This window comes from Ixodes scapularis, unplaced genomic scaffold, assembly GCF_016920785.2.
Source record: "Ixodes scapularis isolate PalLabHiFi unplaced genomic scaffold, ASM1692078v2 PGA_scaffold2__306_contigs__length_199485367, whole genome shotgun sequence".
NCBI lineage: Eukaryota > Metazoa > Arthropoda > Arachnida > Ixodida > Ixodidae > Ixodes > Ixodes scapularis.
The window spans coordinates 63,294,547-63,438,725 of NW_024609857.1; the positions used below are offsets into that span (position 1 = coordinate 63,294,547).

General features: G+C 47.0%; 3 protein-coding genes and 2 pseudogenes across 5 annotated transcripts in view; all 5 read left to right on the forward strand.

The window, feature by feature from the left end:
• The window catches only part of LOC115311290, a 1,580-nt gene extending 864 nt beyond the window's left edge, over positions 1-716 (forward strand). Inside the window, exons 2-3 of one of the 3 annotated variants that reach the window (XR_006077978.1) lie at positions 428-512; positions 684-716. Coding sequence is in view for 2 of the 3 variants with exons in the window: in XM_040206330.3 (XP_040062264.1) it covers positions 1-46; positions 126-342 (263 nt within the window). In the remaining variant the exon portion in view is untranslated. Of the gene's footprint in view, positions 47-125; positions 370-427; positions 544-683 lie in introns of those variants that run through there. The other 2 variants (XM_040206331.3, XM_040206330.3) reach the window with 2 other exon arrangements.
• LOC120837133 overlaps positions 1-6,893 on the forward strand; it is an 8,400-nt gene extending 1,507 nt beyond the window's left edge. Inside the window, exons 2-4 of the mRNA XM_040206332.1 lie at positions 4,006-4,139; positions 5,729-5,774; positions 6,797-6,893. Of these exons, the coding sequence (XP_040062266.1) occupies positions 4,006-4,139; positions 5,729-5,774; positions 6,797-6,893 (277 nt within the window). The remainder of the gene's footprint in view (positions 1-4,005; positions 4,140-5,728; positions 5,775-6,796) is intronic.
• A 10,732-nt stretch (positions 6,894-17,625) lies between these two features.
• On the forward strand, positions 17,626-90,264 carry LOC120835985 (peroxisomal (S)-2-hydroxy-acid oxidase GLO3-like). Its single transcript, XM_040206325.1, has 9 exons — positions 17,626-17,701; positions 33,251-33,434; positions 56,918-57,072; positions 60,048-60,303; positions 67,539-67,708; positions 75,433-75,524; positions 78,701-78,859; positions 79,139-79,208; positions 90,130-90,264. The coding sequence occupies exons 1-9, from the start codon at positions 17,626-17,628 to the stop codon at positions 90,210-90,212; spliced, it is 1,245 nt and encodes a 414-aa protein (XP_040062259.1). The 3' UTR covers positions 90,213-90,264.
• A 12,295-nt stretch (positions 90,265-102,559) lies between these two features.
• On the forward strand, positions 102,560-106,852 carry LOC120837123 (annotated as a pseudogene).
• Positions 106,853-124,710: 17,858 nt separating this feature from the next.
• LOC115323052 lies at positions 124,711-127,707 on the forward strand (annotated as a pseudogene).
• The last annotated feature ends 16,472 nt before the right edge of the window (positions 127,708-144,179 follow it).

Genomic DNA, 144,179 nt, shown 5'->3' on the forward strand with positions numbered 1-144,179 from the left:
AACTGCTAAAACTGATTGAACAGCTAAAAGGAGACATAAAAGAAAGGTGGGGCACATTACTCAATTCGAAATTTGCGTTCCATTTGTGAAATTCGAGATGCACTAATTACATTGTTAGTTTTCAGCTTGCCTGGACCCTCCAATGTGCCTCGTGCTAGTAACACAGCAGCCTCAGTTTGGTCTACAGAGGTTGTAAGGATGTATGGCCACAGATATATACTCTCCCATAATTTCCCTCGCTACTGTTACAGAGGCTGTGTGAAAAGAGTGAACTGTTCCTTCAACCACAGCGAAATGAAGCACGAACAAAGTTGGTCGCTGCGTTGGCAGACGACATTCTGAGCAAAACTCCGAAAGCAGCAGCATTTGAAGTCCTCACTTATATATCTTAATATAGAGGCTAACATTTGTTGTTTTTTCTTTCCAGAACGCCAAGTCGGTCTTAGCTAGATGATGTCATGCGTGCCCTCCAAGCGGCATACCCCTTCCTGGCCGACTCCACTGGACGCTGCGTAAGATTTACAAGAACTTGTTTTCATTCTGACAATTGAAAGGCTTGTATCGAAGTTCATTATCTGCATTGTAACAGGCTTGCTACTCGTCAGTCTCACTGTAGGATTCGCTGCGGCACAGCCTTATTAACAAAATGAAAAAAGAAAGGTTGCTTCTTATGCATCTGCCAGAAGTTCAGCAAAACAAGGAAAACTATGGCAAAGGTGGTGGACGAAAGCGATAGGAAAAACGCCAACGCAGTGACTGTATTCAAAAATAAAAAAGGACCATGGTAAGTTTGTTATAATCTGGTTCAGACACAGTTAAAAGAAATAAAACTAACCTGGAAGCGGGAACTGTTCTTAAATAGTTATTAAGCTAAATGTAGTTATGTAATTGCTGCACCATATGCTTCAAAGTGCTTAGCCTGTTACATTTTGCCAAAATGAGAGGAATCTTTATACAGTTTTCATTTGCCCGTCCAGAGGAATGGTTAGAGGCTTGGGAATGACCTTACCAAATTCGGCTTGATTGTTTTTAAAAGGCATATTTATTGTTCGCATGCAGATTCTTGTTATGAAGTCTTAAATATGCGACATTAATATTCACAATCAAATGACGAAATTTTTGTTTTATTATAACCTTTAGAACTGTAACAAAACATCACTTTGAGTACTCAAAATGTTTCTATTTTTACATTATTTTATTTTAGTGGTACGTACTGTTTGCTTTACTTTTGATTCCGTACCTAAAACCACTATTCACAGAAGTTTATACTATCCATCATCACTCAGACTGTTGTTGCCATGTCTGGTGCTTCTATGTGCAACTAAGCAGATACTGCTTTGTTCGAGAGAATCAAACTTGTCAAGCAATTGATGTTAACAAAAGGTTGCACAGGAGTGGGAGGGCAAAGTAGATAGTGTTTTAGTTGAGCATGCCAACACATTACCCGTATGATAATACTCACAGTGGTAAGAATAAAGACGAAGTTTTTGCTTACATGCCAATACATCTTTTAGCAGCTCCTAAACGTACTTTTGGCTACTCCTAAATGGACTTCTGACTACTGCAACAGGTGCTCCAAAGTGACTTGAACGAATCACATCGCTGTAAAGGTAATCTGTAAAAGTCACAGTTGCATGGCTTGTCAGATATATCAAATACTCTCTGGTTGTCTCTCGGTTAAATCTCCTTTGCTGCATTGAACTGCCTTATTATAGCTAAAATATAGAGTGCATATAACTTGATCTATTTGGACCCGTGCACCCACTGTTTAAATTACAATTTTTTACATAACATAAAATAAGGCTTGCTGGAGTTCGTCTGGTACACAACTTTGTTCTTCAAATCCCATATTCTGTGCATGGCACTGACTTTTTTTTTCAGGTTCCACATCATGACGTAGAAGGTACCGAGAACTGTGCAGACCACGTAGAGATTATGGCTGCTGAATGCTCCAAGGCTGCAACAGATGTGAAGCTCTTACTTCAAATAATGGCACAGACGTAACAGGCAAGGAGGGTAGACATCGCTGGCAACACCACCACTGATGTTATTTAGCTGTACCCGGCCCTCTGTATTCCCGAAGTGGTAATTTTAACACCTTTTCCACTAAACTTTCAAAGCAATAGACAGCCTGAATGGTGGATCAGTTTTGTCTGGTTTTGAGTTAGTTCAAACCTAAAAAGGGTATACTAAGAAAGTTAGGCACTGTCTAAATTCAACTAACAGCCTGGTTTGCAGCTGCCTACTTGCAGTGCGTTGTGCTCTTTGTCTGGGTTTAACACCTGTTTGTGCCATGCGCCCTCGCAGTGTGTGGTTGGAGAGGGGCATCATGAGAAGGAAGGGGCCAGAAGTCTTGTTTTGCCGCAATTTCCTTTTTCCTGCTTCCACAGCTGACTGGTTGCCTCGTCCATCTCGTCTCCAAGATAGCATTTTTATCCATAAAGTATACCTCAAAAAGAAAGGGTTTTGAAGTTTTTCCAAGTCAGTTTTTGTTTTCTTTTGTTAGTGGTCAAATAATAGATCTGAGCTCGCTAACGTGCCATATATGAAATCAGACATCTAGAACGTTGTCTCCATTTTCTCAAGGCCAAAATTTCAGTGTCTCATTTCAGTGTTCCACTAGGCCGTGTTATATTTGATCTATATTTTAGGCAGAGAAGCATTCTACTCATGTGCTAAGTTTCAATCTAGTCATGTTCAATAAACGTGAGTATGTTTTTTTTTTTTGTGAACCGCGGTATCTTGTCTTCATTTCACCCTTGACCGGTTGGACATTGCAGAGCATCTCTTTTGTTCTCCTACCTTTATTCCCTATACCTCATACTTCGTCTTGACAAGAGTATCAACGATGAATGTGTACTTGAATACCCATCCAAGCCAGTGGTTCTGCAGTAGATGTAGTGCCCCAGAAAAGGAGCCTTGTCGTTCAAAGCCTGTTTTGCACGTCTGTTGACGTTTGCAAAACGTCTAGGTGATGTATAATGCCTCTTTGAACAGTTCGAGACAGTCAATAAAGAGCGGTTTACGAAAGAGCTACTGTACACCTAAAATTGCTGCCCAAGTCGCTTTTTGCGAATAAGTTATTCAAGTTAACTCGAAAGTGGTCTTTGCAACAAAACTTTCATTGAAAAGGTTCATAATAGAAAGCTCTCTCGGTGAAAAGTAACTTAAAAGTTAGGGGTGAGCAAGTAGTGGTTAAAATAAAATCCTTGGTAGTTTTTTTTAGTTCTCTCTCGGATGGAACGGTTTTTCATCAAATACCTTTGCAAGCTTCTTATAAGATCTTCCAATTGACCAGTAAATCATGAAAAACCTTTATTGAGTTTTTTTAGGGTCTAAGGTAATAACAGTTCTAAATAACCTCTCAAGGGATTTTTACTGTTGGGGTGTGCGAATACCCCTCGGTTCAAATAGCGCAGCGATATTTCTAGATTCAAGAAGTCCACGGTACACAATGACTTTCATTGCAGTGTTGAACCTAGAAATATCGCTCTTCTTTTCGAACCGAGGAGGTATTCGCGCACCCAACATAAAAGTTCCCTTGAAAGGTAATTTAGAACTTATTTCCTTAGACCCTAAAATAACTCAATAAAGATTCTTCATAACTGGTTAATTAAAAAAGAGCTTATAAGAACCTTCCAAAGGCACTTGATGAAAAATCGCTTTATCCGAGAGAGAACTAAAAAGAACTGTTTCAGCGACAGAACAACTGGAAAGAACTTTTTAAACGTTCTGCACGAAGAACTGTTCCATTGAAAAGAGAACTTAAAAGAACTGTTAAACGGTTCTGCACCAAGAACTGTTTTAGCGAGAGAAGGGCTGAAAATAACTTTTTACAAGTTCCTCACGAAGAACTGTTTCATTGAAAAGAGAACTTAAAAGAACTCCTTAAAGGTTCTTCATGAAGAACTTTTTTATAAGGTGCTTAAAAGAACCTTTTAGGGTGCAAAATATGGACAAGCTGAAGAACTCCTAAAAGTTCTTTTTCGAACTGATTTTTTTTAGTGTGTACTTAGACAAAAGGATTCATTACAAGAACGAGAATTATGACCTGAGGCAAAGTCTAGCAGTTCTTGACTGGAACGAGCACGTCGGACGAGAACACACGTCTGTCTACCACATCGAGGAATGTCGGCACCATACCTCGGCAAACCTCACTCATGAGGGCCCTCACTCACCCTCACTCACCCTCATCTTCACAGGTGAGGTGAGGGTGAGTGAGTTTCTGAACCAGGAAAATTCATGAGTGTGAGGGTGAGTGAGGGCTGTGAGGGCTGTGAGGGCGGTGAGGGCCGTGAGGGCCGTGAGGGCGGTGAGGGCGGTGAGGGCCGTGAGGGCGGTGAGGGCCGTGAGGGCCGTGAGGGCCGTGGGGGCGGTGAGGGCCGTGAGGGCGGTGAGGGCCATGAGTGCGTGAGGGGCGTGAGGGCGGTGAGTGGCGTGAGGGCCATGAGTGCGTGAGTGGTGTGAGGGCGGTGAATGCGTGAGGGGTGTGAGGGCCACGAGTGCGTGAGGGCAGTGAGTGGCATGAGAGGCGTGAGGGCCATGAGGGCCGTGAGGGCGGTCAGTGCATGAGGTGTGTGAGGGCGGTGAGTGCGTGAGGCCCCCTTCAGATCGAGCATCTTTCTCAGCAATTTTGGTGTTAATGGTGGGTTGTTCTCTAGCTTTCCCTAGATCGACAAATTGCTGAGATCGGGTCCGGCTCGAAATAAGCAAGCAATTCGGAGCAATTCGAATACGTTTGAAGCGGCTGCATCCAATCAGGGACGCAAAATTTTCACGCGATACCTCGTGCCGGTGATGATGACACCGAATGACTTGGTTCTGGTTTGAAATCGATCGTTTTATTGGAAATAAACTGTTTCAGAAAGGTGCATTAGTATTCTTAACGAGGTTTAAATGCATAAAAACACGTTTATAACGCATAATTGTGTCTAAATAGTGCAAGAAAAATAAAATGTTATGATGACGATGGCAAATTGCAGCAATTGGTTGCTGCGTGTGATCGCGGGCGGCCCGTGTTGCTGGTGTTGCGACGTAAAGTTTCTGGGCGAAATTGCCCCATCTGAAGCTGGCCTGAGTGGCGTGAGGGCCATGAGTGCGTGAGGGGCGTGAGGGGTGTGAGGGCCGCATGGGCGGTGAGGGGCGTGAGGGCGGTGAATGGCGTGAGGGCGGTGAGTGGCGTGAGGGCGGTGAGTGGCGTGAGGGCGGTGAGGGCCGTGAGGGCCGTGAGTGCGGTGAGGGCGGTGAGGGCCGTGAGGGCGGTGAGTGGCGTGAGGGCGGTGAGTGGCGTGAGGGCTGTGAGTGCGTGAGGGCCGTGAGGGCGGTGAGGTCCGTGAGGTCCGTGAGGGCGGTGAGGGCCGTGAGGGCGGTGAGGGCCGTGAGGGCCGTGAGGGCGGTGAGTGGCGTGAGGGCTATGAGTGCGTGAGGGCCGTGAGGGCGGTGAGGGCCGTGAGGGCGGTGAGTGGCGTGAGGGCGGTGAGTGTCGTGAGGGCCATGAGTGAGTGAGGGCGGTGAGGGGCGTGAGGGCCGTGAGGGCGGTGAGGGCCGTGAGGTTCAGTGAGGGTGAGTGAAGGGCTGAAGGTGAGTGTGATTGTGAGGGTGAGGGTGAGTGAGGGGCTGAAGGTGAGTGTAGCTGTGAGGGTGAGGGTGAGTGAGGGGCTTAGGTGAGCGTGGCTGTGAGGGTGAGGGTGAGTGAGGGCGACCTAAAATGCCGACCTCTGGTCGGCACCCGGACAGGCAAGGAGGAAAGAAAAGTACGCAAAAAAGAGCTACAGGTAAATATTCTTTTTAGAGCGCAGCTCTTAGGGGCCCGTTTCCGGCTTGAGCGGCGTCGCCGTCGCCGTCGGCGTCGGCGTAACCGCGCGGTGCATCATGGGAAATGTCCCATAATGCACCGCGCGAGCCCCCCACCGGGGTCACGTGACCTCGTGGGGCGGCACGTGACCCCCCCGAGGTCACGTGACCCCGGTGCATCATGGGAAATGTCCCATAATGCACCGCGCGAGCCCCCCACCGGGGTCACGTGACCTCGTGGGGGCACGTGACCCCCCCGAGGTCACGTGACCCCCCGAAGTCACGTGACTCCCCTGAGGTCACGTGACCCCCGCCGATGTCGCGTGACCCCCAATGACGTCATCGTCACTGATGACGTCACCGGCATCCACATCGTCATCGTCATCATCACTGATGACGTCACCGGCATCCACATCGTCATCGTCATCATCACTGATGACGTCACCAGCATCCACATCGTCATCATCACTGATGACGTCATCAGTGACGTCACTGATGTCGTCACCGGCATCCACATCGTCATCGTCACTGATGACGTCACCGGCATCCGCATCGTCATCGTCATCATCACTGATGACGTCACCGGCATCCGCATCGTCATCGTCACTGATGGCGTTACCAACATCCGCATCGTCATCGTCATCATCACTGATGACGTCATCAGCGACGTCACTAATGACGTCACCGACATTCGCATCGTCATCGTCACTGGTGAAGCCATCAGTAACGTCACTAATGACGTCATCGGTACCCGCATCGTCATCGTCAATGATGACGTCATCAGTGACCTCAGTGATGACATCATCGGCATTGGGGGTCACGTGACCCCCAAGGTCACGTGACCCCCCCACCTGGTTAGTTTAACCCCCCCCAGTGCCCTTCCCTCCTCCTCCTCAAGAGCTGCGCTCTAATTCGGCGTTACAGGGAGTTGTAAGCAGCTTTCACTTTTAATAATATTCGATATACCATGCGTTTCTTTAGTCTATAAGGTTGTTTCTTCTAGATTCGTAAAGAGCACTCGCGAACTGCTCTACCGAGCTGCGTCCATGGAGGATGTGACCGCCGCACTGTGTGATGCCCCCGAAAGCGACGGCGAATGAAAGGTATGAGCCTACATTGAATTTTCCTTTTTGATTGGACCTTAATTCTAATAACCAGTGTGTTATGGAAGCTTCAAAATTTTCTTTCTCATGATGGTGATTCGACAACAATATCACACAGAGCACGCACTTTCAAGTTCGTAAAATTTGGGCGACGTAAGTGGGTCAAAATGTGGTGATCAGTTCTGCCCTAGATCGATATTTTATAATCCTGGATACAAACAGCGCTGTTAGTCCGATAGCAGAACGTTTAGTTCAAGGCTTTGAGTAAGGTGGATATGGGGCCTTGGAAAAACTAGCACTATGTCGCAAGTTCTCCTCAGAACTGGCGAAGCAACGATTGCGACCGCGTTGTTTTTCAAATGTCCTTTCTATGCGCAAGTGCAAACCAGGCTTTCAGTACAGCAATGTTTATACGCCCGTTCCTATGCCAGGTACAGACAACACATTGTTAGAGGGCGTATACGAATATTCCGTGGGCACTATCCTCTACTTTTCTGCTCAATCTCGGTTGGGTGGAATGCATGTTGAACTTACAGTAATGGCCAAAAGTTTAGGGCCCGCCCCGTGCGCGGCCAGAGCGAGCTCGCGCTGCTACCATCGGCGCTCGCTGGCTGCGAGATTTTTGAGTGTGAGGGAACTTCGCTCTTGCGTGACTTGCGCCGCGGTCGCTTTGATAATACAGTACTAGCGCAATAGCTGGTGTGGCGTGCACCTTTACTGTGCTCGTTGGAAGCTACTGCTGCGCGGAGGCGCTGACATGCGAAAGGACAGACACATTATCTGGCGCATTACCTATTGCCGAATGCTGTGCTAACAGATAACGAAGTGCCTATATCAGTTTGTTCATTTCATTTCAACCACTTTTCTATTTCAGGCCTGATCAACGTTCGAGACATCTGGGATGGAGGTGCTGCGTCATTGGCAACAAAAGTCAGCCATGGGCCTAAACAGAAGTTTTTGGATAAATAAATTTTTGTTTAAATAAATGTGCTGAACAGATTTTATGCCAAGCTCGACCCCGTTTCTCCTCGTTGATCTTGTACCTAGCTCTAATTGAGTTTTTGTCTAAGCACACGAGCACGGCCGCATACAGATTGAGAGCGCCTTGCCTTGCAATCAGTTCGGCCATACGAACGCGAGAACCTAATAGAGCTCGGAGCGCCCGCCTGCCCATTACCGCAGGAATTGGTGTACACGCTCCAGCAGTTACTGCGCTTGCCCGCAGTAACTGCTGGAGCATCCGTGAACGCGTGCGCATGTCTCTCTTGGTTGTTTGGTGCTTTACATGTGAGCTTGAGTGGACACGGCATCTCCTGGGTTATGTTTCGTATTGAATCCTCCTGTGCATGCGTTATTCTGACATTCGCATGCGAGAAGGCCAAAGCTCTGTTACAACGCTCAATACACCTTGCCGGAGAACCAAGAAGGCCTCTTTTGGACACTACATTGCACAAAGCATCGCATGGAATTGTGGGGCTGTTCCTATACACACTCGATCCGAATGGTACGATTTGCATATACTGGAAGCAGCACGATCTATTTCTTTTCATCACTCCCATTTTAGCACACAAAGAAAATGCAAATGCATCGAGTTTGCTGGATGCGCTGCAAATTTCTGGAATGGCATATTGCACGGCACATCAGTGGGACAAGGAATCTGTTCTGGCTATTCCGCGTGAAAGCATTCACCAGTTGCAACTCGGCTCCAGACTTGCTACTAAGACTGGAGGCACTGTTCTATAACACGTAAATAAAAATGAAGCTAATAGACAAAACGCGTATTTTTTATTTGTTATAGTGGATAAAGCACGTGTACTTGTAACAAAATAACATCCAATATGTTACAAATATGTCACTCTTGTTTTGTGAGCTTCATATGGCAGGCTTACTATTTTTCAAAGGTTCACATTTGCGCCTTTGAGATAACCTTTAGTTAGTTCCCATCTGGTGAACAATCACAAATCGACGTGAGGACATTCGAAATTTCCTACGCGACTTGCAAGCACCGGTTTGGCAAGACCAGGTTTTGTGGTCCCAGGCAGTTGTTGACAATTGACTATTCACAACAATCGTTGGAGAACTTTAGACTTTATTTTATTACGAGTAAAATTTAGCACAGCTGTAAGAGTAAAAATCCTACGTCACACTTACTGCTGCTACTCCCATTTGTGTCCCATGTAGGACAATCCTTTTGGGTTAGGGTATAGGGCTCGAACATGCTCAATAACACATTTGGGCGTGATCTCGCGCTTGGCGATCACGTTGAGTTGCCCGCAGCTCCTCTTCTTTCGCAGATAGGTCGGGTGGCGCCAGACACCCAAGTTCGCCAGGCAGCCCCAAAACTTCCGCTAGTAGCTCTTCCGTACTCCTGGATTTTTTTTTACGACGGTCGCTGGCCTTCACCCATTCTAACGTAGCCTCGGGTAATTATGCACGGGGCACATAAACACTCTAGGCATTCCATTTTTCTGCTTGCAAGCTAAATAAAAAGGAAAACATGATATTAGAAGCATTTATTATTAGCTGCATATTTATCATTACAATGAGTGAATAACATTGTCATTTTTAAATATGAAAAAAGTCAAAGAGCGCTTCAGCTTGGAAATTACGTTCCTTTGCTGATACACTAAATGCGTACACCATGCAAGAAGGCCCTCAAATTTAATATTTCTCCACTGGGAGTATTATGCAAGCAAATGTCTCCCAGTACCACTTTATTGTGGTACGGGGAAGGGCACACAGGATTCACGATGCAGTAACTTGCTTCGGTAACCATGAACGAATTTTCATACTTGGCTCTAGAGTTGAGTAAGCGACGAAATCCCGTTATATAAAAACTGCCGTTCTGGGCAGATTTCGAAGTTCTGAAATGCACCCACCTTTTTGGTATTTGAAGATTCTTTCCGTCTCTCCGCTATTTGATTCGCAATGAAGACACCGTTCCGGAACGTTTTTGGGGGGCGGGTGTGAATAAGCCACACTGGACGGTTTAGAAAATTAGCGCTAGAGGTCCCGCCGCGGAAACATACCGTGCTATACTCCGCGACAACTTTTCTTGGCAATGCAATGGAAGGTACAGCCCGCGTTCCCTCTCTTGTACCTTCCACTGCATTGCCAAGAAAAGTTGTCTTGACTCATATTCATAATATATAGGCAAAAAAAAACGCGGCCAGCCTCTACATTTTGCAGACCTTCACGACGAAATACGAAAAAGAAAACGATCCACAAGAAAAAAACAAAAAAACAAACAAACAGAGGGATAACTTTTTTTTTTACCCCGTCTTCTGCAGGTGCATTTAATCCCTGTTGTTGAGGTTTGGGGGTGACTGCTGCAGACCTTGAAAGGTCCAAAGCTTATTTCCAGGGGCCGCTTACTCGTTTATTATTTGTGCAAGAAGGGTGTCAGATGGTGAGAAGGAAAAGGGAGGGAGAAGCGAAAGAAAAGAGGAGGAATCTTCTGCCGGGAAGAAGACGATTCTGTAGGGCGGTCTTTAAGTAGATCTAATGTTAGTCTAACATCCGGAACCCTCAAATAATGTTCGCGGAACCTTCGGTGCTACCTAGGAGGGACCTGAAAGGGCCACAGCTCGCTTGCAGTCCTCGCAGCGTCACAGCGTTGTAGTCTTTGCACGTTGGTTGCAGTGGTCGCAGCCAGGGTCAGGGCCCGGCAGTCGAGGCGGCCGAGGCAGCCGAGTTACGATATGTGGCTGAAGTGCCCTAAGCCCGCCGCTATCGCAGCTGATCGCAACCGCCCAGTGTACGTAGCAGTGTCGGCATGGTTTCGAAGCTTAGCGGTTTATGACGGATGTGTTTAAACTTCTTTCTTTATGAATGTCGAAAACGCCACAGCAAAAGAAACGACTGAAGGACCGACCTCGTCGTCTTAGCCCCTGCGTAAACTGCTTAGATCCAACGTGGGTCCCCAAATCTTATTTATCAAACAGCGTGCTAATGAAGCTTGTAGCAATGATATTTGTATAGTTTTCTTGGCTTCGGTGGATAATAAAGACTTTAATGTTCCTTCAATCGGTCTGGGTTTGTTTTAGTAACTACAAAAAAAATATAAAAAACATTGCTCCTTCAAGGGATTGAACTTTTGACCACTTCGTCAGTAGTGCGATGTTCTACTCCTGCGGTAACTGGACTTTTTTTTCCAACAGTTTGTTTACAATAATGTACAGGGTATGAGCATCAGAGTTCGGCAAATCGGTTAGCGGTTGGAACGGAAAGGGGAGAAGGGGAGGGGTTAGTGGTTGCAATGTGTGTGCCGCAAGGGGGTGACGGTCTTAGATATGGCCGCCGGCGCGTCATCCCCTAGTTGGTGTGACGGTCGCTAGCAGCGGTGGGGGCGGCTCCGGCCCTCGCCGAGTCGAATGCGTTGAAGTCGGAGTCGCCTTTCCTCAATTGCTCTCCGCTCCTGGAATACCTGGTCCATGCTCCGGCCGCGATGGATAGAAGCCATCTCAACTGGGAAGTAAAATAGTCCCACGTCGGCCTGGCATCGGTGTGGATTCTACCATGGCCGAGCGGGCTAGCCAGATGGCGTGAAGCCCCAGGAGCACCAAGGACGGGAGCACCATGGACGAAGCCGTATCTGTCCTTTCGACGTCCAGGTATCTAAAGACGTGCCAGTCTATTGGAAAGTCCACACCGAGATCCTTCCTCATCTCGTCCCAAAAGAGATAGGCGTTGGAGCACTCCACAAACACATGTGGAAGCGTCTCATTCGCGCCACATAAGTCGCAGTTGGTTGACTCTGGCACGGTGTGGAGAGCACCACCCGAGGTGGATGACTGCCAGTACGGCAACAGAGCGTGCCAGATAAATGGATGTTGATAGCCGCAAATGTGTCCATTGGCCGGTACTTGGCAGCAGCAGTTCCTCTTGCCACTGGCATAACATGTGTACATACTGTAAAATACCGGGCGAGCGCCCACTCAAACTTTGGATATAATCGCAAAGAAATGGGGGATGGGCGCTTGTCCGCTCATGAATTTTACACATAAATGTACCATGCGTATTTTCTTGAGATCTTACAAATTTGGTAATGGGCGCTTAATGTGGAATGGGCCGATCCGCGGTACTCTACGTAGTCCAACGCCGCACTCTCCTACGGCTTTGTCTAGCACGGTATCAACAAAACTCTGCTTCTACAGAAGGCTTAAAGGGATACTGAACCGAAATTTCGAACTCACAAAACAAGGCTAGACAGATAGGCGGGACGATGCAAAACCCAAAAACATCACTCATACAGCGATATCTCTAACGGATCGCCATATTTTTAGAAAAGAAGCGCCCGACTGAACCCGGCCGACGAGGCCGACAAGGCAAGGGACGTCACGATTCTTACTCCCTCTCCTCCTTACTACGTCCCGTATCGAGCTGGTGAACCGAAGCGAGGAGGAAAGAAGCGAGGCCGCTCCCCCTCATTCTCAAATTCTCCCGGAGGACAGTGATGTCAGAGGCCTCGCTTGATCGCGCCCTTCTTTTCGAAAAGTGCAGCCATCCGTTTGAGATATCGATGTGCGACCAATGTTTCGGAGTTCGTAGAGTCCCGTTCAACGCTTCTAGAGCCTTATTTTGCGAAATTCAAATTTCGGTTCAGTATCCCTTTAAAAGAACGTGTTATCTGCTAGAACTGGTGGAGATAAGTTCACCAAGCCACACGCAATGGTGAGCACATCATCAGCTATTGGCAACATGTGCCAGGGCTTCCTTTGGGATGTAATCTTAAAGAGCTTCATCCTCTGGATAATTCTTTTCCACGTAAACTCGTGCCGTAGCTATGCTCTTCGTGGCAAGAGCTTCGGCCTTCGAGAGCTGCTTCTTAGCATGTAGGAATGGGGGCCTCACCACAGCTATCAGCCTTGTTTCGCATGTGCTGTCGATCAGGAACCCCTTGTGTACCATTATGTGGTCTACCCCGGCAACAGCTTATCTACCAGACGACTCTGGTCAAAGATAGCCTTGTCCGAGGCACGATCTCCATAGCCGCTGCTAATGTGGGTAATCAAACCAGCGGGTGAAACACCTACCATATACTTGATCGTGTGCCCTTTTTTGTAATGAGAGTATGTGCTTATACGACACTTAAGGCACTTAGGTGTGCCTACAGGAATCTCTGTGCAGTCAAGTACGATGCGAACATGAGAGTATTTCTGGAAGCACACCGGCATGTTATGCTGCACTTCATCCTTGGAAGGCCAGGTTATTGCATTTCTCAGAAACACAGCTAGGAGCTGTGCTGTGTTTCTGACGGTGGCACTTGCGGTTGATGGTGACACTCCAAAGATATTTGACAAGAAATCAAATGTCAGAGCATGCTTCAGTGCCATCATGGTCATGATTACTCTATCCCTTGCTGGCAGTGTAGTTCTTGCTGATTTCGGTGTCTTTCCAGACACGAGTTTCTCCAGAACACTGAGAAGCTCTATGTTGGGGATGCCCGTAAAAGAACATACATTACCCTGATCGATCATACGGGAAAAGTTTTCCCCAAAGTCACCACTCTACACCTGCACACCTCGGTGGAGAACTATTACAGGTGGGGTAGGCCTCTCCATCGAGCTTGCAGGTGGCGGCGTAGCACTTGAAGCTTCCGATGAATGTTCCTCTTTGTCGTCCTGATTACAGGCGTCCTCGGCCTCGCGAAGTGCGACCTAGAATGAAGTTGAACCATTTAATTACACATACCACAAGGCTCTATCACTCAATCGTGTTGGTTGCGTTCACAGCAACCGAAACAACAGCGTCTAAGTCACCTGGGCGAGCGTTCTCCGCACAGAGCGTAAGAACTAACGCAAAGGGTAGCCTTGTGAAGCAGCTAGGGCCATGTTTAACTCGATGCATGTCATATCTGTTTTTTGGGCTGCTGTGAATGCAATCGGTGCAAGTGTGCGAACCCATGAACAGAACTTAAGGGCGCAAACAAGCTGGTAGCAATGAAGCACTACGACAAAACTCCTCAGACTACGAATAAGCAAAGGACGACACATACATAGAAAGGCATTTTCGTGTATCTGTTGTCGTATGCTTACCCGCAGCTTCAGGGTTGTGTCGTAGTGTACGAACTGGTCACAGAGTCGCAGGTCTAGGTATTTAAGCCTCGTTCAGACAGTTGCGTTGATTGCTTTTGAAACGACTGGAACGACGACAGCGGTAAAGTCACTGGGACAAGCGTTCTCCGCACACAGCGTGAGAACTGATGCAAAGGGTAGCCTTGTGAAGCAGCTAGAAGCCACGGTTAATCCGATGCCTCAGTTAGTTTTGTGGTTTTAGTTCCTGCAGATGCAACCAATGCACATGAGTTAACTGTTCCGTAGTAAAAAACGTTTGTGAGTACAGGACTGGGGAAAGAAATGCACTGTTCTCTTTATAAGAAATTGCACATTGAACTGAAAAAAGAAGGAACTACTCATGATAAGATAGCCATGCAATGCAGCATCAGATATACCTCGGCCAACAGAGGCTCCACCACCGCCCTCTTCTCACGCCGCTTCTGGCGGCCTTCGTCCAGTTCTTTTGCCCTCTTCCTCTTCTCCACATTCTCAGTGGAAAGAACTGGCAGGTTTTGGGAGGGCACAGTTTCTTTCTTAAGGTGGCGCTTCTGAGCTGGGTATTCTGAAGTAAATATGATATATTGGTGATCGAGTTAGACAGCTTAACAAATTGGCTGCTCAGTTTCAAAGAGCTAGCAAAACAATCTTAGGTTTACACATTCAAATGTAGTTTTCGGCCGCCTACTCGCTGTTAGTACGAGTCTATCAAAGAGTACAAATGAACATACCTCTTACCTTTCCAAACTGGGGAAATTTTTTCAAACTCAAGGTACGCTATTATGCGAATGTCGCATGAAGACACCGAGGATGTTCTCTCCGAGTGTTTCACGTTGCATGAGCGGAAAAGAACAAAGAAGAGACGACACGAGCACACCGTCCCGTCTCTTATGTGTTTATTCGACTAGCACGCTCTACGGGTCGTTTCTAACGAGCGCGACGCTTGGTTTTCAAGCTCACGCTGTCGAGACGTGGACTTCACTACTGTAGCAACGATCGAGTGCAGTGTTAATACGCTGATCGCAATCTATCATAAGCACGTTCAACCGTTTTTATTGCGTCGCCGTTAAAGACGTTTACCGCGCGCCCAAAATGCCCGATAAATGTGCTGGAGCACTGAGGCCAGATTCACGAAACTATCTTACGCCAAAAATGTGCGTAAGACAAAACTTGAGAACAAATTCGTATTTACGAAACGAAATTTTAGTAAGTTTTGCGCAGGTTACGACGAAATCCTACGACAGCTCCGAAGCTGTTTTACTCACTTTTTACAATCAAATCCGCATGGCCGACAGCGTCGCTCAGTTACTTGGCCGCGACGACCAACGGACGTTTATTTTTCTACGTGCGCTTCTCACGCGTCCCGACTTCAAGCAGCAAAAAAAAAAGTAAAAAGTACTTGAAACAGACCACGACGAACAAGAACGCTGAATCCACAAACACCCGGGAAAAGCTCCAACGGCCACGATTCACCAAGCGAGCTCGGCAGATAGGCCTAGCAGGCACTCCGACTAGGCGCACCGGTGATCCGACGGTCCGTGGCCAAGACCGTCTGCTCACGACCGGCTGGCGTGCTGAATAGAATATGCCCCCGCGACCCTTGTGAACCCTCCTCGTATTATAGTTTGATCGCTGACCTCAATTTTAGATTAAGAGGTCAATCTCTTTCCTTTTGTCGTCTCCTTGTTTTCCGATGCAGCGGTGACGAACGCTGTCGTCGAAAAGGGACTCTCATCGATTCTAACTCTTCGTTTTGTGTGATATAGAGCTCAAATAAACGCCGTATGGATTATCTTCGCAACACGGTATGTACACTTTGTTATTAGTATGCCATTTGTATTCTGACACGACTGCACCTCACTGAGTTCGTGGGTCGCAATGCCGGTCCAACCTTTCTTTGCCGGGTGTCACCAGCGTATCGAGTTGCAATCGTAAAGGATCGGTCCCGAAGCGCTCACCAATTCGCGGTCCAACAGCGCGAACCCAGCACTTCGATCAAACGCGCACGTCCGCTCCGAGTGTTAACAGGTATGTTACGTGGCTCTTCCTGACACTGTCGTAGTTCAAACGTATCTTTTTTAACGTCGGCTCGCTCCTGCATCTCCGAGGCCGCGAAAAACGCCGCGGCAATTTGTTTCCATCTACGTCGCTTAGCAAACGACTGACACGGGCCATCTTTTACCTACGATGACAGTTGTGTTGTCTTCGTAGCGATCGAGTTCGTAGCAGTCAACGGAGGCGGTTACGTAGGGAGCCTTCATGTGTGCGCACATGAAGGCACCCTACGGTTACGCGTCCCGGCCTCGGCCTTCGGGCGTGTTTAAATCGTATCAGCGTCGACATATCACTGCACGGACACGAACCCCAGACAAGCGGTGGCAGGAAGGCCGCCTGTGTTTGATATTAAAAATCCACGTGCTCCGAATGGTTCGAACGGCTCCGAATCATGCCGAGCTCTCCGATTAATTCTTCGTGCTGCCAAAGACGCCGTCGCCATAGCAACAGCACCGGTAAGTTCTAGTTTTTCCGTACGACAACGTCGCTTTCCTCCTCTCACTTAAGAACGCGTTTGTGAATACCGATTTCTCCTCTTCTTACGATGTTCTTAACTTACGAACTTCTTAGCTAAGTTGTCGTGAACTAAGAAGCTCTTCGTGAATCTGGCCTCTGAGCCTCATTATTTGTCTCTCGATGCGCTTATCGCTGCACTAATTTTTCGAACCTGGTGATGCCGTTCCCGGATAACGCAACGCAACACGCGTCGGCACACTTTTACCTGGCAGGGCGTAGTTGCTCGAAGTAAAATGCCGCGAGCACACCGGCATGGTCTCGGTGTCACTTTTCCCAATCCGAAGGACGCGGACCCACTCCTCACGTCTGTTTACCACGTCTGGGCCCCTCCGACATGTTTCCCAGGCGTTCGGGAATCGGTGAAACGACAAATTATGGTCTTTCCACGTGGCAGCGGTGCATTGGGGCACCGAACTGTGCCGTTTGCACTTGGAGACGGCTGTTTTAGCGAGACGGTCGTCAACATCGCTGGGATCCGCAATAGCAGCTTCCCGGACACCCTCAAATATTTCGTTCTGGCTACCGCCACAAGAGGGCGAGCGGCGAACTGGAGACGCGATCAGACTTCCCTGCTTGTGTAAGGCTTGTATATAAATTCAAGCTTTACCTCGTTTCGCACTAGACTTTTGTAAAACCCTTCGCACAGTACAGTGGTTGTTTTATGTTAGTTTTGGCGAGGATGGCCAATTGTGAAAGAATCATCATCATCACCAAACCGACTGAAACAGTCGGTCGCCATTTTTTCGACAAGTCTTATCGAGCGATGTTTTCTGGACCGGCCAGATCCGAGCAATGCGACGTTTACCATTGTAATCGTTGCCCAATCTCGTTTCGATTGCACATCTGTCCCCTGCTGCAGTTGATGTTGTAATACAAGTGTTCTTTTCGTTTTTGCGTGATTCTTCTCGCCGAGACGCAACTTTTCCACGTGAAAGAGCCTTTAAACTCCTCTAGAAGCGCAGTATTGTTATAACTGAAGTAAACGTTCATTTCGTAGGCATCACAAGACAGCTGGCAGTGCATAATTTTTCTCCGTATATATAGCAAACGGAAGAAGCCCGCAGCTTAGTTAACAATTCCAGTCACGACAAAGTATTATCACAATGAATAAGTTTTTGCTTGTGACTACGTCAGCGATGATGCTACTGGCTTTACTTTTTACCAAAGATAACCAGTTCGGTAAGTAATTTTTGGCTGGGGCCAAATTTCGATGATCTAATCGATAGAAAATATGACGGGGTTGTTAGTAAGTATCCACGCAGGGCAGAATGATAGTAAATTTTATGAAAAGAGACAAGCGAGAAAGTTGTCTGCGTTCTATGTTGTCTGTAAGCAAGATTAGGCAAATATTTTTACGAATGAGAGACGAAGAGGCAGGAAAAAACGGAATTAACTAAATATTTAATGGGGGCGAACTTGTGCCAGAAACAAACAAAAAAAAAGAACAGAAGTCGAAAAAGGAGCAGCGACCGTTAACGGCGGCAGCAGCAAGCGACGCTATGTCGGCGCAACAGCTGGCTATCGCGAGAGAGAATCAGCGAATGAATAGGCACGTCACTCGGCTTTTTATCTACTATAGCCTCGTTTACATGAAAGCGACTTCAGCGCATCGACTCCAATCGTTCTTCGAACGAAGCCGACGCGGTAACGTTTACATGAATACGCACCAAGCCCTACACGAAGGTGGCGCCACGCCGTGTAAAAGCTCGAGTTAATGCAGTTCCGGCACCAGCCGCACCAAGTTTTCCGGTGCATCGCACGTGGAGGCCTTTCGACGCGTTCAGTGAACGTAAAGACCGTGCCCGCTGTCTTCGGTGCTGTGGAAGAAGTTACTAGACGGAAGAAACATGAAAACCCAAGCGTTTAGGGCTCCAGGCCGGGCCGCCGGGTCACTCTGGACCAGAGGCGACGTGTGTGCGCTCGCTTTGAGGACGCCTTCGCGCTTCGTCGCGCGAGACCTCGCCGATTGCGACCGGACCAACCGGACCCTGAGTCCGAAAAGCTCCTGCGCAGCCAGGAACGGCACCGAGGTAGGAGCTGCTCGTTCTGTGCTACCTTGCAGTGCTCTATACAGTGCTCGGAGCTCTCGGTGTCGTTCGTGCTTGCGCCGAAGCCTTTGGGACCCTTCGGACGCGCAAGTCGTACTTCGCAAGGGTTGGACGGGTGCCGCCCTCACAGAGCAGCTCCGCTATATTCCGCTTACTTATGATGGCAATAAAAACTCGTGTTTGTTCTCGGGAAAAAATTGCGGGCGCACATACGGAACCGCTATCCGCGCCGCCGACGAGGTTGGCCGCCGCCATGTTCTCAGCTGTTCACTCGCTCCCGCAGCAAGCGCCTTCCCATAAACCTCCCCGTTCCAAATGCGATGCGACCTCCGTTTACATGGGCTGAATGAATGCGCACTCGCGATCTCGATCCACCTCTGTCTAGCGACTTGAATGCGATGCGCTTTCTTTGCGCATTATGCCGTTTGCATGACCGCATTGAATGCGACAACTGGTTTCGATGCGACTAAGTCGCATTCATGTAAACACGGCTTATGTTCGTCATCTCGATTATTCAACCTAGAATGTTCGGAAAAGAGCTTGGGCGAGACTGACTAGACAAGGTCATTTCGGTCTCCTTATCGTTTACGCTCGGGGTAAGAGTGTACGCGGATCTTCTGTACTCCGTTTCATCTCCGTTTCACCTGGGGTGCCTACATGTTTCCGCCGCTCCGTTGTTTAGGGTGGCGACAAAGTTTGTGATGCCTGTTGCCGACAAACCAGTGTTGCCTACCTCGTTACCATGGCAACCTCCGCTGTTTTAGTCGACCATTTTGTCACACTCGCCGGTCGTGCGCTCGCACTACGCCGCTAATCCTCGTTAGGGCTAGGGAGCGCTCACCACTCTCGTTCTGACGGCGAGATTTCGGCGTGCAATGCCAGTTTGCTGCGTTCCATTTTGTCGTTGGAACTCGCGTTTCGCTAGAAGCAACGCACACTTCCTGCTCGCAACTTCAAAATATGAAACACCCGAATAAAGAGAGTGACAGCCATCACGAGCCGCCATCCCGCTGAGCCTCCGACTCCTTTTATGAACGGAAACGGTAGTGGCCTCACATTGTTGCCGGTGTTTCGGGACGTTTAGCGTTTAGCGATATAAGAAGTGGGAAAAAATGGCGGTGGGAGAGGATCTGGGAAAGGGTAACAAGAAGTTGGCGCCACCCTAAAGTTGAGCGGAAACATGTAGGCACCCTAGTTTCACCTTACGCCCGAGCGCCGGGGATGCTACGAGCCATCGGAGCCAATCCAAGGCCCTGTGAGTGTCACGTGACCTTAGAGAGGGTGCAGAGGGACGCGCGGAAAGCGTATCACGGGCTACGTCCACAGAATGGGATTGGCTAGGATAGCTTGTAGCGTCCGCCGCGTCCGGACGTAAGGTGAAGCGGAGTATACATGAACAGAAAAGCGTATCTTTTCGATCACACACGCGGCATTAGTCCCCCCTTTAAAAGTGCATCGGCCTGATGCAACACGAAATAAAACAAAATAATGGTAAGCTAAAAAAACTCCTCTGGAAAACGAAAAGTTCTACCCAGCATAGAACGGCTTGAATGTAACGATGTGAACCACCTCAGGTAGTGGTCGGCGTCGTGATGCTTGCATTTCGCCGTGCACTACTTCGTATTTGAGCTCCCCGAGGCGACGAAGTATATTGTATGGACTCAAGTACCGTTTCAAAAGTGTTTCCCTGAGGCCATGACGAGACTTATGGCTTCTATGCGCCAGGCATTTGAGGGGTTCATGTAAGTCTTTGGAATGCTCGACTTCTGCACGTTCCAGACAGCTCATGACAATATAATATTAATTGTATCAAGAGGTTTATACCCCTGTTACACGGGCACCCTTAACCGTGGTTAACCCAGATTTAACTGCGGTTACGTGACAGCACAGATGCCGCACTATACCCTCGGACAGCTATTTCAAAAGAAGTGAAAAGAGGGCGTGCACTGCTTCGATGGGTGCTCAAGATGCTCAAGCGCACGTTCGCCCATAGCTCTGACTGCATCGCCGCAGAATGTTGTCGGCAAGTATTGTGCGCTAATTCTGGTTTAGCGTAACTGCAGTTAAGTGTGCCCGTGTAACAGCGGTATTACTCATCTATAAGCGCTTTGTAGAGATTGGTAGTTTCTTGACACCATCGAAACTGAAGCAAATAGCGAAATAGCTGTTCACTGAAAAACACCGTAACTTTCGTACGTCTACCGTTGATGAATGGGTACCAAATATTATCCGCCATTAGCATACAACGATTCGGACTGATATTTCAGCCACTACTTGACACTGCGTTTGTGAAATGGTCTATTGAAACAATATTCGACTTTGCTCGCGATGGGCGTGCTTTAAACTTGAGAGCTACAAGTGCACATCATCTGCCTAGTTTACTAAATATAGGACAGTACAGTGGTTTCCGAAGTAGTTATCGAACAGTTAACGGTGGGCACAGAGGTTTACTAACGAGTTTCCCTGACTCACAAGAATGAGACACCTATCATAATATAAAGATGTAATAGGAAACGCAGTGGAAGCTCACTTTTTTTTTTTTTTTTGACGGCATGGATTTTTTTATCAAGGGTGTCCGGCTGCCGAGTTCGAACTGTTACCACGCGATAATCGTTCGAACGAGTGTTATTCAGACTTGCGCACGCCGAGAACAGAACATCTTAATGATGCTTCATGCGGCGCTAGTTTTCAGTTTATACTTTAGAAAAGTTTTTTATCTTGCAAATTGGTTTCTTTAATGTAAGGCACTAGGCAACAATCTCTACAGAACCAGCCACAAAAGCCGTACACATAAAATATATTGTACTGCCTATGCAAAAAAGACGTCAAACCAGCGCGTTATAGAAACCCTTAAGGTTCGCAAGCCCCATTATTTTTGCGACTTGTAAAATTCGCCAACTTTAGTGGGTACGAATATTTCTGTTGTCTGTGGAGACGAATGCCAGCCTTTAGAATTCGTGAAATTTAATGGTGGCGATTGACCCCGCTGTCCAATTAACAAAAAAATTCGAAACCGCAAGAAAAAAAAAAAAAAAAAAGGTTTTACGTCAGTTTGCCGAATTGCGTTCTTAACGGCAAGCTGCAGATTCTGGGCGGCGCCATAATCGGAATTACTCAAGCTTATGAAATTCGCTTAAAAGCTTTTTGGCTAAGCACTCCGTGCACTCGCCGAGAATGTTAGCGTCTTCTGCCTCCGTTCCCCATCCAGGAAAAGTGAAGGCCTTTATTAGTTATGACTCGTTGTTTGTCACCACGCGAAGGATATGAAAATTCAAAATTGTATTGTTAGCTGAAGAAAGAAAGGTAACAAAGTTTCCATATGTCACCTTGTGTGTTCCGCTGGACGCGCGCTGCGTCATATTCAGAGCGAATGCGAGCAGCTGTGTGGATGCCTTTCAGTCGAGGGAAACTAAGGAGGTATGTGTGAGCCGTGAAATTGTTGTGGACTAATGTGGCTTCGACTCCCAGGTAGCCTCCCATAGGCACAGACGTCCACACGTCGAGATTAATGCGCACGTCATCTGCTCTCAACAAAGACGCTAATATTTTGCGTCGAGGAGCAGATACTTTCAAAGGTAGCAACTTTTCTCGCAGGTCGGCACAAGATGGCAACTTGTGCCCGGAGTTGCGACCAGAATTTGGGCAAATACAATACAATTACCCTCATACTAGGTTTCAAAGGACTCTGTAAAACTCACCGACACAAATTGCTTGAATATCGCTCGAAAACGCGACACGGCTTCATTTCATTGTATAATATTTTGAGTATGGCTTTTCTTGAGTATGGCTTTTCGATGAGCCAATACAGAGCTGCACCCCAGCAATGAAGGCGGAAGTCATCTTTGGCTGGTTCACCTGCCCTTTTTCACCTTTAGCGCACCGATACGCGAATAAAGTTCGATGGTACGCCGACTGCACCGTGTATAGTTTCGTTGCACAACTTGCACCTTGTTTATTTTGTTCGCAACAAAAAGTGTCTTCCACAGTGCCATCACATCTGTCGTTTTCTTGTCTTCTCGTCCGAATTGTGATGTTCGCCTTTGCCCTGATCGAGTGGCGGGTTCAGGCAGCAGACGGTAGGACCGACCGATTTATTATTCCGCCTCGGTGTCTTGTTCGAACTGTGGCGAGAGATCGCCTAGTCGGCGTCGACATTGCTAACTTCACACACAAAAGACAATTTACGGCGTTATACCGCACCGCTTGATTTGACAGTCCTTGTCTGTCCTCAATATCGACGTGAAACTTTCAGCGCCTGAACCTGGGTCCAGGACAAGCAGCACAAATACAGACCTGACAACCAAGACGCGCGGAAGCCCTCAGTAGCAGCTAGCACCCAGCTATTTTTTTGACTGGCCTTCACAGTAACGGTCGCCCCTCGTCTGGCGCGAAACTGTATTTTGTTGCCCCCCTTTCGTCCTTCTCTTCTTGCTCTTTCCTCTGACGCTCGTTTAAAAGCAGCTCTTAGTAGGGTGACCACCTTCCTGCTAGCGAAATGCGGGACACGCTGACTTGGGGGGAGGGGAGAGGGGGAGGGGGCAGAGGGTTGTAAGGGAAGAACGGTATTATATTTCGACTGTGGCAACTGCCAAAAAAAAACAAAAAAACTTAGTGCGCAGTCGACCTTGTGTAATTTTACCATATGATGCTCTTTAACCCAAGACAGGGGCAGAAGGACGAAAATTGTTTTCTCTCCTTCTGTCCCAGTCTCAGGTTAAAAAGTATCAGGAAAAAAATGAAAGCCGTTTACAACTCCCTTTAACGCCGAATCAAAGCGCAGCTCGGGGGTCACGTGGTCACGTGACATGGGGGGGGGGGGGGGGGGGGGTCACGTGCCGAAGGTACCCCAGGTCCTCGAAGGGGGGCTCGCGGTTACGCTGACGCCGACGCCGCTCAAGCCGGAAACGGGCGCCTAAGAGCTCCACTCTAAAAAGTACAAGTCGAGGAAATTTATCAACACTCGTCACGAAATGTGGCTTTGCTAGCGCGTTTAATATTCTGTCTTTTCCGAAAGCATATTATACGGCTGCAAATTGCATTGCGGCAATTAAGCTCAAATAACTTTCACTCCCAGTGATATATTTTAAAGTTTAAAGCGACATATGCTAATAAATGGGTTTAAGTTGAAAACATAAAATCGACTGCAGCAGAACTCAATGCATCAAAAGGATAGAGCAAGCAGTAAATATTTTCCGGCTTTTTGCTTCCTGTCGATTCTTATTGTTGCTCCTACACAAATTAAGAACCATATGTTGTTGTTTTTGATCGTTGTGAGTGGCATTGTCGCCTTGCATAGTCCTCTTCACTAAAAAAAAAAAATAAAAAAAATATTTTCACAACCTTTTTGCATTGACACAGCCCGATTTGAAAATAATTACAATAATTTATTTTTAACATTTGGCGAGCAATTTATTCTTGCAATATTTTGCCACCAAGGGAAGAAAGGCTCAACGGCGCATGCACGTCGGGCCTCCTGCAAGAACGAAGGTCGCTTCCCGCAATGCGTGGATAGAAAATGGCGTATCATTGCGATTCACACGATTATCATGCGACTTCGCGCTTCCCTGTGCCCCGTTGTTCGGCAGCACCATGAGATGCGTAATGAATTTTATGCCTGACGAGGCAACTAAATGCCTCGTCAGGCATTTAGTTGCCTTTTGCGACAGCCCCCTAGACAACTGTCTGATGTGTGCTGTCTGAATAAAACATTGAATTGAATTGAACCGGTAGCCAGGGAGTTTTGCTGGTTCCGAAATTGTTTCTAAAAAGCACGCCTCGCTACAAGACAAAGCTCGATAGGTCCCGAGAAAAGACCCGTGGGACTGAGCCTCCTCGACCTTCGAGGTGGTCGATCACGGAGCGAAGTTCCGTGTCGTCGCGTTGAAGTGCCCTCATATCGGTAGCGGTAACTACGCCAAGAAAACAGGAATCGTCATCGTCGTCGGCGCCGTCAATGGGAGGTTCTACTGGAGCCGTAGACAAACACAGCCCTAGACAAACAGTGCGTCCGGACTTATGCACAATCGTTACGTCGAATTCTTGCAGTAGAAGGCTCCAGCGGGCGAAACGTCCTGACGGATCCTTGAGGTTGGCGAGCCAGCAGAGGGCGTGGTGGTCTGTGACCATGCGGAATGGAATCCCATACAAGTATGGACGGAACTTGGTTATCTCACAGACGACGGCAAGACATTCCTTGTCGTTCATTGAATAATCATGTTCTGCCTTGGACAGCGCCCGGCTTGCGTAAGCGATTACTCTCTCTGCTCCTTCTTGTCGCTGAACGAGTACCGCACCGAGACCGGTGTTGCTGGCGTTCGTGTGAAGTTCTGTCTCCGCCGACTGATCAAAATGCCCGAGTATAGGGGGCGACTGGAGCTTCGCTTGAGTTCGTCGAACGCTTTTTCTCTCTCTTCCCCCAATGGAACTGCACGTCGTCCTTCGTCAGATGCGTCAGCTGTGCAGAAATCTGTGCAAAGTCACGAACGAAACGCCTGTAGTATGCGCACAGCCCAAGGACTCTTCTGACAGCCTTCTTGTCGGATGGTTTCGCGAATTCGGCGACATCAGGTGTCTTTGCAGGATCAGGGTTTACACCCTGAGCACTCACGACATGTCCCCAGAATTTCAGCTCATCATAAGCGAACCGACACTTGGAAGGCTTGAGTGTCAGCCCAGCAGTCTTGATAGCCTGCAGCACGGATCGCAGTCTTCTCATGTGCTCGTCGAATCCACTTGCGAACACCACAACGTCGTCGAGCTAGACGAGACAACTCTAACATTTCAAGCCGGAAAGGACGGTGTCCATAACGCGCTGGAAGGTTGACGGCGGTGTGCGCAGCCCGAACGGCATTTGCTTTAAGTTCATACAGTCCGTCCGGCGTGACGAAGGCCGTCTTCTCACGATCTCGTTCGTCGACCTCAATCTGCCGGTACCCGCTCTTCAAGTCCATCGACGTAAAGTATCGGGCGTTGCGCAGCCGATCCAGGGTGTCGTCAATGCGGGGCAGCGGATAGACGTCCTTTTTTATTACTGCGTTCAGCCGGTGATAGCCCACGCAAGAACCTCAGGGTTCCGTTTTTCTTCTTCACCAGGACTACTGGGGAAGCCCACGGACGTTTTGAGGGCTGGAACGTGTCGTCATCAAGCATTTCCTGAACTTGCTTCTGAATGATCTCCCTTTCTTTCACGGAAACTCGGTATGGTGGCCGATGCACAGGAAGTGCGTTGTCTTCAGTAACTATCCGATGCTTCGCAACCGTTGTCTGATGATGACGTGGCGAAGCACTCCGTGAACTCGGCAAGGAGGTCAGTCAGCTGTCGTCGGTGGGGAAGGGGGAAGGTTGGATCGATGTCGAGCTCTGAAGATGACGCTGTCTCGTGTTGCGACGAAGGGAAGTCTTCAGAGATTCCGGCGATTGCGGCTGTGTCATGGAGCTCCTCGATGTGTCCCACCCACGGTGATACCTTTTGTAAGGTGCTGAGCCTCTTGTCGGAAGTTAGCTACAAGGACAGTGGTGCGTCCATCTTGGAGCTTCGTTACGCCTCTGGACAATACACGGGCTGTGGCTGAGGCCGTCGACGTTGTTTCCTGATCCACGTACGTCATACCAGGTTTCCGCAGTGTCAGCTGGTTGGCTTCCAGGTCGATGACGGCGCCGTATTCGCAGAGAAAGTCCATGCCGAGTATAACGTTTCTTGCACAGTCTCGTAGAACAACAAACTTCACCGTGCATGTCTCACCGTGAATCTCGACGCAAGCAGTGCACCTTCCGACCGGTTTGATGAGGTGCCCACCGGCAGTTCGTATCTGTGGACCATCCCATGGCGTCGTCACTTTCCGAACGCGTTGGGAGAGCCTCTCACTCAGGACGAAGTAGTCTGCTCCAGTGTCGACGAGAGCCGCCGCGTCGTGCCCGTCGATAACGACGTTTAGGTTATTCTTTACCTTGCAGAAGCGTCGTTTTTACGTGTGGTGTCGTTAGACACGACGTTCTTGGAGGCTCTTCGGTCGTCTTCAGCAACGCCACCTCCAGGCGTGGCCGCACTTAGTTTTCCCGACGAAATAGGAGGGGTGGGGGGGGGGGGGGGGGGACAGGCTCGCACGGTACGACCGACGGAAAGGCGATGCGGAACGTCGGATGGAAAACAGGAACCTCGTGGTGCTGTCGGCGCTGGTGACAGAGGGCGACGGAGGTATTCCTCGATGTCCCTTGGTCGTTCTCCAAAGCGAGGTCGACGGTCGTTTGGTGCGAATCCTCGCAGGCCGAGCTGGCGGTAGGGGCACCTTCGGTAAACGTGGTCAGCCTCCCCGCAGTGGAAGCACACCGAGCGTCCGTCATCCGTACGCCACACGTCGGTCTTTCGAAGTGCACGCTGCTCTTGGCGCGGAGCGTACTGCTGCGAAGAGACCTCTCGTAGGGGTACAGCTGAGTACTGCCGGGTGACAGGAGGCTGCGCACGACGAACAACTGCGGGGTAAGTCAAAGCGGGTGGTTCCGGTGCGGCGTCGGCGAGAACGTCTGGCTGGAGCGCTTACTGGACCTCCTCTCGTACAATTTCGGCGATCGAGAGCGAAACTGGACGTTCGGCGACAGGTGCCAACTTCCTTAGTTTTTCACGGACGATGTCCCGGATGGTTTCGCTTAACCCTAGGACAAGGCGGCTGAGGGCGCAGCTGGGCGGCGCGGGTGCAGCGACGTCAGGAGCTCGGTGATAGTGGGCGGCTCGTGCTTGAAGGGCACGTTCGATGTTAGCGGCCTCCGTGATGAAACCCTCGACGGCGGCAGGCGGGCTCTGCACAAGGCCACCGAAGACGTTTTTCTTCACGCCGCGCATCCAGACCAGCAGCTTTTTCTCTTCGGGAGCGTTTGGGTCGGCGCGATTCATCAGGTGGAAAACGTCTTCGACGAAGCTTGTGACTGTCTCGGCCGGCCCTTAGGTTCTCGCTTGCAGGAGTTCTTCGGCACGCTGTCGTCGCTGCTGGTTGGCAAAGGTGCGTCACAGCTAGGCCTGGAATTCTTCCCACGACGAAATCGACGTTTCGTGGTTCTCGAACCAGGTACGTGCCGTGTCTTCCAGAGCAAAGTAGACATTCTGAAGGCACTGCTCCGGTGTCCATCGGTTATGGCGGGCCACTCGTTCGTAATGCTGTAGCCAATCCTCAGCGTCCTCGTGGATCTCCCCGTGGAAAGGCGTCAGAGTCCGGGGTATGACGGGCAGATATACGACGGCAGAAGTGGCCGGGATCTGCAACTGGTTAGCCATCGTCGTCCTCCTAGTTTGCTTGGTCTTGGGCGGCAAGGATCCTAATTCCGAGGGTAGGCCAAGGTTCTGGCGACTTGATCGGATCTCGGTCTGGTCTTCGTTGGGTTCTCGGGGGCGTGGGCTCGGACTTGCACTGCGGGACCTCGGAGGGCAGCGCTGCAGGGACATGCGGTGCCCCGCCCTCCACCAATATGTCACGAATGAAGAGTTAATGAAACAGAGAATAACTGAGGAAACTAAACGTTTAACGGGGCGAACTTGTGCCCAAAACAAAAAGGAAGAAGATAACAACAGAGCGTCGCGGGCGTCGAAGTCGGCGAGATAGCAGGATCGAACGCTGAGTCGAAAACCTGACTCCGGCTTGCCACGCGTAGCCCCTTTCGTACACGCGTGGGCTTCTGGAGCATTCGGCATAGAAAGTTCAGTGCGTAGAAGATTGTACCCACGAATCAACCCAAGACGGTTCTCGAATCTACCACAACATCACTATAAAGCTTCAACAAAAGTGCGTAGCCGCGGCCAGGAGTCGAACCCTGGCCTTCTGCGTGGAAGGCAAGCGCGATAACCGTTAAACCACGGGCGCGCTGCTTTTTTTTTATTGCCAGGAATTTGTCCTTTGCAAAATACAGCTTCAGAAGCACTTGTAAAAAGGTTCCAGCTGACTCGCGACTGACGCTCACTGATTAACATGATCTTAATGTGACCAGTCCGTTTAGGACTGGCAACCAATCAAGCCCATCTCCCAAAACCTTATTCACTTCTCTAATCTGACTAATGCTCTGGGTAAAATAGTGACATACTGGTCGAGCATCTACATCAGCATGCCGTACTGCCATGCGGCTCTTCCAGATACTGTGTAAGCCAATAACCATAAGAAAATCATACGGTACAGAGTCGGTTGGGGCAACAGGCAGAAAACGCATCCTGTGTGCGCTTAAAGGAAGTTCATTTTTTTAGAGTTCGCTGCAGTACTTCCCAGCAGAACACTGCGTCCCAACAATCTAAAAAAGCAGTCTCTATCGACTCGGGCCTTTTGCACAAGATACAGTTCACAGTCCAGGGAACAAATATGCCCTTTCAGTCCAGCCATGTTTCAACCGGAAGTGTTCCGCTGTGAAGTTGAAAGAAAAAGATTTTCATTGTGGCCGGGACCAGCATTTTCTTAACACGACGAAGTACATCCTGTTTTGAAGTCGCGCTGTAAATAGCTCGATACAAAGGGGTTGGAAATGATGTTTCTATTAGATTTCTTGTAAGTCGCTTTCGAGAGACACTACTCAGATATGCCAAAGAGAAACGCGCGGTTAAAAATTTGTATGCACCGACAACTTCCTTCAAATAAGCACTCAGTAATCCCGTAGCACCGTCACTGGATGAAACGATGAAATTGGGTAAAACACCCGACAATTGAACCTTATGAACAGTACGCAGAAAGGGATCTTCTTGATTTCGCAGGAAAAGAAAACGGTTAACAACTTGGCGTATGAAAAGGTGTGATAAAGAAAGACCGCCATGCCGTACGCGCCGAAACAAATTAATTCGGCTGACGCCCTCCCAGCTGGACGCCCACACATATACAGCGAACACACGATGCAGCTTCTGAATGTGAAATCGAGAACAATGCAAGACCTGTAGAAAATATCACAGCTTAGCGACAAAAAAATGAATTACACACTGTAGTCTCGCGAAAATAGACAAATGGCGGCCTGCACTGGGGGCCGCTTTCTCGCGCAGCTTATCTGTATCTTCACTCCACAGACCTGCGCTGTCACGATAGTATTCCAATGGTACGCCAAAATAACGGGTGGGAAGGGTTGTCCAGGCAATGTGAGCGAGAAAGTTTGGCTTCGATGCCCATCGGCCGTGCCAAAAACCCGAACATTTCGACCAGTTTACGGAACATCCGGTCCGAGAACAAAATGTTTTTGTGATTTCGATGGCTTTTTTAATACTCTCGCTATCTGTGCAAAAAATAGCATTGTCGTCCGCATAAGCCAAAATCCGAACCTCGCGCGCATTCAAGGTAAAATTGCGAACATGCTCACTCTAAACGATACTCAAGCAGTATGGTTCAATATACAATGCAAACACTAATCGCGAGAGCGGACAGCCTGGTCCAACTGAAGATTTTACAGGAACTCGTTTACTGACTCCCTTATTTACAATAAGACTCGTTGTACAATTTTAACATGCCATTTGCTCACCTTCAAAAATAACAGATCCTATTACGATATGCTTCAAAATTTTGCCTAAAACGTCATGAGACACCCGGTCGAAGGCCTTTTCCAAGTCAACTTGTAATATGGCGACTTTGCGCAGCTCACCGTCACAACACTCGAAGATACTGCGCGCAACATAAATGTTGGTCCAAATAGTCCGACCCTGTATGCCGCATGTCTGATGAGGGAGGCCCAACAACACTCGTTATCACACGCTGCAAACGGCGAGCGAGGACTTTCGTAAATATTTTATAGTCAACATTAGTAAGGCTTACTGTACGGTAGGAGTTAACACTGCGAAGCTTAACGGGGTCGTCACATTTTGGGATTAACACTGTGTGTGCGCGTGAAAAAGAGGGGGGGGGGGGGAGAACTTTTCTTCCATATGCCTTGGTGAAAACTTCGAGTAACACGGATGAAATTTCTTGTCTAAATGTTTTGTAAAAACCAGCAATTAAGCCATCTGGGCCAGACGATTTTCCTGGTTTTAAATCATCTATCACTTTTGTTACCTCCGACAAGCTGATTGGTTCCTCTAAAAAGTCCTTATCGTTTCTGTCAACCTTCAGCAGTAGAGGCAGAAAGCCGTCTTTAAATCCTGACAGTGGTGGGGTGCTACAACTAATCAACTTTTTATAGTGTTGAACAAACGCCTCTTCGACATGAGTTTTATCGCTAGACAAAACCCCCAGGTGTTATATTTCAACTACATCATTAGCTCGCGCGTATTTCTTTTCCGCCGCCACCATTCTTTTTGTCGGCTGCTCTTCCACAAAGAAACGCTCTGAACGAGCCCGCATTGCCGCCCCCTGTATCCGTCGCGATCGAGACGTTCGAGTTTGACTTTCAAGTGGTTAATATCCTCAATGAAAACGCCAGGTGCTCGGCATTCTTCCTGTAGCATCTTGTCTAAGTATTTTCGGTGCTCCGATTCTAGTTGGGTTCTGATTGGAGCGACGAGTAATAAACAGTAGTTATAATGTCGATTTAGCTACTTGCATATATATCACACTAAAAAATATAGACGCTCTCTTTTGAATACTTTGAGATTGAGAGTGATTCAAAAACGCCACACACGACAATCGTCAAAACCTCTTCGTTCTTTGCCGCTTCTTTGAGATTTTTTTCTCAGAAACTAAACATGTCAGAACATTAAAATAAAAAGGATTGCTATTCTTGGAACATGCGCCACGAAATATAAAAATTTGAAGCAAAATAAAAATACGACTGACACTCGTTGCCTGAATCCAAATGAAACCGCATATATATATATATATATATATATATATATATATATATATATATATATATATAAACACAGGGTGTTTCACGAAAGGTGGAGAAATTCGATGTTGCGAAAACATCGCATCGCACCAAAAAGGTTTGTATCGTTTTGGTCCTAGGTCATGGGCCTATTTAGGAAAATTATTGAAGTTCGGGATAATTAAAGTGGTAAATATCTTATAATATTGAGTTTCAGGGCATAGTTTTATTTGGAAACTTGCTGAGCACCATCGAAAAGCACTAAATGAAAAAAAAATTGGAGTGCGATAGAAGGCACGCGCTGCATTTCACAGATTTCTGAAAAACAGCACAACTTAGACGGGTTTTTAAGTTTCGGTTTGCAATCAGAGCGCAGCTCGGTCTCGACGCCACCGCGCCCCGTGGAAAAATAGTGCAACCAGCCTCTGCGGCGCTGTTCTCGCGCAACGCAGCAGAGGCAGGTTGCATTATTTCTCCACGGGGCGCTGTGCCGTCGGTGCCGAGAAGTAGAAAGGCTCTAGTTATGGTGGGCGCAACTTAATTCCTGGAGAGCGTTTGAAATTTAATGGCGGCGTCTGAGGGGGAGAGGAGTGAAAAGGATATGCCCCAATGTTGCCTGCCGAAAGCAGACGCCCGCTCTGTGTCCAGAGTTCACAAGAAGTCAACACGTTTTCAAATAAAAAAGTCAAACATCATTTTTGTAGGGGGTATGACCCTTGTTGCTGTTTTTTTTTTTTTCTTTATTTGTTTTGCGGATATTTTCCGCCTGGGGGCAGAGATAAAGGCACAAGTACCTGACGGAGCCTCTACCCCCCAACAGTTCAGCCGTGGCAAAGAAGATAAGGGTGTCACATGCAACAACACTGCAACTAAGCAAAGAATACACATGCACTCTGGAAGCCGCAATCACAGGATCGCACAAGCCAGGCAAAGCGCACCATCAATGACAACAAAACAAGGCAACAAAGCAGAGTGAAGATTAGAATATACGCAGGCAATCAGTTGAAATAGTAAAACCGCTTGCGTGACTCCTCACATTATGAACATATTAACGTTGGACATGAGCAAAGTAATGCATGCTGTACGCAGAGAAAAACGACAAAATAAAATAAAACAACAACAAAGAAATGTACACTCAGGTAGGTCACTAATATAAAACTTTGACCAAAAAAAAATAGTGGTCTAAATTCATGCACATAGAGATCACGAATAAGATGAGTTCAGAAACTAGAAATGGAAAAAGAAAACTTCACAATGAAAATGTAATAGCACCACCAACCAGAAGCGTTCTGCATTTACTTTTGAATTTATAGAAAGTTGTGTTATAGTCTATGTTCCATTCTGTATTGTTAAGAATTTCAATTATTTGAAAAGTTAAAGTTTTTCGGCCGTAATTTGTTCTTATGGTGGGCATTTTTATCTTTGGATCTCGAAGCGTATATGCGCTCACGCTGTTTGTTGGGGTGGTGTGCAGTTCGTTTTTGTGTATCCATTGTAACAGTTTAAAGTAGTAAACCTGGTCAGCCTTGAGCGTATTGTATTTTACAAAAAGTGACTGTGCGCTTAAGTTTTTTTTATCACCCCTATAGTTTTCACATATACGTAGTATTCTCTTTTGTAATATAACTATTTTGTTGTAGTTCCTAGCTGTTGTTGTTCCCCAGATCAATATACCATAACTAATTTTAGAGTAAAATAAGGAATAGTACAACATTTGTTTTAACCAGGTAGGTACTAAGTTTTGAATTTTATATAAGCAACATTATACACCTAAATTTTATATTTTAGGTGTTTAATGGTGCTTATATTGCACCATTAAACACCTAAACACCGCCACTTCCATCACTTGATTATGAGTTTCTAAATACAATCCCATTTATTTCGGTTCGCGCAAAGAAGCATCTAACGAACTGTTCAATACAATTTCTCGCAGCATGCCAAGGCACTGGAATCGCCAAGCCTTACCTTCAGGAAGATGTTGAGGTAGTGAACATGGACGACATTGTAAACCTTGGATACAAAGCCCTGTACAGTCGAAATCCAGGAGCGGCAGGCTACTACCGGAGCGGAGCAGACCAAGAAGTGACGCTGGCCGAAAACTTGAAAGCCTTCAGAAAGTAAGGAAGGTACCAAACAGGCGCCACAAATGAAAATTTTCCCAGCAAGCCTCTGTGCCTGCGTAAACCTTTTGCCCGGCCCTTTTTCGTGTTGTCACCATTCTTGGGGGGTACCGTTCCGCACAACCAACATTGTCGCCTTAGCGCGTATTTCGTCTTTTTCGACGATTCTTTTTGAGCGTCGGTGGTACGGTGCATAAAGAACAATGAAACCGGATACATCGGAACGATGCCGACATGTTCTGACGGGCAGAGGCTTGCTTGGCTGCCCTTCATTTGTAGTTCGCAGACAAACTCCTAGACGGCCCTCGTCACTCGAGAGAGGTATATTATAATTTACTCTTAGGTATAAAAAAAGAGAAAAAAAAGAGGCGTCCCCGGAAGCCTCAAAACTCATTGAGAAAGGACGAAGCAAAATGTTAAGGAAAGTGCTGAGAAGGGTGGCGCGCGAAACGTGTGCGCATCGAAACGTTTTGGCATTATGTCTTACTTGAGAAAAAAATAAGTTTCTATAATAGCCTTGGATGAGTAGAACTCTTTTTTATCAGTCTTTTTCCTATGAAATGAGACAGTTTGCTTCCTGGGATTAAAGACAGTCTTTATCCTGTGATCCAGAACATGGAAATCTCGGAGGCAGGCGTTTCTAATATGGCAATTACATTTTAAAACTGCTCCCACTTAAAAAAAAAAGATAGAAAAAAAAAGGCGAAAGTTGTCCCTTTGCCTTTAAAGGGGACAATGATGTGTTCGGGGGGACAGCACTTGTAAAGAGCAAAGTTAAAAAAGAAAAAATAACAGCAACATCTAGCGCGACACCAACTTTTTTTTTAATTATTACGTTACAAAAGTTTACTACGAAGTAAACTCGATTATCCATGCCTAGTCCCGCATCCTGGTGCAGAAATTTCTATATTATATATTAAGCCGTTGAAAACTGGTCAGCACGGCGTACTTAACGTACGATGATAGCTATGTCAATCAAATGACAATGTCACGTCAATGACATGTAATCTCTCATTTCATCTATCCGGGGTATGATCTCTTGTCTATCTACTTCATAAAATGTATTACAGTAATTCCAATCTAAATTCTCAACTAATTAATGACCCCATCATCATCTTCACACCTGACTATAACTGCAAAGTTCGCATACCCTCATGTAGCACTTCCTCTTTCTGCAGTTTCTTCATCTCCAAAATCATTTGTGATTTAATCCACCCTCCCCCTTCGAAGTATAGCAAGTCAGGGATTTTAATTCACTAGATAATTATTCTTGTGTTGAGCCTGCGTTACAACTTTTATGTTCGTATTCCCAAATCTGTGGACTCTCTGTAATGCTTCAACCTTAAAAGTATGACTAAATTAATATATATATATATATATATATATATATTTTTTTTTTTTTATGTGTCTATTTGTTATCGCACTATATTTGTTCACTGAAGAGGGACCGCGCGGTCCTCTTTTGAGTTTCTGTGGTCCTTCGTATATACATACATATATATATATGTATGTATATATACGAAGGACCACAGAAACTCAAAAGAGGACCGCGCGGTCCCTCTTCAGTGAACAAATATAGTGCGGTAAGAAATAGACACGTTTTGACACCTATCTCTGGGAAATATAGCTATGAGCAATCTAACGAAATGAAAGCGTATGCACTCGTTAAGATATGTCAGTGTACGTATTTCGCGGCATAGGCGATAAAGGAACAATATAAAGTAAGCAAAGACGCGTATAAGAAAGTATTGTACAGCCTGTGCTTCGAATTAAGTGGGCCAAGGCGGTGTCTGTCCTGATGCTTTGCACCAAATTACAAAAGGGGGAAAAAAAAAAAAAACGGTCTCAAACGAAGTGCGGCCCATAGTATGCACGGGAATGGGATGCTCGTTACTTGACCTTTTTCCTATAACCAATGTGTTATATACAAGTTGTTAATAGCCGCCTCGGTGGCTCCGAGGCAAAGCGCCGGCCTACGGATCTCCAGGTGACGGGCTCGAATCCCGGCTCGAGGCGCCCGCATGCACACAAAAAGATCCCCAGGTGATCAAAATTAATCCTCAGTTCTCCGCAGGGGCGTGCAAGATGACCTTCGTTGGTTTGGCGCGTAAATACCCCTAAATATTACATTTTATAAACTTGATAAATCTTTAATATGGAGCAGCGTTTCCACACTCGCGTAATGTGCGATTGATCGCGGCTTGCATCTGATCTCAATGCGCACAGGGTTGCCTTCCGATGTTTTGGCGGCTGGTTCATCCCATAAACCTCGCCAGTTTTCTCTTTACACCGGGACGGTTTTATTGCATTGCTAGCTTGACTGATACCGGGCTGCCAACCCGATAGCAGGTTGTTCAATACTGACGGAAACAAGGTCGAAACACATCTTTCATACGTGCATTTCAACGAAAGTGACGATGGCATTTGTGAATCTGTACCGACCTTTCTATATCCAGTCCTTCCCAACACCTCCAAGGTCGTAAGGCTAAAAGACTGAAGTTTTGACGTCACCTATTGGAGGCCAGCCCGTGGCGCAGATTAAACACAAATGCTGAGTCAGCGTTCGGCCGTGACTCGCGTTCAGTCAGCGAGAACAGAAGTCCCAGCCGAAGGCTGCCGCAGCACTTCCGCCCAATATATGCCCCGCGTTGGCCTTCTTTGCCCTCTGAAAACAAGCGTTGCCATTCCACCCCTTGTCGCATATATGACACCCCAACACTTCAGTTCGACGTACAGCGCGCTGACGTCAAACTGATGGGCTCCACTTTTACGAGAGGCTTTATGACGGTGGAATATAGCATATTAATCAGATAAGGTACGTATCAGAGGCTACGGAGAAAAATCCCACCGGAGGTTTTGCAGTAACACTAGGAATACCCCGGTCACTTCGTTTGCAGTCAGTCAGACGTATACATTAGCTATTTTAATAAGTTGTACAACTCGGCTATCAAGTCGCTCCTAAAAGTTGGTACTGTCGGTTCAAGGTCAGTGCGCTGTACGTCGAACTAAAGTTTTGGGGTGTATTATATGGGACAAGGGGTGTAAGAATTCACCTTTTTTCTTTCTGCGTGCAGGCGATGCCGAAAATTCAGCAGTCAGGCTTTTTCGCCACCTTCTGGAAACTAAAGCCTGCGCGTTTCTTGTTATGGCGTCAGCTACGTCGAAGCACCTAGGCCATGCTTCGAGAGTCAGCAGAGAGTCTCTACCACCGAGCAACAGTGACAATGATGAAAATGCTCGCTAAATCAACCAAGCACGCAACATCCTTTCTTTTTTTTTTTTTTTTTTTTTTACAGCGATTGGTTACATCGCAGGTTTCGCTCCGTCAACCGCGCTTGATATCGACGCGGGCCATTTTCGGCACTCCGCCAAAATATTCCACTTTTGCGTCATGCCGCTGGAAACGACTCTGACGTCCCGCCGTGCATCACGTCACGCATTACCTGGCGTGAGCTGACGCCATGGCGTGACATTGTCATATCATGTCACGTTGTTTAGTGCCTCTTGCAACGCCGATCTTTCTTTCTAGGGAGCTGTTGGACGCTACCTTCCAGCAGAGCTTCTCCGCCGATGCCTTTTTCGATCCCGACAGGCACAAGTACACTCGAGCGTGGTGGCAAGTTTACGTGGTCGGAGAGTACACGCACTGAAGCTGACGTGGCTGCCGTAGTTTTCTGATCCTCGGGACAGCGTCGTAGAACGACGAACTTTACCCGACACGTCTCGCCGTGAATCTTTACGCGAGCAGTGCATCTTCCTACTGGTGTGATAAGATATACCCTGGCGGTTCGTATCTGTGGGCCATCCCACGGCGTCGTCACTTTCCGAAAACATTCGGACAGCCTCCCCTTCAGGATGGAGTAGTCTGCTCCGGTATCGACGAGAGCCGAACCGTTGTGGCTGTCGATAACGACGTTTAGGATATTCTTTATCGTTGCAGGAGCGTCGTTTTTGGTCGCGTAGAACACTCTAACCTCGAACCTCGAATCAGCCAACACGGTTCTCGAATTCACCAGAACATAACATTACAGAGTCAACAACAATGCGTACCCACACCAGGAATCGAACCTCGGCTTTTTGCGTGCAAGGTAAGCGCAATAACCGTTAGGCCACGAGCACGCTGTCTGCTTGGTCAGCTGCGCGCTCGGCAATATAGCACGCTAAAGGTCTACATACGCACACAAGATTAAGGGTCTGGTGTTTTGACGTAATCGGGAGGTGGTGTTGGTCAAGCCGAACTAGCCCGGTCGCTTTTCAGCGCGCTGGACTAGCTACCGTGACGTCATGGAGGGGGCACGCAGCGCTCACTTTATACGCCTAGTAAAAATAGCATCCTAGCTTATTGCAACAATAGAAGTAAACGTTGTTTTTCGCAAGCACAACAATTGCCTCTCCTCTCCCCTTTCCTCTCTCCCTCCGCCAGGTGTGCGTCTCGTGAAGCCACGCCAGCGCTCACTTTATACGTCTACAAAAAAGCCTGTCTTAGCACATTGCAACATAGAGGTAAACATTGCTTTCCGCAAGCACAACAGCTGCCTCTGCATCAGCCAACACATGTGAATACTTATGCTCGGGAGAAGAGCGTGTTGGTATAAGTCATGGATAAAGAAAGAATAAAACAATTAAAACAGAGACAACACAACCACATCTTTCAACTAGCAACAGACGAGTAAACTTTCAAAAGCGAGCAGCCGACTATACCCAGTAGGAGTAGGGGAGAGAAGGGGGAGAGAAGGAAAGATAAGAAACGCGAAGTGCAAGTCAGGGTGGTAGGGTTATCTTGGATTTTAAAAATTCAACCTCAGTTTTCGTCAGCAGGAGGGAAGGGTTTGACACGTTGTTTTTTGCTGTGGTCATAACGAATGATTCTATGATTTCTCTGCCGAATCTGCTGTCATGCCCCCCCCAGGATTTTTGTGTCATCAAAGAGGGGATGACAACGCAAACACGAACGTGCATGTATGACTATGGGATGATAAGAATCTGGACAGGCCTTAGAAACTTTGTTGTGATGTTCGCGGAGTCTGTGATTGGTGCATCTGCCGGTCTGTCCTATGTATTGATGGCCGCAGCTCAAGGGGATGGAGTAAACTTTCTTCTCTTCGCATGGAACGAATTTCTTTTCGTGTTTGACAGTGCAGCCTATCGGAATCCGGTCGTTGTTCATTTGTTGACAGAGTTGTTTAAGACGCATGCGGCACGAGAAGACAACATTCGTGTCGAACTTTGAGGCGATGGATTTTATCCGGTGGGCTGAATTGTGTACGTAAGGAATGACGGCGAATCGGGCTTTCTTTTTTGTGGCTGGTGACTGGCGATCAGGCCCGCGAATCATCCTTTCCATTACAGATTGGAGAAGGTCGACGGGAAACCCTGCCCCGACGAGCCTCATGTGCTGCAATTCGAAGCTGTCTTCTGAAAGATGACAGCAAGACTTCGTAAAGGATGAAGAAAACAACGATTTGATGATACCGTGTTTTACTGACTTCGAATGGGCGCTAGAAAACGGTAGGACAGGTTTGGCAGACCTTTGTTGAAAGGCCCAGCAGAGTCCAGTGGCACTGACATGAAGCCGCAAATCTAGGTACTGAAGACCTTTATTCGATGGTTTTTCCTTCGTGAATGTAAGGCCTGACGAACAACCGGAAAAAACTGCTGTAATGCTATCTGAAGAAGTCCGAGCAGGATGAATGATTAGGTAATCGTCTACATATCTGAAAACATGGCAGCCAGGCGCGGAGATGTCCAGTTGTGCTTTTATAGCTCTGTCAACGAATAAAAGGAAGAATTCGCTGAGAACAGGGGCGAGACATGAACCGATGCAAACTCCCTTTTTTTTTTTCGCGGTAGATCGCTCTCTCATGTTCGACTAAGGTGGACTGGAGGTATAGATGAATCAGGTCCACGAATCCAGGAACGGAGACACCGGAGGAATTCTGAAAATCCACAGCTCCGTGCTCAAAAATGGTGTCGGAGATTGAGGCAAGCAAAGCGGTAGGATCTAGATTGAAATACTGTACATGTCTTCTATGTCAAGTGAAAAAATAGAGTGGGGCAAGGAGAAGAAATGTTGGGAACTGATGACAGAGATGAGTTCTATTGAGTTGGACACTCTAATGGGTTGAGGGAAGTGGATGCAGGACAGATGCTTTTGTAGAAAGAGCCCGAGCTGCTTCTGCCAACAACCCTTTTCCGACACAATACTTCGGAGGGGACTCCAGTCTTATGTGTTTTTGCAGTGAAGAAAACTGAAAGGTACTGCTTCGCTGAACTACTAATGGCGGTTTTTAGGGACGACAGGTTCAAAGACGAGCAGAATTGTTTAGCTCTTGACCTGAGGGTCCCAGACGGTCGCGATTTCAGTTTGAGAAAATTCTTTGAAAGGGCGGCGTTCACCTTATCTCCAAAATCTCCCTCCTCTAACACAACAAACACACCCGTCTTATCGGATTCTAACAGCTTTAGGTGTTCTTGACGAAGCTTTTCAACAGCGGCGAGTAGAGAGATCTTGCCTGGCTTGGGAGGTGGGTGGAAGCACACGGCGCGGAAGGCGGAGCCGAGAAAATCTTGCCTCTGTGGTTCTGGGATGGCGGCGGCGACTTGATGTACTGAGGCGAGTTGATCAACCTTCTTAGTAGGAAGGTCTGGGGCGAACTTGGGGCCTTTGGAGAGAAATTCCATGGTGTCGGACGAGATAGCAGTGTTGCACAACAGGACTGGCGGTTGAAACTTCGTCTCGTTCAGCTTACGGCAGGAGGCAGTCACTCTAGCAATCACTTCCTTCCATGAAGCTTCAAGGAGGCGAGAAGCGGCGTCGACGATGAACAGGTACGAAGGATGCGAGCGGAAGCCAAGGCCAAACAAGTTCGTCATGCGGCTGGGAAGAACCCTCCCCAGAAGGTGGACCTCTAGGGACATTTCTTTCCTCGATATCTGCATGATGCGGTAGATGGAGGCCCAGGTGTTACAGTGGAATCCAGGGACGGAGGCCACTCCAGGATGAAGGAGGCTCTTGCGTAGGTGCAAACCGAGCGAGCGGAGCCTTAGACGCAGCAAATTCATTCTTGAGACGAAGCAAGCAGCCTTTATTACGAAATATTAAAACACTTCACACAGGAATGTCTTCATAGCGTGTTGGGCTTTTTAAACATTTTCTGGAAAGCTTCATCGTTGCCTCACTGTTGGAGATGCGCTCATATCATCCCTCTTTTGAAACATGACAAAGGCTCATTTTTACACACACTACAGCGCACTATAGCAAACAACACTCATTCCTTACACACGAAAAATAAAGCAAAATTCAAACAAAAGTGTTTGTTTGAAGTTTGCTTTATTTTTCGTGTGTAAGGAGTGAGTGTTGTTTGCTGTAGTGTGCTGCAGTGTGTGTAAAAATGAGCAACCAACTCGCCCAAGCTGCTACGTTAACATGACAAAGGCCCTTGTTTTCGAACGAGCTATCACCCGATTGCACTGGCAAGCTAGCTGCAGGGAAAACTTATGAACGACTCATCAATCGTCTAGTGTACTTTTTGCAAGCTTGAAATGTTTGTGACAACAATCAGTGTGGCTTCTTAGCTTATCGTTCCACTTTAGGTCACATGGTTTGCCTGGAATCGTCAATTGTGTCAGCTTTCGTAAATCGCCATCATTGCTTCTGTCTTGTTTTTTTTTTTTTTTTTTTTTTCTTTTTTACTTACAGGGGGCCTATTGCACAACATGGCGGTAGAGAATCCTTCGGGACCTTTAAACCTTAAGATTCGTGGCGGCGCATTGCGTTGTCTTCACAATTGTTCAACTGAGCGTGCACTTTCTATATTTGTTTGGGTGGCACCCGGTCTAATATTTTTGTCCGAGATAATGGTGTCCCCGAGGGGGGGAGGGCCGGGGGGGGGGGGGGGAGGGGGGGGGAGGGGGGGGAAGTACTAAGCGTTATTCTTTTTGCAGTCAAAAGCTAAGGTAATACCTCCATCAATACTTCACTCGCTATATGTGGACGATGTAGAGATATAATTTGTTCTTGTAATCTCTCTTCCTCTGAACGGCAACTACATCTCGCAATAAACAAAATGAGGGAATGAGCCGACGATCATGGTTTTGAGTTTTCTCCAGAAAAGAACCGTCCGCGTCCCTCTTTCTATTCGACGAGAACTGGTGTTGGACCCCCCCCCCCCCCCCCCCCCCCCCCCCCACATATTTGAATACTATTCATATATTCGTAAAGCAAGAGTACAAATTCTTGGACATACTTTTTCATAGAAAGCTCACCTGTTCCTCATTTGAAACACCTAAAACAGGAGTGCTCGCGGTCATTCAATATCCTTCAACTACATTTACATATGTTCTGGGGTTCAGACAGACGATGCCTGTTACACTAGTACAACTTTCTGGTCCGCTCCCGTCTGGACTATGGCTCAGTTGTGTATGGTTCGGCTCGGCAACTCCTTTGAGAATGTTAGATCCGGTTCACCTCCTTGGTCTACATCTTGTGACGGACGCATTTCGCATATCGCCTGTTCTTAGTTTGTATGTTGACACGGAACAGATATCACTTGAAAAGCGCCGCCAGTACCTCAGTTTCACCTATGCGTACAGGGTCTACTTTGATACACAACACTCTTCTTACGGTGCTATTTGCAAGTGCAGGTTTGTGAGTTTTTTGGAAACAATCCCATTACTGTGCAGCCTTTAAGCTTTCGAATTGAACGTGCTACCTCAGGGGTGGCCAAACCGCGGCTCGGAAACATCATGAAGCTCTTCAGCGGATACATAGACATCAATGCAGCAGCACACTAACCAGATTACCGCTTACGAACTCTGCGATTCCGTCTTTTCTACTCGTCGGTTTGAAGGTACGGATTTTCTTGATGATCATGCACGTGAGCAATAGGTAATATTCACAGCATGTTGATTTTTTTCAATAATGTCATACCTCGAAGAGTATTTTGAACGACTCAGGGGATGAATCTCTTAGTAAAAAGTAAACGCTGATGCCGTAATTATTTGAAAGTCAACAAAACAAGCCGCTCCACTGCGATTCCAAGCCATGTGTTTGCTTCCCCGTACGGCACGTCGGAGCCAGTTTTTATATTGTAGTATTTGTTTTTCTATTTGTGTTATTCGTGTGCGGCTGCAATCGTCGTCTTGAATTTAGCTCTGTAGAAAGGTATTCACTCAGCTGGAAGCGATGCTTCACTGGCAGAGAAATCGCTTTTCGAACAGCTTGATTGCAGTCAAAGCCGCGACTTGCGGCAAGTGTTAAGTGTACGTAGCTACGCCGTGGTGAGCTCGAAAACTTCTAGCGTTCATCCCAGTGCGCCACTTGGAGGGCAGTTGCTCCAGAAACTGTAGTATATTTAAACACCAAAATGAAGGATCGTTTTTGTTTGTCGATTTCACCTGCCATTCTCCTGAAATGCTAAAATTCCAAACTGTAAATATACGTATGTTCCGTCATATTTTTATACTATTCAGTCCTTTCCCGAGAGCGCAATCGCTCTCGGGGTGGAGACAACAGGCCATCGCAGACGACAGTCAGACTGACCACTGTACGGTCTATAGGAGCTACGGTTCAGACCAGCGTTCTAACATGACTATCCGCAGGTCGATCGATTGCACCGAGGTGTTAGCCTGCGACACTCCGTCCCCTCCGATCGCGGCCCGACCAGCGGCATCAATGCCCTACAGTTTACGTCATTTCATCTTGCTGTTACACACCACTCATACGCGAACACACGGTCACATCGGCGATCATTCCAGTCCTCTGTTCAGAACGCACAACACTGTCATCGCGATGTTGCTGTTATGTTGCTGACAGGTAGAAATGCAGAACCACGTTGATCGCCGGTTGACACTCGGCATCGGAAAACAAAAGCGAACTCTGCATGGTATAATTCACTCAAAAAGAGTCAGAAACATAGCATATCATACAGCAATACAACAAAGTTTGCACGAATGCCGGTCAATTTACAAACATAAAACAAAGCCGACAAACTTTTTTAACAGAAATATTGTGGATGGCAGTTTTTAGGGCACGTGCGAAACGCGATGATCGAACACACAGCTTAGTGCAACACATTTTGACAGGTCACAAGGACACCAAGAGGCACGAAAAATAGAGCACATCAAATCATATATGTACTGCAAAAGTAAATACGAACTCAAAATTGCATGCACACAGCATTATCTCCAGCAATTCAGAAATTCTACGGAATTGAAAGCATCTGACTGTTCGTGTCATACGTTCTGTTGCTTAGAAGAAGCACAGGCTTTCTTGAGTGCTCGGAGCTCTTTTGCGGATCAAGAGTCGTGCAAGGTTTCCTAAATGATAAATTTATCTCTAGTTTTGTGCGGACTGATACCATGAGCAGAACATGCGAGAGAGTTTGAGCAACAACATCCGTATGTGTGTGTGTGTGTGTTTTTAGCTGATGTGAACACTTAATACTTCCCGAACACCGATTGACAAGGAGACGTAGTGCCGTTGTCAACGCAGCAGTTCACCGAGGAATATCTTTTTTCTTTTACACGAACTGAACCAGGGTTTGTCCCTACCAGAACGATCACATATGTTTGCACTAGTTTCGGGCCCTTATTTCAAGAGCACCAATTGAGAACGCATTAAAATCAACGCGATCAGTAAATTCTAAATCGAAACTTGCTACGCGGGAGTACGCTCAACGATTTCTTCAGTTTCGTTTGGGCTGCATCAGTTTCGAGCCTCTCTCTACACGCGGAAAGCCGAGGTTACTTGGTTGTTCATGATTCCGAATAGAAAGACGATTCGGCACTAGCTTCATCGATGCAAGGAGGGAAATCAGCATCTCATAAAACTTAATATACACACGTTTATAATTCATCGTTACATTGTTTTAATTTAATGCACATTAGTCTGTGTAACGGCGAGTTCCTGAGCGATATTTCACACGGAAGCGACGACTTTCAGTGAAGCGAAGTATAATATATTATAACACTATGCTATTTGCAACAAAAAACAAAAAAAAAAACTTAGAATAGACAACTTACCAGCTTCTCAGTAGGTGCTTTATTGTCAGCTTCGAGTGCTTCGAATTTGAACGCCAAAAACGCATGTGTACTCCGCAATCTCCACAGCAGCCCGTAGCCCGGCGCCTCGACTCCTCTCATTGGTCGCAACCCTGGGTAACCGTGTAACGGTTTTAGGTCAAGCATTCTTTTATTCCTTCCCTAAAATAATCGGGTGCCTTATGTTTCTAAAAATTAGTATTATTGGTGTAATGACTTTGCTTTATGACGATTACTTTTACACGGCGTTCTGTAACAAGAAATCAGAAACAAAAGAAGTTTTTAGTTCGCGATATGTGGTGGAAGGCGCTGCCTAACGCCCGTTTACCGGAAGTCGCCTTGAGTGGGACCACTGTATGCTTATTCACTGTGGGGTACAGCTGGTGCATCCCCGAGCCGTATATGTAGAGAGTTTGCCCATTCGTTGGGAAGTATAGGAAACAAATGGGGATTGAAAAAAATGGAACACAAATGGGGATGGACAAATAGAACACGCCCAGCCCGCTTTCGGCCATTGGCCGAAAGCGGGCTGGGCGTGTTCCAGGGCGTCTTCAGAAATTCGAATGTGACCAACCAGAAGCCGGAAATAATACCCTGGCGATGGTCGCGAGAAACAAACCTGATAACTGCATCAGAGTGACTCTCGGTGACTGAAAATATGGTACACGTGATGTTTCAATCACGCTCATCCAAAATGATGGTGGAAAAGTGTGACTAGTGGATCGATCGACATAATCCGTACACCAAGCGTCGAGGACCGGGAAACTGCTGTCCGAGCGGTCACACTGTGCCCGAGCAAAACAGAGTTGAGCGGCGAATTCGTTTCTTACATCTTTATGCATGATCATGATCAAAACAAGGCGTGCACCCTATTTCCAACCACGAAGAGTTACTACACTTCACACTTACGCGCTTATTAAAACCATTTACGAACATATACCTTTGATCAAAACTGTTTCTCGCTACCACCGCTAGGGGATTCTTTTCGGCTTCTGGTTCGTCAAGAGAGCATGCCAAGCCCTCTTTTCGAGTCTGACGCACGCCCTGGCTCTGCCCGCGCCTCCCATTGACCAAACTCTTTGTATACACGGCTGTGGTGCATCCACTGTCATCCATCCACGGCAGACAGCGTTGGGGCAGTTGCAGTGGCAGCCTGCCATAAAAATGGCCGTGGGTGATATTTCATGCTTGGTTGAAATTGTTCGACGAAACATATTGTTGAAAGCCGGCCTGAACGGTAGCCCCATCTTTGAGGACCCGGCACAAGTTTCATGAAATCGCAGCACCGGGGAAACGCAGCACGGCTCGCATCAAAAGCGGATTTGGGCGATGGCGGTGCGTGCACACGCTTTTGCGAAACTCCGGCTCCTCTTGTGTTTTATAGCACTAGCACGCCTTCGGCAAAAACTGCCCCCCCTTCCCCCCCCGTCATCAATAGGCCGTGAACGTCTGCTGGCATGCCTGTGGAAAACAGCAGGCTCGCCAAGCGCGTCCAGCCTCGCTGTCCGCGGAGAATTGTTGCGGTTGGCAGGCGCTAGGCCTAGTACCTGCTGGCTCCATCCATCGTCAACCGTATCTAACATGGCTCCTTCTCATCGCCGGGGACGTGCCCCCCAATCCCGGCCCGCGGCCCACCTGCCCCCCTGTTCCCACTGGGTGTATGATAATGTGGCGGCATTGCAGTGTGAAAGGTGTAATGCAAGGCACCACCGCAAATGCGAGGATGTGTCATTCACATTGTATCGACGCCTCTCCTCATCAACATGGGTGTGGTTCTGTGCTGCATGCCAGTTCTCCAGAGTTGAATAAACATTAAACGCCGTGCCGCGAATGAGCACCTCCGCGGTTCGATTATGTTTTGACAGGTGGTGGTGGGATTTTGGTGATGGTGAAGTTTTCTGCTCCCGAACTCTTGGATACGGATCAAGAGACGCCGTGGATGTGCTCGCTATCATTTGGGAAATTGTCGCGAGTTACTGTTAGTCATGAGCAGTGTTCTTTTTCCTTTACAATTGTAGCCCCCACGGACCGTCAAAAAAACAAACAAACAGAACAAAAGCTTTGATGGGATTTGAGATGTGAGTTGTTTCGACGGAAAATAGCAGGATGCGAATTTCTGGTTCTGGCAGTGTTACCACTTGTGCGGCCGAGCCACTGAATCACATTAAAAACAAGGGGGTTCGCCTTGCAGTCCGGAAGGCTAGCCTTAAAGTTCAATCAGGTGCAGGAGTCTGTTTCTGTGAATGTGGAATTGTTTTATCAGCCGCTTATAGGGCGGGGGGTCAGGACAGGAACAAGCACCAGCTCAAAGTATAGCTGTATATAAATTGTTTAATTTGTTTTAATGAACAATACAAACAGCTAAGCCAATAAATTTAAATCTATACAATGCGATCACTTATCGCGTATAATTCGAACAGAATAATGTAAATAAAATCTCGACCAGAATTTTCGCTGGCCCAGTAAAATCACAGTGCGCAACTTCTTTGACCTGATCTTTGGACCCACACTCTGTTCTGTTAATTGCCTCGCTTGGCGGTGTAGGCTGGTCTTCAAGTAGCATGAGGCCGTGAGCTTGGTCAGTCGAACGACATGGTTGTTGTCTGGTCGGATCTCGTACATGTGGTCATCAAGGCCTCTGAAGACTTGGGTCGTCTCTTCAGCAACGTTGTGAAGAACCCCACATCCCTACATACAATGGCAGCTTCCAGTCGTGGTTGCTGAATCAGCCCCTTGGAGGCGTTGTTGCCGGGTTCCAGTTTCCTTACACACTTCTCTAAACTTTTACAGATGGTCTGCACACTAGACGAGGGGACGAGCAGTTCGCCACGATTTTTCCTTCTCAGGGGCTGGCCACCAGTTCCCCGTTGCTCTTGCAGGGCTGCCAGGCAGTTTGGGCAGGCTACCTTTTTTCGCAACATGCGGACAACCTAGCCCGCGATGTACTCGGCGACATTCTCCGCATACAAGGACAAAGTCGTAGCGTTCGGGATGTCAACATCGTCGTGATCTTCTTCCTTGGGTAAGATCACCAAGCCAAAGCGACGAGCTACTGCATAGTCCTCCAGGGTTCCTTCATGGTTAGTGTCATCACGGTGGGTTGCCTTCGTGCTCATATGCAATATGCTGGTCTTATCCTGCACAGTGGAGTTGCCCTTCACTTGTTGCAACTCATGGCGCACAAAGAGCCTCTTGTAAGTGGCCCTAAACTGCAGAGCCGTGGGATTGTTGTTCAAGCCTCCCTTGCTCCCGGTGGCACCAAAACAAAGTTCACGGTGGTCCTGGTTGCACTTGCAGGTAACCAGGTACCTCATGAGAGGTACCTGCTCACCTGCAGTGTCTCGCAGAGGCCTTCGAAGGTTTTCATGGCCACAAGAAATCCCACGAAGGCAGTCTCCCTTCTGGTGAGATAGAGCAGCTGACCTCGAACGTCTTTCAAGCCGAGGATGTACCTGGCTGCTTCTTCAAATGGGGGCATCCATAGGTGCTGTCAACTCATCTCCAAGGACGCTTTAAAACTCTTGGCCAAAAGATTTCTTGAATTCATCACGTCAAACAGCGTGTCAAAGTTCCTGATGAACTTCACTGTTGCCTCACTGTCGGTGAAGATTCGGTCCCTGAGATCAATGTTAAAAGAATTCTAAGGTATCAGCAACGCTTGAATTGATCACTTGTGCTGCAAGATTCACCTTCACCTTTCGACGGTCCCACTCCATATGGGCTGGTCGTAGCTTGTTGCCTGCACTCAGGCCTTGTTCCTCTTGAAGTTTGTTCAGCTGCTCTCTCTACTACTACCTGATGGATCAATAGTGACAGATGGGCCAGTTGGTACATGACTACTTTTTCACAAAATGCGCCGCAAGACAAGGACAGAGTTGTGTCACTTATTCTGTCCTTGTCTTGCGGCGCATTTTGTGAAAAAGTACCTGATGGAGCGTCCATCGGGATCCTTGATCCTTTGTAGGGATGCTAGTGCATTACGTAGCAGCTTGAGTTTGGCAGATGTCCATTAGAATGAAGACTCTCTGGTCGCTAGTGGCAGGATGTGGGAACCAGGGCTTCATTTCTTGCGGATCTTCCAACTCAGCCCCGAGTGTTCTGAACATACTCCAGTTGAAGCGGGGCCCGTCACATGTACAGCAGTCAACAATGACACTGATATTATGAAGCATCATTAGGCAAATGTTTACTAAGTTGGCCTTCTCTGCTCTACTCATTCCACGGACCCAGAAGTATCCGCAGAGTATCTTCCAGAAGTCGTTCAGAGCCACAACCATCAGCACAAGAGCATCAGTGGCTTGAGGGCCAACATCCTTACGGGTGTCGCTGCTGTCCTCTGCACCGCCGTCACAGTTGCCATTGTTGTACCCTGCAATTCCGACGTCTACAAATCTTCTTATCTTCTTCCCATCCCACTGCATGTGCTTTCGGATGCTCATCTCATCCATGAGCAGGGCACAGATAACTTTGTTGCCTTTCTTTTCATTTTCTCTAGCAGTGAGCTGCAGGGATTGGAACGCTTCAGTGGTGAACCCAGGCTCGGCATCGATCGAGCTGTACCATGACCGGATTCAAGACAAGTGGGGAAGTGCCAGCTAGAAAGTGTTTCTCACATATTCGTGTGCCTCGGTTGAATAGAACTGCAGCCTAAGAGCGAAACACCTTAGCTCTGGAGGGTGCTGTTCTCTCGTCACCTTCCCCTTGCTGTTTTTCAGCGTTCGGAGACAGATGATGAGCTGCTGCCACTGGAGGTCCTGGAGGATTTCTTCCACCTGGGAGACTTTTCTTCAACCACCTTATAACTTCCTTCGAGTTGTTTATTTTTTTTTTTTTTTGTACAACCGCCATATGACAAACGATGTCCTCCATCATCTGCCTTAAGCTGTGTGGATTTTGCACAAGTGCTCCGATGTCGACGTCGGTGGTTGTACGAGGAGGGTGTCGCATGTCGTACCACTAGTGCAAGCACCTTCGTCATTTCCGGTCGCACTTGCAGTTTTCCTCGGCCGCTCCTTGGCTTGAGTTTGCTGAGAAAGCACGAATGGATAGGTTTTGTGATTACAGCAACTTTGAGATGGCATGCACACTTGGTGTTCTATTCTGGTGAAGAAAGCAGATATTGCAATTTGAAATATTTGTAGAAAAGTCACACGTTAGGGATAGCAAGATGCAAGAAACATAATGTATTTGTCCCTTTGTCGTCCTACAGGAAAGCAGCTACCACCAATTCCGATATATAACGGGTCCTGTAATTTTGACGCTTAACAACCAACCAAGCTCCTTTTGGAGGTCGATATTAGGAGACCACACTTACTAACTGGACAGTTGAACTATACCAAGGATAATGGCATGTCATTATCCTTGAAAAAAAACTCGAATATATCACTTGATTTTAGACTGGGGTAAAAATTCCCCCTATATGGTGTGGAACTAACAAAAACCGAGGGAGAGCCCTCTAGCTTAAGCGATGGGCTCAGCGAGTACACACAATAGCTGGACAATTAAGTAATACATTCATCCATACTTGATACGCCACTGAATATTTTACTAGGATAATGAATTCTACTTATTTATTATTGTATTATTATTAATTTGCATATCCACCTCATTTGAGACCATAGCTGAAGCGGGGATGCAAAGACCCTAACTTACAACAAAACAGCTTAGAAAATCAGCACACTCTACTCCTGTTTGTTTGGATAATTTTTTCTGAGAAATACAAATGTCTCGCTGCCATACAAAGGCAGAATTGCCTGGCGGCAGACCGATCGCTAAAAATTTTCTCCAGATTGCGAGGTGTCCATATAAACGGGTTCCATATTAACGAGACATGACTGCTGGTGGTACCTGTCCATTTATTGCTTGCTTCGACATACCACTTCAACTGTGTGAAAAGGACACAGCGAAGGCAACTCTCGAGAGAATTATATCACCGCAAGTTGAAGGAGAAATTTATTTACAAAATGGCAAAGCTATAGACGATTGCAAACATGGCATTTAACTGGTGCACCATGCGTGCAGCACGTGCTACATGTTTGTGAAGGTGGCTTTGGCATGCCTGGAATTTCACGGGCTTGACATCATGAGCAAAGGAATAGGAGATGCTAGTTTCACATGACGTCGATCCACCATTTGGTTGCAACAAATACTTTACTAGGGGGAATACATTCCCCTCCTCTCAAATACAATAGCCTCGGCGCGGACAGGTTTTCTGGGCTTGGCGAGAGCCATCTATCGTCGGGGAAGTCTCGGCTATCGATGATATTGATGTTCTACATACCAAATTCATTGTTGTGGCAATGCGCGAGACACGTGCCCCGCGCCACTTCTAAGAATAACGTTTCCAGAGACAAAAAAGATAAATTCTGGTTTCTTTTCTTTTTGTATTCTTTACAATTTTTTTTCGCAAGAGACGATGGGGTTGCCACGGAGGCGCGCATGCGCACAGTGGGGAAGCTATGCGGGGAAGGAAGAACATGGCTCCTGGGAGCCTATGGGGACGCTGTTTTATAGACTGTCACAAATAATTACTTGTGTACCGTTACTTCTTAATAAGAGATAGACTCCTTGGAAAGTTTAGCAACAATATTGGAGAACAATATTGGTGCGAAAGCAGCACCATATTTGTACCGTCGTTTACGGTTGAGATGGTCACTGACAAAACGACTCCTCTCATATAATCAGTATAAAACGCGCATGGGTAGGCTATGAGGTGACGATTGAAATAGCGTGTCGTCGCGTATGTGTTGTGCGTGTGTTGTGTCTGTCATCTGTGTTCTAATTCCTTGTCTATGTTAAAATGTGTATAACGTGTGCAAATGTGAAATGAGAGTTGTTCGTATATGAACGTAATGAGCGCAAAAAAGATCTACCCCAACGATACTATTTTTTTACCAACTTTGAATTTGACCTTGACTAGCGCCACCTGGGTGTGTAAGCGCGCAATTTGGTACTAAATAAGGTAAGGGCGCAACATTTAGTCCCAGGGGCCTAAATGCAAGGGTGCAAAAGTTACTCCTGGGCGTTCAACTCTGAGGGACTAACGGTAGGGGAGCAAGAGTTGCTCCCGTCACCGTTGCTCCCCTAGGGGACCAATGGTTGTGTTAGCGCATTTGCTCCCTTGAGGGAGCAAGCACGCTCCCTTTTTTCTTAGAGAGTACGCGTGTAGGTTTTGCCGTTCGCGCTTTTGTTGCCGTGAGGAGAAAGTCGGAAGACAACAATTTTGTGATTCGGTGCTTTATTTATGTAAAAATAAGCAAACAAACTGCCCATTTACGAACGGCACTCATTTATAAATGAGGAATCGCTCAAAAACGCCCGACGTCCGACACAGCTCAGCGGCCTTGTGCGCATTTTTCAGTGGTTAAGTTCGATTGTCTGGAGCGCTCCCCGACTGGTTACCACATCACAAGGTTTGTGCACCGTTGTGCGGAATACGGCGGACCGATCGTGATTTTCCGCCGTGCTTCTTCACCTCCCGGTCTTTTTTTTTTTTTTTTTTTTACATTGTTTGGTTTGCCGTGAAGAAGCAGCGTCGGCATCGCATTGTGCCTGAGCTCTTTTTGGGATCGACAACCGCTTTCTTTGTTCTTCGACAGTCTTGCTGCCTTTCTTGGTCTGGGCGTCCTGATCAGGGGCAGCCAGCAATGCACACTAGTAAAGTTTAATCCACACTACGAACAGAGGACATAGGAAATTCACGAGCTGTGGCAATCAAGTAACCAATCTTGAAGGAAGTGCCGTTTATTATTAATTAGTCTTACAACTGAAATGTTCCTTCAAACATTCTCCCCTTCCCTATCTATACCATGCTACATACAAGTTTTCCATTATTGGAAACAGTACCGCATGGTCATCATTTGTCAACTCCTGCACCAGTGTCATCATTTTCTCACTTGTTCCTTGTAGACTGAAAATTGGTTTCTTTCAGCGCTGATTTTGCCCTATAAAGCATGTTAAAGTCACATGGGGTTATACCTGGAAAATAAGGTAGGTGGTTCAGCACTGGAACCCACTTTGCGACTAGAAACTGCGTTGCAGGCAGAGCAATGTCGAGGGACGTTCCTTGACCCTCTGCAAATGCTCCACCTGAAAATGATCTCTTCGTAAAGCAAATTTTAATTGATAAGAGGAGTGGACCACCCACCTTATTCGCAAGATATTGCCCCATCTCACTTTTAGATGTTTTGTAAGGGAAAATCAGAACACAAAGCAACCTACTTTTTAGACTGGACGTGGTAAACAGGAAAATGGTGGTGCTGCGGCAGGGGCTGACACATGATAACTCTGCGGTACTGTTTCCAACAATTTGTATTCAACAGCGTATGGGTGGGGGAGGGTGGAGTCATGAAGCGGACAACAGTTCGTTGTAAGATTGTAATGGTAAATTATGCTTTCACCACCCGCCTAATTATTTATTAACACACCTCATATGCTACCTGCACAACAAAGTGAGTATCCATATCATAAAATAACTTGAGTTAATTATCACAGCTTGTATCAACTTGTTCTGCGCTCTCCAGTTTCCTATAAAAGTTAAAGTTTAAAATTATTTGGTGCTTTCCTGAAATTTACTTAATAAATGTGCGAACACTCTCCACTTTTTTGTAGGTTGCGTTATAACATGATCCAGTACCCCTTACCCACCCCCAAACTCCAGAGACCATTCACCCCCCTCCCCACTTCAAACTCACCCCCAGGCGCGCGCCCCCACTCACCTCCCAATTTCACTGTTCTTCGTTCTCCCTACTTGTACAAAAAAAGTGCAAAATGCTTTCGCATTTTAACGATAATCTGCAGCAATTTCTTTTGCCATCTTCGTAAAGCAATTATTTTGGAGAACAGGAAACATTAATGCCCTTACCTGCTCTCTAGTGTTGCACGGCCACGTGATTCCAAGGAGCTGCTGGACGTGCCATGTGGCCTTTCGTGATCCACGGCCCGCACAGGGAACTCGGCCTAGCCCGGCTCATGCGAAGGCAAAACAATGATGCTGGCAGCACAGTGTTGTGTACCTTGTGTTACGTATTAAAACAGTATACCTTACATCACTCAGCTACTTTTCACGTGTTTGTTCTGTAAATTCCATCACGGTATGATACATTTAAATATATATATATATATATATATAGGGTGTTTTTTTATTCTTACAGATTAGTTTAAAAAAAAAAAACACATGAAAGCTACACTTATGCGGTTTGTGCAAGTGAGTTATACGCCCGGGGGGACATTATGGGGGTGGCTAATCTTTGCGATCAGTTGGCTAATTAATTGAAATTCGTTAATTAACTTTTAATTAGCAAAAATAGGCATATGCTTTCAATTAGAAACTTGCTGGGCGTCATCGAAAACCACTAAATCAGTCATTTTCAGAAAGACTGAGTGCGCGAGAAGCGTAGTAGTGTACTAAAGTTACCACTCGTGGAGCAGGTGCAAGGCTAGCGGTTGCGTTAAGGCGTCCGCGCAATTTTTCCGTCTCTTATCTAGCCCCAGCCTTGTACCTGCTCCACGAGTGGTAACTTCAGCGCACTGTTGTGCTTTTCACGCGCTCAAAGTCTTTTTAGAAATTACTGATTTAGGGGTTTTTGGCAATGCTCAACAAGTTTCTGATTGGAACCATATGACTATTTTCACTAATTAAAAAGTTAATTAACTTCAGCGCACTGTTGTGCTTTTCACGCGCTCAAAGTCTTTTTAAAAAATTTCTGATTTAGGGGTTTTTGGCAATGCTCAACAAGTTTCTAATTGGAACCATATGACTATTTTCACTAATTAAAAAGTTAACGAATTTTAATTAATTAGCCGACTCATCGCAAATATTAGCCACCCACCATAATGTCCCCCTGGCGTATAAATCACTCACACAAACCGCATAAGTGTAGTTTTTGTTTTTTTAACAAATCTGTAAGAATAAAAAACACCATATATATTTATATATGTGGTTCTTTTTTATTATTACAGATTTGTTTAAAAAAACCATAAAAACTATATATATATATATATATATATATATATGTGACCTGATAAAGAGCGGTCCCCGCTCGGAACGCCGTCCAAGAAGTAAATTATATATATATATATACTTGTAACAGAACGTATGGGAATGTGCTGGTTTCTACAACATCAAATATAATATAATCAGATTTGCTTTCAATTATTTGCTCATACTTGAGTCACGTCATGCGCATACCATGATTTTAACATGACACATACCAGTCACATCTCGTTGATACACTTTACCGACTAAGTTGTAGAAATGCCTCGGTACTCACTCTCTACAGACGCAATCAATATTTGTGCTAAGCCTGTCGAAAAAAGAACATATTCATGCAATAAGGTCAGTAAAACAATAGTGCTTGCGGGATCACTTTATTCAGCACTTGTATTCTACAGCTAAGCTCCCAATCAATGACCAGCGGGACTTGCACATATTTTGGAACTCTAGATTCGGATGTGAGGAGGAGTTTGATTTACATTGGCTCCCCGTAGACAGGCTCCACTATCCCCATCATGGAATGTTTCCATTTGACTGTAGGAACGTCAGCGGTGCCCGCACAACTCTTCATGCATTTTTCTTTTTGCCTAATTTCATATCTTGTTATAAGTGCGATTTAGATTTTTGTTTTTAATTTGTCTAGACATACGGTTTCCTTTAAAAAAAGGATGTACACAATTCGCTACGGTCGGATGATTAGCAGCAAGGCATGCAACGTGAAAGCGGCGTGGTAGGCATCGCTTTTTGATATTTAACAGCTGATACTATTATAATTATGATTTATTGTTGATATTTCAGAAACGTTGAGCGAGAAATACAATACGTTAAGGCGTAGGGCGCGTTAATTTCAGTAAAGGTACTACATATTGTGCTGAGAATCACCTCGGACCTACTGGGCGCAACGTTACATCTCTTAGCTACGGCCGCAACAGGGTTAGAGAACTGATGTTCAAGCTGCAACGTCAGGTTTAACAAACATTATTTCCTCATTCGAGTCCGTCATCCCTGTTGATTGCTCGACGACGATTACGATATATGCGCACGGGGAAGGGGAAGGTATTCATGGTACTGGAAACACAGCGTGCAAGAGAGTCTCCGCGCTACCCAAATATGCCCTCGCAATTTTTTTTCCTTGTAGCGCAGACACTTTACAGCTACGATGTAAAATAGGTAACAGCGGCAGTGCCGAGTGAATCCGTGACATTCTTTTTGCAACTCCAGAATGAAGTAAATAGACAATGTATGTGCAGTGTGCACCCTAGTACGCACTGCTTGTGCCCAATTCAGTTCAAATTGGCGTCCAGAACTCGTCCTTGTAGTCATTGTCCTTGTACCTTGAATGCGTGTTGCCATAGAGTACCGCGTGTTTTTTTACGGTTTCTATTAACACTCAGCTGGCACTGGGACAGAGGCAACCGCAGGCACAGATGGCACAGACATAGTGCACGCCATTTGCAATACCGTCTGCTCGGACAGGATCTGACGTCAGCAAGCGCCACTTCTCCCGTGTGTTCTGGTTGGCGGGCGGCGAGAAAAAACTTTTTTCCGGCATGATTGTAAACCTGAGACTGGGGCAGAAAAGAAAACACAACATAAGGTAGTAAAAGAGGAGGCAACGTCTTATTGAGACGTTGCCTCCTCTTTACAATCATGTTCAACTTACACCAGCTCGCCTGTACTCTGACTATTTTTTTTTTTTTTCCGGCGTTTAAAATTGGTCGCAGAGCGATCTCGCTTTCCGCCAGAATTTCTGCCTACTTTCGCCGCCGGGCGTCAGAATTCTCGCGGATCCGGCCGCCAGTTCGCAAGTGTGGACGAGGCATACTGTAAGGCTCGCAATGGTATCCACGCAATGGTTCCGATTGGTCCACACATGCTTTAGAGAGGCCCAGACTGTTTGTTAGTGTCATTAAAAAGTCAATTACGACGTCCTGGTCGTGAGCTCGTAGACACTGAACGTTCAGCATGGTCATTGAGAGATCGCCGTCGTCGTGACTGATGCAGTTGAGAAACGCCTGTGCCCACGTGCGAACAGTGTAAAGTCGATGTTGCTTGAGACGGTGAAACTCGTCTATCAAATCCCGGTCGGGATTGATCTTGATGTGGTGGAAAGGGGAGTCGTCGTGTTTGTTGATAGGTGAAACCCGTCGATGCTAGTACCTCGAGACAAGGCGACGTGGACGAGACGCTGGGAGTGCGCCTTGGCGTAGTCGCATCCACAAATACTTTACTAGGACTAGGGGAGTGTATCTTGATTCAAGAAAATCTAATGGTCTTGAGGCGGACAGAACTTGCCGAGTTGAAACTAGGCAAGGCATGAGTTGGAACTAGACAAGGCATTAGACAGCGCTCTAGACGTGCTGTCTAATGTAGATGAGCCGAGTGAAATGTATTCTACCTAGGAAAGTATTTGATACCCAGGTGACAAAAGCGGGGTCGTGTGCAGGCTACGCCTCCGGCCGAGGATGCTTTGCGGTGTCAGTCACCGAGACCAGAGCGTGATTGTGCTGCGTGACCAGCTGCTCCAAGTTCCGGTCGGCATCGCCCCGTCCGCGATGCAGAAGCTCGCTCACCCCCAGGGCGAGAAAGCCATGGCCAGAGGTGAGTCGGGATGGAAGGTTGTTTGAAGCAGGTGCGCGATAGTCCTCACGCAAAGGGTACAGTAAATGATAAAGTTATCAAGCATCACATATACATATTATCCACAAGGGCGCAGCCATCTTGAATGTCGTCAGTTCTGGTATGCGGTAAAACATCGTTTTCATCTCTCCACACCGCTGGAAGGTGTTTAGGAAAGATCCGTGATTGTCACACATTCTTGTTTTTCCGCTAACTTTGGCGGGAAATGTTTCGCGAAATGTTTAGTGGAAAAATTACCCCCCTAAATTTAGCCGAAAAAATTCCCCGCTAAATTTAGCGGAAGAATTTCCCCACTAAAGTAAGCAGAAAACATTTTTAGCTGCGAATATTCCTCGTTAAATTTAGCAGAAAATGTTTCCCGCTAAATGGGGAGGAAGCAGATGCGGAGGAGGGGAGAGGGAGGAGGGGCATACCCTTCCCTCCTCGTCCTCAAGAACTGCGCTCTAATTCGGCATTACAGAGAATTGTAAACGCCTTCCATTTTTGTGTAAACAGTTGTAGCTGCTATTGAGAACCTATGTATCTTTTTACGAAAGCGCAGCACCGAAGGAAAATGGCAGAAGTCGTGTAACGGAAGTCACGCGGTCAGGCGACGTGATCCAAGCACATTCATTGGCACGCCGAAGTGCTGCGTCTATGCGCCTTCGCATGTTTGAATACCGATCAAAAATCGACGCCGCGTGGATGTGGTCAACCTCCGAGAAAAAATTGACGCTGTGTCGCGGGTAGATGACTTTGCTGCATTGATATCAGTCGCAGAATTCTCGATCGTTCAGCTGTTCTGGCAAGTTTCCATCACTGATCAGTGGTTGCTATTATGCGCAATTAACGACTGATATATATATTTTTTTAATCTACTCGAATAAATCTGAATTACTCACGTCCCATGGCAACACAAACAGAGCAACGCACTGGATCAGCGCTGGACGGGAGGTAGGTTTTCGAGCAGCACTTAATCAAACTCGCTTTTGGCCCACGAGAGCCGCAAGTTAAAAAATACAGTCCTGAAAGTAAAGTAAAACCCTACTCCAGGGGCACATCCACATTCACGAACGTTTAACCCGCGAACTGAAATATTGATTGGTATCCTAGCGTACGAAGGCACAGAGACGCAGCCCTTCGTGATACTTAGAGTCGCAGAATGTCGTGCCAAGGCGTGTCCTTTGATCGCGCCGCCTGACCGCGAACCTTTCGTTCGGTGAGTTGTGCCTTTTTCCTGTGGTTTGGCACCTTCGCAAAAATTTCCACGGCTTCTCGAAGGCAGCTACAACCGTTTGTTTACACGCGGTTTTCCGAAACGCCTTCGGCGAATGACGGCGAACGAGCAGAAAACATGTCTTTCAGCACGCGGCCACCCAGCGTCTGCAACACTTCACCCGGCAGTTTTACACTTCCCTAAAATGGCCGATTCGGAACTTAACGGTGGCCGCACTGGCGCTGCAGCGACTAAGCCTCCGGGGATCCGCGATCCAGCAAATTGTTATAGAGATCAGTGGTCACTGCGCACTGGGGACGCTCTTGATTCTCCCTTTTCCTTTCCGTTTTCACCCCTTTGATGCCCTCAACAAGAAGAAGCCGCAACGATGGTCTCGGTTTGGTCGTGATTGCATTATGTTTATCTCCAGCTTCTTGCAGTAACCGAGATAGGCCATCGTCTTCTTAATCGTTTATGTGTGAAAAAATGCTGGCTATTTATCGCCAACAGCTAAAAATGAAAACCGCCAAATAAAGTCCGCTACAAGAAAAAGAAGAAAACGTAGATGTTTACGTTTGAACTTTTATTCTTCATCGTGTCTGCAAGACGCCGGCAACGACGGTAAAATACGACATAATGGTCTGGACACGAAGAATGATTATAATGGAGGTTCTAATACTTAAGAACAAAGCTCGTTAATGATTTTTGTCATGTAATTACGGTTTGCACGACATGCATAACACATGAGTCTTCCGTGATTAGTAGCCCATTGGACATACCGTCCAAAGTCGAAAAGGAGTGCGAAGCAGAAAGAAATTGCTTAATTTAAGCCAACGCTCCCGACGTGCCCGAAAAACGAAATCGAAAGAAGATGGGGCAAGAGAGTGGAAGTTTCCTCCCGTCTGCCTGGAGGAGGAAAACGTCTTGTTCCTCCCTTCTTCTCAAATCCGCTTGGGGGCGCGTCAGTAGCATGGAGGAAAACGCGCTGTTGTTACCTTTTTCCTCCTTTTTTTTTCTTAGAGTGTGCCGATTTGCCTTCGAGCAAGTGGCTCAAATGGCGTAGTGCGCTCTTTCACAGCTGACCCTGCTACCAGTTTGAGCCGAGACTCTAGTTTAGACTGGGCTGTGTTATTTTTAACAAGCGTGTTGCGAAACCAATCAGCGTTCCGCAAACCTGAGGGATGGTCGCGCGGGGGTAGACACCCCTTGGGGTTTACTTAGTGTTGACTACATGAAAACTAGCGTCGAGTATATTTCCATACTCCATGTCGAGAGCTCAGTTTAGCGCTGTGAGGCACGTACAAGAGCGGGTGCTTTCGGAAGTGCTATCGTGCTGCGAGTTCTTGTGCAAACAAAAAACACCCTGTAGAGACTTTAGATCCCTTGGCAGCATTACAAACAACTTGTGAAATTAAGCATAGAAAAAGAAAGCATATAAATAATTTATCACAGTGTAAAATGAACGCGTACTCCGTATTATTAGAGCATGACTCGTTTTGCTCCGTTAGTTTTTCAAATTGCCACGCAACTGTTACACTCTGGCCTTCTCAAATCACTACACGTATAAAAATTATTTAGTCGGAATCTACGGTCCTCTGGCATAACGTAATTACGAAGCGTATATTTTATGGCCTTAACCGCGTGAACATGATGTGATTACATGTTCAAAAGCTGGGAAGGTGGTACTTAATTTATGACCTCATTAAGTTCGTTATTTTTTGTTTTCACCGAACCTCACCAGCGGCCGAAAAAGCTGGTTCCGTGATGATCCTCAGCACCCTGAGTACTACTTCGCTGGAGGAAGTGCGCCAAGCAGCGCCCAAAGCGAACCTGTGGCTTCAGCTGTACGTCTTCAAGGACCGTCAAATCACGAGGCAGCTTGTGCGGCGCGCCGAGAAGGCCGGTTACAACGCTCTCGTGCTCACGGTGGACGTGCCTAGATTTGGGCACAGGGTGAGCGACATCAGAAACCATTTCAGCCTCCCGAAGCATCTGAGGTAAGGAAACCATATATGCGACGAACCAAGGAGCACCTTTGTATCGGCCATAAGTACAGACTTTCGACATTTTGAAGGGGCGTACTGAAGCGGAATGCGAGTTTCTGGTTGACGCTGCGATCCGACGGAGCCAACCAAGCAGCGGCAAAAGCGCATCGTCTCGGCGCTCGTTCGTCTTTGTACGCTTTCTTTATCACTGGCTGAACCAATCACGAACAGTGAGTTCTTCACAATCCTCCGTTTTTTTTTTGTTTTTTTTTTTCATGCGTGATGGATAGCCAAGGCGCAAAGACGACGAGCGCCGTAACGGGGCGCACTTATGGCGCTCTGACTCCATGGTATCGCAGCGTCGGCTGCGGTGGGACTTCGGGTGAAACGGGGTTATAGCACGTTCTCAAATATGGTTACGCGTTCCAAGCAGACTTCACACTGATAAGGGAGTCGATAAGACAGGCCCTAGAGACCTTTCTATCGCTTATCACCCGTGCGAAAAATGCTGATTCACCGAGCTGTGGACACAGGTGCAGCCTCTGATATGCCGCACAACACAGCAACAGCGCATGCTCAGAAGGCGTTCCCCAGCCCAGCAGGCAAAGATGGCAGTGCGCAGAAGGCGATTTTTTTACAAAGGGCTATAGACCAACTCAAGTCTCTGACGTCACGCCACTGTGGTGGAGCTTCCGTCGGCACTGCGCATGCGCAGAAGCTTCGCCTCGCGCGAATCTAGTTTCCGCGCACGCGCAATGCCCACACCCAGTGTGGCCAAACGCGGGCTCGTTCATAAACACTCTGTGTATACGTATTGTACCGGGTGCGTCGCCCTTTAACGTTGAAAAGGTCTTGGCTCCTCCGATGTGCGAACCCTTGTTGTGGGTGACGGATTCTTTTGATTAACCCGCAGAGTCTCCTTTGTTCCGTTGCGCTGTGAAAGGGATAGGCTCGGTCCTTTTTGCCGATCAACATCTGATGCAAGGTCACGAGTACGCTCACGACTGTCGATAGCTATGCTTGATGGTCGTTAGGGAGGGTACGCGATTGGTACCCTGTTATCAACCACGATAATAACTACACTGAGGTGAAAACGTAGTCCAGGGAAAAGGAAAATAGACATGAAGGGGAAGAAAAGCCAAAACAGACGTCTTATTTTTGGAGCGTCTGTGTCGTTCGGGGTACCTAGAAAGAATAAACAAACATAACAAGGGAATACCTAAACTTTAATTTATTTTTCTTGGTGCTGTCCTTCACGTGTCACAGTATATTTCATTGGTTTGGGTATCCATCATGAACAGTCCCGTCCTGCAGCGGGAGATCGGTGGCTGTTGATATTGAAGATGACGAGGAGCCCAAGAGCCGCGTTCAGAAGCCCCGTTAAGGAAGTATCAACGGCTTAGCAGGGAATTATTTCGAAATCATGACAATTATCTTTCTAGTCTCTCTTCTACGAGTAGAATAGAATGCAAAGCTCTCCTTCTGATTTTAGATACCAGTAAGCTACTCTAGAGTTCACTGATGCTTGATGCAGATCCTTCAGCCCGGTCACGTTGTATCGCCGATTTTGGTCCTGTAGTAAGAAAAAAATAGTCAGTTCAAATGAATCAGCATCGCTTGAAGCCTTCCAATACAACCATGTATAACTGTCCTGCGTTACGCGAAAAAAAGAAAAAAGCCTGCCGCAACTTTGAAAGATACAAGTCATAGAAAAAAGTTGAGGCTCCAATTCACGCTGTGAAGGTGGTTGAACCAGGCTCACTCAGGCAGCGGCGCTCAAGGAAACCTCGGTAGAGGCCGCCAAGAGTCAGGATGACGTCAGGATGACGTCAAATATGTTGATCACCCTCTCCGGCAACTAGGACGGGTACAGCCGTTAACATCCATGTTTCCTCGGGGCGCTCTTTCAATGCTCAGGCGTAGGGTTCTTGTTTCCACCGCCTCAAAATATGGCGTTACGATCGACATTGCCGCCGGGCCGGTGACCATGGCAACGGCAGCAACGGTGCAACCGGTGCCACCGGTGCAACGGTCGCCGACAGCCGATGAGCGTGATCGTCAGCTCCGAGTGTTCTGCAGAAAACGTGGTGTTCGCTCGGTGTTCGCTCGGTCCGCGCCACGGTAATTTGACTTCGAAAGTTCTGGTGCTCTCGGAAGAGGATACCTTGGTGCTACTGCGCTGCGAAATGGTGCGGAAACTCCAGCAAGTCGAAAGTCTTGTCGTTCCTTCTATTCCGAAAGGTGTTCCGAAGCGAGAGGTAAAGTTTCGTTTTCCGTCGCTTTCGTTTCAAGCCCGTTCTGTGTGGTGCGATCCTGGTTGCGATTTTCGGTCTCGTGCGGCAGAAACCCCGTGAACGCAGCACTTAGCACATGTTTGTTTTCGTTTTTTCTTACGTATGAGCGATGTTGCACCTGAAATTTGCAGGCAGATCGACCCGTACCACGTGCTAGGCGCACAGGACGACACGGGCATTTTTGGTGCTCTCTTTTTGCTCACAGACCCTTGCCTTACTTTTGTGGGCGAGCTTGAGCGCTTTCTGGCGTGCATTCTCAATCTGGTGTACAAGGATGATGTGATGAAGAATCTTAGTGCTTTCATGACTTTCATGACAGAACAGTCGGAGACCTTCTCTGTCCAGCAATTGGCTAGAAGTTCCTCCAGATGTTCTGCTATGAACCCTGGTGAATTCACGCCTTTTAAAAGAAGAGATCTGCAAAAATCTCATTTGAAAAGGTCTGCACCTGATAGGAAAGCACAGAAACCGTAGAACAAGTCATCTATCAGCTGAACAACAAAAAGAAATATTATTTTTTTATTTTTTTTTGTCTACGAAACATTGAAGTTTCTGCTGATCAAACTGTGGTGGTGCGATGTCTTTTATAAATGTATATTTCTATCATTGTACTCTTTCTTGCTTCTCGTGCTATGTGTTCTCTTGTTCCGTAAATCTTGTTATCTGTATTTATCTTCCATTTTGTGTATGAGATCTGTGTAAATAATAAAGAATGCATGAAAAGTAAATGTGTGCTCCTTGCCTCCTACCCATGCTTGAGGAGCAGCTTCTCTGAAGTTGCGCTATAGTGGTTTATGAAAAAAAGACATAAAATAAAAGACCGAGAATACGAGAATGAAATTGACGAGAAATGAAATCAGAAAAGCAAACCGGGGGCGGGAGGGGGGGGGGGGGGGGGGGGGCAGCGAGCGGGGGCGAACCGGCCGCCTGGGACGCGACAGGACAACTTGCGCCATCTAGGGGCAAGTAGGGGCGGCTCGGAAGAGGCGGCGATTGCAACACCACGTTTTGGGGCGGCGGAAACAACAAGCGTACGCTAGGGCGCAGAAAGAGCTCCCTGAAGGACCATGGATATTAACGGCTCTACTCGTCCTAGTTGCCGGAGGGGGTGATCAACATATTTGACGTCGCCGTGACCTCACCCTACTTTTCTCTTTTTTTTTCGCTCATCGGTCGCTCTTTTCTCGCTTCTTCGCTCGCTCGGGCGCCCGGAGCGCGTTACAATAGCCAAGGCTACGGCTGCGCCGGCCTGGTTGGACAGCGAAGCTGTAGTATCAGCTGCAACGATTGCCCACTGCAGTTTTATGACAAACGCCACCACTTGGTGCTGCAGTGTTTGATGTGCCAGAGAACTCCCGGTTTGTAAAAAGAATGAACAAAGGCCGCCTTAACACCGCTGATTGAAATGTAGATAAAACGTTTAACCACCAATCCTCCAGGTGCATGCCAAAAGAAGGAAGGAGTGCGAGATCTGTTAAAATGTTTCGAGTATTCTTTTGAACCAACTTGACTCCTACAAGATGTAATATTGTACAGCTGAGGGCCCTCGGTAAATCTCCAACTTTGTTGTCCGTGTAGCATTTATGATTTCTAACACTGGTGACGTAAACAATCTCAACAGGCTTGCAAAGACGGCGCGACCGGAAGTCGCTTGGGACGCAAGTGGCAGTTCATGTTTGTAAACAGCAAAGAGTCTATACCGAATGATTCACGAAAGCAAGTAAATGCACTGTACCAAAACTTATTTATATATGAAAAACTTCATAGGCTGCCATTACCGCAGAAGCTTATGCAACCCCACCCTTTCCCGAGAAACGCATAAAAGGAGCGCTACGTGCATCGCATTGTTAGCAAGGCTAGTCACATCACTCCACACTTCGTACTCTGCCGGTGCCGCGGCAGTTTATGCAACCGCAATGTTTACTGAGAAAAGAATGCGGGTAGCGCTACGTGCTTATCATCGTTCGCGCGCGCCTTATAATCTATTACGTGGTTTTGATACTTGTTTGGTGGTTTCCCTTTTGAAACAAATGTCAAAACACATAATAAGAGATAAGGCATGCGCGCGCGCATGGGTTTTCTGTCGACGGACACGAAGAAATTCCACCTGCGAGTTATATAGAACTTGGCTGTAAAAGTGCTTCGTATAAACGCGAGCAAGAGCGCTCTGTCTACGAAACTACACTAAATTCTGATCAGCATCGCAGATGGGAACGTCGCAAGCACTACGTTATATCTGGGACGAGGTGGATATTAGTATCACAGAAATTGTTCCCATTGAATCGAATGTTGGGGTGACTGCAGGCAGCTTGCTGCACCAGCTCAAGATTATAGGAACATCCGTTTTGGTTTCTATACCTTAACTCGACGAGCGCCGCAGTATCTGTGTTACAAACAGATAGCATATGTACGAGGCAAATATCGCGCTGGGCAGCAAATGTCGGAAGTTTGGTAAGCAATCCGAAAACTGTATCGCAGTAAATGGCAACAGAACGAACGCGTCCCTGGAGATCTCTACACAGGACTTGATGGCTGCAGAATAGACTCCATGGATCGCGGATTTCATGGAGGTCACGCGGCTCCCAAAAGGTCAACGTTGAGCCAGACACACAGACAAAGATAATCAAACGTAAGCTCTGAAATACAGAGGAACAGTAAATAACTCATCAACCTAGATCATCCCGTCCTACTTCTCCCTGACCTCCAAAGTGAAGAGAGAGCCAATGACGATGAACAGGCCTCAAATACGGATAAGTACAACGCGCGGGAGGCACTAAAACAAAATTCATTATATACAAAAAAAAAAAAAAAAAAATTCCGGATTTTTTTTTTTTTAGTAGGCAGGAACCAGGAAAAGCGAGAAGACAGCAAAAACCTTTATCTTCTGTTTCTGTCATCGATCAGCGTTCCACCCTCAAAGATATGAAGGAAATTAAGTGCTCGCTATGGTTGGCCATAGGGTGCCTCCATGTGCGCTTAGCAAAGCGCACATGAAGGCTCCCTAGTTGGCCATCTACGACACACAGGGGATGCTAGTACCAGTGCTCCCCTCTTCGCTGCTCTGACACAGCTGCTCGGGACTCGCCACGCCCACACCGCCGCGTACCCCTCGTCAGCGAATGGCATGGAGGAGCAATTACACTCGCAGCTCAAGGCGGCGATCACGGCAAGGGACATGCGCCTTTGTTAAGTCGATCACCTACCTGCCTCTTGTCCTGCTCGGTATTCGGCCCGCGTTCAAACGAGACCTGAACCGCACTTCCGAGAAGCTTCATTTTCTTGGAGGCTTATTCGAAGCATTCGAAACCCTTTTAATTCCTTTTACCGCAAACGTACTTGGAACACTTGAGGGAAACCTTCCAGCAGCTACAAGAAAGCCCCCCCCCCCCCCCCCCCCCCCCAGCTCGGTTACCAATCTCCTAGAAGATATTCGTCAGTCAATAGTTAAAACATGCACACGTGCTTTTTTGCACAAGCAAGGTAAGAAGAGTTCGAAAGCGCCTTACGACAGACCACAATCTTTTATGCCGTACTGAGGAAACCATAATGACCCTCGACTTGCACAATCGAACAGAGGGCGTCGCAGTGGACCGCGTCGAGCGAGCCTTCCTAGGTGGCGCTCCGTTACACCTGGCTGTCCAGCATGCAGTCGCGTGTCGATCTGCTCGCCACTAATGCCCCTAAATAGGAAAGGTAGCGACACCTTCTTCTTTGACGCACACACCTTTTATCTTTATGTTTTGCTCTTTTACACCCGCGCGTCGACTGTGGCGCCGCCTAGATCGCTCCAAGCTAGCAAACGACTTTCCTATATTTGGTTTATACTTGAGTCAGAGCACAGTCAAAGGCTGAAAAACACGCAAATGCATACACACAGGATAAAAGCGCACTGTCACGGTCTACCAGCCTCGAAGGCTGTGCTCAAAGAAAGACGAAAGCCGTGACGTTGCACAGTCGGCGTTATTTGATTGGCGACATGAGCTCATAGCATGCACTGCACTCCGACAGCATAGGCATTCCTTCTCCCTCCTCCTCCCTTATGCACACTCTTATTGTCATATTTTGCTCTTTCGCGCTCGCGCGTCAACTTTAGCGCCGCCTGGATCGCTCCAAGATAGAAGGCGGCATTCTTCAAAGGATGTCGCTACTCGCCACACGCCAGAAAGCGTGTGTCATGGAGCGCGTGACTCGACGATCCAAAAACTGTTGACCCCTTCGTTTACTCCGCTTCATGCGGCTAGAGGAAGAGTACTGTGGTAAGCGCGGCTCGCGCTAACCTAACCCCCCCCCCCCCCCCCCAAAAAGAAAAAAAAAAAAATTTGATATATACATTTTTTTAATTATTATTTTGGTTTTAGCTCGCAGCACGAGCACACTGGGAAGGCTGACGCTCTTAGGAGCAGAGCGATTAAACAGTTCTGTCCCAGATGCCGTTGTCTTCTGAAGTTCCAGTTCCATACACCGAGGTTACGGTTGCGTGTAAAAGGATCCCCCTGTGCTCGAAATTAATTATGAGTTCTTCGCTGGGGCCAGCCTGATGCCTCCCATTGGTTCGGTCCATAAGACCTTTGCTGCATGTTTTCACTTCACCTTTCAAATGTGTAGCGAGTTTATTTGTGTTATTCGGCATAATAAAAGTAGAACATCTAAACATAATGCGGGTAATCCAGCGCAGGACAGCACAGACCAGAAGGAAGGAACAAACAGGGGTCAGGCGCTGATTCGCAACTGAAGGTTTAATTACAGAAAACATGAACCTTCAGTTGCGAGCCAGCGCCTGTCCCGTTCCGTTTGTTCCTTCCTTCTAGTCTTTGTCGTTCTGCGCTGTTTTCTCTATATTATGTTTAGCCTACACCAACTAGCCCAACTTTCAACTTTGGTTGAACATCTTCATTAAATGTACTACTCTAAATTTGGTGTCCTAATTCGATGGCGCACTCATTTATTTCACAGATTGGGAAACTTCAAGAATGTAGACCTGCAGTCCTTCAACTCTTCCAACTTTGGCTCGGGACTTGAAGGATACGCTAACTCTCTCTTCGATTCGTCATTGACCTGGCGTGACTTGCAATATCTAAAGAGCATTACTAGTTTGCCTGTTGTTGTGAAGGGCGTCATGACTGGTAAGTTGTCTTGCAATGTGCTCATTTCGAGGTCGTTAGCTGTAACCGATTACTTTTTGAACTAATTCTGTAATAATTTGATTGCATTTATTATATAGTAATCACAAGAATAATTAGATTACTTTTAAAAATAATAAAATTATTTTAACCGCTAAAATTGCTCCAATCCCCTAATCCTCTCCCCCTCGGTTTTCAAATTAGCACATTTTGAACCAAAAATGCTGCGAAGGTTACTTTATCAGCATTTAAATCTTGTGAACAACGAAGAGTAAAACGATTGTTACCGAGCTGTGAAAGTAGGCTAGACTCCAGAGAGTTTACATAGTGCTTTGTTCTGCTTTGAACTGGGACTTGGAAGTAAGAGTTCTCTACAAAAGCCTTTCAGTGCGAAGTCCGACGTTTATTGCAGCATCTTGGGGATCGGTGGCCGAGTGGGCTAGCGCACACCAGCTCGGAGCACGTGGAGCCAAAGCCCGCGCTGCCGAACCCAAAATCGTGGGTTCAATCCCCACCCCTGCCCGTTTCGATCTGGATGAGCATCGTACCGGCGTGCGGTCGTGTATCACTACTGCGTGATGCACGTTAAAGACCCCAAGCTAGCGGTTGTACTGCACTGTCTAAATTTATCATCTACAGCTGGGAGACTCGTCGCCCGTTGAGGCACACCAATTTCTAGGCTGTAGAAACATACACACAACGCATTTTTTTTTTTTTTTAACACACAGAGCGTAGTTTGTTTTTGCTCCTTTGAGAGCGAACTTCGAGCGGGAAGGAGCACGTGTGGTGGTGGCACGGGTCACAGCACTTGCCAGTACTCTCCACTCTGACCTCAAACGCCCGATTGGTAGTCTAGTGATGATGATGGGGTCTGGCGACGTCTACATGGTTCGGGACACCCTTAGGGTGATACGGCCCGTGTTAATTGAAGAGGTGAGTACGATCGGGAAAATGTGTATCGATAAGATCCACCATCGGCTAAGGCAAATACCACGTCACTTCGGTGAGCCATTGGGTGCTTTTGATATCATCCTCATGGACGATCTACCGCAGCTCCCCTCCGTAACAGCCACCGGAGCCCCACACGATGCATCTTTTAAACGCTCAACGGTTTTGCGAAACCGAGACTTCGTGCAAGCGGCTACTTCCCACGTCGAGTTTGATGCGCGGAATCTGTGACGTCTTGACTCACGAAAATTTCGCGATTCATTGTCTTCTGCATCGGGAATATCAAGCGTTTCGCGTCAAGATGAGATAAAGTACACTTACCGAGAGGAGTCTAGTCTCCTTTATTAATATTACTCGATATATTTCGACGGATTTCGCTCTAGGCCTGCCAAACCGGTGAAAGACTACGAAGATTTAAGAACAGGCAGATGATCTCGAATTATTTTGGAAATTGTGGCACTGCTAAAAGATCGGTTATTCCCAGTCATCACGTTTAATTGATAGTGCTTGCACTCGTCGCGACTGTTGTGAAATCTGCACCGCCGCCACCCAACCCGTACTGTTAACCCAAATCGCCCATACGCACCTCTTCTCCGCTTGTCCCTCGCCGCCGTGCTTTTTTTTTTTTTTTTTCTTACATGTTTTGGCTTTGATACGCCATAGGCCAAAAATCAGGCTCCTCCACTTGCTCGCTCCGCCTCGAAGGGAAGACGCCACAGCGATATTGAGTAGCCATTGGCAGCGTCCTCGTTTCCGGCTTCTGTGGTTTGAGCAAAATCTTGCTCCAAAAACGAGGACCTTGCGCAACTTTTTTTTTTGTTTGGATTCACGTCTTTTCTCATCTTATTCAAACGGCGCATCTTTTTCCTGAAACGTACAGTCGCCGTGGGAGAATAGCTCCACGCGAGCGCGCGTTTATTTCCGAGGGGCGCTCTACTGGTGACTTGCGATAATACTAGAGATGACGTCAGGGCGAGTCTACGCGGAGTGGACGAGGGAAGCCGCTCAATTCAAGGGAACCGTTGCTATCATCTCCCTAAGGGTGAGCGTAGTTCGAATGAAAATGGGAGATGATTCTGCAGAAGTTAGAAAATATGACGTGTTTCCTTCTCTCTTTCCAAACAGCCATCTAATTCGTGCGCGGCGATCCTGACTTCTGGAGAATCATCTCCCCTTTTCATTCGAACTACATTCAGGCGGTGGGGGCGTGCGGATGATAACAACGGTTCCCTTGACTTGAGACGGCTTCCCCCGTCCACTCTGCATGGACTCGGCCTGGCGTCATCCCTAGTTCTATCGCAAGCCACCAGTCAAGCGCCCCTCGGAAAAAAACGCGCGCTCGCGTGGAACTATTAACTCCCGCGACGACTGTACAGGGTCCTATAGAAAAAGGTAAACCCTGGTTTTAAGCCCACATAAATAAAGTATGCTTCGCAGAAAGCCGAAACTTTGTGAGAATGTGACATCACAAGACACTAAAGAAAAAAAAAAATCTGTATGAGCCGACGTTTACCTAAGGCCAATTTTTATTAAACTAAAATTGGAGATTGGGTGCCTGTAGCAATTATGTCAGTAAAAAACTTACCATGAAAAAAATATCGTCTTTCTAAGTGGCCAGTTTTGTTTTACTGAAATAATGTCTACAGGCTCCCACAATCTCAAATTACGGTTTGATGAACCGTAGTTAGATGTCGGCTCTTTGAAAATTGTTGTTTTTATTTTGTATCTTTTAATCCAGGTAACGTCATGTTCTCAAACTTGCGCATTTTGTCACCACCGCTACCGTCACATTCTCACGAAGTTTCAGCTCTCCGCGATGCGTAGTGTACTTATGCGGGTTAAAAAGCCGGGTTCAGCATTTTCGATCGGACGATATACTTTCACGACGCTAAACATGCCAAAAAGATGCACTTGTGAATAAATATATTTAACCCCATAAAGTAGAAAGAAACAAAAAAGCAGGACAACGCGAATCTCTAATTTCTAGAGATTCCTGTGACCTTGTCCCTTTGTTCTCCCACTCTCCAGGGTTAAAATAGCTCTTTACTAGCTCGCCTGCACCTTCGCATTAACTTCATTATAAACAGACCGTTGATCGATAATTCGGTTGCACGTCGAAAGATCCCCAGATGGTCAAAATAAATCATCAGTTCTTTGCTGAGGTGTGCCAGATGCCTTTCGTTATTTTGGAACGTAAAACCTCCAAATTTGACTTTTGATTTGTGAAAGTCATCGAGATAAACTGGCGGTGGAGGAGCAGCAATAGGGGCGTGTTTGAAGCCATACCATCGCGCATTTCTCGGTTTTATCCTCTGGTGCGCGTTGTGCGGCAAAATGACGAACGTTTGTGCGCATCGCATAGGTCTCCAAAATCGGGGACGGTGTGCCATTAACCGACGATGAGCTGAGAGCGATCAAGATCCGCTTTGTGTCAACAGAGTGATCGAGATTCGCTTCGTGTATAGTTGGTTGACGACTACTGCAAAGATACAGTGTGTCTCTTTGCAACCAGTGCAGCAGTTGACGACTACAACACCCATGTACTTGAATATCGCACCGACGCGTGTATGTGTGTAGGGGGTGGGATGTACTGCGTGGGACCACTACATCGAGCACCAGTATGTCCCAGAACCGGCTGATACTAAGGCGCGTGTGACCAAGGAGAGCACGTTCGAGACGCGGAGGAGGGTGTGGGAGATGACCTGCATGTTGTCTGCAAGCGCTGACGTCGTCAGTGGTGTCACAAAGGGAACTCCGGGTATACGGCACTATGAGGAACTGGAAGTAAAAAAATGGGCGGTATATGGTTACGATACGTCACGCGCAAAAGATGTGGTGCACACGGCACTTTCCCGAGTTACGTCTCAGACAGGCTATTTGAGTTTAACTCGGAAAAATCTTTTTTTTTTCTTTTTCTTTTTTTTAAGAAGGTGATGAGTTAGACGGGTGCCGTTTTCGCCATGTTTTTATCGGGGTTTTGCGGACATCAGGGAGAATTACCGTCACTGTAAGTTGGCTAATTAACTAAAACAGGTTGGAATCTTTTTAATTGTTTTATGCTTCATGTTGAACTGCGGTATTGGTGACAATTACTATCAGAGTCTAGACCTATTTAGAGGATATCCGAAGGGTATTCATTTTTTTACATATTCAGTGACAAATGTTCGCGATTGTTTGCCCGTTTTCAAAATTGCGTGCAACAAGAGCGACGCAAGTTCTGCTCACAATGACCTTTAGAGTAACATAGTCATTTACGTCACTTTGTCACTAGTGAGTTTTGGTATTGGGTATACGAGCAAACGCAAGGGCTGTGCGTTGGCGTTAGCGTTGTGTTCTCCACGCTGCGCATGCGCAAAGTCGTCATGCGCCAATCCAATGCCGCGGTATGGGCTCCGCGCACGCGCAGTGTGGAACACGCAACGCAAACGCACAGGGCTTGCGTTCGGTCGTATACTCAATACTAAAACTCACTATTATCATGATAGCGCGCCCTTGGTCGATGCGTTGATGACACTCCCGAGACAGTGACGATGTAACTGAAACGATTACGCCACTCTTCTGAACGTCGTTCTAAGCTTTGGGCGCTCTTTTTGCGCTCAATTTTAAAATTGGGCGAAAAAACGCAGTGACGTATCGATGAAGATCTAAATAACTTAGGATAAGGAAAGAGGAACATTAAAGACAAACAGACAAGATAACCCAACACGCCCAACCATCTACACCTAGATAACCATTGTTTTTTTTTTAATTGTTCATTTAGTCTGGTCTCTAATAGGAATTGCAATCAAAGCTGTAATTCCCACATTACCCATACGACTGTTAATAAAAAAGACTAATGAACAGATCTTAGTTAATTGGTCAACTTACCCAAAGGTTATTCCCTCAACGAACTTGCGCCGACCCAGACAAATGCATGGTGAAGGCGGCATCCGTTTGACTCTTATTCCACTTTCTTTTCTTTTTTTAATATGTACGAATTAAAATTAAACACCGTGTATACAAGTATATTGAACGCCATGGGCGACAACCGCTCCACGATACCAATGGTTGTGTGGATCGGTGGGGACCAACACCTACTATAGCGTAATCGACGCTATAGTTGGTGACAGATTGAAAATTCAGAGGACACTCATCCCACTCCTTTCCTCTTTAGCAGAGCGAACGCTCGAGAGGAGGCGACCTCCTCTTCATTATTTGCACCGCTAAAGTGGAAAGTGGTGGGAGGAGCTTCCTCTGAACTCTTAACCTGTCGCTGACTATACCTCGTCACATTGGCAAAGCGGTGTGAGCAGCTTGTCCGACGTGCAGTCACTGGGGAGGCATGCGGAAGGCGTGAGCCTGAAAAGTGTTAGCCATTGAGCACATGCAGGCGTTGGAAAAAACCTGGACGTACCACTGCGATGCACCCGTGAACCGTCTCAACCTCTGACTGCGTGGTCCGGAGATGCGACGCGAGCAAAGAACCGCTGGTGTGGCGATTTAAAGACGCCAAGGTGACAATGTGTACTGTTTTGTGACAGCGAGTGAAGACTTTGAGTGTGACGACGCGGAGCATAAACACGGGGACGTGTGAGCGCTGTAAATTACCATCAGCGGCAGGTGCGTGGATATGGTCTGCATATCTTCAAATACGAGTATGATTTACACCAAGCGCTTGCTCGCCGCCCGGAGAAAATGCCGCGGTGGCGATACCACTCGTGGTAATGAGGAATGTTAACACAATTCTGCTGTACACGATGTGACGGCTGCTCCGCTTTATACGGATGTGGATTGCGCTGGATCTCGTTTCCGATGCACAAGAGCCGACCACACGCAACAACTTAAAATTATGACGCCGAACCTGGAAAAAAAAAAAAAAGAAATGCTTGGCACAGCCTGCATGTACTGTGTCATACTTCTTGATCCCCAGATTTCCAGGCTGTCATCACCGCGGCGAAAGACAGCGATGATGACTACACCATGGGGAATATCGAAGAAGGTGTGCTGACACATGGCTGTGATTTAACGTCATTAATGAAAGCATGTCATGCTTTCGACACAAGTGTCGGAGAAAGGGCCTTACTTTTTTTATAGCCTATGAGTCTGATGATAAAGTCTACCTACATTATGCTGTCAGACATACGGCAGCAGCAGTCTTTGACAACACATTACCTCCAATATGGTGTGTTTTTTTTCTAAACCGACCAAGAGCTAACTGCGCCTAGACGTGCGGCTCTCAAATCAGCTTCTACCTTACCTCAAAGAATTTTCATATATTTTGTGGAATTGGCCAGTTACAATAGCAAATCGAACCAACTACGTCTTGATTACGCAGCCCGGGTCACCCAATAACATGAAATCACTTCCGCTGCTTAAATGTTTGCATGAAGCTGCTTAAAGACAACGACCTAAGAGCTTTATTGCTTACCGATTTGCAAGAACCTGGAAATAATTCCCGTTGCTTAAGGATCTGTATGACGTGATTGGCCACTTTTATGCTAGTTGGTTTTGACTGTCCTTTCAATCTTTTACTCCTCCTTCAGCGTCGAGCTTGTTTGTTCCACCATGGCCTCCGAGATTTCTCTACTCCGGCCTGTCCAAACGCACAAGTGCCCAGCAGATAAAAAAAAAAACCGAGTTGAGCCAGTTTTTTTAGATTTCCAAATGGTGCGTTTATAACCGAAACAGGAAAAGAAACAGAATCGCCTAAAAGCCCAATGTCAAGTGTGGGGTCGCAGCATGAAGCTTGCATCTTCATTGTTCTCATCATCAGAATAGAGACAGGTCGAACTCTGTTAATTCGTAATTTGTATTCGCTGCTCCGGTCTTTGCACTCTTCCGCTGGATGATACCCCAGAATAGAAGGTTTAACGCGAATCTATTGATTGTGCAAACAGCGCGAAAACACGAGGACGTAGACAAAAAAGAAACACACGGGACACGTGCTATCAACGGACGAATTTCATTAGAAAGACACACAAAAATGGCCCTTCATTCTATGGCAGCATTACATGACAATGTCACAATGAGTTTCCACCAACTCGCCCAACTATCCATTCTTGTAATGCGAATCTATATTTGTCCTCTGCGGATGCTGTATGAACCGACATGACAAGCATAGAAATATTTTCTGTCGTTACGCATGAGAACAGCTTTCTGAACTTCACTTACGTGCACGGACATTTCTTCTACACCTTTCACCCCTTGGAAAGATGAACCTTCAAATTTCGGACTTGTTTATTGTCAAAGGACTGTGTGTTACGGTGAGAGGCGGGGAGCACATTTTGCGCTGTTCCTAAGTTCCGTAGACCGACAATAATTGTGATGATGATGATGATTCCCGGCTATATCTTTGTATTGTTTGGTTTTGGTGGCGAGCGCCTCCAAGCGCCTCACAGTAACAGTCTCTACCGGCGAATGCAATGGCCTGAGGGGCATAGCCATCGCGTACAAAATGTCGGAGGCCATGGTCGTTCCACCCGCCTCGCTTCCCGCCACACTTTTCAGGACGAGAAACGTCTGTGTGGGAGGCAACCGCTTTGTCTCCTGATCCGATTTTCGAGTCTTACAATAAAATAAAACAGAACGGAATTCGTTATAATTCAACCATATTCAGTAGTCATGGTATCAGACGACCTCAAATATCCAATAAAAAGCGTTTAGCTGGATATGACAAGTTGCCCAGGTTTTACTAAATGTAGAAATGAAGCTTCCAAATTTTCAAGGTACAAGTACAACAGTAAAAGAGCGAGCTTCTGCCACGCAATATACCAATAGCTAGTGTTGTGCCCTCCTTGCAGCTGAAGATGCCTTACTGGCTAAAGCGTCTGGAGCATCCGCAATATTCGTTTCCAATCACGGCGGCCGGCAACTGGACGGAGTAGCTGCAACGGTAAGTTTCCACGTTTCTATACTGCGGCTTGGGTTACTTATTTCGCTTAATTCTGTGATTGAGATGTTCAGAGTATATTGATTTAATTAAAAAAAAAACCAAAACTGGTAACGTATAAAAAAAGTTTGCAAACCAGATTTGTATTTAAACAGACATGATTCCGCTCTCTGAATCCATTTATTAAAGTTCACTCATCATGTAAACACACGCTGCTAGGTCACAACAGTTGTCAAAAACAGAAGGTCAACTTCACAAGTTTATGAAAATGTTCTCGTAGATCAAGGTCGGTCACCTTATTGTTTTCCAGCGGCGCGTTTAAGTACCATCATTTCCTATAGATATCGTAATCTTTTTCGTAACATTCATTCGTAAGTACAACAAAAACTGTTATCGTCATCGAGGGGAATAACAAAAATGAGAAAGCTAGGCATATTCCAGCTTTAGCAGATTACCTGATACGCTTAGAACATCCGTTAGTTGACGAATACGGCCTTTGCTTCAAAATACATCAACTTCATCCTCATGCAAGGATTTCAAAAATATTTAAAAACTAAGTAATTTAAAAAAAAAGGAGAAAAAAAAACACGGAACTTTACGGAAACAAACTGCCAGCCATGCCGATTTCCTACGAGGGATAGAGGCCGCCTCTCTTCCCTCGGAAGCTGGAGGGAAGTAGGGCGCACGTGCATTGCGTGTCTTAGCCACAAGGGAGCAGGACCGCTGGCGCAAGAATGCGCTCTAATAGAAGACCGAAACCTAAAAACGCGTCCAAAATTGAGTGTGCCTCTGTTTTCTCGTTCGAACGCCGTAAAATGCTGAAAAGCTTTCTTAAATGAGTTGATTTGGTGGTTTTCGATTATGCTTAGCAAGTTTCTCATTGGACCCATATGTTTACTTTTGTGAATTAAAGTTAAGTGGTAAATTTTAGTTAATTATATAGCTAATGAGTATGTCTTTTTGCAACTCTTGATATCTGCCGTGTCTGGTTGTTTGTTCCCAGGGAGAGTTTTATTTTTCCCCCAACCACCCTATTTTTAGGGATTTTTGAAAGCCAATTCGTTGAAACATTCGGTATAAAACTTTAACATCGTTTACTGCAGGAGACATATAAACGACGAAAACAGTCGCTGCGCAGCTGTTTCTATAGCAACTTGCGCGGACGTTGTGACGTGGCGGCATGGTATAGGTCGACGTCACTGCGTTTGTAACAATAGTAATGGAACTTGCCGCGCGGCGCCCGTTTTTGCCGCTCATTTGTCCCCTGATTAAAGGGAAGCTGAAGCGGTTCTGCATTTCAGTAAAAAGACTTAAATCATCTTCTTTGACTTCCAGGATCACGAACATCAAGATTATGTTTCAATTTGGTGCACGGAGGCTGCAGAAAATCATTTTTTTAAGTATAATATAAAACATTGTGTGTGTTAAAAATCTTTGTTGGGCATTGGGTTGACCGATTTACTAAAGCGAAGTCGGCGGCACAATGTGCGGCACATTGCCGACATGGGGGCTTTTTCGGCAGCCAAGACTGCAATGTCGGCGATAGTATTAAGCCCTTGTGCCAGCGTCTGCTTTCTTCGTTCGCAAATTCCTTGGTAGGAGGGTTGTGGAGGACAAATAGCGACATCAGGAAGGGGAGGGGAAAAAATGCGGCTAGGAGTAATTTCATTACTTTCAAAAGTAATAAGATCACACTTAGTAGTAAATCCCTACTATACTACTGAATGTAGCAGCCAAGCCCTTATTCCCTCTAGAATTTCTCGCTCTTTCATCCTTTCCGCGAGTTTCTCACTCCCTCATTTCGACGCTAGCGCCTCCTAGGCTGCCCTTCAGTCGAGTTCCGCGACAGGTGGCTGCTGGCAAACCCTTGCTGGATCGGTGCTTTCTGCGGGATTTCGACTCGCAGTTTTCGTGCTTTGGCTAGGATATGAGCGGCCGGTGCCCCTGACGTATTTGCTACTGGCTATGTCTTTCCATTGCTTCACGTTTGGAGCTGGCACGCGAGTTTTGTCGAGGTTCGCCTGCGTGTCTGCTCGGATCGTTCGGTTCGAGATCAGGTGCAGCCTTCCGCTTAAACATTCATAAAATAAACTGCGGGATAGATCGTCCTAATCTTATTACATATACGGCAGACGGGCAAGCCAAGGCGATAAGCGCACACGGTCCTGTTACGGAATGCGAAGCCGTGACTTTAGGCTCCTTTTCAAGACAGTCGGCAACAAATATCATCACTTATGCCTTTTTGTTTCTGCGTTTACACGCCCAGGTGACGATAAGATGAAAAACCAACGCCCCGTAATAGAAGCAGGTCGATGACGTTTGTAAAACGAAAACACACGACATACGCTCCACCGATATATATCACCGACCGTGTATTTTCTGCACCGACGGTGCAGAAAATACACCGTCGGTGGCGTGACGAAAAAAGCTGGCGTCGGTGGCGTGCCGCGTAAATTCTGAGTGGTCGATCCTGTCATGACGTCACATCCACATGACCTCGCGCGGGAATTTCAAACAACCCACAACGTTCATGTGAAACATGACGTCACGCGTGGAATAAAAGTGAATAAAAACGTGACATGTAATGCGAATGAAAGGTCGCCGTATGCCCCCAATCGATTTCACTCTATAAACTAATTCATTTGCCTTAACGAAATATTTGGACAATTTTACGCCGAGATTCGAACCCACGACCCTTCGTTCGCGAGCCAGACACGCTACTACATAGGCCACGCAAGGCACTCTTGCCCGGCTCGGGAACGAGTGGGGGTTTATATGCTTATATGTTTCGCTATCGCGTTTCCTCTTAATAACGAAGCTTAAGCGTCCTCCAAGTGTTTATACGTATGCACGCCGCCGGAGAATGCACGGCTGCGACATGGGAGGACACAAATGGAGGACGGAAGTGGCGAACCGGAAGCGGAGGACACTCGGCCAATCGATGGTAGTGGAAAAGGTAACTTTGAAGAGGAGAAGGAGGATATTTTATAGAGGGTCAAAGTGTGTCAGAGGATCAATCAATTGATGTGGCTTGTAGCACTACCTCCCAATAAGCGCAGCGAGCAGATGGAGGGGTGAGTCGTCTGCTCGCTGCGCTATGAGCTCAGTCTGTTCGTATATAATGAACCACTACGCTTTGTGCTCAATACAATGGGTCCTGATGTTCCATCATGTTTCAGATTGAAGTCTTACCGGAGGTAGTCGCTGCCGTTGGTAAACACATGGACGTATATCTAGACGGTGGTGTGATGTACGGCACCGATGTCATCAAGGCACTCGCTATAGGAGCCAAGGCTGTGTTCGTGGGACGGCCCGCCCTCTGGAGTCTGTCGTACAAGGTATGTACAAAAGATTTGCCCGATCCGCGCTCCCGCCGGTGACATACACGGGTGGAGAAAAGGGGAGATTTTTTCAGAGTTGGGAGCAGAGAGTCGCCTTCTGAAACTCGCGCAACCGGCGTAATTCTGAAAGGCAATACCTCCACGTAATTTGTGTTTATAAAACATGTTGGCTAGCAGTTCAGAAAGGGCGCAGTTGATTCGATCTGCGAATTACCAGCTAAATCAGAGTATAAAAATATCGGCGGGTTTCTCTTTAACACATGGCATTCTCTACAGGGCCAAAAAGGCGTTACAAAAATGTTCGAAATATTCAAGGAAGAAATCGATCGGACACTGGCGCTTATAGGTAAGTGTTGTGTTCTTACCAGATTGTAGCCAAAATAAAAATGCCTCGCAGAGGGACTGAAACACGTACGTCTACAAAAATGTGACGTTTTGTGTTTTTTCTTTTTCTTATGTAATAACCAAAATGAAGGTTACCGCAAAGTTTATTTTCATGTATCACTACGCAATCCCGGAAGGAGATAGAGATGGACGAAGATATCCCGGAGATACTTCTGCAGAAACGGCAAAAAATATTCCAGAATACAGACACAAATACATTATTCACTACTTTTTTTTTCTCGGACAAGGCCATGCTCCGCAAGCACATTTAATTATGCAGTGCATTTCAAACAACGTCATATATATCGCAATGTAAAGTACGGCACGATATAGGAACATTCGAATTCTCAAGCAAGACACGTGTTTGTTTTATCAGACTTCGGCACTCACATGGGTCTTTTTTAATCTTGCTAAACACGGGGAATCATCGTTTTCGGAGTTGTATAGAATGTGGACGTGGTCTGCTCAAAATGGGTCCTGTCTTGCCTCCTTTCCTGTTTGGAACATCATGATTTTGAGGATTTTTTTTCAGCAACTTGAAATGAGAGTACGTCGCAAAATAGTCATCTTAAGTGCGTCTAAAGTCAGTGCCGGGTTATGAAAAGTTTTCTGGCTGGAGAGGAGGAACCAGACGCAATGCCGAAGAGAAGAGGTTCGCTCCTCCCCTCTCCAGCATTTCGTCTGCTTCCTCGTCCCCTGCCCTCCTTTCTGTGGAAATATGTTTTTAACCTGTAACTGACTATAGTTTTCAGTGACTCAGGAAGGAGAGAGTGGGAGGGGGGTAGAAAAAGAGATCGAACGAGAAAGCCGGACCGATGGAATCTACAGGAAATAATACCAGGGAAAAACGACTAACTCAACTGTCATTCTTCGAAATATATTTGTTTGTTACTTTGAGCAATATACATAGTTATCTCCCACCCACCCTCTCCCTTCTTTTCGTTTCTAGAGAAGGTCACGTGGAGGTGACATAAAATTGGAGGCCCCTCGCACCAGCCAAATCTTAACAAATGTATCGAGATATCTAAGCCTTTCAAAGTTTCGCGATACAATCGACACATCGTAGAACTATTTCACTATTGAGATACAAATACATTTCTCAAATGCGTCTCAATAAAGAGATACAGATACTCGAAAGTATCTCTAAGGTACTATCGCGATACATTTGCATCGCGATTCCAGCTTTGTTATTACACATAGGCAGAGAGCATAAAAACGTCCTTGTTACACAGACTCGCAAGACGCAGACTAAGCTTGCAAGAAATATCACACTATCAGCTCCATAATTAAAATAATTTTCAAAATGCCTCTAGGACTACACTCCAACAACGGCACACACGAGAGCATACGATGGATACCACTGGGTCGCTCGGGTATCTCTTGAAATGAAGTCGCCTACTTCGTAGTAGAAGAATTAATGAATTAATGTAATTATGTTTTCCGTGCAAGAATACAAGTAGCATATGCCGGCACGACTTCCGCGCTTGATATATTCTTGGTTTATCTTCCGACGGACCCCATGGCGACCTTGCGTGTCGGGACCATGCCGTCTCGTTACAAAAATTGCGTGGCAATGATTTACTCACCGAACTAACACACATCATAAAAAAAACGCATTTACAAGTGGGTTTTTACGTCGACGGTGTTGCTTCTGAAGTCGTGAAGATCACGAAGGTCAGGAAATGCACCTTCCGACTTCATACTTGTCGGATACTGCACTGGTTTCCCGTACTCTGCCACGGCAAAGGGGTTCCATCATGTGGTTACATACACTCAGAACCCTATTACTGTCTGAGTGATCCATAAGTGCAGAAGAGTGATCCATAAATTCAGAAGAGTTAAGTTTCAAACCTTTCTCAATACAGTGGCATCCGCGACAGGACGATACACTATGGAATATTGGGGAGTCTTCGCTCTGCAATAGATTTGAATAGCCTGCTAGAACTTGGAACGTAGATAGGTACGCACAGGAAAGTCAGGGTCAAAAGAATGGGACAACAAACAATTAACTTATGAACGTGAGCTTGAACTTGAGAAGAGGGCTCTCGATATGGCTGAGAAAAATAAAAAAATGAAAGTCTTAAGCAAAATGGCAGCGATTAAAGAGCGAGTGGGTCCACTTTGTCGTAAGTTAGCCGAGCTACAGGGAAAAACCAATATCTCGAGTGCGGCATAGTATTCTTCCATTCCAAAACGCGGTTGCCACTTCAGGATCGAGTTGGCGATCAGTCATTTTTCTCAAGATATAACTGAGGATGGTGCATAATACAGAACATCTGGTCGTGCCAGTAGGTGCCATGAGCGTATATGGAGGTGATGTTGCAGATTCGCTAGACGAAACGATGGTTTCGATTGCAGTGGGACGTAAAGGAGTAAAGTGCAATGTTCTGGAGCAGGAACAAAAGAGAGAAGGGGGATTTTGAGGTTTGCCCACGCTTTATTTCGCCGGCTCAATGCAGTCAGGTGAAGACAGGTGGTACTTGAAAGTTTTAAAAGGAAATCTATTCCCTCCGTCAAGAAGACAGGAATGGGGCAAGGGCAAGGCAAGTCCCAGTGTAGGCATTTGCTGACACGAGGAGCAACGGCCGCGACATGTTAACATGCTGCTTGTGTCGCAGAAGGTGAAACGCAGAGCAAAAAGTCGATATATTTAGACTGGCGTATAACACGAAGACGTTGCCTAATACCCGGAGAAAAAAGCAGCGTTGAATTTCTCATGTTTTGCATTTGAAGTACGAGCGTAGTATCATTGTTTTCATCTCCTTCGTTTTCTTTCAATCGCGTGAAACTGTTTCTAGCTTGTTGAAGCTGGAGTTGACTTTATTCTTATCTATCCAGACGAACTCATTCACAATTATAGCCGCGTTTACATGAATGCGACTTCGTGGCATCGAATCCAGTTGTCGCATTCAATGCGGTCACATAAACGGCATAATGCTCAAAGAAAGCGCATCGCATTCAAGTCGCTGGACAGAGGTGGATCGAGATGGCGATTGCGCATTCATTCAGCCCATGTAAACGGAGGTCGCATCGCATTTTCGAACGGGGAGGATTATGGGAAGGCGCTCGCTGCGGGAGCGAGTGAACAGTTGAGAACATGGCGGCGGCCAACCTTGTCGGCGGCGCGGAGAGCGGTCCCATATGGTCGCCCGCAATTTTTTCCCGAGAGCAAACGCGAGCTTTCATTGCCACCATAAGTAAGCGGAACATAGCGGAGCTGCTCGGTGAGGGCGACCCCCGTCCAAGCCTCGTGAAGTACGACTTGCGCGTCCGAAGGGGTCCCAAAGGCTTCGGCGCAAGCACGAACGACACCGAGAGCTCCGAGCACTGCAGAGCACTGCATGGTAGCGCAGAATGAGCATCTCCTACCTTGGTGCCGTTCCTGGCTGCGCAGGAGCCTTTCGGACTGGGGGTCCGGTTGGTCCGGTCGTGATCAGCGAGGTCTGGCGCGACGAAGCGCGGAGGCGTCCTCAAAGCGTGCGCACACACGTCGCCTTTGGTCCAGAGTGACCCGGCGGCCCGGCCTGGAGCCCTAAGCGCTTGGGTTTTGATGTTTCTTCCGTCTCGTAACTTCTTCCACAGCACCGAAGACAGCGGGCACGATCTTTACGTTCACTGAACGCGTCGAAAGGCCTCCACGTGCGATGCACCGGAAAACGTGGTACGGCTGGTGCCGGAACTGCATAACTTCGAGCTTTGACACGGCGCGGCGCCACCTTCGTATAGGGCTTGCTGCGAATTCATGTAAACGTTGCCGCGTCGGCTTCGTTCGAAGAACGAGTGGATTCGATGCGCTAAAGTCGCCTTTACGTAAACGAGGCTTATGTCAGGTTAGAATATTTTATCCTTTGACGACTGGAGTGGTAAATCAGGTATCTCTTCGAGGGATTGGTAGTCAATGCCGCAATGTGGACCGCGAAGTCCATGGAGGAGATGTTCATAGACATGGAGTCAATATTTTCAAATCAACAAATTCACGTCATGAAAAAAGGATAACACCTATGAATCCGGATTCTCACGAGGGAGATAAATTTTTGTAACCGGTTTTGTTCAAAGTTTTTTTTTATTTTTTTTTTTGTTAATACGCTTTACTTAATCTTTTTTTTTTTTTACGTGCTGTGTACCTTAGCGTCTGGAAGTGAATTGGAGCTTTGATATCGTGGGCGTCTAGTGTATGGGTCAAAACAATCGTTTTGAATTGAACGTCATGAACTTATGCATGGACATATAGTCGTGACTACTGCTGGTGCTAGTGATGGGGCTTTGTACTGCGCGTGCACTGAATTACACTTGCGATGGTATTGTTCAGAATACTGTCTGTAAAAGAACTAAGCTGTAAAATATATTCTGTATCTTACAGCTTAGTCGACTTTGTGCGCTTTTGACAGCACATGTCTTGGCTTTTTTTCTTCAAAAAAAACTGGAAAAGGGGGCTCTTCTTATGGTCGTTTCCGCAGCATTGAAGAGAGGAAGCCCCAGGAGAAGTTCGCATGAGCGGAGGCAGCGCGCCGAAATATTTGGGACAAGCAGTGACGAAGCCCGAAGCCGCCGCAGTTACCTCTGTCGGGGTGCCCAGACCCCAAGAGACTTAGCATTGCTATCTTCTAAACGGTCCAGGCGCCGACCTACCAGAAGTCGACTCGACTGCGCGGGAGGCAATGAGCAATAAAAGGCATTACTCCTACCAGCTGAAATCCGATGGCCTCATCGGATTTCAGATGATTGGCCGCCCGACGATTGGCATCCCCATGACACCTCCATCAATTTGTCGTGATCAACACGAAGCCAGCTGTCAGCATCCTTCAACACGAAGCCAACTGTCAGCATCCTTCAACCGGACTCTAAAAACTTCCAGCCTGCAAGCTTCTCTCTCCCTTCCCTTCAATGCTCCGGGAACGACCATGACAGCCTTATTAATTCTGAAAGGCGCAGGCACCTCCGAAAACATGTTCGCGAGCAATGAGAGTATTTCACCAGCAGACATATGAGATATACGGGCCTGAAGCTACACTATAAAACGTTAAGAAAACAGATCGAGCAACTGGGATATTGTATTCAACAACATGACCCCATCACCAAAGGCTTCAAGCGACACCAAACATTCCTGTTCAGACGCGTACGCATAGGTGGAACAATAACAGCCGATTTTCTCCCGCAGTTAGAAGACATCAAGAGATCAAAACAAGAACTGACTTATCACCTATAATTACCCACATTACCGATGCCCACACTACCGAGAAACAATTCCAGCTGATTTTCACCACCCCGTGTGGACATGCAAGGCCCACGAAGCGCATTGTGGTAAAGCTTTAGCTGTCTGATTCATGATAACCGCCCTCAGGACCTCGAATCCAAGATAAAGCCATCGGGGAATTCTGAACAGAGCGATAGTGTATTTCGCAGTCAATCCCCAGTTATCTCAAACGGACCGGATTTCACACCTTCCTCTAAAAGACCCTCCTGCAAGCCACGCTGAAGCGCAACCGCTTGCTAAATTCAGCAATATATGTTTCTACAACCTTAAACCTTTACTTAGCTTCTCGCCGTCGGTAACTGCTTGGTGAAGCCCTATGGGCGACAAAATTTCTTGGTGGCGCAGCCTTGCGGGCGCCGTCCTGTGACGTTAGCTGGTAGGATGCGAGCAGTCGACGCGCTATGTCAAAGCACGCAGTGGCTATGTTAGTTCGCATCTATGCGGATTAAAAACAATTTATTAAAAAAACGTGTATGACGTTTATGTGAATGATCTTTCTATCGAATAACAGCACCTCAAAGTTGATTTTATATTAAAGAAACCTTTAAAATATTCAAAAACAAGCAGCGCAGCTCCCCATCACAGCTTGCGCGGCGTGCGACAGGACTATTCACAGCCTCCATGATTCTTGTTATTTCGGATCTGTGGAGGCTGCTGTAGAAAGAAGTTTTACATTCACCAGAACCAGAGTAAATGACGTGCTCTCTCTTAGCTGTTCACGCGTGCGCAGTTCTGTTGCAGAGCGCCGTACACTTGTTTTAGCCACATTGATCTTGTCGATACCGACGCTTCAATAAAAGTGTGACTCGACAATTCTTGATGAGGAAATGCTAGTCAGCAACTCACGCTTAGCTCCTCCCGCACCGGATGCGTGTCAAAAAAGAAGTTTGTCACATCGCGACTTCTAGTCGAAAGAAAAGCAGGAATTTTCATAAATTCTTGCATTGTCAAGGATGGCCCGGCAAATTCCGGCCGGCGATTGATTAATTTGTTCTATCCCATTCTTACTAAGAACTGTTTACACGTTTAAAACACTCATTATGCGCATTTGGGTCCGTTGAGTTAAACATACAAGCGGTAGTAATTTATAGCATGTGTATAAGTTTTTGGGACGCTCAAGTTTCACCGACTTATTAGATTTAAAACATCTATCACGAGGGGGTCTCGCACGCTTCTCGTCGACTGGGTGAATAAGCAGGGATTTAACTCAAAGGACTTCGGAAGCCTGCCACCGCTTCTTCCTAGTTATTTTGAGGGAATGATTGTTTACTGGTTTACAAAATTCAAAAAAAGTAATTAACCTGGAAGTAATAAGGAACCAGCTTAGAACAAATTGGAACCAACAGATTACACGGAGTCGCTTTCACTGAAGTGTTTTCTACACACGCAAGAGGTTATCGAATTTTTGTTTCCTATTTTCAGGTTGACGTGGCATTCCTTACTCAGTTTTCTTTTATCCGAATCATAACAAAAATACACCCTATTCGCCGTGATAGATGTAGTGGGGTAAAGCGCTGAATATTCTACTTCCATTATCCAGCTTTTTTTTTACTGGGGTAGACAACAGCACACAACCACATCCGAGCGCTTCGACACCTCAGCGCAAAACGTTCTTGTTAGCACGACTACGCGTGCTACAGTTTCAAGCTTTGGTAGAATTGCATACTGAAAGTATCACTTCACCAGATAAACACAACGTGTTAAACAGGCTTTGCCGCGCGTTGCACAAACAGCGCATGAAGCGAGCTGACGAGCCGAGGGATCCAAGATCTGCGCGGTCTGACCCTGTCTGTCCTACCCATGACGTCACAAACGATGATGATGATAAGTAGAAGAGCGCCTCCTGTGGTTCGCGCACGCCGCCAATACAGTAAAGTATAAAGTGCTCAGCCGTTTCCTCCTCCCTTCTACACGTTTCACACACTGCACCATCTTGATATTGAGCCATGTCATCAACTCCTAGATTATCCCTGCCGTAGTGCTAAGTTTATAAGTCCCCTACAACTGTCCAGCTAGGGCAAAGATGGTGTACGAGAGCCGTGTCAGCGTTTGGGTGGAACTGGTACTCCAACTGAATGAACATGAGCCCCAGCAGAGCGCTCACAAAGCACGTGTTCACTCTGAGCCTTGCGCTGGTTTAGGTATCCAGCACCGTGGCCTTGCTATACACTCTCAAGAAAAAAGGGTGTCAAAAGGTGTATTCTTACACCCTTTGTCTTATATAATACACCCCCAAACTTCAATTCGACATACAGCGCCCTACAGTCGAACAGACGGGCCAAAATTTTAGGAGGGGCTTAATAGCCGTGTGGTACAACTTATTAAAATAGCTAATGTACGTTTTACTGAACACGAAAAAAATAATCCGGGTTTTCTTGGCCCTACTGTAAAAACTCAGTGTTTTCTCTATGTCGTCTTTAATACGTACTTTAGCTATTTAAAATGCTGTACCACACGGCTATCAAGCCCCTCGTAAAATTTCGGGCCCTCTGTTCGACTGTAGGGCACTGTACGTCGATTTGAAATTCTGGGGTGTATTAATGGCACAAAGGGTGTAAGAATACACCTTTTGACACCCTTTTTTCTTAAGAGTGTAGAGGTGTTGGCTCTGTTCATCGCACTTTTCAACCCTCTCGTCCTGGTCTCTAGCAACAATGAGCTCTCTAGAATTGTCATATACATTTTTAGCAATATTCATCTCGAATAATCACGTGCCTACAAGGTTGATTTAGTCTGCTTACCCGCCAATCATCCTTCGATTTTGCTGCTTTCACTCTCTTCTTAACTGGTCCAGAAGGGACACCACCTTGTGGCAGTCACTCTAAGTCTAGTGACCACGGGATCTCGCCATTGCGATGCAAATTTAAAGAAGTAGTACTTAATCAATATCTGACACCACTGCTTCCCCGAGCATTGCCCAAATAACTATTTGGGAACTAAGAAAGCTTAGGGTCTCATGAAGAGTAGATTACGTTTTAATAAAAAAAAAAAAAGTGTAACCGTTGTGCTTGTACAAGTTCAGGATCAGGCAGCCGAGAAAGCTATTCGAGCTTTGTTGTTCACCTAACACCACCTGTGCACGTGGGTCTTTTTACTCCATCTCAACCTCCCCCTGCCGATTTCCACCCCACCCCACCCACTCCTGCCCATTTCACTGCATCCCCCCCCCCCCCTCCCCCGGGGCTCTGATGGCTAATACTTCATACAATAAATACATTTTATCTCTCGCTTATTCGCAGTGTAGCGGCAAGTATTTGTTCTGAAAGTAAAGGCAAACACCCGCAATATCAGAGTAGGACAGACGCACAGATGTTAACACACATTCCCGCTGCCTGCCATTCTGATTATGCTTAGGCAGGACTGTGTGACGTTTTAGACTCCATACGTGTTGTACCGGAACTTATCCTAGTACCTTATAAGGCTTTCCTACATATCGCTTTAAGATATTCTCCCTTCATACATTTAAATGCTAAAATAGCCCGGTTTCAACTGGTTAGCGCCCTTGGGGCTCAAATAACACGGACTGTTTATTAACTTACTCAGTTTTAGAAAAAAACCTTTGATTGAAACTATTTTAACAAGGAAGCAGTATAGTCGGTGCATAAATTTTTGTTCTGAAAGCTGCAGGTTTTTAAGAATAAGAAAAATCAGAATTCAGTACGATTCAGGACAATGTCCATACAATAGTTTTATATTGACCCCGAGCGGGACCGTTTGGAGCGCTGCGATCGTTCGACCGTGACGTAGAATGGGGGATCACGTGATAAGGCCAGCTATTCCGCCTTGCTTTGGTCGGGGTCTTCGGAAACCGTTCGCTCGATACTTTCGCTTTCTTTTCTGTATTTGAAGCCTGATCAGTATTCGCGTGAGTCGGCTTCTGCAACTATCGATCTCAGGGAGCAATGGTAAATTACTGTTCGGCGCCGCAATGCCGCAAACGAACCAAACATCAGCTTCAAAATTTACCCCAAGGAGAAGCATTCCAATATGATTAATAAGTTGTGAATAGTCTCACCCTGCATAGCAGTACCTTTCTCATACAGCTTCAATGTCATTTGAATGGGGTTAAAAGTGAATGTACAAGTTGGCGGCACGCAGTGCAAGTAGAGCCGAGTGCTAATCGACTTGAAAGAGTAATTTACAGAGGGTAATAAAACAAAATTTTACTGATTATTTTAATGCAAACATCACGCAGAGCTTAGTGGTATTTAAACAACCAGCCGCTGCATAAATGTGAGAATGTTATGTGGCTCCATTCATTTTACTTTAAAGGTTGCTGATACAAGTAACTGCACTCATATTAGCAAGTAATATTTTTCTTCTTGTAACCCATCTGCTCCTACAACTCTAATACACCTAGCTACAAGAATATTTGCATAATATTTTTTACGGAAGATATAAGAACAGCAATGATGTACACGAACAACTGTCATTGGCCTTTGGATGATCTAATATTAGTTTCTGAAATTAAATGTTATCAAAAAGCTTTAATATTCGTCGCTCAAATATTCCGACATCGCAGAAAAGTTACAAAACCTGTGCTTGAAAAACGTTAAACATATTCAAATGCACCGTATCGTATCGATTTTGCGACTGGCGACTTGGGAAGCGAGCACATTACCACTGAGCCACGAGAACTTTTTTCTTCTTTATTCCTGAGCCACGAGAACAACGAGAGACGACCGATTATACTTGGGAAAAGGCGCCGCACTTCAACGTTCATCGCGAACCGCGATCCTTTAGTTGTTTCGCTTCCGGCTCTGGCCGCAAGCTCCTCTATCTATTTCACAGCACGCCGGCCGGTGGGTGCATACAACCGAACCAAGTAACGATACACAGCATGTTCCTTCACCCATGCTTTGCAGCAGCACGATGTGTCACCGACGTTTCTTCCATTCAGTGTTATCTCCAGCTCATGCGGGCACGAAGTGAGAGCCTATGTTTGGAGAACGAGTCCAATAAACGTGTAGCAATCCGTATCCAGCCTCTTGATACTACAGGAGAACACGTGTCCCGCTTTATAAACTCTTTCGCCCTCGAGCAACAGCCGTGATGTTTCGTGGGCCTTGTTTACGAACGCATAGATGCTGCTTACAGACAGGACAACTGAAAAGGAATACACAGTTGTAACAAAGTGCCCGGTCGGAAAAAAATTTAAAAAGAATTCGCCTACCCTCAACGGTAGGTTTCACTTCGTAAGCGTCCATTGCGGTGCGCGAGACAGCCGCCGAAAACGACAAGTTGACTCGTACCTTCCACGCCGCCGCGCTTCCGTGCAGCGACCGTTTCCCTGCTCGCCTGCAACCGGCTCCCCGGAAGCATTCGTAAGGTAGACGATTTAGGAACTTGACTGGGTCGAGTAGTGAAACGAAACATTGGTTTAAAGGAAGCCTGAAACACCCGTATTAAAAAAAGGGAAGACCGAGACGCTCCACTCTTGACGCAGAGTGCAGCAAACGGTCACGTAATCCCCCATCCTACCTCACGACGATAAGCCCGTCAGGTGGCGCCACGCATTGTTCTCGGGGTTAATACTATCAGCGTTATTTTCAATAAAATCAAGTTAAAATTTATAGCAATGCTAAGTGAACTAGGACTAATGAAAATGCGTGTATTTTCTACCTTGCAGGTTGTCGGTCAACGAGCAAACTCGACCCTTCCATGGTTGTACGGCGAGAGCTCTACAACAACCTATGGTGGTACAGAAAATGAATGTTTTATTTCACTGTACGCACAAGTAACCTCGCAAATAAAAACCAGAAGTAAAGCACCTTTACTTTCCTTTTATTCAAGTCAAACTCCTGGTCGTAGTTTGGTTTCTACATACCTGTAGGCACCCGTACCATAGAAAGGTGATCACCCCGCTCTATAATAGCATTAACAGATCTCGAATAAATAACTATAGTATAGGACTATAGTGTAGGACTCTGTCATGATCACTAAGATGGAGGCTAGGTTCCCTCTAAATGAGGGAACACGCTTGCTCTTCTTTTTAGGTAGGGATTCCCTCAGCACCGGAAGAAATATTTCTTCAGCTATTACTTCAGGAGGGAAATCAGCACTTCTAATTATTCACGGGCCCCGATTTCTTGCATAAATTCAACGCGGAAATCAATCGTCGAAAAACACATGAAAAATAAAAAAAGGCAGATCGTTCCGCAAGCCCACCCGTCTTAAATACTGCCGCAATTTATTATTCACAATGGTAAGATCCGTTAATTGCAAACATGAAGTCGGAGGGATTTCGTGCGTGACTAATATAGTTGGAATGTTCAGTGTATTGATTAAATGTTAGACGTGAAATAATGTGCAGGACAGCACAAACAACACAGAATTTTGCTACCTATCTCGGCTGCCCACACAAGCAGATTCCATAAAACTGGTCGTCCTAATACTTGTCATTTAGCTATGAATAAAAACAGCGATTGGATTTCCATGGTAACAGCATCCCGTTCTGTACAGTCACACAGAAATGAGCAATATAATTTAACATCAATAACTCGTACCTGGCAATCGAGTTTAAAATGTGAAACTTTTTACAAGATCGTCACGAGCTATAGAAGTCGCTTCAGCCTGCCAGCCTTTGTAACCTCAGTCCACTGGAGGAAACGCGAAAGGCGCCAAGTATTCATGAATCAATGTACATCAGTACTCAGTGGCACACAACACTGCGTAAAAATGTGATTCAACATCGCGCCGATGCTGTGTGCGCGCAATACCTAAGAACGCAGGTAAAGCCAAAAAAGAAAGACAAGACAGCAGGAATATATGTTTTATCACGATTTTATGCACGAAACAAAGGTCAGCACGAATGTTTATACAACCGAAGTTGGTCTGCCAAAGATAGGGTGACTGACCCACGCTTCCGTCAATACTAGCCAGCATGATTAAAAATCAAAAGAGCAATGATGCTATGGATTGAGCTAGTCTCACTTGATGCTGCTTTTTGAACAAAATATGTATGCTATGCTACACAGGCATTAGAATCACTAATATTGAAAGAGTTTATTGTCAAGCCAAAGGGCCGTCGGACACATTTTGCTAAAACGAACAGCATATTCCAGCTTGTTGAGATAACTTGTGGGGTGCGTCGATGCGTACCCCCCACCCGCAAGATGGAAAATCCAACTTGGACACAGAGCAACAGAGACTTTTACTCATCAAGCCCAGCAATCAACTGCCGGGCGACCGGCGCCGTGAGCCACCCACAATCTTTCTCACCCTCCGCCCCACGTTGTCATGGGTTTTTGTGGTGCTGGGATGGTGGAGGGGGATGATGGCAGCTTCATATGTTTTTTCCGTCGTCCTCATCGCTGTGAATAGCGATGTCCGCGGGATATTGCGGGAGGGGGGGGGGGATGAATTGATTGATTGATTAGGAAATTTTTGTCACAACACCGACGTGGTCATTCTGCATCAACTTAACTATTTGGGCAGTTCACGGAAGAAGATAGTGTTAATAAATGTAGAACCAAATTTACCGGGATCCAAAAACTGCCTAACGAGGAATCTACTTAGCGATGCTTAGCATGTTTTTTCCCAATGATAGATCAAGGAGTAACAAAATAGTGTTACTACCTTTAGGTAGTAACATTGTTTTGGCACTCATATCCATACTCTAGTCCCCTGTCCACTCGCTGCAAACGGCGGTTTTGATATCCAGTCACAATAAGGGCCATTAGGCTAAAGGACGTGCAGTTGACCATATGGTACAGGGTTGATAGACTGTATTGCTTCACTGTGACGGTATTTCTTGCTACTGATAAGGGATGATTATGATCGATGAGACTTGAGTTAGTGACGGATATGACTCTGGACCATCTCTTTGCTTCAAGAGCAAAGATGTTCCCCCGGAACACAAGAACCTCGCCGTAACAGATAGTATGAACATCTCATGGTCTCATTACACATGATCAGACCCCAAGCTTTTCCGTTCCCTCACTCACCGCAGACAATCCAATTGTTGTTCTCGACTACTTCCTGAACCTTTAGACGTTCTTCTTCCTCTCTCTCGGTTGAAGAGATTTTATACTGGCTGAAAGTGACTTCATTGTACCTTTGGGGAGGCTTTTGACCAGTTTTGCGAGCTTCGCTGCTCTGGAAGGGACCAAGAGCTTGAAATTCTCCATCCTTGCTGTCTCGATTCCTTTAGGCCCCCATTATATTTTGGAACACACGAGAAATACTCCCGTGCAGATCAGACTGTTGTTTTGGATAGTCATCAGGCGTGGTAGGCTATTTGCAAAGAATTTAGGTATGCGGACATAGGGTTGTTTGCCTCCCCTCGTTGGTGATTATACCACCTAGCGCAGTCGATGCGATTTGCAATCGTCTCTGTGGAAAAGTCATTACATCGTTGACCCGGAGTATTGTCTAGTATTTTTTTGGTGACTTAGGTTAGATCGTCCGCCATGGTTAGGCCCGAGGACAAAAACATATAACTTCTTGATGAGATGTTCCGTGGATACAAAGTACACTCGTAGTTTCCAGGAAATCAGCGAGAAAAATCTAATTTCCTTGACTTCTCTCTTCATTTCAGTCCTAGCTAGATTTTCTGTGTGTAGTCCGTTGTCATGGACCTCTTAGAGACGACTCCTGATGTCAATTTGCTCAGTATCCAAAATAGATTTAAGGACTACCTTAGACGGGATCTCCTTCTTCGAATGAGTTCTCATGAGTTCTCACACTTCATAACAAGTCATGAGGTGACTTGTTACTGTACATCACGGCGGGGTCGATCTTTTGAGGAAGAGTGTAAGAGGGGTGGATGGGAAGTACCATCGATCTCCATACGCTTTTATTTCTGATGGTGTGGACCAGGTCTGATTAATGACATAATGACGAAGCAGGTTATTAGAGTAGGCTGCATTTTATGTCAACGAATAATGCTTTTGCTGATGAAACCATGCATTGGCCCTCAAAAGTTGGCCGACAGTATTCTCAAATAAATAAAATTTGATATCATGAAGGTCAGGTCGCAAGATAGAGCGCTGTGGTAACTCTCGTCAATCTGCTTGTCTGAGTGATCTTGTTCATAAAGTCACATTAATCCTTTTTGTAATCCAATAAAGGATGTCTCCAGTACCTGGACGATAGTAAAGTAAGACCTGTCAATGAAACTCCTTAGGCTGAATGACCTCGAAAAATCAAGACAAGTTGACAACAGTTCGGTTAATGAGACAACTTGACTGCTCGGATGATATCGAACTGGGAAAACTCGGGGATTAAAGGAAAATTGACACAGTTCTCTATTAAGGTAGAAACAATTAAATCGTCTTCATTTGGCCTTCAGCGTCACGAATATAGTGATCGTTTCTTAATTAGGCTAGTAGAAGGAAAGCCAAACAAGCTTAAACCGCGACAACGCTTGCTGTTGTTGCTGCAGTCAACAACGAAACAGCGCTAGAGCCTGTCGGAGAGCTTCGAAACGCGCGACCACCGCTGCCTCCTGCAGCCACGAGCCGGACGTACCACGCCACCAAAAATGGCGGACTCCTGTCTGCTGCTGGCGCGCATGCGACATGGAAACCCCGGAAAAGGCCCATTCTTTCCCTATCCATTCGTCCATTCATGTCCGGAAAACTCAGTGCCCCCTCCAAATCCGTAGTCATCCCCGAAAGAGGGGGGGACGAAGCCCCGTGCACCTTAAAATTACATGTTCTATAGTTTCCCTTTCGCGGTTGCATACGTAACACAGAGTGTCTACTTCCTGAAATTTAGCCCTATACGTTTTCGTTCGCAGCACCTCCGTTCTAGCCTCAAACAACAAAGAGCTCCCCACTGAATTATCATACAGCTGTTCCTTCTTTATTTCTTGTTTTTGTGCCCTGTATATTGCTAAAGCTGATTTCCCCTGCATTCTCTCTTCCCACAATTTCCCCTCTGTTTTTTTACTCCCTTTTCTGCAGATATGCTCTGATCGGCTCCATCTCGTTAAATGCATTTAAATCTCAGCTTGCGGGTTCGGTTTGTCCACTTGGTGTTTAGACTTTTCATATATAAATACTTGTACACTTTCGCTGCCCATCGTGTATCGTCAATTTCAGCTAGTCTTTGTTCAAATTTTACTTTACTGATCGCTTCTCTACTCTCGAAAGATGCCCAACCCATATCCCCCTGTACTCCCTCATTTGGTGTATTCCCATGTGCCCCCAACGGCAACCTACCCACACTCCTTTGCTGTATCTCTGAACCTGTTTGAATTTCTGACCTCATACACAATACCGCATTCCCAAATGACAGTCGTGGCACCATGACTCCCTTCCATACACCCTTAACAACTTCATATCTATTATAGTTCTATAGTGCCCTGCGTTTCATGATAGCCGAATCTCGTTTCCCCTTCTTTATTACAATATCTTCATGGTCTTTTAGATACAGTCTTCCTTCACTTAACCATACTCCCAGATATGTGTACTTTTCTACGTGTTCTATTAATGTGTCCTGCATCTCCAGGGGCTCCCCCTTCTCGTCGTTGAAAACTATTATACCAGACTTGTCCCTACTATATTTTAGTCCTAAATTGTCTCCTTCCCTGCTGCAAATTTTAATCAGTTCCTGTATTGTCTCACGACTTTCTGATACGAGTACAATGTCGTCTGCACACATTAACCCTGGCAATACTTGATTTACTTCATGTCCTTCCTCCAAGTAAGTCAGATCAAAACCTAGGTTGCACCGTTCTAAACTTTTTTCCATCTCCCTGAGCAGGGATGGGCAAAATACATGCAAATATGTATCGAAATACAAATACGAAATACTTCGTCAAAAATCTATTTAATTACAAATCGAATTACATTTCCAAAAAAAGCATTTAAGTACAAGATACAAATACAACCAAATGTATTTGGTCTCCTCCAAATACTTTTCGAAATACACTACTCAAAATTTGCGTCAGCGACTTCAGGGCACCTGCAACGGGTTTCTGGGTGTCATTTTAATTTTGCATCGCACACTCGGGAGTTAGTGTGAGAGGCTCTAGTAACGTAATCGCAATATAATCACAAAAAACATGTAATCAGCTTGGACGTAATAGGCGAAAAAAGTACAGAGCTTCAAGCAGCTTTTTTTGTCGATTACATTTTGGTATAGACCAACAAAGAACCGAGACGACCAAGACGCGCAGCACTAGCTAGAGAATGTTTTATTGTTGCAACTCGTACCAGTTACGAAAATCTGGACGACCCGCGTATTTAGAATGTTCCAGGCAAAAATATGGATGGAAATCAGGTTGGAAAGCATCACAAGTTGTCACAGGCACTTATTTAGCCAGTCTGCCTTTGAACGTCGATTTCGTCACTATTCTTGCCATAGACTATACTCTGTTTCACCTTATGATGTACCGCAGGAAATGCTACAAGCGCGAGCTCCTTGCTCTAATACAATCTTGTGCGCAACAAAAACGAGGACAAAAGCAGAGAAGAGGACACAACAAGGCGCAACTTTCAACTGAACTTTATTGAAAACGTGTTCCGGTATATATAGTCTCAAACATCGTCACAATGACAACAAAACGACTTTACTTTTGTCGTTTTGTTGTCATTGTGACGATGGTTGAGACTATATATACCGGAACACGTTTTCAATAAAGTTCAGTTGAAAGTTGCGCCTTGTTGTGTCCTCTTCTCTGCTTTTGTCCTCGTCTTTGTTGCGCACAAGATTGTATAAGATCTCAAACTAACTCGCCCAAACAACCACTCTCCTTGCTCTAGGGCACATCTCGGCGGCACAGGCTCTCGTGCGTTAAGAGCAGCTCCCAACGCTACGAGCTCGCGCTTTTAGCCTTCTCTGCGGTACAACATAAGGTGAAACGGAGTATAGCACCGTAATCACGAAGTCACTAAACGCTTGTGCTTGATTGAGAGACACTGCATTCGGTGCAGAACATAGTTTTCTTCCTGCTGTGGACAGTGACAATAAATTTCAGAGATGTATTTTTGCCCACAAAATCGTATTTAATTACAATTGTATTTGAAATACCTACTTTTCAGTATCTAAATACACACGTCAAATGCATTGCCCAATTTGTAATTAAATACAAATGCAAAATACACGAAGTATTTGAAATACGTATTTCAAATACTTGTATTTGAAATACTGCCCATCCCTGTCCCTGAGGTATATCATAAAGAGCAGGGGAGACAATGGACAACCCTGTCTAAGACCTCTTTTTATTGCTGCTGGTCTTGTAGTTTCGGCTTCCCACGTTATAACCACCCTATTCTCCGTATAAACCCGTCCTAGAAACTTAACCATGGTTCCCTCTAGCCCATACCCCTTCAGTTAGTTCCAGAGTTTTTCCTGATTCACATTCTCATATGCCCCTTTGATGTTTTAAAATGCTACCCATAATGGCCTTTGACTTGTCACTGCTATCTCTATGCACTGAGTGATTACGAATTAATTATCATCTAGTCGTCTATTTTTCCTGAAACCGTTTTGAAGCGCCCCTAGGATCTGCTTTCTCTCTGCCCATTCTTCCATTCTTCTTCTTACAATTTGCATAGCTAGCCTGTATATTACTGAAGTTACTGTGGTTGGTCGGTATGATTTCATACTGTCTTTGTCTCCCCTGCCCTTATATAATAATCTCATCCTGCTCAATTTCCAGTCACTGGGTACCTCCCCTCCCATAAGTACCTGGTCAATCACCTGCCTTAGTTTCAATTTGCTTGTTTTGCCTAGCACTTTTATCAATCTCATTGGTATGCCGCCTGGACCTGTCGCAGTTCCAACCGGAACCCTTCCTTCTGCTTTTTCCCACTCCCCAGTGGTCATTTCCTCTTCTTCGCTATGATCTTCCTCTTGTGTTGTGTAGACGCTACCATTCCATACGGCCTGATCTGACTCTAACTCCGAAAATGCTGCTTCGATTGCATGTCTAATGTATTATCTTGCCTCTTCCCCCTCTACCTTTGTCCCTTCCTGTGTGGTTAGTGTCTGCTGGTACCCCTCGGTCTTTTTTCCCTGCCCGTTGATGTGTTCCAAAAACCTTTTTGCCGCATTCCTATCCTTCTGGTTTATCTCTATCATCCCCTGGACCCCTGCCCTTCCAATTTTTGGCCTGTATTAATGCTGATGCCTCCCGCTTTCTTTCCTGAAATTCCTCCCATTCTGATGCTACTTCGTCTAGTGTGGCCCCCTTTTTCTTTGCCCATCTGTGTTTTTTAGATGCCGCCTGGCGTCTCGATATTGCTGCCTTAACCTCTTTATTCCACCACCTTTTCAGCTTACGTTTTAGTTTTCTTCCTCCTTGTTTGATTCGATATTTCTCTAACTCTCTTTTGAAAACACTAATTAAGTCTTCATATGTCCATTCTCTAACCGGTTGCTTGGATACTATGTTCTCGATTTGCTTAGATACCTCCTGTAGTTGTTTATCATTTAAGTTATTCCTACCTTCTCGTTTTTGATTTAGCGTTTCTGATTTTACTGTGCCGAATCTGATATTGATTCTCTTATGGTCGCTCCCCAGACTTTTTGTGTCTTGCTCATCAATTTCCATGCCTCCCAATCTGTTGTATATCTTACGCGACATTAAACAGTAGTCAATAGTCGAGTGAGAGTTCTTTCTTTCCCATGTTATTTTTCCATCATATTTTACCTGAGCATTAACCAATACCAGATCAAGAGCTTCGCAGAACTCCTCTAACATCCTCCCTGTTGTATATGTATGTCCATCAAAGTCTTCCAAATATGCATTCATGTCCCCCAAGATAATTATTTCCTCGTTAGTGCCGATTTCCCTAACGTCTCCTGATATACATGTCAAGTGTTCTGCATTTTCCTCCCCTGCATCCCTCCCTGTTTTTAGGTAAACAAAACCCAAGATTGTGTCCAGACCCCCAATATTGCCTTTGACCCACATGCGTTCCCTGCAGTCCTCTTGTTCCCTTTCCCATTCCTGAGCCTTAACTAACACCTCTAATCCCCCTCCTTTGCGTTCCCCATTGGCCCGGTTGCATCCCATCCAATGATATCCCGGTATGCATGGTGGTTCTTCCATACCCCTCAGATGTGTTTCTGCTAATCCATACACTGCAAAGTTTTCGCTCTCTAATTGCTCCTCAATCTCTTCCCACTTTATTCTGTTCCTGCCCCCCTGCATGTTTATGAACCCTATGTTAAGCTGTTTCTTTTTTCTAGTCCTGCGAGGCTTCCTCTCACCCTCCGAAACCCTCCCCTGTGTATCTGCATTTTGGCCCTCATTCACACCGGCACCCTCAGGGCTCCGGGACCCCCCAAAGAATGTGCGATATGACGTCCAATCCTATCGCCTACCGTGCTCCCAATAATTCCACTGTAGTGGATGCCCCATGCAAAAGGGTCGGAGCGAGCCTCGTACACCACCCTGTTGACTTCCATTACCCCGTACCCAGATCGTCGGCTCAACCCCCTTATCACCCGGTTTGCTTCCACCACCCGCTTCTCTATCTGCAAAGACTGTCCCAGACCTCTGGGACGGTGCATATTTGCACATACACAGTCTCAGAGACCTCCCTCAGCTTACGTAATCCCAACTCCATCTGCCTGGCGAGGTTTTGGCTCCATCCCTTTAAACATATCATTTAGTCCTGCGTCTATTACAATTAGGTTCTCTCCCTCCCTGTTTTCCCACACCTCATCCTTCGCTTTGGCCATAGCGTCTACCATGCACTTTCCTGACTGAGCCACTACATTTACCCTCCCATCCCCTTTCACCCTGTCCAGCAGCCCCTCCCTAACCCTTGTTATGTTTGAGTCTCCTACCACCAGCACCCCCTTGACCTCCGACTGCCTGTCTTCATCCCCTCTAGCTATCTGTGCTTTCTCTGCCTCAACTTCTGCTGCCTTCCTCCAACCCTGCTGTACTGCAGCACTATAAAGCTGTGCAGGCTCCTTTTCTACACAGTCCAACACCCCGTCACACCTCTCTGCCGCCCCCACCGTTGTCTTCTCTGCCACCTCCCCCTTCTCTTATTAACTACTCCTGTCAGTTGCTGCACCATCTCCTCACACTTCTTCTTGTGCTCCTCCAACTCCACCTTCCACTCCTCCACCTGTCGTTCAAGTTCGGCTCGCTGTTCCCGTTCTCGCCTCAGCTCTCCCGCCACGCTATCTATCTTACTTTCCCATTCCCTGGTCATTTCCTCCACATCCGCTTCGGCCGTCTTAATCAAATCTCCCACCTGCGCCTCGAGCTTCTCCCGCTCTACCCCTATCTCCCGCTTCAACTCCTGAACCGTATCTTCAACCGAACCGTATGAACCGTAGCTCAGCCTTTCATTTAGTACCTGCGAAGGCCTGCCCGGCCTTCGCAGGAAACGAACGTAGAGAGCGAACGTCAAGCAGCCCGCGACGCAGGCAGTTCGACATTCTTGGAGGATTATTTCCGGTGAGATAATCCCCAAAAAGCCTTCCCGGCTGTGTCCCGGGCATTCGCGAAAAATAGCTGATAGGGTCGGGTCCGCGGTGTGGGGACAGAATAGAAACGTTCGTTCATTTGCTTTGAAGCTGTGCAAAAAAGCTGCCCTCTTCTACATGTTCCCCAAAACACGCCGGATTCCGTCCGATTGTCGTGAAGTGACTATCGTCGACCCTTCTCAAATCCTGTTCGGATAACGCGGCACCGTGGGGTACGTACAATATATGTTGTTCGATTGATGAGACTCATTGAATTTCATGTTGTGGGCGGGGAATATCCATGGAGTTCCGATATCTTGTGTGATCAAATATTTTGACCTATATAGATTGACACGTCTGAGTGTACGGTGCCGTAAAACGATGAACATAAAATGAAACAAACATTCCAATTGCATTTGTTCTGTCGCGCACGGACTCACCAAAACAGCTTTCATTTCTTTGTTTTTGTTCCCAAAAATAGAGCACTGCTTTCTTAAACACCCCTATAAATTATGTTCGCTACAAAACACGAAATAAAAAAGAAAACGCGGCAATTCAGCCGCTGCCAGTGTCCGGAATTGCGCCTACGCAGGCTGCCACACCCCACTGACGAGAAACTCCACAGCTCAGCGCAGTCGGGCAACACTGGCGTACGCTCTCAGAACCAGGGACGCGCGCTGTAAATCGCTTCGTTCGAGACTGCCGCTGGAAAGGTTTATACAGGCCTACTCTTGGACTTGGGTGATTCCCAAGGCGACAGAGAGCAAACGAGCGAGACTAAAGGCGTGCAACGACCTAGAGCAAACAAAAATAATTTTAATGCGGAAGTGGGGGTGCAGATGAGTAGCGCAATCTTTTTTAATTGATGGGGAGAGAAAAAGCATGCAAGCCGCTCGTCCGCTCTCTTTGTCGTCTGCTGCGTACTTGCGCGCGCACACTTCGGGATCTAGGAGGCCATGGCGTAGCGGCCAATGGGAGCCTCGTCGATGCGCGCCAGTCAATCGAACCGAAGGCGCGCCCCCCATGGCCTTTCGTTGCGACGTCACGAGATGAGTGTTACGGCCTTATTTTTAGGAAGTGTTGGTTAGTGTGCTGTTGGGCTGATATTTGTATGCGCCGTGTATGTGTAAGCACTCAATGTATATGTTCAGCTGATGCTTGTGGTATGCGTAATGTATCTACATGTGTGTATAATAAAGGTGTAAAAATGCCCGAAGCGCAATGTTGGCGTGAGTAAATAAAAATATTTTTCTCGGACATAAATTGGGCGGAATCTATAGTCCGTTGCAACTCAAAAAGGTAGGGCGAGGGTAAGACGGGCCGGGGAGGAGGAAGCAGACGGAACGCTGAAAACAGAAGGAGGTGTCCCCCTCTCTTCTCCAGCGTTCAGTCTGCTTCCTCCTTTCCGGCCCGTCTTACCCTCGCCCTACCATCTTGAGTTGCAACGACCAGTGTCTGCTCTGGTCCATGGGCGCCGCCATGTTTGTTTATGCTTACGCCATAACACATTAGGGGGGCTGCGCTTTTTGAAAGACCTTTTTTTTTTTTAGGAACCTTCGCACATCTCGTGGTGCAAGAACGTCAAAAATGCATAGTCACGAAGCTCCAGGAACAACACCAATGACAAGAGCGCTCTAAAGAGCAAAAATCTTGTTTCATGTGCAGCCCCTCTCTTTACGCAGCCTGCGTTTGAGGTTATTATTTCCCATTTTTATAGTTGGGGGCTAGGATTTCGGACACTGGTCTATAGCGCCGACACTCCAAGTACTCTGTAGATATACGTGTGATATCTGGCGGGCGCTCAGAATACACTGCTAGTACTGGATTGACATACGCGATGCCCGGTCGATTTAAAGACCCAGGCATCTCCTTGTATCACCCTGTATTATGGCGACATTTTGTTTTCGCCGATTTCTTTGTATTTCCCCGTGAGCACGTGCTGTCGGCATCGGGTACTACAAAGGGTTGCATCACCTTAAACAGAAGGACATTGAGGCACCCTAGCCTGTGCGCTAAGGCGTCGCAGCTAGGAGCATGTAGAGCGAAAGCTCGCACAGCAAAGCACATGGATCTTGGGTTCAAATCACGCACCTGCCTGTTCCAATCACTGTACCTGCACACGTTCATGTATCACCACTGCATGACGCACATTTAAGACCACATGCTAGGGGTCACTTTGATCTAGCTAGGGTGCTCGTTTACAGTTTAGACATATCACATCTTTTGGATGACTAACCATCATCATGCATGCAAGCTTTCTAAGAGTGTGCTGCGCAATCAGCTCACTGAATATATATAGCTAATTCTTCACACATAACGCTACTTGAGGCGATTATGTCGGCACAGAAACGGAGCAGGTTAGATAAATGGATGATGGCCACTAACAGCCAGCCGGCACTCAGAGAGAGTGGTCCCTCTACTCACCTACATGACATTCCCATGGTTCCAAGGGCAGACATTCCTGTGGCTTTGTTGACTTTGGCAAATAGCATAACTTAGAATGCCCTTGAGGAAATACCTCGAGAGACTGAAGGAAGGTGGCGCCTGACCCAACCTGCTGAAGCGGAGCCGAGCACTGCCGCGGGCCAAGCACAGATCCTTGGCCAAGCACCGCCACAGAGGCAAGCACCACCGATGACAACCTGTCTTGTGATGACTCTGACACCAGCAACATAACGATGGCTCCGACACCAGCAATAATCGACGATGGCTCTGACACCAGCAATATCGACGATGGCTCCGACACCAGCAATATTGACGAGGATGTTCATGAGGAAAAGTCTGAGACAGACGAATTTCAGGTAGAATCCTGTTCAGAGGGACCCAACATTACAAGTGACGAGCATGAAAAATCTAGCAGCTCCGATGAAGACGTTGGTACAGAGGGTAGAGTCTTTGATGAGGCACTCGACAATGGGTGTGAGATCAGTAAGCTCCAGGCTTGTCTGATACTCATGACAGTGTTCACGAAATTTTCACTAACAAGAGAATGTTTGCAGCAAATTTTGTTTGCATTTGCATGTTTCCTGCCAAGTCCAAACGCAATGCCTTGCACGGTATATACCTTTTTCAAGCTACTGGCAAATTTTCAGGGCCGGACTGGTGGTGTGAACGAGCATTATTACTGCCACAACTGTATGCAGTACTTGAGCGCAAGAGAGGTCTCTATGTGCCCCTCCTGCAAGCATGACACAAACCGGAAAGAAAGCTTCCTTCACATTTCCCTGGCAAACACATTGCGGTCTTTTCTAGAAAACGAAAAATGTACATCTATCCAGCCTACCCTCAAGACCGCGACAAACTAGAGCTTAATGCACTTGAGGACATGGTCGATAGGGAGTCTTACAACGTGGCAAGAGAAAACCCTGAAAACATTATTAACTTTTCCTTGTTTTCGAATACCGATGGGGTGAAGGCCTTTAAAAGCTCAGGGTCCTCACTATGGCCAATACACTCCATGATCCCCGATTTGCCTCCATTACTGAGGAAAAGATTTCTAGTTCTGGCCCAGATCTGGATTGGCAAAAAGCCGAATATTAACACTTTTTAAGGCCTTTTGTAGCTGAGCTTTCGGAGCTGTTTACGAAAGGACTTTCATGGGTGCATCCTGGGAAACAAATGATTTCATATATTTGTGCTCCAGTATGTTCAGTTGACGCGGTCGCTCGTGCTATGTTACACAATGTTTAGCAATATAACGGTACTTACGGTTGTTCGTTGTGTGAGCAACCTGGAAAGAAGCTAAGTTCTATCGCTCATTCTCATATTTATCCCCCAAGTGACACATTTGTTTTGCGTGATGAAAAAAAAATGCAAGAACAGGCTGCTGCAGCTATCCAGCTGAAGCTATATAAGATTCGATCTGGCAGCTGGTTTCCCGGTTGATTCCATGCACGTTGTCTTTTTAGGAGTTACAAAAATGTTTCTTTTTGCTTGGTTTGATTCCAAACACCATGCACAGCAGTGGTACCTGGGACAAAAAGTTGATCTAGTGGACAGAGCCCTCCTAAAGATCAGGCCCCCGGACTTCACCGCCCGCACACCACGCCCTCTCCATCAGAGAATGTACTGGAAGGCTAGCGAATAGAGTTTGGCTTTTGTTTTACAGTCTTTGTGTACTCTGTACACTGTTGCCAGTTGATGACTTTCAGCATATGATTCTGTTAGTTGGAAGTGTCCGTATGCTGCTTTCAGAATCGGTGTCTCTGAAACAGAATGATTTGGCTGATGTGCTTCTGTTACGTTTCATTGAGCAAGTACCTGCATTGTACAGTGAGCAGTTCTCAACTTTCAACGTTCACCAGCTGGCACACCTTGGGCTATCCGTTAAGAGATGGGGCCCACTTTGGTGCACATAAGCTTTTACTTTTGAGGACAGAAACGTAGATCTACTTAGGATGCGCAAAGGCACACAGCACCTGGACAAGCAGCTTGCTACCTTGGTGGGCATTGGAAATTCAATGTGCTATTTAGAAAAGGTGCTGCAAGGATCACCATTAGCTAAGTCAGTCCTCGAGAGGCTCCAAACGGTTCATTTTTCCCGGCACAAGAGCTCTGTTGGTGATGTAGTCCTGCATGGAAAGCCAGCCAGTAGTGTAGCCTTTTTACCGCAACTGTCCACCTTGCTGCCAGCTCATGAAACCTTTGAGGTGTATAAGAGGGCAACAGTAGGTGAGCATGACTTACAATTTTGTATTCCTATAGATGAGCTGTATGTAGGAACAGCTACACAGTCACATTCACTGTGAATGAACAGAGTATGCCTCAACACAGTATTTTCTTAAAACCAATGATGCTGTATTTGTTGTTCTCAAGAAATTGTCTATTCATTATGACAGACAGTTCAAGCACACCGATACAGGATTGGTAGTTTCAGGTATTTTACCCATACGTCAGATGGATACCACTCTTCAACTCATGCCTGTACTACAGAAAATGCAGAAATGTATTTGTGTTCTTGATTAGTCGGCACTAGTCCGAATTTCAGAGTTCAACCTGTAAAATTTAACAAGCTAGAAATACTAGATCAGCCCACATTTGTAAATAAATTTAGGTGCTTCGCCGAAAAAGCTCAATGCAGAGTATTAAATATTCGTGAGGCACAATATGGCACTACCATCCAATGCCTCAGTTCACAGGGTGTTCAGCGTAGCAGTCGACATCTTCAGTAAGAAATGACGCAAATTGTCCGACGAGACTTTTGAGAGCCAGCTGTTGCTCAAAATACTCAAGGCCAATAAATAGAACAGGCGGCAACAAAAAGAACTTGAATAACCTTCTTCCCTTTGTTTCGTAATTGAGGACAATATTGTTCAAAGTAACGCCAGGAAAGTAACGGATTACTCTTGGGGATAACGGTCACTTACTTTTATGAGAGGGTAATTGCAATTGTAAAAAAATTACAATTTAGCCTTGAGTAATTGTAAATGTAATTCCTTACTATTTTTCAGTACCGTGTACAACTCTGGCTGACACTCCCGTTCAATTTCAGCTTTCTTCTGCCATCAGTGCTCCTGCTCAGCTTTGAACATTGACATGGCTTGTCCCGGGGAGCCAAAATTGCAGGTAGATCTTAAATACACTAAAAAATATCTGGCAAGAGATATTACTTGCAAGGTCACTGTGGTCAAAGGGCATTGCACTGAAAACAACTGAAGCTGACAAGCAGCTGAACAAGTGCAGTGTGTCGTGGCAAACTGAGCACTCTCTTACCTTACGTCGTCTCTTCCCTTTTCATTTATGCTCTTTTGCCTTCTGCCTGTCGGGATCACCTTTGTCTTCTCCCACCCGGCATGTGTTCTTATGTCTGCCTGTTCGCCTTGCCTCTGTTAAATATGAATCAAAATCGTCTCGAAAGAAACATAATCCTTCTGATGAAGTCGGGAAATGCGATCTGCAGGTGGTGGAAGTGCTCGTCACTGTAGTCTGTTTCAGGCTAAAAGTAGCAGAAGTTTCTTTCCCTCTCTCTCCCCATTAGTGGAGTGGACGGTAGAAAGGAGAGTGTAAAGGAGGAAACCACCGATATTGGCAAGGAAAAGCGGATCCCTTTCTTCACTCTTCTGCCTCTTATACAATACAGTAGCCGTCTGTCGTCTAGAGCAGCAATTATATTGCCCACTAAATCTGAGTGGCAGTGGAAATCCATGTCACACATTTCTATGGTGGTGTTTCGTGGCGAGCACCACCCTTCCTCGGCAATACCATCCCTTAAGCAGATGCTGTGTGAACGTCACATTCAGGGAACATGCTCCTCAAAATGTTTGTTCTTTTTGTTCCTTTAAGAAAGTCCAGGTGACCCCAGAGGAGGTCAGGGAGCTGGAGTTAAACTCGAGGCAGCAAGCAAGAAGCACGTGCTGGCAGGAAGCGCCCTTAAAGCGGCTGACTGCATCGCGCTTCGAACAGGTGGATGCGAGACGAGTGGACGCAGGAAGGGCTGGAAAACCTGATCGAGCCAAAAGACTTTTCTCGTGTTCATGCAGTGCAGTATGGACGAAAGAACGTGGGTGCTGCTTGCGACCGCTATAGCAGTGTCATGAAAAGCTGGGAACACAATGTTTCCCTCCAGCACTTTGGGCTGGTTTTGCATCGCAGCTGCCCCTGACTTGGCACCAGCCCTGACAGGCTTGTGTATGACCCGGAAGGGTTGACGTATGGGGTACTAGAAGTGAAATGCCCGTACTCCCTAAGGGAAATAGCAAGCCAGACTTCGTTAAGTCACAAAACTTCTGCTTGGCTTTCAACGAAAATGAAGAGCCACCGCTCGACAAAGACCACCAGTACTATGCGCAAATGCTAGGGCAAATGGCCCGCACTGAGTGCCAGAGGGCGACTTCGTTATGCGCTCTACAAATTAGATCGCCATACAACGCATTTGGTTCGACGAAGAAGAGTGGCTTCGTGTGAGGTCAAATCTAGATTCGTTTTATTTCATGCATATGTTGCCATGCGTTGTCAGGAGAGTTACTTCCTAGTTCTCCAGTATGCATAAGATGGAAGTTGAGGCGACCCAGCACGTGAACCATCTCAAACTTTAGCAATCATTTTCGACAACTATCTCATACTTTAGCAATCATTTTTGACAACTATCTCAAACTTTAGCAATCATTTGCGACAACTATCTCAAACATTAGCAATCATTTTCGATGTCGCAAGCAGTTTGCTGGGTCGCTCTCATATAGATTTCCTGCAGTGCTTCAGGGCCTTACTCAGCTACATTTGTTTTTTGTATTACTTTCATACCAACACTTCTGCATTAAGTTATGAAGATGCCATTTAGAGAGGGAAGTATCTTTCCTTGGAATTATTGTTGTTTGACTTTTTCAAATATACAAATGTAGGGTACTGTGAGTTTAGTTTCCTTATTTAAGCAGTTCTTATGAAACTGCTGGGCGTACATTGCGTACAAGTTGTACAAAGGAATCAAAACAAGCAGACGGCAACGTAAAATAACAATGCCTGCAAGGCACCAAATATGGTGACCATACATGTTGTCCCCTTAAGAAAAAAGGAAGTTGTGTACATGGTTCTTGTGCAGATTAGGAGTTACAGGATCTAGTTGTGGCGGAAATGAACTGCGTTCTGCATTTAAAGGGATGCTGAGCCGAAATTTGGATTTCACGAAACAAGGCAGGAGCGATAGGTGGGATGCTACAAATCCCCCAACATTACTCGCACAGCGATATTTCGGAACGGACGGCCGTATTTTAGGAAAAGGGAACGAGGCCAACGAGACCCATGGCTATGTCACAATTGTCGCTCTATCGTACCCCCCCCCCCTTTTTTTTAATACGGTTATCAGATTGAGATATGGCTGTATGAGGTATGTTTTGTGGTTCGTAGCGTCCCATTGAACGCTTCTGTGGCCTTATTTGTGAAACTGAAGGTTCGGTTCAGCATTCATTTAGAACATTTCTATCAAATAAACGGTGCTTCAGACATCCGCATTTGACTGCGCTGCGTCGAGGAATGTCGGCGTCTATTGTAAGAGGACTGCTATAATCCCCTTACAATGGTCCCCGCAGGGGGCACCTGTGAAAGCAGGTGTTTAGAGAGTGAAGTCTCCACAGACCCCGTGTCCCGCAGGGGGTGCCTGCACCTTAGGTGCTAGGTGCTTGGTGAGTAGCGTCACCACGGACCCCAGCCACGTGGGCCACCATACCCGTACACCTACTTTAGCAGGTGCTTGGTGAGTGGCGTCACAACGAACCCCGAGCCATGTGGGTTCGCCCACCCGCGTCTGGCTGTGCGTGGCGTACCCGTGTCCGGGGAAAAAGGGACCCTGGAGGTTGAGCCGAGCCAAGGGTATGTTTGGACCCTTCGGGGCCCCCGGGTAACGCAATAGACCGCTTCGACCCCTGCTTCTCGTAGACGGGTGCCCTGACTTAGCCCGACCAGGATGATTCAGTCAGTCGCCTCTTCTACCCTCCTCTTCCTTCTTTCACTTTTTGTCCCACCTCTTTCTCTTTTCTTCTCCACTCTCTTCATTTTTCACCTCCTTAGGCGGCAAGGGCCAACCTTGAGTGGAAACAGGTCCTGTCCCTGCAACCACACTAGGGTATAGTGCCCGGGCAGCACTGGTAGAGTAATTGTGTCAGCCAAGCCCATCTTGCTATGGCACATTACCTATCCCCTTGTTGGACTCCGTGGTGGGCGGTGCACCCGGACACTGAACCTTCTTTCCCATGTTATGGGTTCCCGTTCAAAAACCTTCCCCGATCGTCCCCAGAAAAGGGTCCGCACCGAAGTTCAAGCTACAAAGAAGACACCACCGACACCTGCCAGATTCCCCAAGTTTCTAGTTCACTCCGAAAGTTACAAACAGCTTTCCAAATTATCGCCTTTTCTTGTCGCAAAGACACTCGAGGGAGTGGTCGGCAAGGAATTTAAAGCAAAGAAAATGCCATCTGGTGATCTACTTGTCGAAATCGAATCAAGCGAACAGAGTACTGCACTACTTAGTTTAACATCTGTTTCTGGATATGACATCTCTGTCTCTCCCCACCGAAGATTAAACAGCATTTAAGGAGTTATCTCCGAGGATGACCTTCTTGACAGCTCGTAGAGTGAAATTGTTGAAGGCCTTTCCGACCAAGGTTTCACAGCTGGAAGGCGGATCACCATGCGTCGTGACGGGAACGAACTCAAGACCAACATGTTGTACTCACCTTCCAATCGACCATCCTTCCTGAGGCTGTGAAGGCTGGGTACCTACGCTGCAGGGTTCGGCCTTACGTGCCGAACCCCCGTAGATGTTTTAAGCGCCAGAGATTTGGCCATGGCTCTCAGAGCTGCCGTGGAAAGGCCACCTGCGCAAAGTGTAGCAAGACCGGCCAAGAAGCTGATGCATGTACTAACAACCCACGCTGTGTAAACTGCTCAGAAGCTCACGCAGCATATTCCAGGTCATGCAAGACATGGAAAGACAAGAAAGAGATCCTCACTTTAAAAGTTAAGGAAAACCTTTCTTTTCCTGAAGCACGCCGTCGCTTTGCATTCGTGCAGAAAGGCGGCTGAGGCGTGGGCCCAGCTGAGGCGTGGGGCCACGGCAGTCCCCCACGCCTCAGCTGAAGATTCAGCTTCCGGGGCGTGCAATCTCGGCTGGGCGGTCTTCGGACCTTCCAAGCCGGAGTGCGAACCCTGGCACTACAACAGGGCAACAGCCTGTGTCTTCTCAGGCTGTTTCCCAAACCCAGGATGGGCCGGTGGCTGCCGCAACCGTTCTTTCTTCGCAATCTCCCTCCAGGGAGGAGGGTCGACACTCTCGCCCACACTCCCTGGAGAGAGCATCATCGAAGGAGCGGCATGACTCTCGTGCCGCACGTGCAGCGTCCAAGAGACAGGAACGGGTGGACTTGAGCGACGCTTCGCCCAGCACCTCATCTGCCTCTGTGGCTGGGGCTGGTCGCGGGCGGGGCATGGCGCCCCGTTCCCCGAACTTGAACAAATCTGCAGAAAAAGCCTCGCCTGAGGAAACTGAGGCCATGGGTGTGTGTAGAGAAATCTCCACTCATGCGTCTGACCAAGACGATATGGAGGGGCAGACTATTAAGAGTAAGCAGAAAAGCAAAAAAACCGGTGATCTCACATTGCGAAAATAATTTCCACATGCGGCAGCTTTAGAACTTTTATTTATTCTCCCAGTTTCTTCTTTATTCAAATTTTAACTGAATTTTAAAACAATGACCAATTTCCACTTCATGCAGTGGAACTGTGCCGTGGACTAATCAGAAATATTGATGACGTAAATTATTTTATGGACGAGCTGAGACCCATTGCGCTCAGCCTCCAAGAAACACATTTAAATAACACTAATACACAGATTTTACGTCAGCACCAGCTTTTTAAAAAAGACAGAACTTTCTCAAACTCGTCTGGAGGAGTGGCACTAGTGGTGCAGAATGGTGTTGCTTGCTCCGAGGTCCCCCTTTCTACGCCCTTAGAGGCTGTAGCGGTGCGCCTTCTTGTTGACCGTTTGATCACGGTAGTTTCTCTTTATCTGCCACCTAACTCTCCATTGCATATCAGTGAACTTGAGTCACTTGTAAACAATTACCTCAACCTTCCTTAATTTTAGGCGACTTTAATGCCCAACACCCTTTGTGGGGTAGTGCTCGCCAGGATTCACGTGGAGGTGTCGTAGAGCGGTTTTTGTTGTCATCTGGGTAGTGTCTTTTTAACGGGAGGGAACCTACATTTTTTAGTGCAGCATATCAATCATTCATCTCTATTGACCTTTCTATTGCATCACCAATTTTACTTTCATGCTTTTCATGGACTGTTTTAAACAACCCTTTTGGGAGCGATCATTTCCCTATTGTTCTTGAAAGCACGATGCCATTACCTTCTATTCCGACACGACTTCCAAGGTGGAAATCGGAAAAGGGTGATTGGTCTCTTTTTTTGTTTGGAAGCTTTTATTGATTCATCTGTTCTTGAAATATGAGCCCTGAAGATGCTACGCTGTATGTTACTGAAGCGATGATAAATGCCGCATCACGCTGTATCCCTCAGACGTCTGGACGACTCCCCAAGAGGTGCAAGCCGTGGTGGAACGATGACTGCACCACAACACGCAAGTCGCAAAACAAGGCATGGTGCATCTTCAGACGTTATCCGACACCTAGGAATTTTATTTGAATTCAAGAAAAGAAGAGCCAAAGCTCGCTGGACGCGAAGGCAAGCGAAAGGCAGGTCTTGGAAAAAGTATGTCACCTCTTTGAGCAGCTTCGTTTCTTCAAAGGAAGTGTGGGATCGTCTCAGGAAGATTAGGAGAGACTATCGGTCTTTCAGGATACCCCTCTTTCCATCAGCAACATCCCTGAGGGAACAAGCAAATATTCTTGGTGATCACTTCCAGGAAGTCTCTAATTCAGTTAATCAAAGTGAATCCTTTAAGAGGTTTAGATCAGCAGCAGAAAAACAAAATATTTCTTTGTCTGGTGGTCAGGGTGCTCCTTATAACAAGCCATTTACACGGTGTGAGCTTGAGTTGGCTCTCGGCGTCAAAAAGAAATCTGCGGCTGGGCCGGATACGATTCAGTACGAGATGCTAAAAAGACTGTCGCCTGAATCGCTAAGCAGTTTGCTCACTTTATTAATTTATTGTGGGATGCTGCTTGTTTTCCGGACTGCTGGAAAATGGCACACATAATCCCTCTACTGAAACCAAGCAAAGACCCCTCTTTACCGACAAGTTAGCGCCCAATTGCTCTGACAAGCTGCCTGGGCAGAACCTATGAAAGACTCATTAATCGTCGTCTTATATATTTTTTAGAGGCAGAGGGCGTTTTTGATAAAAATCAGTGTGGCTGCCGAGCAGGCCGCTCCACAGGAAACCTCTATTCGGGAAGCATTTGTCCATCGCCAGCACTATGTCTCTGTCTTTTTTGACCTACAAAAAGCTTACGACACGACTTGGAGATATGGGATCCTTCGAGACTTGTACTCATATGGCGTCCGAGGTCGCATGCTTCGCTGCATTCAAAGCTTCTTGACGGGTTTGACCTTCCAAGTGCGTTTGGGCTCCATCCTGTCGGATGTTTTTCTCCAGGAGGATGGCGTCCCTCAAGGTGGAGTACTAAGTGTACTCCACCTTGAGTGGAGTACACTCTTCGCTGTGAAGATTAATAGCCTGGGAAAGGTTATACCACCATCTGTATCATATTCAATGTACGTAGACGATGTGCAGATATTGTTTTCCTCTTGTAACCTGTCCAGCTGTGGACGGCAACTGCAGCTCACAATCAATAAGATGAGCAAGTGGGCTGTCCAAAATGGTTTTAGGTTCTCCCCCGAAAAGACAATCTGTGTTCTCTTTTCACTCTGCCGTGGCCTGTCTCCAGATCCAGTGTTGCACTTGAATGACGTTGCTATATCTGTAAAGGAGGCCCACAAGTTTTTAGGAATAATATTTGATAAAAAGCTCACCTTCATACCCCACTTGAAAGAGTCGAAACATAAATGCCTACGTTCTTCAAACATTCGCAAAGTGTTGTCGCATACAACCTGGGGGTCTGACAGACGGTGCCTCTTGCGACTTTACAACTCTTTGGTATGGTCCCGCTTGGACTATGGTGCGATTGATTATGGTTCGGCGCGTCCATCTGCCCTAAAGATGTTGGACCCCGTCCATCACCTGGGGCTCAGACTTGCCACAGGGGCATTTGCAACATCGCCTGTGGCTAGATTGTGTGCTGATACACATCACATGTCTCTGGAAAGACGAAGGCGATATTTGAGTCCTTGTTATGCTTACAAGATATACAGTTTTCCTCAACATCCCTCTTTTGATGCCCTCCAATCTGCTACATCCCTCCGACTCTTTGAAAACAAGCCGAGTATTGTTCGGCCTCTGAGTTTCAGAGTTCAAAGCATGGCAACATCACTCCAGCTTCCCGTTAGTGAAGCTGTTTTACTGAAGAGCAGTGCAAGAATTGCACCTTGGGACATCTGGCAATCTCTTGTGACTGGTCACTGTCCAAGTACAGAAAGCGAGCTTTTTCTTCACTCGTTCTTCAGCAGGAGTTTGCGGAACTGGAACAGAAATACAAGGACTACTCGCACTTTTACACTGATGGATCAAAAGCATAAACTTTCGTGGGGTGTGCGGTTTACTCCATTGTTTTCAAGAAAGTTAGACAACTTCATACTCTTGCAAATATTTTTACTGCTGAATTGTACGCCATTTCAATGGCTGTTGAGTACTTACTGGAGGACAATATCATGAAAGCAATTATGTTTGTCGACTCCCAGAGCGTTCTTCTAGCCATTTCGTCCTTAACAGAAAGTAAGAACCGTCTCGTGCAATATCTTCGGGTACGGTTAAACTGAGCACTTCAACTAGGACACCCGATCAAATTCTGTTGGGTTCCTAGCCACGTAGGTACTTCCGGCAAGGAGGAAGCAGACTTGCTTGCCGGGTCTGCTAAAGAGTTCCCAAAACTGCCTCTTGGCTTGCCACACCAAGACCTGAAACCAATCATCCAGAAATCAATTATGAAGTCATGGCAGTTGGATTGGGGTATGGAAAAAGAGAACAAGCTTCATGTTATCAAGCCCCAACTGGGGGTGTGGGAGAGTTCCTCCCATAAAGACCGTCAGGTTGAAGTTCTCCTTTGCCGCTTACGAATCGGTCATACCCGTTTGACTTATTTGCACCTGCTCTGTGGTGAGGACGTTAAACTTTGCGACAACTGTGGGAAAGCTATAACTGTTTTGCACTTCCTGTGGCATTGCAAATCTTTAAACCAAGAGCGGCGATCATGTTTTCCAGAACATTTTCGAGGTCACCTTCCCTTTCACCCATATGTTCTGCTTGGCGATCAACCACTGGTACCATTCAATCGAGTTTTAAATTTCCTTCATAAAACTGGCTTTTTACACCAGCTCTAGCTTCGAGTTCTTATAGATTATACTTTTAAGCCTCTTGGAAAAACCTTTGTTTGGCGCAATATGGCCTAAGTTGCCCTTGCGCCAAATACCCCAATCATTATCAACACCCTTACAATGGTAGCTCGTGCCGTCTCAGTGGGGACGAGCGCCACCATATACAGATGTCTGAAGCACTCTAGGAAATAACTTATCTTGCAAGCATGTACGGTATTGTCATCTTAAGTGAAGGCGAAATCGGTAGCGTTATGCAAGGAGCCTCTTTTCACTACGATTCTTATGGTGAAATAGTAGTTTTAATCATTCAGCTTTACAAATTCAAAATCAGAATTAAAAGGCACTATAAAAAAGATTAAACAACACGAATTCTGCCGGCTGTTGCTTCACACGAGCAAAAACACTTAACGGAGCATGACACATCAGCGTGTACATTTTGCTGGCAGATAGTAATGTCCATAGCCTGGCATAACGTGCTAATAGGAGTTTTGTGCTAATAGGAATTTTGATCTTGCACTAATAACTTGAGTGTGATTAAATGTTAGTAGGTGGCATGAAATGATCCGATGGCCCAAATAAGGTACTACATTGTCTTTGTGGTGCTATTGCATGAATGCTCATGCAAAACATCAATACCATCTTAGTGTTGAATAGGAGGCGATTGAAAATTTGTCAAGATAGCTATTACAGTCCAAATCTGATTGACTATCGGCGCCAAAGGTGGGGGGGACTGGCCGATCAAAAATCAGATATTTTTTTTTATTCCTTGTATCCTGCGGTCGACGTGTATAATGAGCGAAGCAATTTCTTTTGTCTCCTGCACTTTGTCTTTTGAAAATGTGCTGCTTCTCAGAAATGGGGCAAGTTTTGCTTAATGCCTTAGTTTTGCAACAAGCCCTCAATAAGAAACCCTTTGTCAGCCATCGCAGAATCAGTCTGCTCGAAGTCCAACACAAGGAATACACTTCTGACCGTACACTCCTTGTCCAAGATAGATCCCGTGAAGAGCTCTGAAACAAAGGTTACAAGCCCATTAGGCGAGATCCCAATAAAACCTTTGAATGTGTTTGATGACTTGTATGGTGAATATGTACTTCACTGAAGTGAGAAAAAAGACGGCACTTCACACTTTATCTCGGTGGCGTCCAAGATCACTTTCGTCGACGCTTATTTTTGAGCAAATTCAGCTGGCATTGTTGCATCAATTATTTTTCTCGGAGCCCATAGAGGCAGGGTGGATAACTTAAGGTACATAGAATTTACTCATAAAGTGCATATTTTTTAAACTGTTGACTGTGCGATGCAGGACCTGTCAGCTAAGTCGGCCTCAAGGCGCTGCCGCACTAGAACCAAAAATAGCTCATTCTCCGAGCTTAGATTTGTTTCACGACCCCTGCTACATTGGGTCGCACATGCAGTCGCCCTCGGCAAGCAAGACATTGCACCCATTCTCTTCTGGGCCTAGAAAACGAAGCAAGGCCCCGCAGTGTTCACATCTTGGTAACCGACAGCAGAACATGATGTATTCTTCGGAGTCCTTGAAACGTTTTATGCAAAACATCTATGTCCTTTCTCTTTCTTTTGCAAGCCGAAATGCCAGAGACTCTTTCTCTGCTTGGAGTTTGCGAACTGTGGCCTTCGCTGAACCGAGCTGTTCTCAAAGAGAACTGCACTCGTAGCGAAGATTCGAGATTTCCTTCTCCTGCTCCTTGACTTAAGTTGCAAAACCTTCCAAATTCGCCCATGAGGAGCTCCGGCCAGTCGATTCCAGTAAACTTTCAGTTGCTTCCATGTGAATGCTACTAGAAGTACTTGCATCCTGGTTTACAACACCGCCATCATTGTCAGTAGGTTATTGTGTTGGTAACACTTGACCTGGTAGTTTGACAGTTCTCCTAAGCAGTGGCAGTGCACGCTGCTTCGGTGGCTTACGAACTTTGCACTGCCCGTGGAAGAAAAACACTGATGACACTGCTGTGTTTCGGAGAAGTTTTTTGCCGCTCGCTACTCCAGGGATGAAGTCACTTTCCTAGAAATGGTGTGAACAAACTTTTGTGAACTGTGTCACTTGAAAATAACTCATTCGTCCCTTTCGATGGCAATAATCCATCTCTTGTAGAGCACATCATGCCTCGGGAAACCGTGAAAGGATACCTTCAGAAGATTTAAAAAAGGTCATTACAGAATCAACATTTTGCATGCCAAAATGACTTGCTAGCATAACAGGGGGATCACAACATATACAGGGCTCTGGTGCATACCTATTCTGAGCAGTGATAGTTGTTGCACAATAATGTAAAAACAGATGAGAATGATTCGCAGTATTCACAATGCATGCAGCATTCGCTCATGTACTTGCCTTTTACTCTAGCTGACTATTCCAGTTGGAAGTGGGGTACGGATATAATCCTCCCTATACGGATGCACGAGTCACTGCATCACTACTTTGGTAATACTATACTCCTAACGGGTCATAAGGAAAATATATCGTTCTGCGCAGATTGCAGCAAAGGCAGTGTACCACTTGTTTTTGATCCGCACGTTCAATATTATTGAGTTCAGCTAACGGATAACCACGTCAATAGTGGAGGAGGCAACACAACCCTGTTGCTAACACCCTTCACAAATTTGTCGCAAGTAAGCACACTCCTCGCAAATACGTCACGGGAGATATGAAAGTCGACAAGGCTTACAAAGTTGCCGTCCCCACGCTACACAACTCCTGCACATTGAAAATGCCTGTGTTCTTGCCCAGACTGCTTCCACAACATTCAAAAGACAGTCTTCATGCACTGTTCAAACGCGGGTCACCGTGACGCCTATCCGTGCTTCGTGTGCCCCGTCCCAAGCGCGTCCTCGAACTGGTTGCTGTGCAGCATACGAAGCACAAATGTCATGGTAACTCGCATTGAAATCTGAATGATGTACAAGCAGTGGGACCCGGAGTTTGGATTGTATTAGCGGTAAATTGCACCTGCTTCTGGTCACTTTACGAAGGAAAAGATCGCTCCTGTCTTTATCTTGTCCCTCTAATCACTCAAATAGCATTTACACACTGAACGTTTCTGACATACCTTGCTGCCATCGCTGTCGGTGCCTCCACGTTCCTTGCAGTGCACGACACAGCAATGTAAAGACATGTAGCCGGAAGAAAACCGAGCCGACGGAATATACGAGTATGTAGGAAGGCGTCCGGCAGCGGTTGTTATTGACCTAGACAAGATGGCCGACCTAGTGTTTCTCGCGGCTAGCAGGTGGCGCTGTACATTTTGGATATTTCCTATTGGCAGCTTCATGTCTATGTATTGATCAAATCGTCATATACCAAATTTCAATGTATACACGAACTCAACTCTCCTACGTCACGCCGCGGTGGTGGCGCGCCGGACGCACTTCCGGTCTGGGGTGGTGGGCAGAAGTCGCCGTGCCAGATATGCATTCCTGTGCTCCTTCGGAAGAAACGAGACAAAAAACCTGCCTTTTCGTCAAAATGCTGCGACGGGGGCTGTACCAAGAGAGTCTAGAAAGGTTTGAAGATCAGTTTTCATATGTTTTTGCCCCCTCCGTTCGTCCGAGAACGTGGATAGTAGCCGTGAAAAGGCCAAACCAGACGCTGTCGAACTACGATTGCAAGTGAGGGCAACACTTTGTGGTCGCCAGATCTATTTGCTTTGTTCCAACATGAACGAGAGAAAACCGCCAAGTTGTCCGAATTACCATGGGTTCAGTGCGTCTTCAAATTCACACGGCCGCCTGATCGTTCGAACTTTCGTCTGCTCTTTCAAACTTGTCTGTTTTTTGTCGTCTGCTCGTTCAAACAAAAAGCGGCCCGTAGACCAAACTTTGACCCGGTGATTGCAATAAGAAGTAATTGCAGGCCTCAAAAGACTTAAGTAGGCTCGGTGTAAACAGTAGATACAAGATGTTGATAATTAGTACCGGTGGCCATCACCGACTTGTTACGCTTGGTCTGTTCCCGCTTCCGATTTTCAGTATCGACGTCGATCATCGCCGCTACCTTCTACACTTTTGCAGCACGAGCGACGTCGCGACCGGAAGTAGCTAGAAGAATCTCATCAAGGCTTTGGAGTCCATTCTGCGGCGTTCATGCGAATGAATCGCCGCACGTCAAATTATTTACGGAAAGTTTAGCGGCGTAACGAGCCTTGATACTTTCACTCAGGCGATTAAAGTGGTAAGACATTGCTATGGAAACGTAGATTCGACCATTCCAACTCGAAAAAGAGTATGCAGACTCACACAGACGCCGACAACGTGACATTCTAATGGTTTGTTGACGCTGGACGCGATGCTTCTTGCCCGCACTCCCTTGCGCATCCGTTCGAACTGTCGTCAGCTCGTTCAAACGACAGCGGCCCGTAAACCAAACCTTGACCCGGTAACTGCGATAAGAACTAAGTACACGCCTCAAAACACTTTTGAAGGTTGGTTGGGGTAAGTAGGCCAAGTGTAAGCAGATACAAGAAGATGTTGATCATTGTTACCAGTGGCCATCACCGACTTGTAATGCCCGATTCTACTTGCGGTTTTCAGTGTCGACGTCCACCATCTCAGCTACGGTCCACGCTTTTGCAGTGCGAGCGACGTCGCGACTGAAACTAGCGAGCAGAATCTCATCGCGGGAGTCGGGCTTTAGCGCCCATTCTGCGGCGTCCACGTGAAATGAATCGCCGCACGTCACATCATTCACGCAAAGTTTTGCTTCGTTAGTTTTGCTGAAGCCGCTCAAGTAGTCAGACATTGTTAGGAGGACGTAGAATCAACGATTCCAACGCGAAAAGGAGCACGGGGACTCACACCGACGCCGACAACAACGCAATTCAATGGTTTGTTTATGGGCGACGGCGGGCTTCTTGCCCACCGTCCACCGCGCATGCGCGGCGCCGGTGGCGTCCGCTAGGGGCGCTCCGGTTTGTTTGTAAACATGAGTTGGTGTATAATAAATTATGAATTTTCGTGGCGCTTTTGTATCAGCAGTATCAGTATCAGTTGACGATGTGTCACGTGACGTCATTGTTCAAAAACATGCTGTCGCTTAATGTTAACATCACGTGACCCCGTGACGTCACTTGACTCACTGCGTTAAGTTGATTTAATTTGAGAAAGTCACTAGATTTATTAACTTTGTTGACACCGTGACGTAACATGAAATCATGACGGCATTAATAGTCACGGCCCCGAGTCGAGTGCTCGGATCGAGAGTCACGACCCCGGGTCGAGTGCTCTGGTTCATGACAATCAGCATCCGCAAACATTCCGGTAACGGCTCGTGTTCAATTAGAGATGATAATAGGCCAAATCTAACAACATCTGAAGCTCAGCCCATGCTCTATGCCAGTGGTTCTCAAATGGGGGTCCGCGGACCCCAGGGGGTCCGCAAAGCCACTTCTGGGGTCCGCAAAACACTCAACAAATTTTTTTTTTTTTTTTTAGTTGGCACGTTTTGATGAACTGACCAAAATGAAGTGATGTGGCACCTTTGTTTTATGTTTTTCTGCTACGTATCAATAAAAGGCACCTGTTTCATGCTCCAGATGTGTTAACTTACTAACGTCGTCACCCCTTAACCCCCCCCCCCCCCCCCGGGCTGGAAGGGGTCCCCCATCACTGCCAGTGGTCCGCAGGGGTCCCCGACACATCCATGGTTGAGAAATACTGCTCTATGCCGTCCCAACTCCGGCGCATGACCGTGATGAACACTGAAGGTATATAATTAGTGTCAGATCATGTGGCCGCTTGTTCTAATATCGAGTTGAGGGGAAAGATGTTTCTTTCCCTTATTTTTTGTGGATCCACCATTGCACGTAGAGGAGAACTACTGGATGTTGTTGCAATCTATCAACGTAAGGTAGTATTTTTTAGCGATATTTACTGAAAGTACAAGAAACGTTGCGCGATCTATTTTTTATTTAGTACACACCCAAACATACTTTTTCTGCTGCTGAACTGCCTTGGAGAGTTGTCAATGACAATAGAAGAAGGGAAAGGACAATATATGACTTATTAATCCAATGTTTCATAGAACTACATGTGTGTACGGGAGGGATAACTGAAAAGAAAGATCCCTCAGAGGGACACCCAAACGTTGGCAGCTGCTCTAACTCTCACAGAGCGTCGTTCTCTAGTTCTTCTCCAAGTTTTGGCTACCTCTGTATTTTATTTAAAATTCACACTTGGGTGCGAAATAAAAGCAATCAAGGACTGTTAACAATTAAGTGACAACTGTAAATCCCGAATTAACACACCCAAGCGGAGGAAGCCGTCCTTCAGAAATTAAGTTTTCTCTAGTAAAGAAACGAAAACCATTAAAAAAAAAAGGGGGGGGGGGGGGGGGGGGAGGCGGTTTGTTTTAAAAACACTCTGTTGTAAAAATTCCTCTGCCCCGCATCTTCGACGCAGACCAAAACGGGTGGCCCTGAAAGCTACTTTGTTTCCAAAACCACTTTTGCCAGAAAGCACACTTTTATCGTGCCAGACGCTCGTGCCTTTCCTCACGACGATACACTAAGCATAATAATCTGTGCCTTTCAAACACTTCACTTGCCCTGAGTGCGAAACTCGTGCGCCGTGCATTTTGCACCATCAGATTTGATTTTCTTAGCAAGAATAAATCGCAATGACCACCAGCATTGTGTGTGATGACGTCATGTGTACACCGTGTTAAACAGTTCCGCTTTCTGATGAAATGCGATGTTCGCACCACAAGCTATAGATGTCCAAATTGTAAAGTTGTGCAGCATTTATAGCAGTCTCGCGACGATATACGTCAGCTTAATGAGACGTTACAGCTCAGGACTAATAAGCCAGAGAGTTGTAAAGTGAGGACCCAAAACAAGTGCACGTAGAACCGAATATAACATTTGCCTCCCGAGGGAGTATTTCGGGGTTTCAATCTCATGCAAGCTGATGAAATGTGATTTATGTTAGTTAGGATTCTAAGAATATGTGCCGATTTTTCGTGCATTCACCTATAATTAGAAATATAATTGCATGCATCTGTTGTTTTTCTGTTTTGCAGTAAGGCGTTGGTGTAAGGGATTGTTTAGAAAAAGTACCATTTATTATATCTCTTTCTGCCCATTCCGTGTATTTGCCTTCCCATCAATTATCTGAGCACAGAGTACTTTTTGGTATACCCCGAGACCTGATGTTTGACACTGCCAATCAGCGGAAAAAAAGTGTGATTCACCCGATGGAAATGCGTGAGCACTAGTTCTTTCTTATCCCCTTTTCACCCCTTTCCATTTGTTTAGAACCCCTTACCGTTCGTTTATCACCACTTTCTTGTCGTTTATTACTGTTTTTACTCTTCTATTTCCTCTGCACGCATCCACCGCCTTGCCTCTGCGGCGGCAGCCAAACGACGCTTCCGCTGTTTCTATGTCTTGGCCTGACGTCGTCGACACGTGGCCTCGGCTTTCTTCCGTCGTTGCTTTTGGATACGGTCACCCATATCACTCGTGGAAAGAGCCATACCCATCGCCGGAGCAGCAATTGTGCTGGTGCTCTAATCTGGACACTTGGCGAAAACATCGGCGAGTAATCCTGCATCCGCACTCTAAAAAAGGTCTGTGCGTCTACTTTCACGCACAACACTCTGAGAACCAATCAGCGCAACTTACGGAGGCAGCTCAGCGAATGACGATGCAGAAACATGTTTAGACCAAAAAACGCAGTCTGAGTTGTGACGTTAAGCAATGCAAAACGTCACGCTTGCATTGCCTAATGTCACAACTTAGTCTGCGTTTTTTGGTCTAAACAGATGTTTCGGCATTGTCATTCGCAGAGCTGCCTCCGTATGTTGCGCTGATTGGCACTCCGAGTGTTGTGCGTGAAAGTAGATGCACAGGCTTTTTTTTAGAGTACGTGATAAGCCGGCGCCGAGCGTGAGCTTGGCGCCGTCCAATCACGGTGGTTGAATTACTCGCCATCTTTTTAACCAAGTGTACAGATTAGAGCCGCTGGGCCGCATTCCAAAGTGGCGTAGTGCCTGTTCGTCTCTAGCTCCACGCCAGCTGTGCGACGCTCGTATTGGTTCGAAGCGCTGACATCACCACGCGTCACCCTCCCTCTGTCCCCGCCGCCTACGCGATTCCTTCTCACCACCCCACTTTCCTGGCAAAGTTATTCATGGCACTGGCAAATGGACGCCCGGACAGACACAGGCGGGTTTTCGTGAGAAAGCGCGTTCTTATGCTAACGCATTAAAAACACGCTTCCAGAGACTCAAGAGCTGGCGTAATTTCGTGTATCGTCCTCCCGTGTTTCTCTCAAGCGGTTATGTGAACTTTGTAAAGTTTAATGATGAAAGTAAAATATATTTCATTACTGAATGAAGATTTTGCAAAATAAATATATACATAATAAGTAAATGCACCTACAAATTATCTGAAAGATGCTCTGCAAATATTTTCCCGCGTTTTTGAGGATGACGACGAAGTACGAGTGTGTGAATGCATTTCACACGGGCTCTGCGATTTTTCGTCGATTTCCGTAGCTTTTCGAAGTTTTCACCCCAGATTTTCGGTGAATCGAGCGGTGGAGTACGCAAGGACCACGGAGGCACAAAATATTGGGCAAGTGGACCACTTCTTCGCCATTTTTCAGCTTTTCGAGATCCGCGTCGCATGTGGAGCATCTAAACCTAACGGGCGCCTCACCGCGCTAAGCCTACTGAGTCGACTGAGTCCGCGGCGGCCCTACCCGGGGTCAATCGGCGCTCGCCGTCGAAGAATTTAAACGTGGAGGTCACTGTTGAGGGTGAGCTCATCCGACCCGAGGAGCTGGAAGTGCCAAGCCAATGGTTTACCAGCCGAAAATCGAAGATTGTCCCGTTGGAAAGTATTACGCGGGAAAGTGACCAAAGCCGCGCCCCGACAAAGGCAATGGGTAGAAAGATGGCGCTGAAGTCCATAGAGCGCAGGCAGATGCGCATGCCGACGGAGGCGGCGAAGATCGTGCTCAGGCCGCGCGGAGGCCTGACGAAGCTGATTCAATATGGGACGGCCCACCTGGGCGACGTCATCAAAGCCGCAGCCGGGATCGATCCCAAAAAAGAGGGCGACGATATATTCTCGCCGAACTTGAAACAACAGTCCATTCTCGTCGGGACCACGTGCGAGAAGCGAAAGCTTAAGTACGCCTGCATCAAGGATATAATGCTCGACGGAGAGTGTGTCGAAACCTCTGCTATACGTGGCCACCCCGGAGGATTGTGGCAAGGGGGTGATATACGACATCCCACTCTTCTACACGATAGAAGACATCAAGACCAGACTCGACCGCCGCGACAACCCTAAGATTCTGGGAGTCAGAAGATTGGGCAAGGAGTCGAAGGCCGTGATGCTACTGTTCGAAGAGAACACGGTACCAAGATGGATCTTTTTTGGAGGCGTCCCATTGAGATGCCAACTTTATAATTCTAAGAAATTTGAGATCTGCACCGCCTGCGGACGCCTGGGTCATCGGGACGACGTCTGCCCCGACCGGAAGAACGTCAGGTGCCGCGGGTGCGGTCTCGAAAGGCCACCGAAGGACCACAGCTGCGAGTCCAAGTGTCAACTGTGCGGCAAAGGGCATATACTGGGCGACAAGAAATGCCGGGAGATTTTCCGGACACCCTACGTCGTCAAGAAGAAGCAGTGGGAGCGGAAACAACGTCAGACCGACTCATCGGAACGCCAGAGCCGACCGAGAGAGCCGAAGACGAAGGGCTACAAGGTCAGAGACGAGTCCTTCCCAAGATTGGATACAAGGAATCCGGTGGAACCCAGAGGCCGATCCGGCTCCCGGGCCAACTCCAGGGGAAGAAGCCAGTCCAGGGGGCGTTCCAGCTCCAGAGCATTAAAATTGGGTTTGGGCTAGTTGGTCCATTACTGAATAAAAGGTTAAAAAGCGCGAACAAACGAGGACAATAAAGAAACACGGACGACAGGACAATTCAGAGCTAAATTTTGGGAGCGACCACTACATACTGGTATCCCTTCTCAAAGAAGGCCTTAAAACGCGCAGGGCACGCGCGCCAGCCACCGTCGAATGGGACCAGTTTAGAACAATCAGATCCAACCAGGAAGGGGAGCCCATTTGCGACATCGGGGAATGGGCGGAACAGCTAAAATCGAACGTCGGGGAGGTTACCAAAACCTTAGAAGGTGAAGACGCCCCCGAGATTGCCGATAGCCGCCTCCTGCATATGTGGGAGGCTAAGCAAAGCATGGAAAGACGTCTAAGTACACAAAAATGGAACCGCACCCTCCGGAGAAGGTTAGCGCGACACAACAAGGAAATTGAGGATTACTCCTTTAAATTATGTGAACAAAATTGGGGCAACAAATGCGACCAGATGGAAGGCGAGATGAACCTCGCTAGAACGTGGGGTATGCTCCGCCATTTGCTCGACCCGGAAAATTCGAAAACCCAATCGGGAATCAGACTCGCCAAAGCTCGACAGGCTTTTGACGGCGGCGACGACGATTTCATGCAGAAACTAACTGAAAACTACGTAGGTGAGACCCATCAAACTCCCCTTCCAGACTATGATGGTGCGCACAACGAGGCGCTTGATGCCCCCATCACTGAAACGGAAGTTAGAGCGGAATTAGTTAGGCTCCGCACAAAGTCTGCCCCGGGTCCTGACGGGATTACAAATAAAATGCTCGGGAACTTGGATGATACCCCGATAGCTTACCTAACGGAGTACATGCAAGAATGCTGGGACAAAGGCGAGCTGCCGCAGCAATGGAAAACGGCAAACGTCACCTTAACACCCAAGCCGGGCAAGCCTCCGCAGCTCGGGAATCTCAGGCCCATATTGCTTGCCTCGTGCATAGGAAAGCTAATGGAGCACGTCATCCAGACGAGATTAATCGAATACGTGGAAAAGCAGGACCTCTTGCCGCACACAATGATCGGGTTCCGCCCTCATCTGTGCACGCAGGATATCATGCTTCAGATTGAACACGACATTATCGACTCGCGGTCTAAGGATGCGAAGGTGATCCTAGGGCTAGACCTGACGAAAGCCTTCGACAACGTAAAGCACGAGTCGATACTTACCGGACTTAGCAATCTAAATGTGGGCACTAAAACTTTCAATTACGTGCGAAACTTCCTTTCCGGCAGGACGGTCTGCGTAAAATTCCAATCTATCGAATCTCCCGTTCTTGAGCTGGGCAGCAGGGGCACGCCCCAGGGCTCGGTGTTGTCCCCCCTCCTCTTTAACGTGGCCATGTGCGCGCTCCCCGGGCAGTTGGAACGCATCGAGGGGCTACAATTCAGCCTCTACGCAGATGACATTACCTTATGGGTCAACCAGGGTAGTGACTCGGAAATTGAACAAAGGCTCCAGGCGGCGACCGACACAATCGTGAGGTACGCGGCCGAGCGAGGATTGGCTTGTTCGCCACAAAAACCGGAACTATTCGTCTACAACCCTAAGCATCTCCGGCGTAAGGCACCGTCGGATATTCTAATTCAGGTGGCGGGAGCAGAGGTCCCAAAAGTAGAACAGATACGAATTCTCGGCCTAGTTCTCCAGTTTCACGGCCACAACGGAGAGACTCTAAAGCGATTGGAGAGCCACGTGATGCAGACACTGAGCCTCATCAGGTGGGTTGCGAGCAAAGGGCGAGGATTAAAAGAAAAGAATTTAATGAGGCTGGTACAAGCTTTCATATTCAGCAGAGTTAGCTACTCTACGCCTTATCTCGACTTAAAGTCGGCAGAAAAAATGAAAATTGACGGATTAATACGTAGATGCGTCAAGCGCGCGCTGGGCCTGCCCACGTGCACATCCACGGAGCGACTTTTGGCGCTCGGGATGCACAACACGTGGGTGGAACTGGCGGAAGCGGTGCGCACATCTCAGATTGAGAGATTGTGCGCCACAAAAACGGGCAGGACTATCCTGGCTAAAGTAGGAATCAATCCGCAGAGGGGCCCAATCCTGAAGGCAGAAATTAAGGAGGGAATCAGAAGCTGGCTAACCATCCCCCCTTTACCTAAGAATATGCATCCCGAGCATAATAAGATCAGAAGAGAGAAGAGAGCAGAGGCCATTAGTCTCCGGTATAGGGAGCTGCCCTCGGAGCAGGTAGCGTATGTGGACGCCGCTTGTGGCCACGACGGACGAGCGGTAGCCGCGGTAGTCGATGGCCGCGGAAATGCCGTTACGGCAGTCTCCTTAAAGGGGCCCTGCAATGACTTTTTGACTGGTCTTTAATTTGCACTGAACCTGAGCGTACTGATCGTAGTAACTTAATCCAACTTTTCTTTTTTCAAATTTCGCTTTATTTTAAAAGTTATAGGCAAATTAGAATTACAAAAACAAGCAAAAGATAACCTCCTTCATGACGTCGTAGGTCCTGCCTTGAGTGGCCTTGAGCTAGAGGAGGAGTAGTGAGCTCATCGAGCGCATACGGCTGCCGCACTCCGTGTCGACGGCTCGAGAGGGCGCCACTAAAGCACGTGTTGGATAGGCTGTATAAAGCGGGCGGCCAGGGCAGCTCGTATTGCATTTGCAGCGCGACTAAACACTAATTCGGCATAACATTTCATTGGCCACAAACGACAGCAAACACGGGCCAAATATCAGTTCACAACGGGAGCCACTTCGCGCTGACGCACCGCCAAATGGCCAAATCGCCAACAGGGCCCGCGCCGAAGGCCTTCGGAACGCTCGGAACTGGTCGGATTCTTGAGCCGGTATACAACCACAGCGCCGCAGCGTACATCCGGGACCTTTCTACTCTCCTCGTTTGTCGTAGCCTCATCCCACTAGCCTTTTCTAGTATGCGCCGTTTTTTTCCGCCGCTTGGTGGCGGGTATGTCGACGGGTCATTTCTCGTTTCCGTACTTTCTAAACTGCATTTGTTTCTTTTCTGATCTAAAATAGTGAACAAAAACTACTTTCATACATAATTGAAACGGTTCGCGACACTTATATTTTGTATCTCGACTAAAAAAAAGCTCTTAGCGGCTTTGACCAGTGACAAGCCCAGGACCAAAGACGTCACATTTTGCGCGCTTTCGGTACCGCGGGTCGCCCTCGTCGGTGGAGCAGGGTTCCGCGTCGTCCGGTTAAAATATGACGCACTGGTATTTAGTTACTCTCTCCGTGCCCGCTGGCTTGCCCCAACCCCAAGAGACGTGGAAACCGCAAAAAAGGTAGACGCTTAAATATGATTGCAGGGCCCCTTTAAGGACGCGCTCCGCTGCAGTGGCGGAGGAAGTTGCGGTAGCATTGGCTTGCGTCGGCACGGAAGCAAATTTCATCATAAGCGACAGTAAAACTGCCATCCAAAATTTTAGTGCAGGCAGAATCTCGCCTGCGGCGGCGAAGATTCTGGATCAGCGACAAATTGCGAGGAAAATTACGTTGATCGGGACACCGGCACATGCCTCCGTCCCCGGCAACGAGGCGGCTCACGAGCTAGCTCGAGGTTTCTACCACCGGGCTGGTGAGGACCCCCTCTGGCAAGGGAGCGGTGAACGCATGGTAAAATATGGGGAAATTACTCAACATTACAGATTGTAACGTAGGCTGGTACCCCCACCAGACCCGTCATTAAATAATACGCAGGCAGTCGCGTGGCGACGACTCCAAACATACACGTACCCACACCCAATCCTGTTGAACCAAATGTTCCCGAATATAAGATCAGACGAGTGTACACACTGCGGGTTGAGAGGGTCCCTCGACCATATAATCTGGGAATGCTTAAATTCTCCTGGGAGGGCGCTAAATATCGCTTCTAAAGAATCCTGGGAGACCCTGCTGCGCAGTTCGGACCCTGAGCTCCAGCTCCGCCTCGTCCGACTGGCTGAAGAGGCCGCCGGGACACAAGACCTCCTGGCCAGCATCTAAAGCGGTGCCTCCCGCCTCCCCGGCCTGGTGCCGAGGGGGGAGGGAGAATGCCAATTCTGTCGGACAATAGATGTTCTTTCCTCCTCCTCCTCCCGCGTTTTTATCCTCGATTCGCCTCGTGGTCGAACTTAAGGGGGCGCTACTGTCGCGCTATTGGGCGCGTTAAGTTAGTGAGCTCCAGACTCCGGACATCTGCGCTCGAGCGCGCGGGTTCGGAGCGTAGCATAACGGCGCACTTCAGTACCGAGGCGCCATCTGACGCCCATTTTTTTTAACGCTTCCGGTTCCGGCTTTCTGGCGCGCGTAAACATGGCTCCCGTCTTGTCGAAACTACGGTATATCGAAACGTCGAAAAAGTGTTTCTTCGACGACGAGCTCGATGAAATAAGTGCGCGGAGACGGCGGCAACAGCAAGAGCTTGTATTTGTGCTGCACGCTGTTGGTGCGGCGATTAATGGTACGCCGAACGCCCTCTGAATTCTCAAAAGCCTTAAAGAATGACGGCTGAATGGCCGAATTCATTGGCTCGTCTGATCCTGAAATTGCGGTAAGGTACATGAAGAACGTCGACAAGCATCTGAAGGATGTATGCATACCTTTCTACACCAGCACCATGTTTTTTTATTTTTGTATTTTCCACGATGACGGAACGATTGTACGAGCTGCCAAGCGATCGCCGTCGAAGTATCCACGCATCCAAGCAGGCGCGACTTGCGCGTCCGAGGGAGTCCCTAAAGGCTTCGGCGCAAGCACGAACGACGCCGAGAGCTCCGAGCACTGCATGGTGGCGCAGAACGAGCAGCTCCTACCCACGACCGGGCCTACCTCGGTGCCGTTCCTGGCTAGGGCGGAGCCTTTCGGCCGCGGGGTTCAGTTGGTGCGGTCGGCGAGGTTTGGCGAGGCGAGCGCGGTGGCATCCGCGGAGCGTTCGGAAGCGAACTCGCTCGCCAGGGATTGCGCACACCCGACAAAAGCCTCTGGTCCAGAGTGCCCCGGCGGCCCAGCCCGGAGCCCAAAACGCTTGGGGTTTTGATGTTTCTTCCGTCTCGTGCGAGACCACCGCGTGAAACCACCTCGAGCAACCGCGAGACTGGCCGCGAGAGCGGAAACGTCGTCATCACACCGGAAACCAACATGTTCGAGCTCTCGCGCACCATCTCCGACGACGGAGCTCGCGGAGCGCGCTCCGCCACCGTGCACCGGAAATGAGACGATGCCGTTTAGTTTAGCTCGAGTGCACTCTGACCGCTGGAGGGCGCTCGAGCGCGTTAACTTAACGCGCCCATTGTCATCAGGAGTGTGTGGATAGAAAAATGGCTGCCCCATAGGCTATCCAGGGGGATGAAGCTCTCGGCTACTTCCGTCCGGCCCAATGAAGTAGAGGGGCTTAGAGCGATAAACCGTTGTTCCGGTCTGCACTCGAAAGTGACCCCTATAAGGCGGCTGCCATTGTACACAAATTTGACCATTCGTCACATGACCAAACCAAAGACGTGACGTCACAGGAAAGATGGCAGCGCCCATGCAGCGGCTGGCCCCAGCTGGGCCGGAGCTTGTTGGATGCTTTGTTAATTGTCGTTCGTCTCGGCGAGTTCATTTCAGACGCGGAAACCGTCATATCAGGCCGGTCGAAAGCGACTTCAGAGTTCAGCGTGGTGTCTGACATAGGTATAACATGAAAATACGGAGGAATGGTGTGCATTTCGCTGGTGAACGACGGGGATATTGTCAAGGAAGAGACAATCTGCCCTACGTTGCTTGGACCTCGGATTGATTCGGATACAGCTAGGATAAAATTTAAGGCTACGTTTCTGTGCTCTCGCTGACCATCGGAATCTTCGAAGTCTGCAGTGAAGCGTGTGCAATATATTTGGATACACAGTTAGCAACGGAAATTGCATGAGTCGTGCTTGGCAGTGTGCAATCGTGATGCAGCTTCGTTCAGAGGACCGAAAGCTCGCTTTGGTTGTGCGGCGCACCGGAGAGCTGCCTTGAAGCTGGTAGTTCCCGTGCCGTGTTAAATGAGGCTGTGCTGCTTCCCAAATTGTTCTGGCGTAGACGTGCACTTTCACAGAGCACAGGTGTGCGGCGCACCGAAGAGCTGCCTTCAAGCTGCTAGTTCCTGTGCCATGCTTTAGGTGATGCTGTGCTGCTTCCCAAATTTTTCTGGCGTAAAAGTGCACTTTCACAGAGCACAGGTGTTGCAGTTAATATTGATTCCGCTGGTCTGTCGCACGCTTCGCCGACACAAAAGAACCATCATCACGTTAAGCGAATTGCAAGCCGTATGGAAATTTCATTGCGCGTGTTACCTACCCAGTCCACCCGTTCACGTCGCTTTGCGACGACAGTCTGCAGCGGCTCATAACCAGAAAAGTGGTCCCACATCCATTTCAGCTCAGTTCGCCCAGGGCAGTCGCCAAACCCCGAGGGAGAGAATTTATTCGAACAGAATGCCACTAAAGCAATGCAGCTTCTTTAGTGGTAAGGGCAGCCTCTCTTTTGTCAGTTTTGTTATATTGTCACGGATGCTTGCTCCAGTCCTATCTTTTATTAATATTTACTATTCTCGAAAGTTCCAGGCCATGCTCAGCTGTCATCGTATGTTCTGGTGGAGGTGCTGGGTACTTTACCCATAGCCCTTCACTCAGTGTGCACCTTGGCGACTCCTCAGCCGAGTTGCCCAATAACGGGACAAGGGTGGCGGACTATCTCGCGTCTTAAACCCCCGGCGAGCCGTGAACCAAGTCCTATCCCGAGCCCAGCAGAAAGACCGCAAGACGAGAAAGTACCACAAGGACGAACCTCGAAAATACACCACGAAGAACCTGAAATCCGATTCGGTCGCTGGTACCAGCAGGAACTACCGGAATTCGGTCTTTTGCCAGAAAAAACGAAGCTGACTAAGCCAACATGACAAACCTGTAGCAGCGAACCGCGTCCACTCCCACCCTTGTTTGTATGCCCGTCGCACCTCACGCTCCGGCGCCCTTTCACGCATGGTATATGAAGACGTCGAGGGCTGGATTGAACAATAAGACCGTGTTGCCCGCCACAGTGGGTGGACAGACAACCAGCTCCTGCAGAACCTACACTTCTCGTGGAAGAAACTGCCAGGCACCGGTTTGAGAACCACAAATCCTCAACGTCATGGGAAGTTTGCAAGCTCGAGCTGAAGTGCACGTTCATCAGCCAACATTGACGAGAGAGAGCCAAATTCTTGAATTCTGTCCAGGACACGGCCCTAGCAAGAGCGTCACTGCCTTTGTGGGGGATGTTTTGCGCTTGATAGAGCATCCACGCCAACCCTAGTGCTACAGAAGACGAGAAGCTAAGAATCCCATGCCCCTCATGTAAGGGACAGCACCTTCGGCTGCCTTGTCCGCAACCCCACGACAACAGTCGAAGGGTTCATATCACCGAAGCTTCCAACATTGAATGTACACTGCAGGCACGAGCCTGCCACTGTCAACAACTCCCCAACGTCTCGACACTCGAGTCATCCAGCTGCAACTTCGACACCAGACTCCCGGGCATCCACAACATCATCCACATTGTTGTCTAGGAGGAGATCAGGAAGCTACTTTCTGCCATCAGTTGCCCAGCAATTATTTTGATTGCCGTGATTGTTTCGGAACAAGTTCGACAGGCATTTCAACTGAAGACTTCTTCGAGCAAAGCGGCATCTGATGAACCGAGAGCGACTTATGCCACAAAGTCACAACGTCCACCACCGGCTACCCGTTAGTATTCAATGCCAATTCAACGAGACATCCCAACGCCGAAGCATTCCCGACATCGGAAAGAACCAGTGTAGGATCTCGCTGAACAAAGTACACCGAGGAAAACGGAGGTGCTGCGAATGGTCTACCGAAAACCACTTTGTTACCACTGCATTAGGCCGACCATGTCTACTGGAGGTGCCCGTACCAATGAATTGGCCTGCAAGAGTTTGTGGTGAACGACCTTCGACCACGTCTCGAGGTGCGTCCGCGGTACATTGAGAATTATCTTCGGCGGCCTTTGCCCCTGATGCCAACATTACCCCGAAGCTCCTGATCCCCATCACCCCGACAGGAGGTAAGCACGACAAAGCAGGTGAGCAGCAATGCAAGGACAGTTGATTTGTTGTTGGTTTCCGTCCAAGGACAATACCTAATAATTTGCTGACACCAATTATCTGTGTCCACGCAATGAAGCACACGATTTCCAACTTTGACGGAGAATGCCGCTGAGTGACTTGAAGAAATAGAATGGTTGGTTTTTCTCAAAAGTGGACCCCAAGCATCACCCGACTTCACTTTGCCACACGAGACTTACGCAAGTTGCAGTGGTCGCGGGATGCAGAAAAAAATCGCCATTACAAAATGGAAGTGAAATGGCTTGGATAGCAAACAAACACTGTTGCCTGTTGCCAGCCATCAAGTCACCACTACAGCAAAAGGCACAGCCATGTAAGCACTACGTGCCCGAGCTTGCTGCATTGACGCAGAGAACTACCAGGAAAATATGCGGATTAGAAGCCAGCTCTGCAGCTTCAGTGCATCAAATGTCAGTGGCCGCACATGAGGTTGATTACAAGACGGCATCTGTCGGTCAAAGTTGCCACTCGACCAAACTAACACAGACGTACCAGGAGCGTCATCCGACAAAAGGGAGCACGGTTACTACGACTGAACACCTGACACGAGACGATCGCAGCAAGAACTCGTTAGGGAACCATTTCCTAAGAATCAATAATTATGTAATCAAGTGGAAATAAACATATTTGATACACTAATCAGATAAACATATTTCCGCTCGCCTTTACGCCTTCAGAGTCTCTACACAAAGAATTATGTCCACCGCATGTGCTGGACCTTTCGAAAACACCCGCATCTCTGACCGCTCAATATTAATTGATGGGACATACCAGACTGGCAGACTGGTTACACTGGGCTGCACTCGTTCCACTTCTCCTGAACATGTGGCACATCCGAAAACCAACTCCAGGGATGTGAAAATGTTGTTTATTAATTTATGCCCTCCAAGGGCCTCTGTAGAAATTGCAGAGAGGATACTTAAAGCTACACACATGATAACATCAAAGCACACGGACATTAATGAGCACAAACCGGGCCCAGCTACCGAAAATAAATATTACTGTTATTTTATTTTAAATAAATATGATTCATATATTTAATGAAGTGAAATAAAGGTGGAGTTGTTTTGAAGGTGTGAATGGCTTTGACAGTTGCTATCGTAACTTTCTCTTTCACTCTTTCAACGCGTCTGGGCACTCTCACTCTCGCTGCTCTTGCGCGTCGGGATGCTCAGATGGGCAGGGAGGCTGGGATCAGTGGACCGTTACGTGCGCGCGCAGGTTTCTAGGTTTCGTTTCTGGGAGGGCGTGCTGGCGGAAGGTTCGCGGATGCGCGCGTGCTCGGCTTTTCTTTCGTCAAACTCGTTACGTTTTTCGAAAGCGTTTATGGAATGGATTCCCGTCGCCACCACGCCTACTGCTGCGCTAAGTGGTGCAACAATTCATCTTGACATACAGGAGTGAAGTTCTTTCGAGTTCCGGCGGACCAAAGGTACGCTCTTTCGGCTATCATCGGTGGCTTTAGTTTCTGATTAAAAGTTTTCCGACATCAGCATCTGCCACATTGGTAGTGAATATTCATAAGTTTGCTGAAGCAATGGCTGCAATAGTCACAATTAAATCACAGAACGAAATCCTGCACGTGCTAAGAGAAATATACTCGGTGAGCTGGGAATGAGACGGAGGGCATTCCATGTTTGCAACTTCCCGCGTCGATCGATCTGTTTCTCGGGTGTATTATGGACCCAAAAGCTTTGAGTACCATAGCTTTGCACGCTAGCTCTGTGGCTGCGCTTTGTTAGCATTACGGTGTAACACTTATATTGAGAATAAGATTTCAAACACATTAAATTGTTAATTTTTCAATTCAAACAGGGCGTGTTTTTTTTTTTTGCATTGTTTATTTTTAGACTAACCTCAAAGCCACAAATCTCAACTAAACTGTAAAAAATGTTTTTGTTTTTTTTGTAGGTTTTGCATTTGGCTGACTTATGCAGACAGGCTGGGCCTGGTGGACCTCCCGCGTTGGCAGGTCTATGAAACATACCGGCTCTGCTCAAAACACTTTACGAGTCGCGACTGTATGAACCCTGAGAAGCCAAAATTGTTACGATCAGCTGTACCTACAGTCACCATCTCTGACGAAATTTCTGGCCAGTTCAGGTAAGAAAACAAATTGTGTTGCCATTCCTAAATAATAATAATAATAATAATAATAATAATAATAATAATAATGTAACCTTGTATCAGTCATTTTCTCGGATATTAATACAATGAGATCCGTTGGGACATGTTACATCTTATTAACTGCTATGGTACATTTTGCTATATGTTTTTTATCATTTCATCTTATTCAATGTTATTAACTGCTCTGAATGTTAAATTTTGCTCGATTTTTTTTTCAGGAAAACAATGAGTCATCTCATCTTAATTCAAGTCATGTATTTCCATATTACAAATGAACTTCCCTCATTTTTTGCCATTGGCCAAACTTTGTCTATTTGGGCCTATATGTGTGAAGTGGCTTCCCTATATTTACAAATAACTTTTGATGCGGTATGAGTTTAAATTGGTTACTTCCCAAAAATTTTAAAGTCAATACCTGGAAACACATTTGATAAAATATTTTGCTAGTGTTTTGTTGTAACAAGCTTCAACTTGTTCAACTTCAAGAGCTCCGCCTGATAAGACACTCATTTCGTGACATAGACCCGGTGTCTTCTGAGCCTTCCACCTCTGCTCCCAACGAGGCACCTGTAGAGCCACTGCGTGAGTCACCTTAATAATTCTAGCGTCATTAGCAAAAGAGATAATGATAATGGTCAACCAGGCACATCGTCAGCATTCACTCCTTATTGCAATCCCCTCTGACAAACTTTTTCTCTTTTTTTTTCGTTTTCGGCCTTTTCGTTTTAGTGAGGGTACATTCAACTTCCAAAACACACCGGAAAACAAAAGTGCATTGAGAGGTTTGAGTACCAGATTTTAAGAAGCAAGAACTCCCATTTTGTTACAGCTTTAGTTTCTGTTTACTGTAAATATCTCTATCTAGTCGGTGACATTGGTTGTTACATTAATCAGCTGAATCAATGCATTAATATCAACAATCTGCACACATTGCTGATAATATATTAGTATCTTAGCTCTAGGGTTCAGATGTAACAAGCTTGAACTAGAGCTGCACCTCATAAGACTCATTTTAGGTGACAAAGACTTGGTGTCCTCTGGGCCTTCTACAACTGCTCTCAAAGATGCACCGAGAGAGCCACTGCGTGAGTCACCTTAATAATTCTAGCGTCATTAGCAAAAGAGCTAATGATAATGGTCAACCAGGCACCATTAATATTGTCAGCATTCACTCCATATTGCAATCCCCTCAGACAAACTTTTTCTCTTTTTTTTTCGTTTTTGGCCTTTTCGTTTCTGTGAGGGTACATTCAACTTCCAAAACACACTAGAAAAACAAAAGGGCATTGAGAGGTTTGAGTACCAGGTTTAAAGAAGCAAGAACTCCCATTTTGTTACAGCTTTGGTTTCTGTTTACTGTAAATATCTCTATCTAGTCGGTGACATTGGTTGTTACATTAATCAGCTGAATCAATGCATTGATATCAGCAATCTGGACACATTGCTGATAACAGACTAGTATCTTAGCTCTAGGGTTCAGATGTAACAAGCTTGAACTGGAGCTCCACCTAATAAGACTAATTTCAAGTGACACAGACTTGGTGTCCTCTGAGCCTTCCACATCTGCTCCCGAAGATGCACCGAGAGAGTCACTGCTAAGGCACCTCAGTAATACACATGTCAAAAGTTTCTCAGTTTAAAAATAAAAAACCCAAGAACTCCCTCTCCCTCCCTCCCATTTACGAAAAAGAAATTGACTTATTTTAAATTGCTATAGGGTTTTACAAAACATAGAGTTTTCTTGTTAAAACCTTTTATGGTTAAGATAATACGATTTTTGGGAACCTTCAACAGTCACTTTTGTTTACATTTCATTTAATTTTTGTGAGCAAATACTCGAAAAATAATCATAGCCATTTTATTGTTGTAGGCTGCCCTGAGACTGTCAACGTGGTGCTGGACCCAGATCCCCTGCATTCGCCCGTTGCTCTTCCATGTAAGCCCCTTTGATATGTGAATAGATTTTCACCTTAGTTTTGTTAGGACAGGAATGAGATGGGCTGCCTTGAGTATATCTTTGTAGTGTTTAACTTTAGCACACACTTTTTCAACCTGTACAACTTAGTATTAATTCTGCACCTGCAGCACTCCAATGTTAAGTATCGGAAGGCACTGTCACGGTTGAGCAAAAAACAAGCCGAAAAGGTTTCCAAGTTGAGTGCCTTAGGCACAATTTGGCCACATGTGAGCGAAGAGTTCTTTAAATTGGTGTCTACATATGTGAACATGTAGGGTGTAAAAAACAAAGGAAGGAGGTGGCCTCAGGAGTACAGACGGTTTACACTGAACCTGTACTTCCATGGTCCAAAAGCCTATAGGCTTTTATCAGAAGTGTTGGATTTGCCAACTGTGAGGACCCTGAAGTTCTGGCTATCGAATATCCAGGTGACCACTGGAATTATTCCTCATGTCATTGATGTCCTCAAAGAGACAGTTGAAAATTGGCCACTATCAGATCGTGCTTGTACACCAATGTTTGATGAAATTTCACTTAAGCAGAATTTGGACTATGATGCTAAACGTGACGTCATAACTGGATATTCGGACAATGGCCAAGAAAGGATGCCTGCAGTGGCGAATACAGCACTCCTGATCCTTGTTTCGGGCATTTCGAAAAACTGGATACAGCCTGTAGTGTTCACCGTAGCCAGAACCAAAACATCCGCAGATACAATTCATGATCTGGTCACGAAATTAATCAATCAGCTACAGGAAGCCAGGCTTTTTGTTAAGGCACTCATCTGCGACCAAGGGGCAAACAATGTTACTTTGGCAAATCAGCTAGGTGTGACGCCAGCAGCGCCTTTCTTTTTGGTCGATGGATGCAAGCTTTTTTTCTTGTTTGACACCCCGCACCTCCTTAAGTGCACAAGGAATCATTTTCGCGCCCCTCACAAGCGGCATATTGGACCCGAAATTGTTGATTGGACCTACATTAGGCAACTGTACGAGTCTTCACATCCCCTGAAACTCAAATTGGCAAAAAAAATATACTGGTGGTCACATCTACCTGAAGCCATTCGGGAACATGAAGGTTAAGTATGCAAGTCAGGTCATGAGTGAGTCTGTCTCAGTTGCTATGTGAGTCTTCATGGCACTTGATTCGTTGCCAGGATCTGCCAAATCGACAGCTGATTTCCTCGACAGGATGAACAAGATCTTTGATTGTCTTAACAGCTCCTCTGTCACGAAGACCAGTGACAAATTGTGTTATGCAATCAGTGATGGCTCGGAACACCTTGTGTTTTTGCAAGAGTCCTTGTCGTAAATTGAAACCTGACCGTTTGACGCACCTCGGCAGCCTCGCACAATCCTTGGGTGGCAGATCACTATAAGGGCCATTCTCCTCTGAGACGAACTCAAGCATGACTTCGACTTCCGCTACCTCTTGACTCGCACACTGCGGCAAGACCCTCTTGAAAACCTGTTCGGGTTGATCCGAATAAAGCATGGCTGCAATGACAATCCAAATGTGTTTCAGTTCATGCTGGACTGAAACACATTTGTGCTGGGAAACTGATGGCGCTATTTCCTCAGGGCAAATGCGAACTAGATAAGAGCACTGTGTTGGCACAGCTGTCGCAGATACCTGCTAGAGCTGGTGCCACCACAGTTGTTGTTGAGAAGCAGAGTTTCTCTGAAGAAGAGCTGACAGACAACCCTGACATCGTGGAAGATAATATCCTATACTATGTCAGTGGTTACCTGGTCCATCAGTTCCTGTTGCACCAGCCACAAAGTTGTGTCTGTAAACGTTTCCTGAAGAAGGAGGACCCACAGCTGACAGCATCGCATCAGTTTTTCGTGATGCTGAGGTCGAGTGGCCTCCCACCAGAGTTGTTCGGCAACGTGACAGTGCCTTCCGATAAATGTTTTGAGGATGTTAAGAACATGAAGACTTCTTTCTTGGTGCACATTGGCGTTGTTGCTCATCAACCAGATGTAACTGCAGTGCTTGCAGCACTTCTTATCAGCTGCTTGTCACAACAGGCATTTTGCACCGAGGACTGCAAACAAGCATTCATAAAGCTATTTACAAAAACACGTCTCATGTGGCATATTCGTTTCGTCAATCGATCTCTCGCTAATCAAAGTAGTAGAAAATCTGCAGCTGCTAAAAAAATGAGGAAATTTTTGTAGCTTCTAAGACAAGTATCAGTGAAAGATTGGAAACACTTAGGGACAATTAAGGACAGAGAGCACGGTTCTTGGAGTAACACAGACAGCATAGTGCTACAATTGAAAACGAGCGTGTTGGTTAAAGGGCAACTCCGCTTCATTTTTGTTTTTGAAAAAACAATGCAGTCCTCTTCAGTATCACCTGGGAAGACCACGCGTCAAATATTACGACCTAGTTCTGTCTAAATGTTTCCTAAATGGTCCGGCAAACTTTGGAACGCGCCAAGTTGCCGAAATCGGCTGACTCTAGCAGGCGAACTGAGGCGCAACCAACAGCGCAGTCAAAGGTACGGTGTGTGCATAACCAACATTGAGCTCAACGCCATCTACATGGCCTTTTTTTTTTGTTTGTTTTTACTTCTCCGGGCGAGCGTAGCGGGTGACGTCACCAGTGTCTCCTATCGGCGTTGGCTCAGCGGTGCCCACGTGATTGGCGTGACGCACCCACGAGCAGGCGCAGGAGATGCAACCGCGCAGCGCGCTTCTCAGCCTCGGGGGCCGTTCTCGGGTCTCCCGACTTCCGATCGCCGTCGTCTCGCCGGGAAGTTTCGCTTACACTATGTGCGTAGGCCCGATCTTCGAATCGTAGCTGCGATGCCTGGCAAAAGGACCCGAGGCTCACGATGTTGTGTAGCTGCCTGCACTAATTATCAGTTGTATAGACCGTTCCATTAGGGTCATAGCAGAGAGGGTAAAAGAGAAAAAGTGAAAGCTGCTTACAACTCCCTGTAACGCCGAATTAGAGCGCAGCTCTTGAGGAGGAGGAGGGAAGGGCACTGGGGGGGGGGGGCTAAACTAACCAAGGGGGGTCACGTGACCTTGGGGGGTCACGTGACCTTGGGGGTCACGTGACCCCCAATGCCGATGATGTAATCACTGAGGTCACTGATGACGTCATCATTGACGATCACGATGCGGGTACCGATGACGTCATTAGTGACGTCACTGATGACTTCACCAGTTATGATGACGATGACGATGCGAATGTCGGTGACGTCATCAGTGACGTCGCTGATGACGTCATCAGTGATGATGGCGATGACGATGCGGATGTCGGTAACGTCATAGTGATGATGACGATGACGATGCGGATGCCGGTGACGTCATCAGTGATGATGACGATGACGATGCCGGTGACGTCATCAGTGACGATGACGATGACGATGTGGATGCCGGTGACGACATCAGTGACGTCACTGATGACGTCATCAGTGATGATGACGATGACGATGCGGATGTCGGTAACGTCATCAGTGATGATGACGATGACGATGCGGATGCCGGTGACGTCATCAGTGATGATGACGATGACAATGTGGATGCCGGTGACGTCATCAGTGATGATGACGATGTCGATGTGGATGCCGGTGACGTCATCAGTGATGATGACGATGACGATGTGGATGCCGGCGACGTCATCAGTGACGATGACGTCATTGGGGGTCACGCGACATCGGCGGGGGTCACGTGACCTCAGGGGAGTCACGTGACTTCGGGGGGTCACGTGACCTCGGGGGGTCACGTGCCCCCCACGAGGTCACGTGACCGCGGTGGGGGGCTCGCGCAGTGCATTATGGGACATTTCCCATGATGCACCGGGGTCACGTGACCTCGGGGGGGTCACGTGCCCCCCCACGAGGTCACGTGACCCCGGTGGGGGGCTCGCGCGGTGCATTATGGGACATTTCCCATGATGCACCGCGCGGTTACGCCGACGGCGACGGCGACGCCGACGCCGCTCAAGCCGGAAACGGGCCCCTAAGAGCTGCGCTCTAAAAAAATGCACTCCCCCTCTCACCCGCATCTCGTCCGCTCCGCCGAGTGGGCTGTAGCTAGCGTGCGGCTGGCGTGCAAACTCTGTTTAAAATCGCGTCATTTTGGAACTTTCAAGCGCAGACGCGCAGATATTGGTATGCCAGTTATCGTGTAATACTATGCTAGATAAAAAGACTCACAGGGTCCAATTGCGCTGTTACCTGCGTGGAAATAAAAAACAAAAATAGGGAAAACAGTGTCAAATTGGCCGGTCTCTTTGGCGAAAAGAAAATCCGGTTGCTGTACCTTTTTTACTATACAAAAGTTCGTACTGGTGTAGGCCTTTAGCGACCGTGAGTGGAAGTCTGAAATAATAAATAAGACGTGCTCTCCTGCCGTAATACACGGAGTAGTTGAGGGTAGTACTGCCGGCTGTCTCAACTGCTATTTAAGTAACGGAAAAAATATATGCTAGTTGATCATTTACCGAAATAGAACAACAGGGAGCTATAGGCTGATTTTGGAGTAGCCACAACTATTCTAAGAACGCGAACCACTTCACAACGGCAACCACGAGCGAGAGTTCGATGTTCGGTAGAGCCCGCCGATACAGCCCAAAGATGGAGAACGGCAACCTCCCGGTTTGTCGTCTGCTAGCGGAGTCTGGCGCGTGCCCTCTCTCTCGTTTTACCCCGCCGAACCCGCTGGACTTCCCGGATGTGTGGAGAGGGCGCTGCTGTCGAACAAAATGGTGCCGCCTACAGCGCGCGTCCCTGGTTTTGAGAGGGTACCTCAGTGTTGCCCGACTGCGCTGAGCTGTGGAGTTTCTCGTCAGTAGGCTGTGGCAGCCTGCGTAGGCGCAATTCCGGACGCTGGTGGAGGCTAAATTGCCGCGTTTTCTTTCTTATTTTGTGTTCTGTGACGAACATAATTTATAGAGGTATTTGAGAAAGCAGTGCTCTATTTTTTGGAACAAAAACAAAGAAATGAAAGCTGTTTTGGTGAGTCCGTGCGCGACAGAACAAATGCAACTGGAATGGTTGTTTCATTTTATGTTCATCGTTTCACGGCACCGTACACTCAGCCGTGTCAATCTATACAGGTCAAAATATTTGGCCACACAGGATATCCGAACTGCATGGATATTCCCCGCCCACAACATGAAATTCAACGAGTCTCATCAATCGAACAACATATATTGTACGTACCCCACGGTGCCGCGTTATCCGAACAGGATTTGAGAAAGGTCTCAAATAACACAGCATATCCAATATACAGTGTTGACGATAGCCAATTCACAACAATCGGACGGAATCCGGCGCGTTTTGGGGAACATGTAGAAGAGAGCAGCTTTTTTGAACGGCTTCAAAGCAAATGAACGAACGTGTCTATTCCGTCCCCACACCCCGAACCCGACCCTATCAGCTATTTTTCGCGAAGACCCGGAACACACCCGGGAAGGCTTTTTGGAGGTTATCTCGACGGAAATAATCCTCCAAGCACGTCGAACTGCCTGCGTCGCGGGTTGCTTGACGTTCGCTCTCTTCGTTCGTTTCCTGTGAAGGCCGAGCGGGCTACGAGCCCTGGTATTCCCTGGTTCTCACAGTGGAAGATAACATACAAAGGGGTAAGCATCCTAAACAGGCAAATAAAGTAAAAACTTTCAAGAAAAGCCGGCGAACTCCTAATGCACAATGCAGGTGGGGAGTCACGCTGACCGGGTTTCCACAGCTCAGGCGGGTGCCAGAAATTTCTGGCTGATAGGGGTCGCTCGATTCGCAAAATGGCGGCGGCCAGAGCGCTCTTTTTGGAAAGGTCTATACACCATTCCAAAAAACACTCGACCCCAGGGGCAACAGACCGTTCTCGAGCCCAGTCACTGAGTTTGAGGCTAGACTCTCACCGGCGTCCCTCCTAACCCTAACCGAGTGGACTGTGATTTCAATAGGCGCAGCCTGCGTAGGCGCAGTTTCAAACGCTGCTGGCGGCTAAATTCTCGTCTTTGCCCGCTATATTTTGTGTTTCATGGTACATGTATGTTCCCGAGGACATTGAGAAAGCATTGTGCCACATTTGAGAAAAAAAAAAAGCTGTAAACTGTTTTTGTTGGGTACGCGCGCGACAGAACGAATGCGACTGGAATGTATATTCTAGTTATTTGTTTTTTCCTTACGATAAGTTTTGACGGCGCCGCGGGATTCGCCGCATGTTAAACGACAAAGTGCTTTGCTGTCAAAAATAAATTGTAACAGAAGAGGGCCGAAAGTCATGCATTTTTCACGCTCACAAATAACGTGTTTACCGATGGACAGGACACGGACATACGATTGAGGAAGTGCTAACATTCGAACAATATATCGTACGTACCACACGATGCAGCGTTATCCGAAAAGAATTTATTTGAGAAAGATCTCAAATAGCACAGTTACAGTCGACGACAGTCACATCTTGACGATCGGGCGGAATCCGAGATGACTTCGTTTTGGGGCACGTTTTTGGGGAGAGCTTCCTTTTTTCACAACAGCACCAAGGCAAAGAGACGAACGCGACTGACCCGTTTCTCACCCCAACCCGGACAACTATTTTTGGAGAAGACTGAGGATTCTACGCGGATTATCTCTGGGAGGGGGGAGAACAATGTTCGCAAAATCGCGTCGAGGGTCGTTCGACGTCCTTCACCTCCTTCGTTTCCCGTGAATGTAAAGCAGAAAAGCTTGAATGGCAGGCACTTACCAGCCTTATTTCTCACAATGGACGATAACAGAAAAAGGGTACACAGCACGCATAAAAAAAAAAATTAAGTGCAAACTTTCAAAAGGGGCGAAAAAACGTCGAATGCAAAACCGCAAAAACGTAGGTGGAGAACCGCGCTGAGCGGGTCTTCACAGTCCCAGAGAGTGGCAGAAAATTTCTAGTTGATAGAGGGCGCGAGAGTCGCACCAGCCGCATCAGCATCAGCAACATGGCGGCGGCCTAGGAGCGTTTTTTGGAAAGGTGTATAGTCGAGGAGTTTTTTTTTTTCATTTATTTCCTCGCGACAGTGCGCGTCGGAATGTCTGGACAGACATCGTGTGCCGCTGGAATCCCGGGAAACTCTTCATGCCAACTAAGCGGACACTAATAGGTTCCGACCACTTCTTGCCGAACTGCTACGGACGAAACCTACGCTTGTTAGCCGACGCTGGACTGCCAACAAAGTACACGCGTCTCAAGCAGGACGCTGTGCCGTCGGTCCTCGCTGGAGAAAGACCTTCCCAAACAACGAGAGACGGTTCAGCCGTGAAACGTCGTCGGACCCGAGTACGTATTTTTCTCTCTCGCCGCGCGCTAGCCGCCGCCTCGTCTCTACTCGTGCGGGCAAGCAACATTCTCGCTAATTTCAGTGCAGTGCCTCTGAATGCACCGGCACGGGCACACGGCTTGAAAGTGTCCCCTCGAGTGCTTGTGCAAATGGAGCGAGTGTCGCGCCGTGATGTAATGAAAGCGGCGTGATGTAACGAAAGGCAAAGGGCCGAACGGGCAAAGCCGATGCAAAGGCGTGCGCAAACGTAAACAACCGTAAAGTGCCGTCGGTAATCTGCGGCCGCATCCTCTTCCTGCCGTTCGTACTTTCTCTAACTTGACGGCTACATTGTCTCTCGGAACACGCTGACGAAGCGATCGTAATCGCAACAGCCAAGCGCGGCGCAGTTTACCATTGCTCTTGCTGCGACGGGCCGTCCAGTCAACGAGAACGAATATTTATAAAGCTGTGAGTAGCTCACTGCAAAGATGTCCGCTTTATGCGCAGCGGACGCAGGTTCAACCCAAAATGCACGCATGCCTTTTCTTTTTTGTCGAACTTTTAACGATATCTGCGACATTTCCTTTTTACAATTGTCACCGGAAAAAAAAAGTCGACGAAATTTTGCGGAATTAGATGATATAGGCTCCCTTTCCGGAGGTGCAATGGGGAACAGCTGGGCTTGGGTTTCTGGCTGGACGCCTCGAGGCGCGGGGGTACCAAGCGGGTCAATAGTAATGAGCAGCCGCAGTCTATCGCTGCAAAGCGGTGTGAACGCAGGCAGGGGGATGGGTTAACACGCTCCCGAGTGATGATGATGATTGGGGTTTTATGGCGCAAGGGCAACTAAGGCCATATTGCGCCAAACAAAGGTTTTTCCAAAGGGCTTAGAGGTGTAATCTAAAAGAACTGCAAGCTACAGCTGGTGTAAAAGGCCAGTGTTATGAAGGAACTTTAAAACTCTATCGAATGATATAAATGGTTGATCGCCAAGCAGAAAATATGGATGAAAGGGAAGGTGATCTCGAAAGAGTTCTGGAAAAC

Excerpts from the sequence above, each read along its gene's own strand:
- LOC120835985 (XM_040206325.1), top strand. The coding sequence starts at position 17,626 with ATGAATAAGTTTTTGCTTGTGACTACGTCAGCGATGATGCTACTGGCT. Across the intron at positions 57,073-60,047 it reads CGAGAAAGCCATGGCCAGAG|CGGCCGAAAAAGCTGGTTCC; the intron begins GTGAGTCGGGAT and ends GAACCTCACCAG. Across the intron at positions 60,304-67,538 it reads AGCCTCCCGAAGCATCTGAG|ATTGGGAAACTTCAAGAATG; the intron begins GTAAGGAAACCA and ends TTTATTTCACAG.